Source organism: Nycticebus coucang, chromosome 10 (genome assembly GCF_027406575.1).
Source record: "Nycticebus coucang isolate mNycCou1 chromosome 10, mNycCou1.pri, whole genome shotgun sequence".
Lineage (NCBI taxonomy): Eukaryota > Metazoa > Chordata > Mammalia > Primates > Lorisidae > Nycticebus > Nycticebus coucang.
Window position 1 is genome coordinate 61322183 of NC_069789.1, and position 140186 is coordinate 61462368.

Sequence of the window (140186 nt, forward strand, 5' to 3'; positions counted from 1 at the left end):
AACAATTGCAATCAGTGTAAGCTGGCTTACTGTACCCTCAATGAATCCCCAACAATAAAAAAAAAAAGTAAAAAAAAAAAATAGTATATGAGAAAGATAAGTAAGTTATGAGCATTGAATCAACATGAACAAATATTAAGTTGTCTTTATTAAAATTGTCATTTAGCTGTAAATAAACTTTAGACCTCTAAGTCAAATATGAACAGACAGGGATCACAGGGAGATTACAGTCTGGATCCCAAATTTTTCCAAAAAAAAAAAAAAAAAGCACTACTAGAATATGATTTCAAGCACACTAGCACTGAGTGAGGGATTGAGAGGTATTACCTAAGAAATAAAAAGCCTATCCCCTGCCCTCTGGTTGCTTACAGTCTAGCTCAGTGGTTCTCAACCTGTGGGCTGTGACCCCTTTTTAACAATGAAAATACATTGCGGCATTAGGAAGGTTTTGAATGCACAACCTTGAAAGCCCACGTTGTAATCTGAAAATCTCGGGCAATCGGGATGGGCAGGAGCTGGAATCTAAAGGCAGCAGGATTTGGTGATGCAGAGCAGCACAGAGAAAGCTACAGAGTCAGCACAAGCTAAAGTGTGAAGTGAGGTCAGGAACAGGCAAAGAGTATCAGGAGGAGACTGACCTAGAGAGCTGAGGGTCTGTTTGGGAGAGATCTCCTAGAATCTTCTCTTGAAAGCAATTCAAGCCCTTTAAGGCTATTGAGAAAAGGGGGGAATTATGTGAATCTGTCTGGATGTCTCATACATACATTTGCTTTTGCCTCTGAGAACACATCCAAGTCTGCATGATGCACAGAATTACTGTTGACTCTTCTTGGTTTGCATTCATCAGAGAGGACAAAGCTAGCTGGGAGCAGACTCAGAACCTGCACAAAGGACAAAGGTGAAAGGGTACAGGAGACACTTGGAGGGCTCTGAATCTATCACTGATCACCCCCCATCAGGGAAAAAGCTGGCCCCTCTCTGTCACTTAGAGAGGCCTTAACCAGTGTTCACAGCCTCACACGGACTCTGCCAGGCTTTGTACATCCCAACAACACCTGAGTTTCCTGTCAAAGACACATTTCCTTCAATAAAGAGTTAGACTTGGTTGACTGGTGGTTGCTGCTGGGATTCCTACTGCTGATTCAATGGGCAGACTCTGAGCCCCTTTTAGATGGAAAGCCCTGGAAGGTGTCAGTGATGAGATTTAATTCCCACTCTCAAAGGAAGTGACATTAGACAGTTTAATAAGGTAGGCTGTGTAGGAGGTGTTTCTCATATTCTGTTAAACTCCTGTCAAGGGCGTTTTTACTGTCTCCACATATGGAAACCACAACATAAGATGGTCAGGCAACCATTAAAGTGTGAAAATAAGATTTTCAACCCAGATCTGCACTTCTTCAGCAGCCACACTGTCCCAGCCACCCAATGAAGTTGACAATCCTGTTTGAGGGTGGGAGTGACATAAAGAAACCCATAATACAGGCCTTTCCTAATTGATATTTTCACTTTCCTCTTCTTTAGAAACGTTCCCCCGGACTCCCTCTGCTGAGCTGGAGCACTCCTAACAGCAGCCGTCAGGGTGGGCGCTGGGGACAGCCCGGGAATTCCGAAGGCCGCCAGGAACAAGACTCAGTAGCTGCTCCCCACCCTCGGCATGGAGCCTGGGGGTTAGTGCCCGTGGGAGGTGCCTGTGCTGGGCTGCAGGACGAGGCAGGGTGCGCAGGTCTGCTGGCCTGCTCACGGGTGCGGAGCGCCCTCGGAGCTCCGCAGCGCCACGGGCTGGATTTGAGAAGGTACTCGTCAGGCCTCTGCGAGGGGCCGCACTTGTCCAGGGCGATGGTTCGCTTTAGAGAGTCCTTGGAAGCCACCCTAAAAGGAGAAAACAGGCCCTAGCAAGTCCTGGCCCTAGCAAGGCCCTGCTGGCGATGTGACTTGCCCCTGTAGTCAGGGACCTTGTAGACCCCAAGCAGGGGCGATTCGGTGAGGGTCACTCTGGGTCCAGCTCCACTGGGCGCCATGAACAATAACTTTTGCCGGACCCTGATGGAACGGAGGCCCATGGGGCCCCCCAGCTGTATGCAGCTGGCCGTCGCGCCCCCTCCCCGGCAGTCGCCCCTGCCCCCGACCAAGCCACTGGGCAACATGCCCTTCCTGCTGTACCCTGGCCACCCCGAGCTGCCCTACTACGACGCCTACGCGGGGGTGTTCCCCTACGTGCCCATTCCCGGGGCCTTCGGGGTCTACGACTACCCCTTTGAGCCCGCCTTTATCCAGAAGCGCAACGAGCGCGAGCGCCAGCGCGTCAAGTGCGTCAACGAGGGCTACGCGCGCCTCCGCGGCCACCTCCCCGGCGCCCTGGCGGAGAAGCGGCTCAGCAAGGTGGAGACGCTGCGCGCCGCCATCCGCTACATCAAGTACCTGCAGGAGCTGCTGAGCGCAGCCCCAGACGGGGCGCAGTCCCCCGCAGCCCGCGGCCTTCCCGGCGCCGGGCCCTTCCCCGCGCCTCCCGCCTCCCAATCGGACTGCCTGGGCCATAGCGACGGCAAGGCCCAGGCGCCGCTCTCCCTGGTGCCCGAGTCGTCCGAATCCTCCTGTTTCTCCTCGTCGCCTTTCTTTGAGTCGGAGGAATCCAGCCATTGATCGGGCCCGTGGCCGACCCCGGCTTGGGGACCCAGGAGTGGGACCGGGAGCAACGTGGGGCTTCTTGGTCACCCGCGGTCCGGCGCAGGCTCCTGACACTGGGAGGTCCGTGGCGTTCCAGCGTGTGTGACACCCTCCTTTCTCCTCCAGCTGGGGGCAGAGGTGCAGGGCCAGGCATACGAGGGGCACGATAGAGACCGGAGGGGGTCAGTGGGCACAGAGAGTGACAGGGCCCGGGACAGCTGTGGGTGCACGCTTCGCCCCCTCCAGGCTGCAGCGGGACAGCCCCAGACGCTCCCTTTCAGGTGGCTCTGCCCTCCCTCGAATTTTGGGGACAGTCTTGTCTCTGCTGGTCTCTCCCGGCTGTCCACGAGATGGCCTCAAGTACTAGCGACTTCTTTAGGAGCCCGCTCGCCCCTCGTGGGAGGAACTCAGAGGGAGGGATGGGAGGCCACCCTCCTACTTGGCGCTCAGCTGGGTGGAATGTCGGACGGCGAGAGGCGGCAAGTACTCCGGGCGGTGCTCCCTGGCTTCCTTGATGGAGGGCGATTGCCCTCTCCCGTGCCCCAGTGAGGCCTTCTTGTTTTTTCCCAGGTTGGGTAGGGACTGCGTTTTATTCCCCTCAGCTTGTAAGCCTGAGGTGTTGGGGGTGAGGGAGGGTTGGGGTACACTGGCACTGTGGTTGCACCAAATAAAAGCATTGTTGAGTTTTTTCATTTGTAGATCACTGTCCACCCTCGCCCACCCTGGTGCCCCTTTCTCATTCCCACTCCCAGCCCAGAGCACTTACAGCCGGGATATGAGGTGCTATGTCAGAGGTGTGCACAGTCAAGATTGCTCCCAGAGCCTTCCACCCTCATGGGGAGAGGGTTCCTGTTTCCTTGACAGTGGGTGGGTGAGGGTGGGAGGAATCCTGGCCTGATCCAGCAGGTGCTGAGATGGGTGGGGGTGCTGTGAAGCTGAGCTAGGCTGTGTGAGGAGGCCAGTTTGAAGTTCCCTATCACAGTAGGTTCCTAAACCCTACTGCCCTAAACTTGCAGCCTTCTATCCTGTCTCCGACTGTCCCAGCCCCACCCCACGCCTGTGTGTAAGTTTCTCCTCCCACCCACCCCCACCCCCCCTGAGGGGACAGATTGGGATGTCACTGGCTGGGGTGGATGGAATGACAGCTGCCTGGCCTTAGGAGCTTTGCTAGGCAGCAGGGAGCAGAGTGGAGGCTAATTTTACTCCCTGGAAGCAGTGAGAGTAATCATCCTGCCCCCATTCCCGCCCCTGCCCCTGTCTGGCTCAGCAGGGCAGCCTTAGCCCAACAAGCTCAGCCGGCCCAGTCCCCAAGGTGGGGGCACTGGGGACACAGGGAAGAGAGGACAGTGGGGTGGGGAGACAGAAGAAAGCCAGGGTGCCAGGGAAGGCATGGAGCCGTCTTCACCCCAGGACGAGGGCCTGAGGAAGAAACAGTCCAAGAAGTCGGTTCCCGAGATTCTGCCAAGGCCACTGCGGGCCTTGTTCTGCCTGACCCTGCAGAACCCCCTGAGGAAGGCCTGCATCAGCATCGTGGAATGGAAGTATCCTTCAGGGCCCTGGTCAGCGTGGGTCATGTTGGGGAGGGATGCAGGGGTGGTCAGTGCACACACTTTGAGGGCCAGGATGGGGGACTTGAAAATGGGGTGAACTACAGAGTGGCAGAGGAGTCTTTGGGATGGGGCCCTCAACTAAGGAGGAGGAGGAGGAAGAGAAGGAAGAGGAATTGGTGGGACTTCCTGGGGCCTAAGTGGACAACTGAAGTCTTGACCAACGACCAGAGATGCCCACTGATCATTTGTGGAAAGGCCTCGTGTCATGGGGACTGTTCCCGAGTGTGCCCGAATCCACACTATCATAGGTGTCACTTAGGTTTTTGAAGCAAAAATCTCATTTTGGAATAGGGTGGAATAAGAGGGAAAAAAAAAGAAGCAGTGGTGGCATCTTTGAGAAAACCCTCGCTTGCCTGGGGTTGAGGGTGACAGTAAAGGGAAAGTTTCCACAGGGGGTAAGTCTCAGAGGGGTACAGAGCTGGGGAGGAAAAGGCCAGAAGGAAGACCCTACCCCGAGTGGTCCCAGACACAGACTCACTTGCCCTGACTGTTTAGCTGAGACAGACCACCATGGGGACAGGGGGTTCCAATCCCTCAGTGTATTCGCATTAACTCTGGGAAGAAGACGGATGAAAATATCTTAGTTATTTGGGGAAGGGAGGAAGGAGCTACAGAGGGAGGGGAGGCCTATATCTAGAGTGTTCTGAGGGTGAGGGTCAGGAATATTTGAAATATTTCTGAAGAGTTCTAGAAGCCTGGGCTCCCACCACCTGTTGCCTGGAAGGACCAGAGAAACCTGGGGCCAAATGGAGATGATTTGGGGTCAGGGTCTGCGTGGCTCCCCACAGCTGCTCTTAATCAGGCCACGTCAAGCCCTCCTTGGCCGCTCCCTTTTTGCCTCTCTCTGTCAGATCAGATGTTACCCCTTGAGTTCTCCCCTCTTCCATCCTCTGTTTATCCAGACCTTCTCCTATTGTAGCCCTTGCCCCCACGACCATCCTCTCTTCTCAAATGCTAGAGGATGCTGGAAAGGGAATGGGATTTCTTTTTGAGACAGAGTCTCACTATGTCACCCTTGGTAGAGTGCCATGGCATCACAGCTTACAGCAACCTCAAACTCTTGGGCTTAAGTAATTCTCTTGCCTCAGCAAGTTCCAAGTAGCTGGGACTACAGGTGCCCCACTGCAAAGCCCAGCTATTTTTTTGTTACAGTTTTCATTGCTATCTAGCTGGCCCTGACTGGGTTTGAACCAGCCAGCTCTGGTGTATGTGGCCTGTGCCCTAACCACTGCGAGCTATGGGCACCACCTGGGAATGGGATTTTTCAATCAGGCCCATCTACATAGCCTGTCTGCCTGCATCACACACACACACACACACACACACACACACGCACACACACAGGCCTGTGCCCCTTTCCTGATTTGCTGAGCTCCTGCCACACTCACTTTGTGTTGGGTCAGCAAGTCAAGAAAGTCATGGGCTTGTGGCACTCTCTGGAAATGGTTGTGGAATGGTGGGTATGTCCGAGGAGGGGTGCTGGTGAGTGGCTCTGAGCAAGTGCACACCAGCGTGTGTGCATGGTTCTAAACAACCAGGCTTCACCTTTCTGTTGTCCTTCATTCCAGCCCTGCTCTGTGGGTACCTAGCCTTAACCTGTGTCAGCCTCCAGCCTCCCTGCCCATCTTTCTGGTGAGCCCCCAGGGCTTTTCCTGACTAGAATCTCAGGAAGTAGTGGCTATTTGAGAATGGGCAAAGGGTGTGGGCAGGCACTTAGAGGGGTGTCCAGACAACCTGGACCTTAGAGCTGAGAAGATCTGAGCCAGGTACTGGGCCTTTGCAGTCTCGAAGAGTCCTGGTTACCTGCTCTCGAGGAGAGGGAGCCAGATCTCCAGGTGAGACCTGGTCCTGTCTGTCCTCTGTGGGAGCATAGGGAACTAGCAGCATGGGCAGAGTGCCAGGAGCCTGCCTGTCAGCCTGGCATCAGAGTCCAGACTGACCCTCAGCACTTTCTTCCCCATAACCCTGCAAATCCCATGCCTCAGTCAAAGGCTCTCCTTAACCCTGACACCAGACCCTTCGAGACAATCATCTTGCTCACTATCTTTGCCAACTGTGTGGCCCTGGCCGTGTACCTGCCCATGCCTGAAGATGACAACAACTCTCTCAACATTGGCCTGGTAAGATGCTACAGACCCAGGCTAGGGGCAGGCCCTGCCTTCCAAGCACCTGCGCGGCTGGCTGAGTGGTACCACAGCCTTTCAGGGTAAACCCATATATTCCAGATTCTATAGCATTATCAGCCTGCACTGAGCAAGTGTTCGGTGTGTCCAGGCACTGTGCTAAACAGCTTATAAAGGTAAACTCATCTAATCCTCACAAGCCCACAAAGTAGTCCCACTTGACAGATGTGGAAATTGTAGCTTAGTAAGGTCAGCTGGCGAGCCACAGAGGTTGACTTCTAGTTCTCCTTCCCTGGATAACATCCAGAAGAAACTTGGGACCACTAGCTTGCCTTCATGGAAGAGTTTAATAGAGGACTCCGAAGACAGGAAATGTTTAGAGCTCTGTAACACCACTTTCTCCTCAGCTTCCGCTAATAACACATGCGTAGAACCATAAAACGTCTGAGGTGAAAGGGATTTTCAAAAATTGGCTCGTCCTAATTCATCCCCACCTCACTCTGTTTTACAGATGACAAAATTGGGACCTAGAGAGATTAAGGGACTGACTTATCCAATAGCTAATTAATAATAAAAATGGTTAACATTTATTAAGCACTTATTAAGTGCCAGGCTCTGTGCTAAATACTTTACATTTTTATGTTAGTCAACCCCCATAACTACCACTGTGGGGTAAGTAACATTAGACCCATTAAAAAGACAAGAAAACTGAGGCCCAGAGAGTTGAGGTACTTTGCTCAGAGTCACCCTACATCTAAGTCCTGTGGTGGGGCCTCCATCTTGATCTCTCTAACTTTAGAACCTGTTCTTATGTAGCCTGAGTTGCCAAGGTGGTGGTTGATAGTGCACAGATTTCTAGGGGAAGTCCTCTTAGAAATAATGGCCTCAGGCACTTATTGCCCAGGCTCCATAGATAGGAAAATGGATACATTAAATTCAACAGAACTTTTTTTGGCACTTAACTGCAGGGGTGGGAAGGGAGGAGGCCTTGCTGGCATCCAGGGACTGAAGGAGAGGTTATTTATCTCTGCATCCCCTTTATGCTGGTTTCCATGGGGATCTATCTTGAGTTGGTGAGCAGCTAGGATTCTAAATGTGTGCTTGCTATGAATGGAAAAAACTCTGAGCTCCCGAATGTGGAAGGAAAGTGAGATTGAATGGGGGTAGGACCAATGCAACCTTTGCTGACAGGGAAGGCATTTCATGGAGCCTGGGCCGCCTTTGGCTTGGTTCTCTCTGTCTGAATGTAGGGAGGGCTCTGGGTCCACCCTACCCTTCAGGATTTTATACTTGGGGGCCTTGATTCCATTTGTGTTCCTTATGAAGCTGACTACTTTTGCAAGAAACTCTGCCTTCCTTGGAGGATATTAGACTACATCTTAATTGTTACGTCATCTTCATCTTGAAAAAAATGGCTGCCCTAAATTTTTCCCATGATCCTGTGTGTTTTCCTTTAGTTTGTGAGCTGGAGTTGCAAAGCCTTGGGTTAAGTCGAGAGCTCACAGAAATAGGATTATGAGTTTCCTGAAAGAGGGAAACCTGAACAGAAACCTTTCCAAAGCAGCAAACGTCCCCTGGCATGTCAGAGCTTATGGAAAAGTGATGTTCAGTGAGGGACCCTGTATTGTGAAGCCCAGAAAGAGTAGGTGATACCTAAGGTCACCCAGCCATCATACTTCTATATGAGGCCTCCTCACTCACTCCTGTCAGTTATGTGCTTATCTCTACAAAACTCAGTGCAAGAGATCTTAAGTATTCATCTCTCTCCTACCCTAGTGGTTGTTTTGTAGATATCAGAGAAAAGGGTTGAGGACTTTTCAGTTTTCAAAAATAATCCAGTTTATTTTTTTTTATTGTTTAGGATTCATTGAGGGTACAAAGAATTAGGTTACACTGATTGCATTTGTTAGATAAAGTCCCTCTTATAATTGTGTCCCACCCCCAAAAGGTATGCCATACTCGTGAACTCCCATCCCTCTCCATCCTCCCCTCTCCCCGCTCCCTCATTCCCCTACCCCATTCTAATCTACAGTTTTTAAGAAGAGAGGTCTAAGGAGCAGTTCTGTATTTTTTTTTTTTTTTTTTTTTTTGAGACAGAGTCTTACTTTGCCACCCTGGGTAAATTGCGGTGACATCACAGCTCACAGCAACCTCAAACACTCAAGTGATTCTCTTGCCCCAACCTCCTAAGTAACTGGGACTATAGGTGCCCTCCACAACACCCAGCTATTTTTTGGTTGTAGTTATCAATTGTTGTTTGGTAGGCCTGGGCTGGGTTCGAACCCGCCAACTCCAGCTGGCACCCTAGCCGCTGAGCTACAGGTGCTGAACCACCAGTTCTGTATTTTTTTTTTTTTTTTGAAATTTTAAGGTCAGTTTATTAAGTTCAATGATGAAAGCTATCAGAAAATATTCTCCTGAAAATTATTTTTTCTTAGAAAAAAATGAAAGGAAAATCAAAACCCTCTGAGCATAGCCACAGATGCTGTGGCAGTCAAGCCTCTCTGCAGATGGGGACAGTCCATCTGTCAGTTGAGTCACTCCCTGGGTCAGCAGGATTGTAGTCTGCATCATCCTCATCATCCTCCAGCTCCAAGTCATCCATTTCCTGGAACAAGGACTCATCTACTTCCACATTGTTTCCAGCATCCTCCAAGAACTGGATATCAGATGTGTCAAGATTATGATCTGTTTCAAATAACTGTTTCCCACTTAATTTATTTTTTCCTGCTTGTTCTTCTTCTTTCATCCGTTTCTTTTTAATTGCCAAAAGTTCTGCATCAAACGTAGCCTTCCAATTTAAGAAATTCTCAATTGTAACAGGAGTGCCATGGAATAATTGCTTTTCAGCTTCTTCTGCTTCTTTTTCTTTCTGTTTCTTTTCTTCTTCTCTTCTAGTTTTTATCTGATCTACTATTTCATTTCATTTTTCTTGCACAACTGTCACTAGAGTAAAGATCATCACCATACCAAGATTTTCTTCAGCCTGTAATGCTAATAATTTTAAAGTGTTTGAGATATCATTATCGTCTAGATTTTCCTGGGAGAATATTTCACAAAGAGAAGCTTCAGCTGGGTATTTTTGTATGTAAACTTGAGGGTAGTCTGGACAGTTTCATCATTTTCTCCAGCCTCCGATGTCACAGTAATAGTGAAGCTGGGTGGATTTTCTGATAACACTTAGCAGGACCTTGTCAAGTGAAGCACTACTGAAGGAGACTGTGGTGTCAGGAGAGTCCATTTATATTTTGGAAGACTAGTTGTTAGGAGGATTGGATCAATGTGCAACCAAGCAAGTTAATGACACCTTCAAACCCCTCTTCACTCATCCCCTTAACATCCTCACAGCACAGATGTACTGCTGGTGAGAGAGAACATGAACAGGGCTGGAGCTATATTGGGGTAGCTGAGAGACATCCGCCTGTGAAGGAGTCGGGGTAGATAGACTCCAGAGCCTCCAGCTCATTGCGCTGCTCCTCGCCGTAATCTGTCATCGTGGCCCTTGCTGCTGCCCCTGGATTGCCCAGACACCCAAGCAGCGCGCAGCAGCCGAGACCACGGCCGTGCTGGGAGAGACCACCAGTCTCTTAAAGTCTGCATTAACTTTGTCATTCATTTAATAAATATTTAATACTTATCATATCCCTGGCACATAGTGGGGGCATAATTGTGAACCAAATAGATATAATTCCCATCTTCACAAACTTTAATTAATTAAACCAATTAAACAGTAATTATAATTCAACCAATTAAAATAGTTGAAGTGGGAAATGTGCAAGATCTGGGTACGTTATACTAGCACACTGGAAGAGAACCTAACCTAGACTTGGAGTCAGGGAGGCTTCCCCAGGATGGGGTGATTAACCTGAGACCTGAGGATGAGGACGGGGCCAGCTCATGGACGTGTGACCTGTGTAGTCCCACAGGCCAAAAGCACAGAAGGGCTCTATGTTTGGGGTTGGATGCTCTGTGGTTGTAGTATTGAAATTTTCATTGATTTTACCTTTGAATCTATATTTTATAAGTGAAGTCCCTTGAGACAATGGCTTGTGCACCAGGAGCTCAGAGACTTGACTCATAGGAGGTCCTGCCTCTGTCGTCTCCCTGCCTCAAAGGACAAGCTCTCAGCTTGATTCTTTGCCTCCTGATGCCCTGGGCCACCTGGCAGGGGCCTGGGGGAAAAAGTAGAGAAGGTTATAATTGAGTTCATGGGTCCTTCAGTGTCTCAGGAAACTGCATGGCTTCAGTTGTCCTTATCCTGGCTGATAGTACCACAGTCCACTCAGTGGGCGGCCCTACAAGGCTGAGCCTCAAGACCCACCCTGCAGGTCCTCAGAATCTCACAGGATGGAGGTCACAGTACCCCTAGGTGCAGCCTGCCCACTGTGGGTTAGGGTGGGCTCTGTGTGAAGGGGTCCTTGGCTCCACTTCTATACCTCTGCCCAGGCTACAGGGTGTTGGCTGTCCATGGTGAGGGTGGGGGAGTTGGCAGCAGGTGCCCAGGCTGGGTTGCACTTGGCCTGTACAGCTTCAGATAGGCAATGAAAACACTTCTTAGCAGGTTGAGAAAGAGACTGAAAGGGAAGGGCTTTGTATTTTGTACTTTGAGCAGTACTTATTTCCTACCTTTAGTACATGGGGTCCCACACTTTGATTTGCACTAGGCCTCCCAATAATGTAGCCAGCACTAGGCGCCCCCCCAATAATGTAGCCAGGGGATTGGGTGGAAAGAGAATGCTGTGAAGGGCCCAGCTGGGGGAGGGTTCTGGACAGGGGGAGCCAGGTGGGCAAAGGGCTAGAGGCAAAAGCTAGATCATGTGTGTGTCGGCGTGGGGGGGGTCGGGGGGGGTTAAGAAAACCTCTCAGCCACCCTTAGCATATGAGGATGAAGTGGGGTGGGGGGATGCAGGGAAAGGGTTATCCAGGTAGAAATGAGGGAGGCTGGGGCTGAGGCAGCAGCCACAGTGGCTGGAGGAGGTGGGCTGAGAGGGGTTTGAAAAACTGAATCAATGGTGACTGACCATGGGGGTGCAGGTGTAGGGGAGGGGACAACAAGGGATAGCATGGCATGACACAAGGTGTCAGAGGGCAAGTAAGTGGTGGTGTCACTTACCAAGACAGCAGCATGGGGGAGGAATGGGCAAGGTGGGGGAGGAGGAATCTGGTGTGTCTGACTTTAGATGTGTTGAGGTGCTGGTGACTGTGTCCACGGACCAGGTTGGCTGGTCTGAGCATTTTAGGATAGAGTTTTCCTTGCTTTGTTATGTGCCAGACTAGCACAGGTGCCCAGGGGCAGCTGGGGCAGGGTGGGGGGTGGGGAAGATCAGAGGGCAAGAGAGGATTCCTGCACTTGCCTCATGTGCAAGCAGAGTGTGTGTGTGTGTGTGTGGTGTTGACTTGTGGGAGGGGCCCTGACACCTGTCTGGTAGTGGGTTCCCCCAGGAGTGCCCCTGCAGGGCTCTCTCCTGCTCTCTTTGTCCTTCCTGCACATTCGCTGAGGATAATGGGCCAGGAGCCTGGGATTTCCTGGTTCTGGGGGTACCCTCTGACTCTGCCTGTTCTGTGTCAGTGGGGAAGTCTGGAGTCCTCCATGAACAGAAAAGGAAACTGAGGCCCAGAGAGGGCAGGAAGCTCCAGGAATATACAGTTGGTCAGAGGGTAGCAAGCAGAGGATCCAGGGTTGCTGACATCCTGGTCAACTAGGTAACATCCTGGTAGAGGGGAAAATTGGCTGTGAAATCAGCCAGACTGGGGAAGGCTTATGACATGGTAGCTACGAAAATGGGCTGGAGCTGGAATCCATGTTTTCTTGTCCAGGCCCATTCCTGTACTAGCTGTGTGATCTTGGACACAATTCACACATTTATAAAATGAGGCTAACATTTTATACTTGAGAGAAGAAATTGGATGAGTCCAGGCCATCTAAGTTGTAGCGCCTTATCTATCAACAGGAGGAACTTTAATTATGCAAGTCCCATAGTGCCTCACGGTGTCTCCCCAGCCACGACGCCCCTGGTCACAGACACCCCCAGATTGTTCTAGATCTTTCAGATTTGAAAAGTCCTCTTTGCCCCACCCACACCTGTGTTTGATTTCTCTTTAATCCTTCATCTTCTGTCCTTGAAACATCCACCTCATCTTAATGATTTTTCTGGTCACCCCACCCCATCCTCCAACAAATCGTCACCACCAATAACAGTGACAACTTCCAGTATCTGGTGAGTACTTGCTTTGTATCAAGGCACTGTCCCAATGCTTTCATGTATTGTCACATTGAATGCTCCCAAGGCAGGTGCTATTATTTTTCCCATTGTAAGGAGGAGGTAACCGCAGCCCAGAGAGGTTAAATCACTGCAGGGGCCCTATTGGATACCTGGGCAGGCCTGTACCCCTTATAAGACAGGGTCATCCTTTCAGCTTTGTCTAGGCTGAGGGGACCCCTGTGGAAAAGCAGCAACACTGGTCAGACTTACTAGTCATTGCCACATTATAGCATTTCATCCTCAAAGCACTTCTGTATCCAAGTATGATTTTCAAAAAGTGAAAAGGTAACTGAGTAAAGCATTGGAAGAACACATATCAAAGAATAATTTAACTCACGAGAGACCAAGCAGGAGGGTAAAACTGGGTTAAAGAGAATTAGAGGAACAGAAGTTATATGATGTTGGAGAATGATGGACTAGGACTACCAAGTCAGATACCAAGCAGGTTAACAGTCCTACAAGGCAATGAAACTATAACCACCAGGGTCATCCTTCTATCAGGTAGAAATCATTTGCATCTCTACAAGGCAGAGTAGAGTTAAACAAAGGTATATTCCCCTAGGTCAGTGGTTTTCATGGGAGTTTGGTCCCCCAGGGGACATTTGGCAATATCTGGAATTATGAAAAGGGAGGGTGGTGGAGATATGTGCTGCTAACATCCAGTGGGGGAGTGGGGGGGGAGAAATCCAGCCATACACAGGACAGCCCCCTCCCACCAACAAAGAAGTATCAGTAAAGCTGAGGTTGAGAAACCCTGATCTGGATAATTAAATAATCCTTGGCCAAGCCTGTTACAAAATACTCCAATGTGAAGGTACAAGGATATGGCGCCCTCCCTTTGCCATATTTCCAAGTTATGGGTGATTTTATGATTTTTCTAAAGTAGACATTGCCTGCTGCCCATGAAGGGCAGGGCAGGGCAGGAAAAGCTCAGCAGGATTGCTGCCCAAGCGGCCCCTCCTTGGCTCCAGAGTGGCCACCCACTCCACCAGGCCCCTGTTGCATTCCTGAGGTTCAGGTTGCCACAGAGTGTCCACCATAGGGCTGGAGCCTAAGCCTCTGGCAGCCAGAGCATTTGTCTTTTTATAGGGTCTGGAATGTGCCTGCCAACTCCTGTGGCCAGCAGCCCACTCCACCTTGCCATCTGGGGAGGCTGGGGCCTCAGAAGAACCTCAGCTCTAGTCTTGCCCTTCAGAGATCCAGGACCTGCGGAGCCCGGGGCACTTCAAGCTCAGGCCACAACACAGAGAACTGACAGTCCTCAACAGAGGTCTGTCAAAACGAAAAGAAAACCTGGATTGCAGTCTCAGCTGGGAGCCTGCAAGGACTCAGCTCCCCTGTCCAGGCCCTTAGCTTTCCCCCAATCCATGACTTTCCTTCACACTAAAGAAGGGGCCGTGGACACTGTAATAACTGAACATCAAAATCCTTAGAATAGTCCCTGGGCCCTTTGTCCAAGCTAAAGCAGAAACTCTTGCAGTCTTCCAGGGGAGTCTGGGAAAGCACAGGCTCTCAAGTCAAACCAACCTGCCTCCAGTTTAGACCTCAGCTGGCAGCTTCCTAAACCCTTGGAACCTGTTATCCCATCTGTGAACAAAGAACCACAATGCCTGCAGTTTAGGGCTTATTATATTGATGAATACAATGATCTTATACCTGACTTGCAACCTGAGAGTTGCCTAATAAATGTTCATTCCTCTTCTTCTCACCCACTCAGCAGTAACAGCCCAAAACCAAAGTCACACTGAGTCCCGGGGACAAGGACAGGCCTGGGACAGGTTGAGGGCAGGATCTGATGTCCCAAGCATGCCATTTTTCTCCCTCCCCTGTGTGGGATGATGGTTGAGACCACAAAGTCTGGATCAAACTATCTGGACACATACTACACACTATGGCTCTGCCACTTGGTAGCTGTGTGATTTGGAGAAATTACTCAACACCTCTGTGCTTCTGTTTCCTCATCTATACAATGGGGGTAAGGGTACATACCTTGTAGGGTTTCACTGAGGATTAAATATGTGTATGTGGCCAGAATAGGGCCTGGCACATCGGTGGGTGCTTGGCTACTCTTACCATCTCTACCTGAGATGCTGCTGGTCTCCCACTCTCTCCTTACCACCTTCCCCCAATCACACGGTCGCCTGCTGGGACTCTCAGCCCTGTCATCTCTGTATCTAGACGCCTGGCATGTCTGAGGGAGCCTGGTTCTCCCGTGAGGGAGAGGCCCTCGGGGAAAGGAAGAGGGGAATGCTGGCTCCACCAGGGAGAAAGGAAGGCAAGAGAGACCCACTCTGATCATGCCTATGTGGGTGAGGGCTCATCACGCTAAACATAGCCACTTCCCTCACTCCCCATCGGGTCATTTTCTAAACCTGGAGGCTGAAGCAGTTGTGGAAATGGCCAGGGCCTTGGATACCCCATGGATGGTGTGGCCATGGCAGGCAGCACGTCAGGTTGGCTTAGCAGAAACTCTGTGGACTCAGCTAGAGCAGGTGGGGGCCCTCATAGACTCGGCAGTGCACTGCCCCTCGGAGTCGCACTTCCCTGTGAAATAAGGAAACTAGCATGGCAGGACCGAACCTCTGCCCACGACTGAGGCGTGCAAGAAATGTCTGACTTTTCTCCTTCAAACCGTTATTTGGATTCCGAGCCCAGATCCCTGTGGGATGACGAGAATGCAACTGTAGTTATTCCTACAGTTAATAATTCGGTGCTTCCACTTGCCCTGGGGATGTGCCCAGGCCCTGGGTCTCAGGCACGTCTCAGGTGACAAGGGTCATAGGTCTTTTGCACCCTCATTAAGTAGGGATCCTCCATGAAGTTAGACCCTGATTTCCTGGGGGGTCCCAGCGCCTCCTCCCAGGTCCCACCTCCTCTTCAGGGCACTGTGAGCTCCACCCTTGAGACTGCCCAAACCTAGGGTGAATCTCAGGCCTTGGAAACCAAAACCCAAAGGCCCTTCCATGAACCTCACCTGAGGCAAGGAGGCCCTTTGCTTAAGGGAGCCCAAACTCAAAGGAATCCAGAAGGAAACAGTCATTAACATTGTAACAGTGTCTTCTGACAGTAGTGCTTATGCTGTCTGTCCAACTTGCTGGGAGAGCCCCACACAGAGTCCCTGCTTCATCTCAGCCTGAGCTCCCTACAGGCAAATCCACTCTGCCCCCTTAAATCACACCTGCCTTAAAGAGTTCCGATGACTCCCTGCACCACCGGGATTTGTGTCTGAGCAGGTCACCCTGCCTTGACACTAAGGGAGTAGATGCTGAGGCCCAGGGGTTGGGCAGCCATGAGGTGGCAGGGCCCCTTCCCGGGGAAACCTCCAGCAATAGCAACTCTGCCATCTCTGCTAGTCCCTCCCCAGACCAGGCTGGTAAGGCTCTTATGGTGGATCCCAGAGCCCTCCAAGGGGGACATAGGTGGCCAGGAGACTGGAGTCCTGTGACAGGGCCACAGTGCTTGAGGCAGGAATGCAGGGGAAGAAGGTGTGGAGGCAGCTGCCTCTGTGGGCCGAGACAGGGAGTCTGGTGCTGGGTAGGGCTCTTTGGAGGGGAGCCCAGCTGGCCCCCATCATCTTCCCTGAAAGCCCAATGCCTGCCAGTGTGGGAGGGGCAGTCAGGTCTGGCTGATCCTTGGAGATGAAGACTCAGCCTGAAAATAGAAGCAGCGGGAGGATGAGGGGATGTGCTGACCCAGCCCTGCATTTTTCACCCAAGACTTTGGGAGTGCCTGACTCCAGTGCCCCTGTGAGCAGGTACAGGGCCTGTGGGTGCAGATCACACACCAGACCCTCCTCCAGCCAGCCATGGCCCCACTTAAAGCTCTGTCTATGGAGGGATAAGCATTTCCTTGCAGGGGACACTTGGTAATAAAGGCCCTAATTGAGAGAGAGCCTTTATTAGGTCACAAATTCCGGCAGGCTCAGGGTCTTCCTCCAAGCCCAGGCAGTCAGGGAGTCAGGGGCCATCTCCCCTGCTCTAGCAGCAAGGCCTGAAGCCTGGTCTCTCTTCTTGGGAATGGAGATCCCAAGGCCACACTTACCTTGGAATGATGCAGGAGATCACAACTTTCTATTGTTCATTCACTCAATAAACATTTTCTGAGCACTTACAATGTGCCAGGCAGTATGATGCGCTCCAGAGCAGACCTCAGGTGATCTGTGGAGAAAGACCAATTTGTTGTTTTTAATTTCCATTCTTTCCTGGACTGACATGTGGTCCTGCTACATGGGACCATTTCACAACCGGTGCCTTGTGGGACTTGCCATGTGATTTTTAACAAACCCGGATTTGTCTACATCCACCCACGTACTTGGAAGTGGCTGCAAACTGCTATAAAATTTTCCAAATGCTTACTCGCTGCCTGTGCTTCCCTCGTCTCAGTGCTAACGCAGTAGGGGACCAGCTGCGCCTGGGGTGGTGGTGCCCTAGGACATGGATCCCTTCATTTGATTACCAGTGCTGATGTAGCAGGCACTGTTCTAGATGCAGGTGACATTGCAGTGAACAGAGCAAAGCCCCTGCTGTCCCAGACCTTATGTTCAGAGCAGGAGAGGCAGCTAAAATAAATAAATAGGTAAGTAAATAAATAGCACATCGAGTCTTGCCAACTGCCAAAGAGAAAAATAAAGCAGGGCAAGAAGATGGATAGTGGAGGAGGGGACAGGAAGGTCTCAGCAATAAGTGACGTTCAAGTTGGGATCCAAAAGAAAGAAGACAGTGAGTCATGTGGCAATCTAGGAAGAGTATTCCAGGCAAAGAGAGTGTCAGGGCAAAATCTCTGAGCCCAGAAAATTTCTGCTGGGCGTGGGGGAAACATATACCCCATGGGAAGGCCATCAGGACCACTAAGAGGGGTTTTAAGCCACAAAACCTCCCCTCACACACCACCAACAGTGACCTGAGAAGCCTTCTTTGGAGACTCACCCTGGTCCCCATCCCCAAAGGCTGTTATCAATGGGGAGTGTCACCTCTCTCTTATCCTTGGGGCAGAGAAACCATAAAGAATCCCCACCATCAGGGACACGTGTGAGACAGCAGGAGATAAGTGTAAGTGTCTACCACTGCCTGCCCCTGTGGCAGAGGCAGTGAAGAGCAGTTATAGAGGACTGTGGGGACACACAGGGCTGACTCTCCCTGTGGACAGGCTGGTCAGAGGATCTTAGGAGACAAGAGACCTGGTTGGGTGGTGGGCCTCACAACAATCAGGCAAAGGGGTCAGCAGGGAGCAGAGGCACAGACTGTAGGGCAGCTGGAGAGCTAGTGACCTGAAAATCATTCCACATGACTGACTGGTGGCATGGCCAGCCCACCAGGGGGAGGCCAGAGAAATCATCAAGGGGGGCCCCATCATAGAAGGCCTCATAGGCCATGAAAAGCATTTGGATTTTATCTGGGAGCAGTATGAAGCCATCACAGACTTGTGGGCAAGGAAGGGGACAGATCTGTATGGAAAAGAGCCTGGGGGAGGAGGCACAGATGGCAGTAGATCACTGCAGATCAAACAAGGGCAGAGACAGTGCCAAAGGACAGGAGGGGATGGATTCAGAGATGTTAGGGTGGAGAGGCCTGGACCTGAGCATGGCAGGACCCAGAAGAAGTCTGGAAAGACTCCCAGGGTTTCTGGTTTAAGCCACTGGCTAGGAAAGGGATAGGTGAGGAAGAGCAGATTCACTGGGAAGAGGAGTTCAGTTTCCCACTTGTTGAGTTTGAGGCAGGACAGAGCAAAGCTCTGGTGAGCTGTGAAAATGAATAGAACACAACAGAAACCAGCAGGACATGGTATGGGCAGGAAATAGACCTTCCCCAAGGCCCAGGTGTCTAATAAGAGTAGCTGTGATTTATCAAGCATTTGTTAAGTGTCAGGCAGTGGTAGACACTTACAAGGTGCCATTTAATCCTCAAGATGACTCTTCGGTGTAGTTATGGTTATCTCAGGGGTACAGATGAGAAAACTGAGATTTACAGAGGCTGAGAAACTTGCCCAAAGCTGTGCTGGCGAGAACCATTATGCTATACAGCTACAGCCCCCCACCTGGTGACGGCAGGCTCCTGAGGGGTGCTGAAGGAAATTGTGATGTTTTAGGGAAGATCGGTGTCTTTGATCTTGGAGAAAGTCCAGAGCTTAATAAATATCTGTGGCATGCCTACCCTTCATTCCTCTGTGAGGGACTGAGCTCAGGCTGGAGACTGATCTTGTGCGATGTGGCGCAAGAATGGGCGTATCCCTCTTCCACGTGCCCACCCAGGTTCTGTGACAGTGAGCTGTAATCCCAGGCAATGGGAGTGTGAAGGGGAGAGCAGTGCATTGGAAATGACTGGCTGTGGAACCTGAGTGAGCCCATGTGAGGCCCACAGCCCCTGACGAGTTCTCTGTGAGCCAGGCGGCCATTGGACAGGCAGTGGCAGGTGCAGACAGCTCTCCGGTGTACATGGCTGGCTGCCCGGCCTGTGAGCGCTTCATCTATTTTAGGTCCTGTTTTTCCTCCTCTCAACCCCATTTTTCCTGCCTGTCCCCTAGGGTTGCTGCAACCTTCAAATTTAAATGCTGACTTAATTTCCCCCTCTTCCCTATTCCTTTCCCTTAATGGTGTGTTTGACCATTGGTGACCAATGGTGTGCTTCCCAGGAAACCTGTTCTGCCCAGGAGGGGAGACCACCCACCCAACTGCCTGCACCCTACTTCCCTCAGCACTCCCTCTGCAGTTCCATTCATGGAACTGTGGGTTGACCCCCGATTCCCACCCAGTGCTAGGCACTGTCTCTATCACCAGGCCATTTAGCAGAATGACATGGCTTTGCTAAGATTTTAATCCTCATTTTACCATTTTCTGAAAGAAGGAGAATTCTTTGGGATTGCAAATTAATAGAAGGAATAAGGGATGAGATTAGGGAAAGCACGGCTAGCCCAAGTAGCCTCAGTTTTCTCCTCCAAGATGGAAAGGGAGATTATGCTTTCAGGAAAATTCTCTAAAGGAAAAGTTTGGAGATTTCTGGGCCCATGTTCATATTACTGAGCCATTTGGAAACTTCTTTCTTGCCTTCCATACCTACACACCTAGAAGTAAAAATATTTCATAAACTTTCTTTCAAATGGTTAACGTGGTGTCCAGTTCCATGCTGTAAATCCATAGTATGAGTTATTCCTTCTAATAACCTTCCTAACGCTGCCATGTATTTTCATTGTTAAAAAGGGGTCACGACCCATAGGTTGAGGATCACTGCTCCATAGGGTGCTTCTGGAGAAAGGCCCTGGTCCCAGGGAATGCTTTCAGGGGGTGGGTGTTAGTGACTAATGATGACTGGGGGCTGTATTGTGGGGCCACCTTGTTGTGTAACTCCAGGGGCCACCAGTCAAGATACACACACACACATAGACATGTGTGCGCGCACACACACATACACAAACCCCTCCTGGATTCATGTACTACTGGGTCAGCACCCCCAGGCAGCAGGCTGGGTCAGCACCCCTTTGAGAGACTGTACTTGTCTGGGAAGGTCCAGGGGTGCCAAAGCTCTTGGAAGCCACCAAGCCAGGGTTTGGATGGCTGCGAGGAGAGCAGTTTCAGCCTGGAAGGCTTTGGCAGTTAGAAATAGCTCTTGCCTGGGCCCAGAGGAGGAGGGAGGATGACAGGGCAAAGGATAGGGTAACCCAGAGGATCAGGCTCCAGGGAAGGGCTTGAAGGAGTCAGTAAGGCCTTCTACAGGGTGGGGCTGAGCTTCAAGCTCCCCCCAGTGTACCCACATTCACCCACCCTGCGTAGTAGCACTTGTCCCCTTCATGTGGCTGTCCACAGACCACTGATGGGGGGCAGGTGGTATGGGCAGAGGGCAGGGAGGGAGGGTTACAGAAAAATGAATTAAAAGGCAGGCCTGACCAGAAGGGAAGGCCCTGGAGCTCTGAGAAACCCGCCTCACCTCCTACCTGTCAGTCCCCTGGATGATGGGAGAAGAAAGATACCCAAACTGGAATAAATTAGGGGGCCTTCATTTTGAGGCTGCCCAGGATCATTAATTTATTATCCAATTCTAGGCCCTGGAAGTAGAATTGTAAAGAAAATGGATGAAAATCCCCACCCTTCCTAGAGTTTATATTCCAGTGGGGAAGATAATGAACAAGATAAGAATATACATATATATGTATATATATAGTGTATAATTTTTAAGCTAAGGATAAATGCTAATGAGACACAATTAAATGCTAGCAGAGGCTCAAATTGCACTTGGTGGCCAGGAGAGGTCTCAGGGGACTTTTCAGTAAAGACCCATAGAAAGTCAGAGAGCTGGCAATGTGGGGAAGGAGGCAGTGATGAAGTGTGGGTGGGGTGTTCCAAGCAGAGGGATCAGCAAATGCAAGTCAAATGTCCTGGGGCAGGCGTGTCTGAGGAATAGCAAGGAACCCAGTGTGGCCGGACGGAAGAGGGCAGGAATGGATGTGAGGGGTATTCAGAGAGTTCAGAGGAGAAATGTGATCATGTTTGCTCCCACAGGAGAAACTGGAATATTTCTTCCTCATCGTCTTCTCCATTGAAGCCGCCATGAAGATCATTGCCTACGGATTCTTATTCCACCAGGATGCCTACCTGCGCAGTGGCTGGAATGTGCTGGACTTCACCATTGTCTTCCTGGGGTGAGACCTGGGTGTGCTGGGATCAGAGGTCAGACCCTGTCTGAGGCCTCTATGCCCAGCCAGCACCCCTAGCACCCCAGAGGTGGGGTAGAACCCCAACACTGTGCCAACCTAGGCAAGAAGCAGCCTTCTCCAGGCTGAACCCCACAGGGGTGTGGTCAGTGTTGGTGGAGAGTGAAACATTGCCCCACTGCCAACGGGTCACAGACCCCTTCGCCAGACAGATGCTGTATCTTCCTTTATCCTCTTAACATTGATCAGAATTGGAAATGATGGGTGTGGTTGCCAGCAGGTTCTGGGTGTTCATAAGTTTTTCAACTTTTGTCATTTATTCATTTGTTCTGTGGACCTATATTGAGCACCTGCAATTTGGATTCACAAAAAATGGATATTTAGTAACCCGTGTCAGTTCGCCAGGGCTGCCATAACAACATTCCAGAGAGTGGAAGGCTTGAGCAATGGAAATTTATTTTCTCACAGTTCTGTAGGCTGAAAGTCCAAGGTCAAGGTATTGGCAGGCTTGGTTTCTCCGAAGGCCTCTCTCCTTGGTTTGCAGACAGCCACCTTCTCACTGTGTCCTCACACGGTCTTTCCCCTGTGCCTGTGTACCCCTGGCATCCTTCTATGTGTCCAAATTTCCTCTTCTTATAAGTACACCAGGCAAATTGGATTAGGGCCCCCACCAAAGAGCTCATTTTAACGTAATCACCTCTTTAAAGGCCTTATCTCCAAATCCAGTCACATTTTGTGATACTTCGGGGGTTAGGGCTTCAACACGTGAATTTTGAGAGGACATGGTTCAGCTCATACCATTATCTTTAGTAAGGATCACCTAATCATAATAGTAGAATTTATCAAGCACTTACTATGTGCTTTCATAGAACATCTCATTAACTTTCCCAACACTCCTCTTCTCCATTTTATGGATAAGGAAGCTAAGGAACAGAAAAGTCAAGCAACTTGCCCAGGGGCACACAGCTGGCTGAGGCAGTGCCGGGATTCAACCTGAGGCAGTTTTGGCTCTAAAGGCTGCCCTCTTAATCAGTATGCTGACCTTCAATTCAATAAGTATTGCACTATTTACAGGCTAACTATCCAGTGCTGCTTTAGCATAACAGGGAAAATAGAAGTCTGTGAATCGGCCTTTGTGCTTCATGAACTGCCCTGGTTGGAAGCCAAGACAAATGCACACAGAATAATAGAATGTCAAAAAGCAAGACTTCACCGCACATGGTTGTTTTATACAAAATGTGTCTCAGGGGTTCTGTTGTCAGAAGGATTTATAGCAAAAGGGATTTGAGGTGGACCCGAAAGGATAATGAAAGTTTGAGTAAATTGAGAGAGGAAGGAGAGGTGAGTAGGAAAGAAAATATAAGGGCAATCAGAACGTTCAGGCTGGGATAGTGGGCTGTAATTCCAGCACTTCGGGAGGTTGAGGCCAGAGGAGAACTTGAGGCCAACCTGGCCAATATAATGAGAACACCTCTCTTCAAAAAGAAAAAATTAGCCAGGTATGGTGGCACACACCTGTAGTCTTAGCTACCCCAAAAGCTGGGAGGCTGGTGGTGCCTGTGGCTCAAGGAGTAGGGCACCGGTCCCATATGCCGGAGGTGGCGGGTTCAAACCTAGCCCCGGCCAAAAAAAAAAAAAAAAGCTGGGAGGCTGAGAAAGGAGGATCCCTTTTGCCCAAGAATTTGAGGTTGCAGTGAATTATAATTGTGCTATTACACTCCAGCCTGGGCAACAGAGCAAGACCCTGTCTCTACCAAAAAAAGAAAAAGCACACATAAGGAAAATCCCAGAGGGAGAGCTTGCTCTGGAATTTCTCCCCCTATTGAGTGAGGGGTTGATAGGTAGCCTTCCGTCTACCAGGGACCATGTCTGTGGCAAACATCCTTCAACCCCCCTTCAGTGCCCATTACAATGGATCACAATACTCTTTTTACTGAGACTGAACTTGATCTCAAAGTCTCTTACATAAAATTCTCTGGACAGGCACTACCAAATTGTCAGAGTTAGCAGTTAGGGAACCATATTTGCCATCTCTCCCCTAGACCATTCCACAAAGTCCCCTGTGTCCAGATGGGGTCCCATGCCACTGGGACAGTGGCTTATCCAACTCCTGGGCCCCTTCTCTCCCTCTTCTGTGCACTAGGGTCTTCACCGTGATTCTGGAACAGGTCAATGTCATCCAAAGCAACACAGCCCCACTGAGCAGCAAAGGAGCTGGCTTGGACGTCAAGGCCCTGAGAGCCTTTCGAGTGCTCAGACCCCTGCGGCTGGTGTCTGGGGTTCCCAGTGCGTGGCCATGCCTCTGCAGACCCCTCTCTCACCCTGCTTCCTCGTCCCTGGATCTGGGTCCCCCTCCTATTTTGGCACTCCTGGGTTTCCCAGGGTTTATAGAGAGGGAGAGCCATGAGCCCAAGACGGGTGGTGACTCCTCTTTCCCCTCCCTGCCTGCTGGTGCAGGCCTGCAGGTGGTCCTCAACTCCATCTTCAAGGCTATGCTCCCCCTGTTCCACATCGCCCTGCTGGTCCTCTTTATGGTCATCATCTATGCCATCATCGGGCTGGAGCTCTTCAAGGGCAAGATGCACAAGACCTGCTACTTCATTGGCACAGGTGAGCTCCTGGGCGAGTGGGGAGGTGGGAGAGGCCGCAGGAAAACTCAGAAGGGGGCGCCGCCCCAGCCAGTGAAGGAACTCCAGGGCTTGGCCATTGCTTTGCCTACGTGTTGACCCTGGGAATGGGTTTCTCCTGGACAAGGGGAGTTGGAGGAAGGTCAGCTCTGCCAGAGTCAGTGAGCAAGGAAAGTGAGCAGGGGTCTGGGCCATGGCTTAGTCTGGAACACCCCCAACATCCCCACATATGATGTGGTATCTTCCCGGCTTTCTGGGCTGGGGGTGGACCCAGGCTTAGGATAAGCCTGACTTTTGTATTTGTACTCTCTCTTGCAGCCATAGCTTTAGCTTCAGTCTGAGCTGCCCCTCAGGGCAGGGCCCACAGAGAAGGCTCTGAATGGAACCTCAAAAAAACACCCAAGAGTCATTGTTCAGTTGCCAGAAATAATCTACATGGAGGCCCACATATATTTGGGCCAAACTTTGTAAACCAGCAGTTTTCAAACTTTTTGGCCTCAGGATCCCTTTTTACTCTTAACAAGTTATTGAGGCCCTAAAAGAGCTTTTGTTCATACGGTATACGTTTGATCTGCTGATGGTCATGGTATTAGAAATGAAAACGGAGTAAAATGTCATCCTATTAATTTATTAATTCATCAAGCAAACATTATGGCTTCGGGTGATGGTTAGGGTTAGATGACCCTGGGGATGTAGAGGGGACAGGCCTCTTACTTATATGTTTATGAAAATTAACTGTATTTTCCAAAACCAAAAATATTTAGTGAGAAGCAGAGTGGTGACACTGTTTTTGATTTTTTGCAAATCTCTTTAACGGCTGGCTTGATAACAGTCTGCTGGATTCTCACATCTACTTCTTTTTTATTTTATATTGTTTTTATTTTATTTTACTTTTCTTTAAGTTTTTTAAATCTGGTAACTGGAAGATGGATCTCACATCTACCTGAGTATGCAGTCTGTTGCAACATCACATATCATGTAACCTCTAGAAAATTCCACTCTATATTTGTTGAGAGAATGACAGACGAACGGGTAACTAACATCTTAGTATTATTAAGAAAATAGTTTTGAACAGGCGGATACCCTGACACTCGCTGCTCTATACACCCCTGCTTGCTGGGCCCAAGCATCACCTACACTGGGGTCCGCAGGAAACTGCGTGGGACCAGACAGAGGTGACCTGTATTAGACACGCTCTCTCTTGGCTACTCTAACCCACCAGCTTAATTCTCCTCAACCTGCAGTGTCTCAGGAGACTCTACCCATCTACTCAGGCCCACTGAGAATAAGAAGACAGTCAAGGCCACTCCCAAACCCAACCCACAAGACTAAACTCTGGTAAAGCTTTTAGTGGCCATGTTCCTGACCGCTCCCATTTCAGCCTTTCCCATTACCATACCAATCTACATCCTGTAGTAAGTATCGCCAGGACAGATAGGAGGGCACTTTCTATTACACCTTCAACCCAAAGTTGCGGGTCTCCCTGGTGTTCTCACAAGGTCTTGAATGCTGACCAGCAGCACTTAGAAGCTCTCTGAAATCAGGGCCCCTCAGGACCATCGTGTCCCCTCCCTTCCATCTCCGGGGCATTGAGCCCACGTGGTCAGTCTGGGTAAGGGAAGGCATTCCAGTTCTGATGAGCCAACCTAATCTCCAAACATGAAAGGAGACTGTAAATCTTCCTAAGATAAAAGGGATCCAGGATGGCATCAAAAGAGCAGGATTCAGAGACAAGAGAGCATCATCCAAGGGAATGAAGAATGTAGGCTCAGGCCCGGTGGAAACTTCCCCAGAGAGGAGACCCCGAGACCCTTGTCCCTTAGAACAAGTGTATGGTACAGCCTGGCCAAGTACCTTTGAAGCAGCTGGTTTGCCCCCAGACAGAGCCTAAAGCTCTGAACCCTGGCCCCAACCCTGCTCCAGCCAGGCAGCTGCCTCCTTATTTAAAGCACTGTGAGTGCAAATGACACTTGCATCACTCCTGTTTCACAGACTGCACTTCACAGAACGATTAATCCTAGAAGCAGGACCTCTACCCCCACATGAGGCCCTGGAGCCTCAGACACCCATTGCTGAAGCCTGGGCCCCAAGCGTTCCTCTTCATCTGTCACCATCTGCTCCATGTAGGGCAGGTTTTAGCATTTTCAGCAGTGTGTCTTTAGACCTATTGCTCGATTCTTTTAAATTGCTATGAAGCACCTTTCTCCTGTTATCGTCCTCCTCCTCCTGCTGTCTGAAGTTCACTCTGCCTTCTGCCTCTAGATATTGTGGCCACGGTGGAGAACGAGGAGCCATCCCCCTGCGCCAGGATGGGCTCGGGGCGCCGGTGCTCCATCAATGGCAGCGAGTGCCGGGGAGGCTGGCCGGGGCCCAACCATGGCATCACCCATTTCGACAACTTTGGCTTCTCCATGCTCACGGTGTACCAGTGCATCACCATGGAAGGATGGACTGATGTCCTTTACTGGGTGGGTCTGGGCAAGGGGTGTGGATAGGGAGGGCTTGTCATTTCACCTGGGGGTCAGTCACTGAGTCAAGTGGCTAAAGCTCCCTCTTGTTCCTCCCTGGGGAACCTCCTTATCCCCAGGGGTGTGTCCCAACCTCTTTCAAGGTACCCTCATGATAGAGTATGTTTGTGCAGGACACAAGAGGCAGGCGAAGAATAGAAACCCGAATCTCTATGACTTCTAGTCTCAATCCCTAAGCCTGGCTGTGAGTGATTCATTTCTGATGGGTCTACTCTAAGCCCTAGAATCTCAGACTCCTTGAAGAATGAAGGGACCTTTGAGTCTTTCCCTTTGTCACTCACTGTAAGATTGCTTTCCTTATCTATAAAATAATACCGTCTGCATCATAGAGCTAGTGGGAGGATTAACTGAATTACAACTGTGCCTGGCACATAGTCAATACCATATGAGAATATATTATTTATTTGGTGTTTTGAAGAACTGGGTTACATTTTTAGTTTATTTTCCAATGATGGAAGGCATTGCTTCCATGTTACAGATAAGCAAACTGAGGTTCCGAGAGATTAAGGGACTTGCTCATGGTTATGAGTTTAGCAAACAGCAGAGCCAAGAATGAAACTCTAATCCATCTGGCACCAACTCAGAAATCTTAATCACGATATGACACTGTCTGTGGAGGAAAAAATCGTAAAGCTGTCAAATGCTTTGCAAATATAAAGGATTAGTATAAATATTTCTTATAAGTGCGTGTTAGGGGAACAAATCATTAAAATGTCAAAGTGTGTTATTTCACCTCTGTTATAAGTCTACGAGGAGAGAGAGCATTTATCAGTATTGCTGTTAGATGGATGGGAATAGTGCTCAAACATGTCGGGTGACTTGTCCAGTGTCACAGAGGTTGTTCATTTCAAAACATCTTAGCTGCAAGCAACCAACTGGATGTGGAGTCCAAGAGAATATTGGGGAAGCTGCTGGGAGACACCCTTGGTTGGAGAGCAAAATGGGTCAGCTCTTGCCTGGGCTAGGTAGACAGTCAGCAAGGCCCTCCTTCAGAGGGTCAGTCCAGCCCAGCTCTTAGGTCATCAGGCTGGAGAAAAGAAAATCCCTCACTGGTCCCAAGTGGCTTCTCTCCATGTGCCCCGGGGTTAGGTAGAATCTGATGGGCAGACTCAGTAAAAGGGACCTGTGCTCTCAAGTCAGAGCACGAGCCTCACACCTCTGTCTGGACCAGGTCAACGACGCCATCGGGAACGAGTGGCCCTGGATCTATTTTGTCACCCTCATTCTGCTGGGATCCTTCTTCATCCTCAACCTGGTGTTGGGTGTCCTGAGTGGGTAAGAAAGTTCAAGGGCAGCTCGGAGGAGAGGGAGGAAGAGAAGAGGGGGAAAGGGAGGGGAAAGAAGAGGAGAAGGAAAAGAGGAGGGGAGAAGAAAGAGGGGCAGGGAAGAGAAGGAGGAAGGATGGAGCAAGGCAGGGGCTGTGGGTCGAGACCTTGGCTCATCCCTGGGTTCCCCTCAGCCCAGTGGGGACAAAGAGCACTTCTTCCCTAGTTAGCAAGGAAGAGACAGAAGAGGAGACAGGAGCCCTTTAATTATTCATTGTCCTTCCTTCCCCTGGAGACTTCCCCATACTCAGACACTCCTTCTGAGTGAAGCCCAGGGACTCCAGCCTCCTGCCCCTGGGTGTGCCAAGGGGACGCTCGGCAGAAAGAGGTGGCGCAGCGTTCTGGTCTAGCACAGAGGCTCAGAGCTAGACTGCCACGCTTAAATCCCTGCACTGCTACTTGGTGGCTGCGTGACCTTAACCTAACTACCTAACTTCTCCATGCCTCAGTCTCCACATTTGTCAACTCGAAATTTTTTCAGTACCTATTTCATAGTGTTGTCATGAGGCTTAAATGAGTCAATGCATAAAGTCATTAAAACAGAATCCAGCACATAGTAAGCAGTAAGAACTGATGGTCATTATTAAAGAGATTTGTTCCTCTAGGAGAGCTGTGCTGTGGTCCCTCCACCCACCCAGTCACAGTGGTGAAGCTGGGTCCACCCCAGAACCTTTCCTCCGTGCAGCCTGTAGACACAATTCAGAGGTCTGTGCATTTGGATAGGACAAACTTACCTTTATTTCTATTGCTTTATGTGAACTTTAATGTTTCCTTTAATATAAATGAACCTAGGCAATAAACCACAGTGGTATTAGCAGTGCCTATGACTTGTCCTGAGAGAAATCACACATCACATTACAGTTGTTGCAAATATTATTTACACTCACTACCATGTACTTTGAAATTATGATAGCTGTTAGATCTGCACCTAGATCTTGCTGATGAATGAGTTAATGAAAAAACACGTTTTACTCTGTAACAACTTTTTTGTTTGTATTTCAATAACTATATTTTAATACGCAGCCATGCACCACGTATTAGCCTTTCAGTCAATGGAAGGTCAGTCACTGACTCAAGTGGCTAAAGCTCCCACTAAAACAGTGGTCCCATAAGATTGTAATGGAGCTGAACAATCCCTGTCACCTAGGGATGATGCCTAGGTGCCTGCAATGTTCAGCACGGTAACATGCCGTACAGTTTGCAGCCTAGGAGTGATAGGCTAGAGCACAAAACCTAGGTGTGGAGTAGGCCATCCCATCTAGATCTGTGTAAGCACACTCAGTGATGTTTGCAGACAACTACAAAATCACCCAAGGATGCATTTGTGTCCCCCATCATTAAGAGACATATGGCTGAAATTGGTTCTTTTGTAATGCTGTGGGCTTTATTTTATGAATTTTACATTATCCTGAGGAGGAAGCCATAGTTTCACTGGACTATCAAAGGGCCCATGACGCAAAATGATTAAGAGCCCCTGCCTGGGCCCCACCCTGCCATGTAACACGACCTGTCCTGTGAGTCCACCCCTCCTAGCCTCTGGGCCTGCGGTTGTCCCTCCCTGACCCACAGAGGCCTCGCCTGGTGGTGGTGGCCAAGGGCTGCCCTCTGCTGGCCTGAAGATCCCTCACTGACTCTCCCGTCCTTTCCTTCCAGCACTGCCACTTGGGTTTTTAGGCCCAGGAGAATTTTTTCCAGGCCCTAGGTCTGTGTGAAAAACTGAATTTCTAGGGTAGCTTAAGGGGTCAAGGAAATGGCAAATTTGAGGATCTGTGACTGATTCAATTAGGTCAGAGGACTGTGACTACCTTGTCATTAACCCCTAATGGCCAAGGGTAACTCAAGACAAGGTAGGAGAAATGAGATGGATGAGAAGAAAGAAATGAGGAAGAGGGGCGAGAAGTGCTCTGAGGAGTCCCTGGAGGGAAGGATGGGTGACAGGGAGGGAGAGTGGCAGGGTACCTGGACCTCAGGTGACACCCAGGGCCAGAAGAAGTGGCTCAGGCAGCCCCAGAACAGGGCTATGTGTACTTAGGAAGCTCAATTTTCCCATTTGTTCTTTCCCTCCCCTCCCCATCTCCCCTGTCCTATTCCAGGGAATTCACCAAGGAGCGGGAGAAGGCCAAGTCCAGAGGAACCTTCCAAAAGCTCCGGGAGAAGCAGCAGCTGGAAGAGGATCTTCGGGGCTACATGAGCTGGATCACACAGGGCGAGGTCATGGACGTTGAGGACTTGAGAGAAGGTCTGGGCCTGAAGGCTGTGGCCAGCTTCTGCCATCCTCCTCAGCTCTGAGCTGTACCAGAGAGCACGACCTCATTTTACCCTCCAACAGACCTGGGAGGCTCCCTGTGGAGGGCTCACATTTGCCCCTAGAGTGTGAGGGCTTTGCCTAAAGCCTTATACCTCAAAATGGTAGGATCCGGGTGGCCCAGAGCTCCACCCAGAGCCCCGTGCTGCCCGCCCATACAGCCTCCCCTTAGCAGACGTGGGCTCTTTAGCTCTTGGAACTCCAGGTCTCAGGAAAGCTCACCCAGGGCCCATTGTTGTAGGAGTCGCTGGTCAATGGGCCTTTCTCGGGGTGCCCCAGCCCATGTGTGTCCAGCCCAGAGGCCCTGAAGCCTGGCTGATGATATCTTCCTATCCTAGGGAGACTGTTTTTGGATGAAGGTGGCTCTGACACGGAGAGCCTTTATGAAATTGCAGGCTTGAACAAGATCATCCAGTTCATGTGAGTATCTGCTCCTTACCCCAAAGTCCCCCCAGGCCCCATCTCCCTGGGACATGGAGTTAAAATCCAGTTACCTTCCCCTCAGTGGCTTTAGAGACACTTTCCTGATCCCCTAGAAAAGGAGCTTTTCTGCAAACAGGGCAAGCTCCTGCTCTGCAGGCATCAGCAGTGACCAGACCCTCAGGTGATCAGAGCGGGGCCCTAGCAGATGACCTATTTATATACCCTTGCCAGCCTCCTGCGGGGAGGGAGCACGTTTGCTGCTGCTCTCTGACCAGGGTGGAGCTGGGTGAGGTAGTTGATGTTGGACACCTCTGCCAGGGAAGAGGGAAAGCGAGCACGGCAAAGAGGCAGTGCAAACAGGGGAGCTCTACAGGAAGGAGGCGGCCCCCGGCCCAAGAGTCCAGCCACGAGGGGACACTCCAAGCTCTCTTGCCTGCCTTTGTCTTAGAGGAGGGTTTGTTTGCTTGATGGTTATTTCCTTTTACAAATCGTACATAATAATGATTTTGAAAAATTAAACAATAGAGAAATACATCAAAGAAAAGATGAATGTCCCCACTACCCTTCAAAGAGGTAACCATGGTAACAGACTGTATGCCTCCAAGGCCCTTTCTGTGCTTTCATCCCGCTTGAATTTATGCCAGGATTTTTTGGGGGTTTTTTGTTTTTTACATAACAGGGTTATTTATATTAACTACTGTCACTACAGAGACCAGGACAGTATCTAGCACATAGGAGGTGTTGCCAAATAATTGTTAAATAAATGAATAGAATATACTATGATCTCATGAATTATATTTTTTACTTAAAATTATCTATTGAGAATAATTTTTCCTCATCTCCTTTTGGTATATCTTTGAGTATTAAAGTATTCCACAGTAATGGATATATCATAATTATTTAATTTTTCTAGTTTTTGGCAATAAAACTAGAAACTAGTGTTTCAGGGAACAGTTGTACATAAATATGACCGTTTCCACTGGCAGAATTCTAGAAATGAAATTTCTGGGTCAAAGGCTACATGGAATTTGAACTTTGATAAGTGTGCCAAATCACTCTCCAAAAAGATTGTACTATCAAAGTGCCATTTCCGCACACCCTCCCCAGATAATATTAATTTGTTGAAGAATTTATAATGGGCAAAATGTGGCAAAATATCTCAGCACTGCTTTATTTAAAATTAAACTATAAGCCAGGCACAGTGGCTCACGCCTATAATCTTAGCACTCTGGGAGATTGAGGCATGTGATTGCTTAAGCTCAGGAGGTTGAGAACAGGCTGAGCAAGAGCTAAACCTGGTCTCTACTGAAAATAGAAATAACTAGCCAGGCAATGTGACAGGCATCTGTAGTCCCAGCGACTTGGGAGATTGAGGCAGGGGGATCACTTGAGCCCAGGAGATGAGGTTGCTGTGACCTAGGCTGGTGCCACTGCACTCTAGCCTGGGCAACAGAGTCAGACTCTGTCTCAAACAAAACAAAACAAAACAAATTTTAAAAAAAGAAAAGAAAAGAAAACGATGAAGAATTTGTGGCGTGAGGGGCAGGATTTTAATTAATCTGCCTGTACAGCTCATGTCCTTAGCTTCTCTCAGGGTCTGGAGGGGAGAAGGGGTGGTCTGACTAAGTATGGCTGGAGTTTGTCTGAAAGTAAGTCAGGTAGATGGGACATAGATGGTTGGGCGAGGTGGCTCATGCCTGCAATTCTAGCACTCTGGGAGGCTGAGGCAGGCAGATTGCTTGAGTTCAGGAGTTCGAAACCAGCCTGAGCAAGAGTGAGATTCCATTTCTACTAAAAACGAAAGAAAAGAAAAAAAACTGAGGCAAGAGGATCACTTAAGCCCAAGAGTTTGAGGTTGCTGTGAGCTATGACGCCATAACACTCTACTGAGGGTGAAAAAGTGAGACTCTGTCTAAAAAAAAAAAAAAGATGGGACATAGAGCAGAGCAGCGCTTTGCCACCATCCTCCTGTCTCCTCCCTCAGCCGGCACTGGCGGCAATGGAACCGTATCTTTCGCTGGAAGTGCCACGACATAGTGAAGTCCAAGGTCTTCTATTGGCTGGTGATCCTCATTGTCGCCCTCAACACCCTGTCTATCGCCTCGGAGCACCACAACCAGCCTCTCTGGCTGACCCATCTGCAAGGTGAGACAGAACAGAGTGAAACCATAAAGAGAGCGATGTGGTTTGGTGTCAAAACCAGCCAATGGCACCACGGGTTTTGTGGAAGAGGTCAATTAGCTATGGACATCATTTTCTAAAATTATCAACTATTGGTGCTGGGTCATGTGGTCTAATTCTCTCCTTTTACAGTGGGAAAATGGAGACCTCAGAAGGCAAGGTGACACACCCAACTTTCCTCCTTATGACATTGTTACTTACTGGGGGCAGTAATAGCAGCCCTTTGGGACAACCTCCAGCTGCTTGCCCAAGTCTCTGGGCAAATTACTCCAGTTTTAGATCACTAGAAATAAGATTGCCAGTAATTTAGCACTCTAAGTATGCAAGTTCAAATACTACTACAAACATGGCAGTCTTTCACCAAATATTTATTGAATGCATCCTATATGTAAGTCCTAGAAAAAGAACTCAGATTACAGAGAGCACTAATCCACTGCTCTTGACCAGAAGGAGCTAGAAAAAGACAGATATTAATAGATCATTTTAAGTCAAATCAAGGAGGGCAATGATATAAGATAGCAAAAGGAGGCTCACAGAGGAGGGATGTTGGAGGCTGCAGATCTTAAAGGATGAGTAAAAAAAACCCAGGCAGTCAAAGGGAGGAGCAGAGTCGAGAAGGAAGAGTATGCACAAAGATAAGATGTAAGACAGTATAGTGATTTCAGGGAGCCCTCAGAACTTTGCATGTGACTGTGAGAATGGCAAGAAACGTGTTGGCTCCTAGGAGGCCTTACATACCTTAGGGAAGTGTGGGGACGTCACACGTTAGGCAGTGGAAAGCCAATGAGGAGTTATAAACAGGAATACAACATGATCAGTCTTGAGTGTTGGACAGATCGGTCGTGGTGGAAGGTAAATCAAGGGCTTTTAGCAGATGTCGCGTTAGATGTTCCCCTGGGTACAGAGGTCTGGACTGTGAGAGGAGAGCAGGGTGAAAGAAAAGGAGGACCAATTCCAACCACACGGTGAACAGACTAAGTGCTTTCCCCACTACGAACACATTATAAGGCTGCATAAGGTAGAACAACAGAATTTCAGAAAGTAAGAAGGAAGTCTTTGGGTAGCAGATTCTAAATGATGCAAAGCCAGAGCAGTGAGCTAATGAGCTGACTTCCAGGGACGTTTTAGGCCTAGGTCTAAACCCTAGTGGGTGACAGCTGGGTTCTCAAGGTCATTGCAAGGCAGGAGACAGGACCCTGGGCCTGTATGAGGGAGGGAACTAGAACTGATAGACCTGCATAGAGCCAGGGTTCTGGAAATGCCACCACCATGGAAGGGAAGCAAAAATCTCACTGCCCATTAGGCCAGGGAAGGAACTTTGAAGTTTGTCTTTAATGGAAGCCCTGGGAGGAAAGGAAAATATCTCAAGTGAAAAATCAAAATCCAATCTGTGACCTATATAGGTATAGGATCCCACATACACCACCTCTCCTGGTACAAGTATCTTAAGCTAAGATAGTAACTTAAAAGTCTATTTGCAAACAAGTAAAATCCCTGGGGTGCCCAAATGCAAGCCACTCTTTAAGGCTACTTCTTAACCTAAGGCACATAGAATTCCTGTGAGGAAAAGTGTTTCCTCAAGATCAGCTCACAATAAAAAAATTAAAAAATTATAAACCAAATAAAGAACAGAGCCCAATGTACACAGCTATGATTTAATAAAAAAAAAAACAGAACAGAGCCACCCCAAGGAACAGCCATCAGGCACAACTAACAGAAGCCAACAACCGCATGAACCTGCGCTGATAGCACAGAACAAAAGAGACTGTTTTAAATGATGAGTAGCGGTAAAAGAAGGAAAATAAATAGATCGTCTTTTTCTTTGGGAAGAAGATAGGGGAAAAAGCTACAGATCAGATTAATTTATCTATTTGTTCATTCATTCATTAATTGCAACCAGTCTTCTTGGGAACCCCTTGAATATGCCAAACACTCCTGCCAATGCATTGTCAGTGACCAAAAGTGAAGCTATATGAATACTGGTCACCAAGAGAAGGGTTTGAGGTTCATGACCTATGAGATAAATGGATGGTAGTACCACTTACTGAGATGGGAAAGATGGCCAATGACAAGGTATTTTTGACAAGGGGGAGGATAGGCAGTATCCAACAACTTGGTCTTGGGCATGTTGAATTTGAGGAGCCTTTGAGGCCTCCCAATAGAGATGCCAAGGAAGAAGATGGAAAAATAGATCTGGAACTCAGCAGAAAGGTCCAAGTTGAAGATACGAATCTGGGAAGCTTTGGCAGAGATGGAAATGAAAGCTATAGTCTTAGATAACATTATCACTGGGGGTAGTGTATACTCAGGTGAATATCTCATGTCCAGCATTCAATGACTTGCTATTTTGTCCCACTGAACTAATGGCTAGAGTTGCCCCAAAAGCAGTGTCAGGAGAGTTCCCACAAGGGAGGGCCCCAAATTCCTTGGGACTTCCAAAGAAAGAAGCACTCAATGCCAGCGTGATCTGTTCAAAGCATTTATATTTTAGGGGAACTTACTTACAAAGTGCTGTAGCAATCCTTGCAGAGATCAGGGGAAGAAAAAGTGTATTCTACCTAGGTACGTCCACAGCAAGGGGTCAGGGAATGGGGTTTATGTGAGGTTTAAGGATCTTGGCCTAGGGCTGGGGCCAGTTTCTTTCAGGGTTTTGGGCAACACCCTAGATACCTGGGAATCTTCAACCCAGTTTGGGTTCAAGCCTACTGAGAAAACCTGCAGCTGGCCAGGTTACGTAGTGGTCAAGTTACTCTGTGATCTTTGGTCAAGACATAGAAAGAAAGCAAGGGGAAGTGGGAGACCCTACACTTGCTGATGTAAAGAATGCATCTTCAGGGAGGCATAGGAGGACCCAGAGAAGGAGAGGAAATCCAGAAGGATATGGTACCAGAGAAGCCAAGGGCAGAGAATGTTTGAAAAAGTAGGATGGCCAACAGTGCCCAGAATGGCTGAGAGGTCAGGAGAAGGGGGGCTAGAATGTCCACTGACTTTGGCAACATGGATTGATGCCCCTGGAGGGAGTCGTGTTGGTGGAGTAATAAGAGTGGATCCAGACAGGGACAGCTGAAGAGCACATAGGCACACAGGATGTGAAGAAGTGAAGAGAACAATACAGCCAACTCTCGGGAGTTTGTCATGACAAGGGAGAGAGAGCTAGGACAGAAGAGGAAGAAACGTGGGAGAGACTTGGGCTTTCCAAAACCGCAATGGAGTCCGGGTGTGGTGGTTCACACCTGTAACCCTAACCCTCTGGGAGGCTGATGCAGGAGGATTGCTTGAGCTCAGGAGTTCAAGACCCACCTAAGTAAGAACAAGACCCTGTCTCTACTAAAAATAGAAAAATTGTCTAGGTTTGGTGGTACACCTGTAGTCCTAGCCACTTGGGGGGCTGGGGCAGGAGACTGCTAGAACCCAGGGATTTCAGGATAATGCCACTGCACTCTACCCAGGGCCAGGGCAACAGAGTGAGAATATGTCCCCCCAAAAAGAAAAATAATGGTAGTGGGAGGGTCGCTCTGAAAGGATGAAGTTAAATAGTATAGGAAAGAAAAGGATCATTGAGAATGAGTTTCCTGAAATGGGGTAGGAGGTTACAGAGGGATATGTATATATTTTATGTAGATGTAGGGATCCCTCTCCACGAGGACAGAGGAGGTGCACAGTGATGAGAAGGTGGCAGGGCCTAATGGGGTTAAGCTGAATTAAAAGTAATAAAAGTTTCTTCCATTCACTATGGTGTGGTTTAGCTTGTTAGAAATTGGTGGACAGGCCAGGTGCGGTGGCTCATGCCTGTAACCTTAGCACTCTGGGAGGCCAAGGAGGGTGGATCGCTTGAGGTCAGGAGTTCAAGACCAACCTGAGTAAGAGCGAGAACCCATTTCTAAAAATAGCCAGGCATTGGGTGGGGCACCTGTAGTCCCAGCTACTTGGGAGGCTGAGGTAAGAGAATCACTTGAGCCCAAGAGTCTGAGGTTGCTGAGAACTATGAGGCCATAACTGTAACCGGGTGACAAAGTAAGACTTAGAAGAAGAAGAAGAAGAAGAGGAGGAGGAGGAGGAGGAGGAAGAAGAAATATCAGTGGACAAAATTCACCAGGTTTTACTGGAGTTTGAAGATAAAAAGTCATCCACAGTGCCTTGGACACATGGTGAGGGTGTCCTGGGCAGAGGTTTAGTGGGAGGCGGGGGAGGGGGGTGGCGCTGAGGCTCAGAGGCAGGAGAAGGGAAGAGACCAAGGCTGAAGCTGTGCCGCCCACCCTGCAGATATCGCCAACCGGGTGCTGCTGGCCCTCTTCACCATCGAGATGCTGATGAAGATGTATGGGTTCGGCCTGCGCCAATACTTCATGTCCCTCTTCAACCGCTTCGACTGCTTCGTGGTGTGCAGCGGCCTCCTGGAGATCCTGCTGGTGGAGTCGGGTGCCATGACACCCCTGGGCATCTCCGTGCTCCGCTGCATCCGCCTGCTGAGGATCTTCAAGATCACCAAGTGAGCAAGGCTGGGCTGGGACCCTGGGCCAAGCTGCCTGGTCTGGTCTGCACCCATCCCGTCTCCATCTCCCTGGCCTGGGGTCTGTGCAGGTCCCCTGCCCTGGACTTCCCTCCCTCCTTGAAACAACCTCTGTCTGCAGAAAAGGAATTACTTCCCCCTTTTGAACTCATTTCTCTGTTTTTTCTCTCACCATCATCTATGGCAGGGCAGGGGAGAGGGATCCATGGGAAAGAGAAAGGAAGAGAAAAGGGAAAACTGGGAGAGAGAAGGAGGGAAAGGAAGAGAGGCAGGGAAAGGGGTGGGCAATGAGAGAGGAAGAGGTGAGCAGGAAGAAGAAGGCTATCAGGTGGGGAGGGAAAGGGACGTATGTTTGCTGACTTGCAGGTATTTATTGTGTGCTAGCGCAAGCTGGGCACTGTGCCGAGCACAAGGCATGCAGGGGTGCCAGGGAGAGTGGGCCTTACTCTCACAGGGCTTTCCTCCTAGTGGTGGGACTAGACACTAAGCCGTAGTCCTGCATATGAGTGTGAAATGCTAAGTGCTCTGGAGAAGGGAGACAGTGGGCATGCATTGAATCCCAGGCCCTCAGCCCCGGGCTGCCCTCTCTCCCTCTGTGCCCCACCAGTCCTGAGCCTTCCCCAGAGCCCTCCACACCTCAGGAGCACAGGTGTGAGGGGTCCGGCTCCTCCCCACCTGGTGGTCTCTCTCCCTTCAGATACTGGACATCGCTGAGCAACCTGGTGGCCTCCCTGCTCAACTCTATCCGCTCCATCGCCTCCCTGCTGCTGCTGCTCTTCCTCTTCATCGTCATCTTTGCCCTCCTGGGCATGCAGCTTTTTGGGGGCAGGTATGATTTTGAAGACATGGAGGTGCAGCGCAGCAACTTCGACAACTTTCCCCAGGCCCTCATCAGCGTCTTCCAGGTAGTCTGCCTACACGTTCTGTTCTCTATGTGCTTGCCAATCCTGCTTCTCATTCTTCAAGATCAAGGTGGGCATCACCTCCTCCAGGAAGCCTTCTCTGATCTCCTGGTTGAGGTCAGCGTCCTTCTCCAGGCTTCCTATCACCTGTGCTTCTCTCCATTGTAATGCTCGCTGGTCTGCCTCATCCGCTGGATCTGTGCCCAGTTTGTCTGATTGGTCTTTGTCCCTGGTGTTTAGCAGAACGCTGGCCCACAGGAGGGTAACGGGTAACAAATGACTGGGTTTGGGGTGGCTGGGAGCTCGAGTATGCTTTACCTCCCATGTGCTGCTCACATCTCAGGACAGGGTCAAACAAGGGAAATCTTACCTCCCCAAGGCTGGGAAAGCCCCAAGAAGCCACCCAGGGGAGCTGTGACTTGGCAAGAGGCTTCGGAGTCACGGGCTTCCCAGAGGAGCCTTCTTAGTGCAGAGCATGGTAATGTTCCTCTCTGGGATAGCCAGTATCCCATGAGCGACACCACCCTGCTGTGCCAGTAGGAGGGGTAGTGTGTGGTCCTCAGGAGGCCCTGTGGCTTTACCCTTTTCTTCCATTCACCTTGCTGGCTGGTCAGGCATCTTGCCTTTCAAGGGACTTGACATTTCACACCCCTGCTAGAGGCCGGGATGACACAGCCCTGTGTGGGTGCAGTACAATTAAGCCCTGGGATTAGAAATGGAACAGGGGAGTGGTGAGCTCACAATCCAACTCATTGGCCCTGGGAACCGTTATAAACTTTTAGATCATTGGAAGAGAAGTGTTGAGGACATGAGGGTCACCTGTCCCATGGAATGAAGAGAGGGAAGGTCTGGGAGGACTGTAGAGCTGGAGGAGGCCTTTGGACATGTGGGCCCAACAGAAGACTCCTGTCTCCCTATGTCTCCATGCCCTCTCCTCCCTCTCCCCCTAGGTCCTGACAGGTGAAGACTGGACCTCTATGATGTACAACGGGATCATGGCATATGGAGGGCCGTCCTACCCTGGCATGCTTGTGTGTATTTACTTCATCATCCTTTTTGTCTGTGGCAACTGTATCCCCTGGGAGCAGAGTGCATAACAGTGCTAGGGAGGGGGTCAAAGGTGCCCACTTCCTAAGCAGTCTGGCCCTCTGGCTAGAGGGGAGCTCCCAGGCTCCTGGGGTCAGGGATAGGATATAACAAAGGCTGGCATAGCTATAAGATAATTCCTTCTCCCAATAAGGTTAGAGAACCACCAGGGTGGTTGGTTACAGGTAGGAGGATTACCATCCCATCAAGGTTGGTGAGCCTAGAGTAGGTTAGAAGAAAGAACAGGGCTTTACCAAGGCACAGTGAGATGGTGGGACAGCTTACTGAAAAGGTTCAGAGGCAGACCAAGAGAAACCAGGACCTTGTGGCCAGGGGTGGTCAGTCTGAGCATTAGGACCAAAAAGATTGAGACAGGATGGGCCAAGAGATGAGAGGGTCTGATGGGAGGGTTTGGTGGATAGGGCCAGAGAGATGCTATGCCTGAGTGATACTGGTGTGATATTATGGGTAGTGAGGAGGGAGGGCACCATTGTCCCTAGAGCTTATGGGTGGCTAGTGCCCTTCTCACTTTCTTTGCTTCTTTGCCCCCCCCCCATAAAGGAGCTGGGATCAGTTATGGGGAGGAAATGGATGGGATTCAAGGGCCACAGTGGATTCTGGCCCCATCACGGCTGCTCTCTGCAGCCAGGCTTCCCTGAGGACTTTCGTCTGTGTCCTAGGACCCACACCTTCCCGTGGGGTAGTTCTGGCAGGAGAGGCCCCAACTACCCCACCGAGGGAATGGGGTTAAGTCCTGCCCACATGCAGACAGCGAAGACCCTTGCCCCAGAGGCTTCCCTTCTACCCACAACCCAAGACTCCTTAGCTGACCCCCATCAGATATCCTTCTCAACGTCTTCCTGGCCATTGCTGTGGACAACCTGGCTGAGGCAGAGAGCCTAACTTCTGCCCAGAAGGCCAAGGCTGAGGAGAGAAAACGCAGAAAGATGTCCAAGTGCGTACTATTGTCATTAGAAGGGAGGGACCTGGAGTGTTTGGCTGACTGTGGCTGTGGTCTCCCACTTCTGCATGGGGGCCTCCCTGGGACCTAAGAGCAGAGGCTCCATTCCATGACACCTGCCCCAGTGGGCAGACGCTTGCAATCAGTATATGAGGACCGTTGACATCCTCTGAGGTGTTTCTGCGGGCAGGACGAGAGGCAGATTGGCCTTCTGGACAGACAGGTCTCAGGACGCATGCCTTTAGAGCCAGGCAGGTTGGGCCAGGCTTTCCTGGGGAGGAATACTGGAGCTTCTCCTCCCAACCCCGTCACTGAGTCACTGTGCTTCTGGAAGGGAGCCATTTCCCTTTGCTCAGTCATCCCCTCTTCTGTGAAGTGGGCATTGACTTCTCAGCTTTTTCCCAATCCTCCCTACCTGTGAGTTAGTCATCTTCGTAGCCTGGGAAGCAGACTTCTTGTCTCCTAGACAGTATTTCTCAAACTCTCACTGGAAATGGATCATCTGGAGTTCTAGTTAAAATGCACATTTTGTTTCAGTTGTTCTGAGGCAGGGTGTGGTTGAAGGTCAGGTCCAGCAGGCTCCCAAGTGGCCCCAAGGCTGCCAGTCAGAGGACAGTGCTTTGAATAACTACATTCTGGACAAAGGCCTGCCTTTTCCCACACCCTTGCCTGAAGGAATGGGAAGAGAAAGAGAAAAGAAGACTAGCAATGAACTCCAGACACTTCCAAATAACTGGAGCCACCTTGTGCAAACCATGCTTCCCCTCTGTGAAGGCTGTACAAACCAGGTGCAGGGCCACTTTCCACCCATTCACTATCAACAAACGTTACCTGTGGCTGACCAGTGAGCCACACTTAGCCACAGGCCCACTCTGTGCCCAGGCCCTCTTATCATAGAGAAAGTGCTTGCCTGGGCCTACTGACCTTCCTATTTTGTTGTGTCCAAGGCCACTCCTTCGCCTTCTTCCATAAGGGGAGCCCCTGGTGGGATCCTCCCGAGGGTGTTGCTACACTGCACAGATCCCCAAGAACTCTCTTGTTTGGCTTTCAGTTTGGGTTTCCTTGGTTTTCCAACTCAGGGGTCTCCCAGACAAATCAGAGGAGGAGAAGTCCGTGATGGCCAAGAAGCTGGAACAGAAACCCAAGGGGGAGGGCATCCCCACCACTGCCAAGGTGAGCACCTCATTGGGGGGTTTGCAGATATGATGGGGGGTACTCTTAAAGTCCTCACAGTTTCTTTGCCCAGTGCCTCAGGGTTCAAGTGGAGTAGGGTGGGGAGGAAGGAGAGTGGTCATCCGCCCAGCTGTCAGCCAGGGGAGGGCATCTCCCTCCATTCTGTTGGAGGGAGGTCAATGGGTACATCTCCTCCAAGGAATCTGGTATTGAGAGGCACAGACACCCCAGTCTGGAATTTCCTTAAAGTCCCAGCTTCCCACCCCAGAGCAATAAGGTGTTGTCTCCTCAGCTGACACCCACTATTTCATTGAGAGGCCCAAACTGGCTCCCGCCATTTTTAGCCCTGCTTGCTCCAGCTGGGCTCTGCTCAATATTCCTGAAGATGGGAAATGTAGTTCAAAGGGTCAGGGAACGGAGTCCCAGAGGGGCTGAGGATCCTGGCCTGGGGAGCTCAATTCTCTTTTGGAGAATCAAGCAGGGGTTACAGTGAAGACAGACTCAGATAGGCCGAGGTCTGGACTTAGGAAAGTTGTCTGACCTTGCTGGACCTGGGGATGATCATAATATTCCCTGTCCTCATGATGGAGGGGTGATTAAGTGAGCTGAAAACTGCCCTGATTTTCCAGTATGTGCTCAATAAATGGAAACCACAACTTTTAAAAAAATCATTATTTTTCTTATGTTGCTTCCTACAGCTGAAAATCGATGAGTTTGAATCTAATGTCAATGAGGTGAAGGATCCCTACCCCTCAGCTGATTTCCCAGGTGAGGATCCTTGAGGCTGGTCTGAGCAGGGTGCTAGGGAGGAGTATTGTGGTGCTAAATTCTCCCCATGGGCAGCCTTTTGTGTATTCCCTACCTGGACCCCTCCATGTGGGGATTAGGACACTGGAGACATACCTTCTGCATCTAGACTTGCAAATAAGCCATCTGTCAGCTTTCCTTTCCCTGCAATACACAAATGGAAAAATCCACACATTTTAATTTCATGTAATTCAACAAGTATTTATTGAGTGCCAGCTGTGCGCTTCAGTGCTGAGGACTCACAGATATACAAGTCTTTCCTGCCCATCACCCAGAATGGACCACAAATGAGGGTGTGCCCATCTGTGTGGCGATGGGGCAGAATGCTCACCATCCAGTGAGCAGGATCGGGGCTGGACTGATATAGGGAGGAATATAGCCATGACCGGCATTGTGGGAAAATCCAAACGAAGGAGATGAGGGTGGGATGGAAGGGAGCATGGGTAAGACACAGCCGTGGATGAACTATAAAAATCTTGTAAGTGCAAATAACCAGTGACTGCTGTAGAAATCCAATTCACATGGAGGAAGCAGAATCCGGTTGGAATAATCTGAAAAGGCCACCTGGAAGAGCCCTAAAGCCCAAGAGTTAGTTCTTAGCTCACTCATGGGTCCTATGGAGCACTGGGTCACTGGGGCAATTTTACCTCTATTTGTGGAATCGGCTAATTAGCATCTGTTTACCCCAGTGACTCTAAGCTTGAAGGGAACTTTTTGTGGTCTACATGGCACAGTATTTGGCACAGAGCAGGCACTCAATAAGTAAAATGAATGAATGTATGAAAAGATTTTGCAAAGTGTGGGGAGAATGGAGCTGGTATTAGTATAAACTAATATTCTCCAAACATCTACAAGGAGTGAATGTGTTTTCACGTTGAGCTGTTTCATCTAATAACGATCTTCCTTTAGATGGGAGTGGCTGATGCATGAGAGGTTGGTTCACATAGGAAATCCTAGGTCAGAGAAAGGGAAGAGGCTGGAAAGAAGAGAGGAGGGAGAGAGCAGAGGCCAGGGGGCCTGGGCCACTGGGAGAAGGGTCTTACCAAGGGGGCTAGCTGTGTTTATATCTTGCTTCTTTCTAAAGATAATTTGCAATGGCTTATAACACAAGATAAACACAGCAAATTTAACAAAATGGCCATAGACAAAGAAAACAAGAATTAAGGGGAAGAAAGGATGCAAATATGCTAATTCTAAGAAGTAACAGTCTGCAATTAAGCATGAAATGTGTCTCTGGGGTCTGTGGCAGCCTGGACAAGACAGGAAGTGTCAAGTTAGGACATAGGAAGAAGAAAGTGTTCTCACTTCTCAGGGGAACAGGAAAATTAGACTGTGATTTGGGTGGATTTGAGGACCCCTAGGTGATGGCTCATGATGAGTCCCATGATGGAATGAGTGAAATACATTTGCTTTTGGCTTCCTTGAGGCCCTCTGCCAGGGGACGACAAGGGCAGGGAAGAGACAAGTGTCAGGGGAGGGAACCAAGAGAAACCCCAACTTCAGACCATGCCCCAGTCTGATCACTGAATTCTCTCATCCTGGTACTCAGCCCCTTGAGAGGCCATGAGACCCAGTGAATATGCCTGGGATGTCTGTCTCCTCGTCCACCCCCACCCCTACATCTGCCACAGTCCTGGGGACTGGCTGAAGCTCAGAATATATCGATTGCTTTTTTTCCATGCTGGCAGTTTCTGTCTGCAATTATTATTTTCAGAATCCTAGCCCAGAAGAGGACCTCAGAGTCTATTTATTTCCACAACCCGCCCCCCCACCACCCCTGCCACATTAGTTTCGCAAATTGGGAAGCCAAAGCTTAGGAAGGGCACAGACCTGTCCAGCACTGCAGAGCAAGTTAGGGCAGAGCCAGGACTAGAAGCAAATCTCCTCATCTGAAACAGGTCGCCCACCCGCACCCTGGCCTATGAATAGTCGAGGCAGTGTGGATCCAGCCTTGACAGAGAAGATACAGCTGAAAGGCTCCTTTGACTTGCTCCTAGCCCTGCTTCCAGAAGATTCTGGGCCTGCCTCATCTACTCCTGATAGCTCAAACCCTCTTGCTTCAAAGAAAGGGAGACTCTGCCCTAGTGTCCCACTTTGGCCTGATTCCTCCTTTGCTAGCTGGCTGCTGCAGGGGTGCCCAGGAGGGCTCAGGGCACGGAAGACAGGGGCATAGCAAAGTACCGGAAGACAACTCTACACTTCTCCCCCTCCCTCCACAGGGGACGATGAGGAAGATGAGCCTGAGATCCCACTGAGCCCACGACCACGCCCCCTGGCAGAGCTACAACTGAAAGAGAAGGCAGTGCCCATTCCTGAAGCCAGCTCCTTCTTCATCTTCAGCCCCACCAATAAGTGGGTGGTCGCTTGGCTGCTGTGTGGGGTGATTGCGGAGGCTCCCAGAGAGATCTGCTTCCCTGCTCTCAAAAGACCTTCTGAATCTCCATGGCTGCGATTACTCCATGAGAAACTCTTTCTTTTAGCTTAAGATCTTGCGCCCTGTTTAAAATGCTGGTGTCTCTGGGAGAAGTAATGTTTAACCTTACTTACATCTAAGAGGGGCCGCATGTGTTGGTTCCTTCCTGAGAACAGTTTTAAAACAGGGCCAGGGGATGAGAGTGGTAAAGGCTTCATTTATCAGCGTCATCATTTTACACCTTTAAAATATACACAGACCTGTAGTCTTCATGGAGTTTCATCTGCCCACCTCACAGACAGAGAACAGCCTGTCTCATTATTTGGGTGGGAAGCCTCAGGGTAGTGGTACATTGGGGTACCAGGCAGGTGGGGGAGGGGCTTAGTTGGGGGTTGGGACTAAGGCGGCTGAATGAGGGGGATGAGGCCCCCTGCATGTCTAGCCAGAGGGCTCTACAAGTGCAAGGCTATGCTGCTCCACTGACCTGGGGGTAGGTAGGGGGTGGACCCAGCGTCCCTCTGCAGGAGGGTGGTGTGGCCTGAACACTCAGCTGCTCACACCTCTCCCACCCCCCACCCTGCCCCACCAGGATCCGCGTCCTGTGTCATCGCATTGTCAATGCCACCTGGTTCACCAACTTCATCCTGCTCTTCATCATGCTCAGCAGTGCTGCTCTGGCTGCCGAGGACCCCATCCGGGCGGATTCCATGAGGAATCAGGTGATGGCAACCATATCCTATGTGCCACTCAGCACTCCTGCCGCCCTCCAGTCTCAGCCACCTCCAAACCTCACTCTAGTGCTCAGAGTTCGGCTATAAGACCCTGTGGCTATAAGCTCCAGAGTTCCTTAGAGTTTAATTCCTTGGGGCCAGGACTGTCCTCTCCACTCCCTCTGAACAGTGCTGGCTCAGCCAGGGGGTAGACGGGTTCCCAATGCCTGCTGGTGATGCTGGTGATGAAGTCACGCTCGTGATGACAGTGATGTCGCTGCCCTCTCTCTCTTCCTCTCACCGTCTGCTCCCTGCCCTGCCCCATCCCTAGATCCTCAAGCATTTTGACATTGGGTTCACCTCGGTCTTCACTGTGGAGATTGTCCTCAAGGTGAGTGAAGGCTGTGGGACAGCTCTGGGCATGGGGCTTCCCTGCTGTGGCTCCAGCTTACACACAGAGCTCACTCAGGGGTGAGGCTGCAGTGGCAAGAGGAAGAAGCAGAAGAAGCAGGACAGACTCATAGGACCCAGAAGGCAGGACAGGGTTCCAGCTTATCAGTTTCGGTGAGCAGGACTGTGGGTGTCTGGGTGGCTCACTAGAGAGGTCATGGTGAACCTGTGGCCAGCCCCTCTCAGCAGGGTACAGCCCTTGTCTCTAAAGCCTTCAGCATTTTTCATAAACACAGAAAGCAGAGTTGACTTAAGAATAGACCTGGGGAACTGTACTTTGTTCCCAGCCTACTGTCACCAGTGACTAGAAAGGCTTTTCCCTCCAGGAGTTTCAGAGAAGTTCTCACTGCCCTAAGCTGGCCTCTGGCAGCTCTGCCCTATCAGGCCTATCTTACCTCACTCCTTGCCCATCTTGATGCAAGGGGGTGGTGGAATCCATCAAAGGGGGCAGTAGGCTTTGGAGACAGAGGGAGGACCCATCTGTGACTGAAACCCAATAGCCTCAGCCTGCAGATTCACAAACAAGGAGAGGAGAGGGTGACCGAGTCCAAAGAATAGGCCCAGAGAGGCTGCAGGATGAAACTGGGAGAGTCCCTTAGCTCAAGGCCTCAGCTGTTGAAGGAGCTGAGCAGGGGGAGACTGTGGTCTCCCCAAGATTCAGAAGGACTTTGTGGAGTTAGAGGCATTAGTTGAAGACCTTGAAGTTGGACAGGACCTCATCAGGGACAGGTAGCCAGAGCAGGCTAGGGGGACAGACAGTAGCAAATACAATGTAAGACAGAAGATGGCCCCTTTGGTCTGAGATAAATTACATATGTGGGGGAGCCTGTTTGCCGTGGCTGGGAAAGCAAATTGAGATAAAATCATTCAGGGCCCTGAATGCCAGAAAAGGCTTTAACTCTATCAAACTTTAAAGGCACAGTGTGTGCAAAGGGCTTAGCGGATCATCACAGAATACGTGTATCAAAGACTCTGAAGGCAGGCTACTGGAGACACAGAGAGAGGGTAGAGGAGCTGGAGCCTGGTGAATCCTGGAGCCTGGTGCGGGTGTTCAGCCTGACTCAGCAACCCCCAGGCAGAGGAGATTTCCAACAAGCTTTCTAGGGAGGAGGTCCCACAGGAAAGGGGAGCTCTGTGGCTTCATGGGTGAAGAGACCCAGAGCTCTGTATGGCATGTGAAGAAAGAGATCTACATTCTGAGAGTAGGTGGCCCAGCTGCCAGGGAGAAATCCCCACGCTTCAGTATCCTTGAACAGAGAAAGGAGAAATGCACTTAGGCCACAGCAAGGAGCTGTGATAGAGAAATCTTCAGGCAGGCAACACGCCTCAATAGGTGCTCTTCCTGAGCTGACCAGAATGAGAAGCCCTTGATGGACGGGGACAGGCCTGTTCCTTGAGCCCCTCCCTACCTGGGGTGCTGTCTCTCTCCCCAGATGACTACCTATGGAGCATTCCTGCACAAGGGCTCCTTCTGTCGCAACTACTTCAACATGCTGGACCTACTGGTGGTGGCCGTGTCCCTCATCTCCATGGGACTTGAGTGAGCAGTGCCAGGGCCTCAGAGTGGGCACCATGTCATGAGAGAAGGGTCTCTTGGGGCCGCTGATGAGGGTGGGGGAATCCTTGAGCTGTCACCTGTGGGAATAAAGTGACATGTGAAGTGGGCATGGCTTTATCCTGGAGACCAGCGGGTATGCAGAGAGGTGGGCGGGGTCCCCCACTTTGCCCTGTGAGCTACATATCCCCTGGATTTAGGTCAATGTCTGTTTGATGGGAGGGACAGGGTCTCAAGCCACCCACAGAAGCTCATTTTCTGCTACAGGAAGCATGAATGAGAGCAGTGGCCTGGTCTGAGGGATGGCTTTAGCCAGGGGTAAGCTGCACATGCACAGCTGGAGGAAAGGGACAAGAAGGCAAGGTGAAGAGCAGGTGGCAGGAGCCGGGTTCCACGGCAGACCTGTCTGGCTGGAGCAGGCCGCCCTCAGCCCCACACCTCTCCTCCCTCCCCCAGGTCCAGCGCCATCTCTGTGGTGAAGATTCTGAGGGTGCTGAGGGTGCTCCGACCCCTACGAGCCATCAACAGAGCCAAGGGGCTGAAGGTGAGAGGGAGTCTGGGAGGAGCCCAGGGAGAGAGAAGAGAGAGAATGCAGGGCGTGACTCCAGAAACATCAGCCCAGCCATTGCCGGGACACCTGTCTCATCTCCTTGGCTAAACAGGGAGTAGGCACAAGGCTGGGGGTGCAATGCTTCCTCACCAGCCTCTCTCTGCCTTTAACTCCCTGGGAGGCAGCAAGTCTTGCACTTTGGGGGTTCCCTAGGCTAGTGCACATCCAGCCCCCATCATCCCCTCTGTCCCCAGCACGTGGTGCAGTGCATGTTCGTGGCCATCAGCACTATCGGGAACATCGTGCTGGTCACCACCCTTCTGCAATTCATGTTTGCTTGCATCGGCGTCCAGCTCTTCAAGGTGAGGCCCTACCTGTGCAAACAGCTTCCCCTTACTTCCCCAGCCCTTGGGCCAGCTCTCAAGCCAAGGTGAAAGCCATCGATTTCCCCTTCTCTAAGCAAAAGGAGCCCCAAGTGATAAAAACAGCAGGTCCTTGAAAACAGAGGGTTTTGAGGCTAAGATACAGCTAATCTAGATCTGATTTCTTAGGTAATGTCATCCCTGGCCACTTTGGCTCTGCTGTCATCCCTCCCCTGATCACCTTGCCCAGTTCTTCCTGTCCCACCAGGCCTGTCTAAAACACACACCCAGCCCAGCCCTACCACCTCCACCCCTTCTGTGCAGCTGGGCTTCTGCAGCCCATGTTCCCAGCTGGTAACCTGACATCATCCACATCCACCAGGAGCTTCTAAGGGTGGGAGTCCATCATGTCACTTCTGGAGCCAACCTTATTGTGTTCCCGCTTTCCTGGGAGAACACAGCCATTCAATTTCCTCTCTGGGACTCAGCCCTATGAAGGTTCACCTCCCACAGAGCTCTGATTTCCAGATGCCTCTGGCTCTGAGATCATCTTCAGAAATTGATACCTGAATGTATCAGCAACGCCCTTGGTACATGCTTGCTCCTGCCATCAAATCATGGTCATTTAAAGTCATCATGATGTAACCTTAGTCTTAGACATGCAATGGCATCATCTTACAGTCATTCATTCATGCAACAAATACATATGGAACTTTTTCTGTATATATGGATCAGAGCCTCTGCTAGGGCTTAGGAAGTCACAGCCAACCCTCCCTTAATGGCTCGGTGCCAATGGCACAGTGGTTACGGCACCAGCCACGTACACCGAGGCTGGGGGATTCAAACCCAACCCGGGCCAGCTAAACAACAATGACAACTGCAGCAAAAAATAGCTGGACGTTGTGGCGGCCGCCTGCAGTCCCAGCTACTTAGGAGACCTAGGCAAGAGAATCGCTTAAGCTCAAGAGTTTGAGGTTGCGGTGAGCTGTGACGCCACGGCAGTCTACCGAGGGCAACATAATGAGACTCTGTCTCAAAAAACAAACAAACAAACAAAAACAAAAACAAAAAACCCTACCTTAAGGGACAGGTTTTGGGGAAAGCAGTCAAGGTGGGGTTCCCTGAGGACCTTTAGGAGGACAGATCCTTGAGGGGTAGTCCTTAGAGTAGTCCGGCCACTCTGCCAGCTGCCTATGACCTTCTCCACCTGGCCCAGTTAAGGGCTATACACACCCCATCACCCAGCCTCCTCCTCTACCAGGCTTGGGTTTCTGGAAACCCTATAAGGGTAGAGTCTGTGACTGCCTCATCCCTTAGCTTGGCACTTAGCCTGGGGCCTTGTACCCAGGAGGCCACCAGACACTCTTCCTGCAGGAATGAATGAGGAGCTGCCTTTCTTTCAGGTCCATGTCCCTTCCAGGCAAGAGCAGTTGCCTTTCAGCACCCTGATCCCCTCTCTCCTTTAGACTCGCATCAGAAGAGCCCCAGTTCCTGCCTCTGCTGGTCACAGGAACACATCGGTTACAACCGGCATTTAACATCACATTTTACCCTGTGCATACTTGTCACTTGCATTCCATGGTCTAGCAAAGAGTCTAGCTTTGCATTCCACATTAAATCGGTTGTTTGGTGTCAGGTGCCCACCCTGCCCTGTGGCAACTGTGTCCACTGCCTGCTTCTCCCTGGCATTGCCCACCCCCGCCTTCATCTGCTGCTTCAGCAGCCATAAAAAGGGGTTGTGGTAGGAACAACACAATCCTGTGTGGGGTAAACGGGGGAAAGGGATAGCTGTGCCTTCAGTTGGTCTTGTGTCATTGGTCTACGGCAGTTTCCCTCTCTGGGCCTGAAACAGGACCAAAATCTATGAATTTCACATCTATTTTAGCTACATTGAGACCTAGCAATCGACTCCTTTGTTCACACCCAGTCTTTTGCAGGTATCCAGTATGAGGCACAGATACAAAGAGCAAGAGCTCTGGCTGCACTCAGTACGGGGGGCACAGAGCCCGCCTGCTCAGGCCTGGGTGGGGGACGCTGGGACCCCTGCTCCATTCTGAGACAAGTTGGGTCGGCAGCACCTAGCTGGGCTCCACTTCTGCAGCTCCCATGCCCACTTCAGCCCCGAGGGCACAGGGCTGGCAAGAGGAGGAAGGTGGGAGGTGGGTAACCCTCTGATTTGTCACAGGGAGCCCCCAAGAAGGCCTTCTGCAGCAACAGGGGAGCTGGGGGTGCCAGAGGCATAGCTCCCCAAGGGAGGGGCAGGGCCCAGCTGTGTTCATACCTCCATCTCCTCTGCCCAGCCTGGGGTGCTCAGCAATTGCCCACTTAGGGCACTGTGTTCTCACACTTGGCAGCACCTAGGCCAGGGAGAAGCCCATGGGGAGCCATGTGAATGGATGTTGGTGAAGGACAGGGACTATTCAGGGCCCTGCCCTAAGGAGAAGGCCAGCTCTCTGACAGGAAAGGGTGGGCTCCATTTCTCTCGATGCCCCATTTTCTCTTCTTCTTCCACCATTCACTTCCATGGCCCAATTTTCTATCCTGTTTCCATGACAACACAACGCTCCCTCCTCCTGGCTGCAGGGGAAGTTCTACAGCTGCACTGACTTATCCAAGATGACAGAAGAGGAATGCAGGTGTGCCATGCTCTGCTGGCTGGGGGTGCACGGTGGGAGGGGCACCAGGCAGGGGCCCTTCAGGCTGGCAACTGGGAGCCCTGGGCCATTAGGTACAGGAGGGGTATTCACAGAAGCTTGGGCTTGCCCAGCAGGGTGCCATCTGGTCCCAGATCTGGACCTTCATTTCTCCTGCACACTCAGCACCCCAGGTCCAGAGGATGTGGTGGGGCGGAGGCAGCCCCATCACACCCTGTGCAGTGACTGGGCCTCCCTGCCTCAGGGGCTACTACTACGAGTACAAGGATGGGGACCCCACACAGATAGAGCTTCATCACCGCGAGTGGGTGCACAACGACTTCCACTTCGACAATGTGCTCTCAGCCATGATGTCTCTCTTCACCATCTCCACCTTTGAGGGATGGCCGCAGTGAGTGAGAGTGGGGCCTGGATCCCAGACGGCACGGTCAGGGTGGTGCCAGGGAGCCTGCTGGCCCTTCTGCAGGCCCAGAGCAGGAGCTTGGTACACTGCCCTGACTCTCTAGCGGCTTATAGGACTGGGGTGCCAACTGGTCAGTCCAAAGCAGTCCTGACGAGGGTGCTCTGACAGACATATCCAGTCTCCTCGTAGGCGCCTGCCGCTCTGCCTATAAGGGAGCTCTTCTGACTGATTCGGGTCAGAGGAGGCACTGTCTGTTCACTGTCCATGGAAAGGCAGAGCCATTCCACAATGGGGTCCCGCCTTCTCTGGCCTAGCCCTGACTTCACCTCCATCCCTTGACTGTTCAGAAAGCTCTCTGCCTCATGGCCCCAGTCCAAACCGTCCTCTCTTTTCTGCCCACCCTAAGGCTGCTGTACAAGGCCATAGACTCTAACAAGGAGGACGTGGGCCCTATCTACAACAACCGAGTGGAGATGGCCATTTTCTTCATCATCTACATCATCCTCATTGCCTTTTTCATGATGAATATCTTTGTGGGCTTCGTCATCGTCACCTTCCAGGAACAGGGGGAGACCGAGTATAAGAACTGTGAGCTGGACAAGAACCAGGTGCCGGGGCCACCTGCTGAAGAGGGAGGGAAGAGCCCCAGCGGCCTCCTGCTGGCCCCAGCCCCAGATCTAGTTCGCAAAGCGAGTCCTAGTGTGACCCCAGAACCTGTATCTGATGCCAAGCCTCATCCTGTATGCACCCCACCCCATCTCCAACCTGACACAATACAAGTTGGTAGAGTATGTGGGGGGGTCTTCTCATAGAACCCCAGTGATACCCAGAGAAAGGAATACCCTTCAAGCCCCTGGTCTAAAGCCATGGTTGGAATGGCCTATGATAACTCAAGGGGAACCCAAGGACTCACTGGTGTCGTTCCCTTAAATAGTACAGAGTCCCTCAGCCGTAGCTTCTGGCCACGGCTGCTCTCGACTTGCCCAGAATTCAGGGTCCCTCAAGCCCACAGAGGAGGCCATAGAGAAGGAAGGGAAAGAGCAGCCTCTTGGTGTTGACCTGTCCTGTTGTGTGTGTGACAGCGCCAATGTGTGCAGTATGCCCTGAAGGCCCGCCCATTGAGGTGCTACATCCCCCAAAACCCATACCAGTACAAGGTGTGGTACCTCGTCACTTCCTCTTACTTTGAATACCTGATGTTTGCCCTCATCATGCTCAACACCATCTGCCTGGGCATGCAGGTAAGGGACCCCAGAAGACTAGTGTCCAATCAGACTGGGCCTGGCACCTGGGTATGGCAGGGGAGTAGGAAGGTTCCCCAGTGCCCCTGTAGACATCTCCAGTGCACCGCATCAGTCAGGTGCTGCACAGGACACAGAAGAGAAGTCGACTTTGTCACCGTGGCAATTGTGGTTTATCCTGGAGGTAATTTAGCAGACAAATAGTGTGATAACTCTGCAAACAGATGGCTACCACTGAAGGAGAAGGGAGTGTAGGAAGTAGAAAGTGTTCTCTTTGTGCTTCTTCTAGTGCTACAAATCTGGATGGTTGAGTTGGCTGGAATCTTGGCTCTGGCCTCAAGAAAAATGGGTTAAGTATTCACAGGTGTCTCTCTTAGGAGTTGAGCGCCCTTTATAGATAATATCATAATCAGCAGCATCATTATCAAGCCTTAATTAAGCATCTGATTCCTTACGCCCTATATAAACAGAATTGCACAATTAGGCTCCCTGTCCTTAAGAGCCCAAGACACACCCAATGATAAGACCACACATTGCCAGGTCATGAGAATATGGAAAGAGAATCACCAGGCCAGTAGGCCCTGATTGCACAGAGGATTGTGAGCAATGGCTGTGCTTGGGGCCAAGTCAGGCAGCAGAATCAGACACTTCTGCCAAGATGTGTGGGGAAAGCCATAGGTCCTTCTGAACTACCTGGAAGGGTTTTATGAAAAGGTAGGATTTCATTAGCTTTCTAAACAAAGGCTAAGAGCTTCCAGGGAAACTTTACAAGGAAATAGGTTTAACAAGGGTCATAGTGGTGAGTCAAGGGGGCCAATATTACTTATTTTAACTGCCTCACCATCATTGGGGGTAGCAGGCAATATAGTAAGGTTGGTAAGCTCAATTTCCCCACCAGGAACCAGAGATAATAACAAGTATATAAAGACAGTCTTGTGCCCAGTTGACTAGGTGGAACCTGCCACAGAGCCCTGCCTAGATGACCTCCCATCTTGGTCATCCCAGAACAGACATGTAAATGAGCTCTGGACAGGACTTGTGATCAGAGGCTCATTCCCCTCCTCGTATTACCTCTTTTGTGGTGGTGGTGGTGGGGTTGTCCGTAATATTTGGTGGAATTCAAGGGACTACTAAAGCAAGCTCCTAGTTCTCTAGGCTAAAACAAAATGGGCAGGGGTTCAAAGAAGGGTTGAAAGCTTTCCAGGAAGAGTAGGGCTCTGGGAATGCAGTCTGCAGGATGGACAAGCCCACCTCTCCTATGTCCCCTCCACAGCACTACAACCAGTCCGAGGAAATGAACCACATCTCCGACATCCTCAATGTGGCCTTCACCATCATCTTCACCCTGGAGATGATTCTCAAGCTCATGGCCTTCAAGGCCAGGGTGAGTGCCGGGGCTACAGGCCCAGATAAGCAGCTGGTGCTTGGTGGATGAGCCTGCTCATGGAACACCTGCCCAGATTCCCTCATCTTACCACTTCTGCTCCCTGCCTGCTCACCACCTTCAAGTACAGGGCAGGCAGAATTTCCGGCAGCTGGAATTGACTGCTGATGGAAAGATGCCAGCACCTTTTCCCTGCCCCCTTGTTTGAGACTACCTTACATTCCTACCCTCCCTTACGCTTCTGAAGAATAGGCCCAGCACCAGGGGGAATATCTTGCTCAGTTTCTCTGCTTCCCAAGTCTGTGCCTAGGATTCCCAGCCCTGTCAGTTCTGCACTGTCGAGCCCCAGACAGGATGTTATGTGGGGTTCAGGGGATGAAAGAATCCTCCATCTCTCCCAGGACCCAAGTCCTGAGTTCCCAGCAAGTCTCCCCTTTCCCTCCTGCCACTTCATGCTGCTAAGGAAGGGAACTAAAGAGCTAAGGGAAGAGGAGAATGGGATGGGGCTGCTGCAGCACCTGCTAGAAGTGAGGCAGGGTGCCAGGAGTTGATCTCCCCCAGCCTCTCTGTGCCATCTCAGGTGAGACTGCTGCCCTCTGCTGGCCACCAGGGCACCTTCCTCTCAGAGCTCACCCCCTTGGTCTCTTTCCTTCCCAGGGCTATTTCGGAGACCCTTGGAATGTGTTCGACTTCCTGATTGTCATCGGCAGCATCATCGATGTTATCCTCAGTGAGATCGACGTGAGTATCAAGCAGGCAGAGCCATCACTGGGGTGGGACCAAGAGCTTGTTCAACATGCATGGGGTGCCCACTGCGTGTACATGTGGCACCTCAGGGGGTTACAAACATGGAAACGACAAATTGTGGCTTCTGCCCTCAAGGAGCTACAGTCCTGAAAAGCAGAGAAATAACTCAGACACCAGGTAGACATGATGAGTATGCCAGACTGCGGAAAGGAAGAGATATATCATGGAAAGGAGAGGGCATCTCTGGGTGGGATGGTCAGGGAAGGCTCCATGGAGGTGGTGCAACCTGCCTCAAGGAAAGGGAGGCGGTGACTGGAGCTATAAAGGAGAACAGATATGTGGGGCAGCGTACCATAGGAGGGGCACAGAGCAGGAAGTGCAAAACAGGCTCAGGGTGTGTTTAAACTTTATGGAGCAGGCAGTGAAAAGTCACTGAAAGTTTCTAAACAGAACAGTGGAAGGACTGAAGTCCTGCTTCTAAAAATGTTATCTGGAGAGGAGGGGCAGGAGGAGAAGAACTAAAAGTAGGGAATCAGTCATTCATTCATTCCTCAAATACTTGCTAAGTACCTCCCATGTTTCAGGTATGATTTTTATTGCTAGAGATACAGCAAGAAGAAAATTGTGGGGGAAACAGACAATAAGTAAATCTATAACATGACAGGTATGACAAATATGTACCATGAAGAAAAATAAAACATGTTAAGGCCCAAGAATGGAAGAGAATGAGAGGGTGGTGTCAAGATGCCATTGGAGCAGAGATTTGAGTACAGCAGGCTAGTGAGCCATGTAGGTGTTGGGGGCAGAGTGTTGTTAGGAGTAGGAAGTGCATGTGCAAAGGCCCTGTGGTGGGGCGGAGGGGTGTTGGATGTGTTTGAGAACTAAAAGGAGGCCCTTGGATCTGGAACAGAGAGTAGTAGAGATGAGATGAGAGACAAGGAATGGGGGTCAGATCATCTAGGAGCTTGAAGGACAGCTACAATCTTGGGTTTTATTCTGAGAGAGATAAGTACCCTTTTGTAGGTTTAAGTGTGGTCAGATTTTAGTTGTCAAAGAACCACTCTGGCTGCTGTGTTGAGAAGAAGCTGTAGGGGACATAAGGGCTGACCCGGGGGAGCAGTCAGGAGGTCACTGTAGTAATCTAAAGGGGAGGTGATAGGACTGAGGCTGGCTGTGGAGGCTGTGAGAGATGGTGGGAGGTAAATGGCCCAGGAGCTGGACTAAGATGCTCTGATGGAGGGGATGAGGCGCTGTTGGTGGAAAGACGAACGGCAGTAGGATCTGCATTATGTGGTGGGGGTGGAGGGCAGATAGAGGTTCCGGCCAGGGAGGTCCACCTTCAAGAGTTTAGAAGTCAGCACCTCCTGGAGGTGGCCATGCTGAGGATCTGCTACTCAGGGCACTGCAGAGTGAAGAGGGCAGCAGGTGACAGGGTGGAGGAGGTCCAAGAGCAGAGTTGATGCTGAAATCTTATGACAGTTTCCAAAACAGCACCCTGGGGCTGTGGAAAAAAGAGAGGAAGGAGAGGAAGAGAAAGGCATTCATCTTTCTGAGCCTGAGCCATCCTAACCATGGCCATGGTGGTATTCTACCCAACCAGTGGCAGACTTGGCCGTGGGGAGCCCAGTAGGGGACTAGCACCAAAGCTGGGGGGCTCTGCCATGTGTAGGGCTTCCTTCTGAACTCTCCGCTGCTCAGTGAAAAACCTTTTAGGCTGTATCAGCCCCCAGGGTGAACCTTATGATGAGTGGGTCGGAATGGGGAGGAGCAGCTCTGGAGATGCCTGAGAGGGGCAGGGTGAAGGGAGCAGCTGAGAAAAAATCTGGGCTCTGTAAGGAAGGAGCCCTTGGCTGAAGCGCCTGAAGGCTGAGCCCTGGCAGGGAGTGGCACCTTCTGGGGACTTGGGACTTGCCTCACCGGCTGTCTGGTGTGCTAGGGGAGGGCCCAGGGTGGGATCCCTGTTTGCTCCCCATGCACAGAACAGTGACAGACAGAGCTTCATCTGCTCATATCCCTGAGGAGGCGGGGTTGACGAGAGGCAGGGTGGGCACTGGGCAGAGCCCATGTGAGTGTGTGCGTGCATGAGTGTGTGTGTTGTGTATTTCCATCCACGCTCAGTTTTTGCAAAGGACCCTCGTTTGAGAGCAGCTTCTCACCACCGCAGTCAGAGGAGACTCTTAAACAGCCAAAATAAACAGCCCAAACTAAAAATAGTTACTTCTTAAAATTTGAGGTCTGTGCAGGAGAAGCTTGGACAAATCAAAACAGTTTCTTTGGTGGTGGAGGACAAGAGGGTGTCATCAGGCCTTATTTGATTTTTAGGCACAGCAGACGGTCCTTACCAGTAATGTTTGCTTGAAGTCATGTGATATCAGTTTATAGTGCTAACACACAAACGGGGAAAGATCTAGGGAAGCGTGTCAGTTGAACTTTCTGCAATGGTAGAAATGTCCTGCCCTGTCCATTACAGTAACCACAAGCCACACATGTCTATTGGTCATTTGAAATGTGGCTGGTGGAACTGAGAAACTGAATTTCTCATTTTATTTATTTCGGATTGTCATTCAAATAGCCACATGTGGCTAGTGGCTACCATCCTGGACGGCACAGGTCTAAAACACTGGTGGTCATCCTTGGTGGCATTTGAGAATCACCTCTGAGCCCAGCCCCAAGCCCTAGAAACTAATTTCATTGGTCTGGATGGGGACCCAGCGGAGATAAATATATATTGCCTAATTTCTTCCTGTGGTTGATAGCCCAGAGAAAAGCTGCCCAAGAGAGTGTTGCTTGACGGGGAAACCACTTGCTGGGATTGGTCTACCTGCAGATAACTGGAAGATAAAACAATGACTTCTTTTGACCCAGGGCTTTTTAAAAAGGGCTTCTCATATAATGTGGCCTAAAGGAGAAGCTTGAAGTAAACAGGGAAAATTTGCTCCCACACACCCAACGCCCACTCTTTAAGAGCCTTGGTCCCAGTTTTGATCCTGTGGCAGAGAAGCACCTACTGCAGGGATATCAGACTCCCCCAGAGGAGCTTTGCCCCTGAAGAGGGGGCTTCCATGAGGGTCCCACCCCAGCTTTGGAGTGACAGGGATGTGACCCCACTTATAATGATGAGCAGGTGTTTTTCAACACACCCTTTCAGGGATGTCCCCAGTGTCAAGTATCCCAGACACGCAGGAAGACCCTGAGCCCTTGTTACCTGCAGATGCCTGTGGGAGATGAGAAGGGACATGTCTGTGTCCGGTCTTCCCGCCCCGTCTTGCTCCCTTGCCCAGCCTCTTGCCTCACATCCCCACAGAGCTTCTCCCACCTGCCCCTGATTGACAGCCATGTGGGGTCCTCTTCCCCGCCTCTCTATCTTTTTCTCTCTTTAACCCTTCTGTGTGTCTGTCCTTTCTGACACATCTATCTCTTCACCTCCCTCCCTCGTGTCCCTCTTTCTCTCTCTCCTCTCCTTCCCCTCCCCTCGTCTCTTTTCTCCACAGACTTTCCTGGCCTCCAGCGGGGGACTGTATTGCCTGGGTGGAGGCTGCGGGAACGTTGTAATTCCAGGCTGCATGGGCCTGCCAGCACGCACGCCCGCCAGCTCCTGCCCTGCGCTCGCATGCCTAGGCCTGGCTGCGTGTATTGCATGGGGTGGATCAGCACTCAGGCCTCCTTCCCCAAAGCAGGCCCCACCAAGGGTCTGGGCTTAGGGTGGGGCAGGGGCTCGGTGGACGGACATGCATGGATATTGTGGCTTCCTCATAGCCCTGGGAAATGGAGTGAGGCTTCACTCCGGCACCCTCTCTGCAGATGGCATCAATCACAGTCCAAAGAGAACTGTGATTGCTGGCAAAGGACCTTAGTGATAGTTCGTCAGGCACAAGGCCTTTGGGGACTCAGGAAGCAGAGCAGGGAGGGCTCTCCCCTTCCAGAGTAATTCGTGTGTCTAAGGCTGGCACAGGGCAAAGGCTTGCCTGGCTTAGAACAGCCGTGTGCAGGGTGGGCGTGACGGGGAGCCGCCACATTGAATTTATGGCAATTGAGCAGCCAAGCTTCGGGGAACCTTTGCACTGGGAGGACACTAGGGGCGGGAGCCCAAGAAGGCCGCCAGGCTCCTCAGCTCGGTGGCAGCTTGAAGAGAAAATGAGATGAGTGGGAGGCCCCTGGGGGCAGGCAGTGGGCCTGGCTGCAGCCTCATCCCAGGCGCATCCCTGCTGCTGCCCCTAAGCATGGGCTCACCACACTGCTGGGTACCACATATCCTCCTGGCAGCCTCCCAGCTGACCAGCCCCAGAGAATGTCCCACGCTAGTGGACAGCAGGGGCCAGAGATGGGACTGGAACTCTTCCCCACTGCAAACATCACCCAAACACACACACACTGCACCTTGCACCCCGCCCTGCCCTCTGAGGAGCTGTCCCCAGACTGACCTCTGGGGCTGCCACCTCGCAGGACCCAGATGAGAGCGCCCGCATCTCCAGTGCCTTCTTCCGCCTGTTCCGAGTCATGAGGCTGATCAAGCTGCTGAGCCGGGCTGAGGGCGTGCGTACCCTGCTTTGGACGTTCATCAAGTCCTTCCAGGTGCCAATGCCCGGCCCCGCTGGCAGGGGCCCAGGAACGGGTGGGGTCCTGGGTGGGAAACTGCACTTATGTGGAGAGGCCACTAGAGACGCCCCCGTCAGCCTGGGGGAGGGGTGGCAGAGGTTGGGGTTGGGAGGCCAGAAGAGGCAGGGCCCTGGGAAGCTAACAGGCTGCAGGGCAGGTGGTGGTGCCCCGTGGCCTGACTCCCACCTGTCCCGTAGGCCCTGCCGTATGTGGCTCTGCTCATCGTCATGCTCTTCTTCATCTATGCTGTCATCGGCATGCAGGTGAGAGGCAGGCCAGCCCAGGTCGAAACTCAACACCGATCTTGGCCAAGTTAGAGGGGGTTGTTAGTGCACCCTGGGGAGCCTAATCAGCACTCAGGCTGGACCCTCCACACTCCCTGCTTTGTCCATCCTGGCAGCCCAGGGGCTCAGCCGCACAGCTGGGAAAGGAGGTCGTGCACCTCCCTTACCCGCTGGCGTCTGCAGGGCTAGAAGCTTAGAAGTGATCTATAAGGAACTTGGCATGCAGACGGACATCAGAGGCCAGATCATGTCTTTAAGGCCAGACCTGAAGCCCAGATGGTCTCAGTCCACACTCCCCTGTAGGCTTCCCTCAACCCCCAGATTGACTCCCAGGTCTGCTTGCTGCTGGGAAAACTGGTCCCCCCATCACCACCTGCTCTTCTTTGGTTTGGTGGGGCAAACTTCATCCAACTTAGAAAATAATCCAATTTATTTGGCTTCGGGTATAATGTGGCCTGAAGTGCAGGGGACTTGGGGGAGGCAGGGGTGAAAGTGGGGAGGAGGTTGGACAGGAGAAGGCAGTGACAGATGAGCTTAGGGGACACTTTTGTCTAGGTTCCAAAGTCAGAGCCCTTTGTTATTTGCAGATGTTTGGAAAGATCGCCATGGTGGATGGGACTCAAATAAACCGGAACAACAACTTCCAGACCTTCCCACAAGCTGTGTTACTGCTGTTCAGGCATGAGCCCCCCACCCCACCCCACTGCCAGCCCTGCTCCTGCCCTGCTCTAACGTGCACAGAGCCAGGGCTGGCTTCACAGTGTGTGACCTGTGCAGTGACGCAGGGCCCAGCATTCAGAGGGGTACCCTGCTTGGTTTAATGCTCTGTCACTGTCTTCAAGATTTTAACCATTTTTTAACAAGTAGCCCTGCACTTTCAGTTTCCATGGGGACCCTCCACTGAGCAGAGTGCTGCATATTCCTCTAATCTCATGCCACTGAAGCAGGAGACAGAGGTCAAAGATCCTTTCCTGGACATTGGGGTGGCTCCCGGAGTAGGGAGAGGCAGAGTGAAGAACTAGCCCCGGGGGAGAGAGTTGGGGAGCAGGAGCCTGGGAGGGGTGAGGAGGCCAGAGCTTGGATCACAGAGAATCCTGGGCTGCAGGCTTGCTGGCAGTGCAGGAGCTGGGTAGAGGAGGTGAACCGGCCAGCACTGGAATAGTCCTCCTCCAGACAAGGCCAGGAGACACATGTGCCCCAGGGTCCACCTCGGCACAGCCTATCAAGGACTCCATGAGGTCACAGCAACTGCAGCCCTGATGGCCCAGGAACAGAGATCACCACCTTGCCAGGCCCACCTCCCCACCACAGTCTACACCTCAGCTGCAAACCCGGGGCTGCCCTGGACTGCCTGCTCCAGCAGAGAAGGGAGCTCACTGAAATGAGATTTTACTACACACAAAGGGATGGGAAGCTGTGGAATCAGGCTGAGATGTAGCTAAGGGAGGCACCTTCCAGCTGGAGGTGGAGGGATATTATCTACAGAAGAGTGGGTAGCAGTTATTTGAAAAGCACCAGCTTGTGCATGTACAAGCCCTGTGAGCTTCCTCCCTGGATAGCCACACATGCACCAGGTGTGAAATCTGAGGGCTGCTTTTACAACTCACTTAGCTAGAGTGGGTGGTGGTGTCAGGAGAGCTGGGTTCAACTGTGGGATTTCCTTGGGTGACTCTGACTCTGAGGCTGAGATGACGTCTGACCCTGCCTTGCTTTGGTCAGCATAGCGCTCTGTCTTGCTTCTCCCCCTTCAGTGACATGAATCTATTTTGTCCCTCTATCTAAGAAAACATTTCTAAGTTTAGCTCCTGCTTGTAGCACACACAAGGGTAGAGCAGAAGGACTGCGGCACAGAGGGGAAACTGAGGCCCAGCGCACACTGAGCAACTCAGCGAACCCGGAAATCTGACCTCCCTACTTCTGGGGAGCAGCCTCATTCTGCTCATCACGCCACACCTTGCTCCCATCAGGCTGACAGCCTCCTGAGGGTCTGCACGAGAGCGAACAGGTAACAGGAGCCTCTCTCCTCCAGGTGTGCGACAGGTGAGGCGTGGCAGGAGATCCTGCTGGCCTGCAGCTATGGGAAGTTGTGTGACCCGGAGTCGGAGTATGCCCCAGGGGAGGAGTACACGTGCGGCACCAACTTCGCCTACTACTACTTCATCAGCTTCTACATGCTCTGTGCCTTCCTGGTGAGACCCGGCAGGGCCTGGGCTGGGGAGAGGCTTTGATGAACTGAGGCAGGAGGCGGCTGCCCTCTTCCTCCATCTCAGGGATGCAGGTAGCTCTAGTCGGATTGTTTCTTTTTCTTTTTGTTTTTTTGAGACAGAATCTCATTATGTTTTTTTGAGACAGAATCTCATTATGCCGTGGCATCACAACTCACAGCAACCTCAAACTCTTGGGATTAAGCGATTCTCTTGCCTCAGCCTCCCAAGTAGCTGGGACTACAGGAGCCTGCCACAACACCCTGCTATTTTTTTGTTGTAGTTGTCATTGTTGTTTTAGCAGGCCCAGGCCAGGTTTGAACCTGCCACCTTCTGTGCATGTCGCCAGCACCAAAACCACTGTGCTATGGGCACCGAGCCATCAGATTGTTTCTTATTCCGGTGATCTTGGATGTGGCTTTGTTCTGTGAGTGTTTCTTCATGCCCCAGAGGGGTTATCAAAAATTTTTACTGTTTTTTTTTTAATTTTTTTTCTGGTTAGAGATCATTAATCAAGAGGAATTTAATGAGGCTCTGCTCTAAGTAGATAGGGGCTTCCTATAAAGCCACGTACGCCATGCTTTGAAAGAGAAAGTTTTGCCCCATAATGAAGGAATGAGATTCTGGAAACAGAGTCTCATGGAAGATCCCTGCATGGGTTAGAAACAGAACACCAGACGATTTTGAGACTGCAGGGTTGCCATCTGTTTGAACGGGAAGCAAACAGCCAGCAGCATCCACTGGGCCCTTGTTCCTAAACCTTTTTCTTTCTTATAATCACTCAAAAGAGTTTTTTGAGCCTATGACATATTGCCAGATACTGGGCTTGGTGCAGGGGTTAGTAACATGACTAAGACACCATCCTGGCCCTGCAGAACCTCATAGGGTACAAGGGGAGTCGCGTGTAATAAAAACCTGCAATTCAAAGGGACACCCGATATATACATAAAAGGCAAGAGCAGTGACAGGGACCTGGTCCAGGTGAGCACAAAGGCAGGGAGAGCATCTCTCCAGGAGGAGGGCAGGAGGCTAAGGTTGGAGTAGCTTCCTAACAGGTTGCTTGAGCTGGGTTTTGAAGAATAAATACCAACACCTGCTTTCTCCCGCTCCCCACCCTGCCGGCAGAGGGCACTGTTTATGCAAGGGTGCAGCAATGGGACACAGTGTTTGGTGTGTGTGTGTTTATAGGTTGTTCAGAAGGGCTGGAACAGAGGGTACATGTAGGGAGAGTCTGTGGCACCCACACCCAGTGGCCACCTCCCAGTTTCCCCGTCCACCTCTATACCACCTGCCTTTCTGTGTTGGAAACCCTTGGTTCTCCTCTTGCAGATCATCAACCTCTTTGTGGCTGTCATCATGGATAACTTTGACTACCTCACTCGGGACTGGTCCATCCTGGGACCTCATCACCTGGATGAGTTCAAGGCCATCTGGGCAGAGTATGACCCTGAAGCAAAGTGAGTCCAGTCTTTAAGTTCTGTGCTGGTCCCTCTCTAAACTGTTCACCCCTCCATCCTAGACCTTTTCCTAGTGTCCCACAGTGAGTTACTCTCCAGGGTTAATGAGTGAGCTTCTCCTCCCCACGGCCTTTACCCAAAGTCCCAGATCAGAGAGTCGGAACCTTCAGGAATTCCACAGCCTCCCAGTGTGGAAACCCCTTTGACTTTACTGACAAATGACCACCCAGCTTCTGCTCTGACACTCCCAGGGGTGGGGAACTCAGTACCTCTTCGGGCGCTCTACATTCTGGCTACTCAAATGTGGTCCACTGACCAGCAGCATCTAAGCTTGATTAAAAAGCAAGTCCAAGCCCTGCCCAGACTGTATCAGAATCTGCATTGCTATTATCCTGATCCCAGGATATTCATATGTACATTAAACTTAGGAAGCACTGCTCTCTTGTATTCCTCCCCTCAAAATCACGAGCTCGTATTTCATGAATATTTCCCAGGCATCAGACACTGTACTAAACGCTGCAAGTATTATTTCATTTAGTCTTTCTTTACAATAACCCAGGGCACAGGTCTCCTGATCATCTCAGTCTCAGATGAGGAAACAAGCTCAGAGAGGTCAAGTAAGTTACCCTGGGTCATGCAGCTAGTGAGAGGTGGCACCAAGATTCAGTGCAGGTCTGTCTGGTGCCCTTAGTAGCTGTGCTTTGAAGTGCTTACATCAGACAGATCAAAACCTACCTACCTCTACCTGCCACCTACAGTCCTAACTCGGCCCTCCAGAGGGAGCAGGGAATGTTCAATCTCTTTCTCAGATCCAGCCCGTTTGGAACTCAATAGGACCCTCCAAAACTATTTTTTCTCACACAACACACATGTGCTCCTCTCGCCTTGTTCAACTCTTCATCTGATTGCCCTGGTTGCCCTGATTTAAGCTTATTCTGGGGGTCATGGTCCCAATGAAAATGTGATTTTCCGCTCTGGAGATGTTTTTGGAAAGGGGCTTCCACCTCCCTTGATCTATACCCTCTACTTCCGTTAATAGAGTCCAAGAGCATCCATTACCTTGACCAGAACCTAAGAAAGGTCTTGTGATGGGAAAAATGAGGTCCTGATTCCAGATGTGGAGATCCCATATCCAAGAGAGTGCCCTAGAAAAGATAGCTTATTTCTGGTAGTGGGTGATAATGAATCCAAACATTCCCTTCTCTTTTAAACAGGAGCTGGGTGGGCTCTGACTTCCTAAACACAGTTGTAAAATAAGGAAGTGTTCCCCTGTCATCTGGCTGTCTTCCCCTTTGTCCATTTTCTGAGCAGGGTGTTGGGGGGAGGCCAGGGTGGGGCTGCCCATTGAACAAGTCCATTGTCCTCTCACAGAGGGAGAATCAAACACCTGGATGTGGTGACTCTGCTGAGAAGGATCCAGCCCCCTCTGGGGTTTGGGAAGTTCTGCCCACACCGGGTAGCCTGTAAGGTAACCAGAGCTGCCAGGGAAGAGCAGCCCCTGGGAGAGGAAGAGGAACATGGGGTAGGGATTTCCTGGGTCCCAAAGTCCCTCCCAGAGGACTTAAAGTCTTAACTATGCCCCTCCTACTCATCATTCCATCCCCTCACAAAGGGCAGTCCTGGACAGCTGGCACTCCCAGCCCTCATGTCCCATCCCCTCCCGGCCCACAGACCGGGTGAGGATGACCTGCCAAGCTTGGCCTGCTCCCAGCTCAGAGCAAGCCACTGCCTCTCCCTGCACAGCGGCTGGTGGGCATGAACATGCCCCTGAACAGCGATGGCACGGTCACCTTCAATGCCACACTCTTTGCCCTGGTCCGCACGGCACTCAAGATCAAGACAGAAGGTGAGGGCCATCCATGTGCAGCCCTTCTTTCTCTCTGAGGGCGCTCCCGACACAGACTGTGCCAGGTCTTCAGAGCTCATGGTTGCACTGAAGGCCGTGGGGAGAGGCAGAGAGAGGACTCCAGACCACGGCCACAAACTCCTCTTGCCCCTCTGGCCTCAGAGGGAACCTAAAAGTTCTCTGCAGGGCAAAGTCACTGAGGGTCTGTTCCCACACTCTTCAGTTGTGTTGTGGGAGACACAGAGAGATGCCAGCACTAGGCAGAGGTGGGTGAGCAGGGACAGTGGAGTACGAGTCTGGGTCAGGGGTGGGTGAATAGGGGCAGGTGAGGGCCAGCACTAGGTCGGGGATGGGTGAACAGGGACAGGGGAGGGCATTGGTAGGTCCTGGGTGAGTGAGCAGGGACAAGGGAAGAGCAGTGCTAAGTCAGAGGTGGGTGAGCAGGAACAGAGGAGGGCCAGTGCTAGCTCAAGCATGGCTGAGCAGGGATGGGGGAGGGCCAGTGCTAGGTCATGGGTGGTGAGCAGGGACTGGGAAGGCCAGTGCTGGCACAGGATTCAGTTCTGGGCAGGAGCAGAGGACGCACTCAGGTAGGGAGCACTAGGCAGGCTGATAGGAGTCCTTACTGGACTCCACTAAACTTGGAAGTCCTCGAGAACCAGGGAGACAGGCATGGTGTGATTAGGAGAAGTCAGGGTAGGGTCTTGCTTTTCTCCCCAAGCCCTCAGTCAGGGCTCTACTACATCAGGGCCATCTCCAAATCAAGACCATTGCAGGAGTCTGAGACAGCCACAGAGCAGGCTTCCTTTCCCCTGCCTTTCCCTCGCCCTAGGTAACTTTGAGCAGGCCAATGAGGAGCTGAGGGCCATTATCAAGAAGATCTGGAAGAGAACCAGCATGAAGCTTCTGGACCAGGTCATTCCCCCAATAGGAGGTGGGTGCTGCTTTGGGAGACCAGAGTCCAGAGGCAGCTGAGAGAAGCAGGCAGGGGGTTTCTCCAGGTGGCCCCATGGGAACCTGAGGGTAGCCCAGCCCTTCTGTAGATACCTTAGGTAGACCCCATGGGCTGCCTCAGGGTGAAAAGTGCCCACTGTCCAAGTCAGTAGGATGAGGGATGGACTGGGTGCCCAGGCCTGGCTACCCCTGGACCCACTATGAATCCAGTGTTAGATCCCCACCAGGTTCAGGATCTCTCTTGTTGGTTCCCCTATAGATGATGAGGTGACAGTGGGGAAGTTCTATGCCACGTTCCTCATCCAGGAGCACTTCCGGAAGTTCATGAAGCGCCAGGAGGAATATTATGGGTATCGGCCCAAGAAGGACATTGTACAGATCCAGGTAAGGTCCAAGGGTTCCCCTGCTGAGCTGGAGTCTCTGGACTCCAGTTCCTGTTCCGGGTCCTCAAGGGCCAATGATGGTGACAGAGGAAAGACAGGAGCTCAAAAGAGTGAGGAAATGAGATGACAGTCCTGGGCAGTCCACAATGGAGGATATTTCAACCTCAAGAGAAGAACCAGGAGCTGTTCATCTCTGGATGATAGGACCAAAGAAAATAGGATTTGGTCACAGGAGAGATGAGTTAGTTATTAAGAGCAGTGGTCTCCAAAGAAAGCAGATTCCCCAGGGGGCACTTACAGTGCTCCACCGGGTATGAAAAGAAAACTTTAAAACTTTGTTTTATCTCATCTGGTTTTTTTTTTTGTTTGTTTTGTTTTTTTATTTTTTTTTTGGCCGGGGCTGGGTTTGAACCTGTCACCTCCGGCATATGGGACCGGCGCCCTACCCGCTGAGCCACAGGTGCCGCCCTATCTCATCTGGTTTTTATTTCTAGTGTTCACTATAATGCACAGAATTTATACATTCCAAAAGTACACATGAATTTGGGCTGTGTATTAAAAAAATTTGATTGAACTATCAATTTCTCATAACATTTAAAATTTTCAAGTATAGTAGAAAAACATTTTTTTGTTTTGAACTGGTGGAGAGTAACTCCAACGTGATGTTCCATCATCCAGAACACTCTAATTCCTCTTTCAAGGCATCATGTGTATTCAAGGCATAATGTGTATTACAAGATTGTTCTCTTACATAATTCTTCTACGTAACCACAGTGTAATCATCAAAATGAGGACATTAACATTGATATATTACCACATTCTTATCCATTTCAAGTTTCACCAATAGTCCCAATAAATGTCCTTTATAGCACAAGGATCCAATCCAAAATCACACTTTGTACTTAGTTTCCGTATCTCTTTAGTCTCCTCCATCTAGGACAGTTCTTTACTCTTTCCTTGAGAAAACATCAATGCTTTTGAAGATTACAGTTCGTCCCTCAGTTTGGGTTTGTCTGGTGTTTCCTCAAGCTAGAATCTAGATTTAAGATATGCACCTTGAATAGGAATGCTTCAGAAGGGATGCTATGTTCTCACTGCAAACTCTCAGGTGACACCAATATTGATTTGTCTCACTTCTGGTGATACGAGCTTTGTTCGGCTCAGAAATATATATTGATGGCATGTATAATCAAAAGAGATCACTTGTCTAGAAGGCTGTACTGAGTAAAAAAATTCTCAATCTGTAGCCTAAGATATCCCCACCCATGGCATCAAGAAAAGATGCCTTAGGAATAATTATCGTGTGAGCTATCCCAGAGGCCAGAGTAGGGCCTGGTGATCTCATAGGGCCCGGGACATTGAGTGAGCCAGAGTAAGAGTGGAGCCTGAGTTGGGGCTTCCAGAGAGCCCTGGATGCAAGGCTTTGAAATGGGTGGGACCGGAAGCAGCTCTGGGCTCCTCTCCAGGACTGAAGGGGTAACAGTGTCACTTTGCCATCCCCAGGCTGGACTACGGACCATTGAGGAGGAGGCAGCCCCTGAGATCCACCGTACCATCTCAGGAGACCTGATTGCTGAGGAGGAGCTGGAGAGAGCCATGGTGGAGGCTGCGATGGAGGAGGGAATATTCCGGGTGAGGGGGATGCCTAATAGTCTAGACACAGTGAGTGGTAGTGTCTCAGAGAGGAAACCAGGAGCCCAGCCACATAGAGGGGCACGTGGGGCTAGATGCCCCACTCCGCCTCTTCACCCACCTTTCTTGGAGCTCCTTGACCCAACTTCCTCAAGGTGTCAAATATAACAGATCCTTTCCCCTGTCCCTTGCCAAACCTCACCTCTTTCCTCCCTCCCACAAACCAAAGGCAGCATTCTATATCCGGATCAGATGTCCCACCAGACTTATTATGCCATTCCTCAACCTGGCAGGATGTTTCTAACATCACTGTAGAGCTGGAAGTTCTTTAATGACCACCTACCTACACCTTTCAGGTCATTTATCAGGAAATGGTGGCCCAAAGAGACAAACTTAGATGTCTAATATCGCTTAGTAAATTAGTTTCAGAACCCAGGTCTGCAGACCCCCCTCCAGGGCTCCACCTACTGCATACATGTCCTTATCTGTATGTCCATGTCTCCTGTATGGTTCCTTAGGCAAGTCCTATCAGCCCTGCCCCATCAAATTGAGAACTTCCTGAGGGTGGGGACTCTCTTCTTCTGGTCTCACTGTTCAGTCCTTTCTGCTCTAGCCCTAAAGGATGTGTCTCCTAATACCATCACTTGTTCACAACAACATTATCCTAGGTGGCAGCCCCCGGTACATGCCCTGCCCTCGTCTCTCAGTCATTGCTCTTCTCATTGCTCCTAGAGGACCGGAGGCCTGTTTGGTCAGGTGGACAACTTCCTCGAAAGGACCAACTCCCTGCCCCCTGTCATGGCCAACCAGAGACCACTCCAGTTTTCTGAGATAGAGTTGGAGGAGTTGGAGTCACCTGTCTTCTTGGAGGACTTCCCTCAAGATCCAAGGACTAACACTTTGGCTCGTGCCAATACCAACAATGCCAATGCCAATATTGCCTATGGCAACAGCAACCATAGCAATAGCCAGGTGTATTCCAGGTAGTGGTGGCAACCTTGGGTGTAGGGATACTGGAAGAAGACTGGGAGGACGATGTTAGCAGGTTCAAGGTTGCACTAGAAGGGGGTAGCCCGAAATTGCCGAGTGTCCTTTGTTTGCCTTTGTGCCCTTTGGGATCCATCCTGCACCTTAATGCGAGAGGCATTCCTGAACTGCAGAGACTACCATGGCCAGGAGGGGGCAGCCTCATGCCAGCATTGGCCCAGGGTTGAGAGGTTCTTTTACTACATCTACTGCTGGTCTAGGAACTGAGATGTACTGAACACATTATAGGTTAGAAGGACAGGGCCTTCAGCGACAGCACATACTACAAAAAACTGTGGACAATAAGGTTCAATCATTGGATTTGGGTTTCGAGGAGACCAACTGTGCTGGGTGGTTCCCATCTCATCAGCTTCAGACTGTAGACTAAATATAATCTGTGATTACATAAGTGTCATGAAAAACAGTAAGAGGAGGAGAGCTTCTTGAGAACCATAAACTAAGGGCTGGGCTCAAAGCAGAGTTTCTGTTCTAGACAGAAGGCCAGTTGAATGGAAGTGTCTTTGTCCTGATCCTCAGCCATGGGCAGGACAGGGCAGAGGTCAGGTGAGCAGCCAGCCCATGGCCAGGGCTGTCTGCACCCACTTCCAGTCAGAGAGATGCCTTGAATTCAGCCCACAAGCCTGAATGGCACATGTGCCTTTGGGTCACCACGGGGCAAGATGCCTTGGAAGTACGGAAGCATCAGGCGTGAGCCCTGCCCTGAATGGTGATATAGTCTTGTTGTGGGGACATACCATGTGATATGCTTGTGACCAAATAGTTGCAGAGGTTAGGTGCCCTGAGAGTGCAGAGGGGCTATGGATCATCATGGGCTAGAAAGGCCTAGAACTGTTCTCAGCCTCGGCTGTACATTAGAAACATATAGGGAGTTTTCAAAAATCCCAATTATGAGTTTCACTGTGGACTCTGGGGGTGGGACACAGCCACCACTAATCTTCAAAACTCCCCCAGGTGATCCTATGTGCAACCAAGACTGAGAATGAATGTCCTAAAGGCTGTAAGGCTGGAACTGGGCCTTGGAAGATGGACAGAATGTAGAAAGGGTGGAGCAAACCCCCAGAGTGGAGGCAGGAATGCACTTGGCTTATTCCCCCTAGAGAGTCAGGGCTGGCAGGGGCAAAGTGGTGGGAGTGTAGCCCTCAGCCCTGGAATCAAGGCCACTGGGAAAAAGGGTACAGAGGGGCATGGATGGCAAGAGGCCAGCATCCCACCCTGGTTCACCCATCCTTACTTCCATTTCAGCGTCCACTATGAAAGAGAGTTCCTGAGAGAGACAGAGACACCTGCCACCAGAGGAGGAGCCCTTGGTCAAAGCCATAGGGCCCTGGGTCAGTCCCTTCTGTGCAACCAAGAAACCAAGTGTTTTCCCAGAGGGGTGTGAGGAGTCTGTGTTTCCTTGCGGTCTGGGAATCTGTTAGGAGGGCTGGCTTGGGGGCCTATTGCAATGGGAATTGGCTAGGCCCAGGATTGGGAGAGCTGTCAGGGCCAGATTCTCATCCAGACAGAGGAAAAGGGTAATAGCTAAGCAGCTGAGAGAGGTGGGAGGAGAAAAGCTTCAAGGGGCTTCCATAGGCCTTCCAGGAACCTCATCCTGCACCCCATGCCACCCCAGTGTGGGGGTTCCTCCATGCCTGGGCAGTCCCTGGACACACTGACAACTTGGCTCTGGGGCCTTTCAGCAGATGACCTTGCACTCTCTCTGTAGGCCCTAATTAGTGTGGCAGTAAGAACCCCAAGGATGCTGGGGTCAGTAAAGCCTTCCTCCCCTACTTCCCAACACACATGCATGCATGCACATTTTCATATGCACACAGGATACTCTGAGGACCAGCTTGGTCAGAGCCCCTGGCCCAGATGCTCTCTCCCAAACCCACAAGATCAGAGACCAGGGCCAGCAGAGTTGGGGTAGTCCTAGCTGGCCTGGAGTTGGTTGGGACCCTCCAGTGTCTACCCTCTAAGACACCCTCTGCAGCCCTGAGTACCTAAAAGCCCTCAGAGTGCAGCTGGCCAGCCAGGAGGGGCTCTGTTGACACAGGGCTCCTGGTACTGTCAGCAGCCCCTTTATCCTCACCCCTTCCTGCCCACAGGACCCCATGGCAAGCCCTGTCTGGAAAAGCAGAGGGGACAGATGACCCAGAGGGTAATGCTCGGAGTCCAGGTGTCTCCTGCCTGCCACCAGGTATCAAAGGCAGAGGCCTGTGCTCAGAGTGGGGCCATGGAAGGGGAGGGGTTTGGTGGACATATGTTTATCACTACAGAAGGGCCTGGATTCCCTTTCTGTGGCTCTTGGTTGAGGCTCCCTGAGATGAACTGGGAATTTTTCTGGATCTGTGGCCTTCAGCATCCCCGTGGGGGTCTTTGCTTTTGTGCATTTGGAACAGCACCCCAGGGCAGACTTTCCCATGTCTGACGAGAGAAGGAGCTCCATAGCAAGTGAGGAGGCATATGAGCAAAGACCCCATGGCAGGGGCACCACGGAGGGGACTTCCAGATTCCTGACTCCAGCTACAGCCCAGCTGATCCAAGAGGTGAGCTGGGGGCTAGGACACAGCAGTGGGCTGCATTGAGGGGTGCAGCCCGTGATGGCCTGCCATCAACAAAGGGTAGGGTCAGCAAAGGCAGCTGCCCAGAAGACCCCACTCAGCTTCCTCTCCTCCCTACAGGCTCTGGTTCGAGGGGGCCTGAGTACCTTGGCAGATGATGCTGGCTTCATCATGGCGACAGGCCAGGCCCTGGCAGATGCCTGTCAGATGGAAGCAGAGGAAATGGAAATCGCAGCAGCAGAGCTATTGAAAGGACGAGAGTCCCAAGAGGGCATGGTCAATGCCCTGGGGTGCCTGAGCCATAGGTCCTCCCTGGACAGCATCAACCAGCATCAGGGATCCCGGGAGACCCTCATTGCTTCCAGGCTGTGAAGCCTACACAGCCTCAGCATGGGCTTAGAGCTAGCATGACCAACAGGGGTGGGGTGCTGGCATGGAGAAGGGCCACCCCAGCATGGCAGCCTCCTCCCCTCAGCAGCTAGATACCTAGGTCAGGGATTCCCTCAAAAAGCCAGCAAGAAGTAAATGAACAGCCCCTTCCCCTCACCAGCAAGAAGCATGATTGGACGAGCTGCTAATGTCATTCAAAAAGGCCTGGTTGGTACCAGTGTCTGTCTGGCCTAAGGCCACTCCCACCAGCAGGATATTAAAGCCTCCAGGCCTGTGGACACTGGCACCTGGGCTCTGCTGTCTCCTCTTTCGGACTCTTCTATGCTCAGTCTTTCCCTTCCCCCAACCCTTCCCCTGAGTCCTTGTCCGTGGGCTTGGGAGCCTGGGTCTAAGCGACCATAGGAGCTTTCTGGATTTTCATTATGCATGATGGAGGGAACCTTTTGTGGAGAGTATGGGTTCTCCTGCAAGTCCATGGCTAGGTCCACCGTCCAAGCAGCCCCGGGAAGGGTGGTGGTTTTAGAAGCAGTCCCATACCCTAGGTTACACCGTGGCCAAACTTCTCTGAAGCCATGACTATGTCTCATTGGCCCTTGGAGCCTGCAGTTGTGCTGTGCTTATGGCCTTGAGTATCACAGCTCCGCAATCTCCACGGCTCCTCCCATCCACACCAAGAAATAGCTGCTGACATACCTGATCTCCTGCCAGAGGTTGCTTTTAATGCTTCCTGTTTACAAAACACTTCCACATACCATATCCATTTTATTCTCACCACAACTTTGAAGGTAGCTTTGGATTCCATGTTAAATGCGGCAGGTGAAGTGACATGCCCATGGTGGGCAGCCAGGGAGAGGTGAGGTCAGGACTCCACACTGGGCCCTCAGGACCCTGCTATTCTCTTCCCACTTCACTGGACCCTTGCTCTGCTCACCACTCCCTCACTGAGGTAGTCTCTTGCCAATCCCCAGAGGGTTTTTTGGCTTCCTCTGCCTTCCCCAAGCTGCCCATCACACAGGACAGGGACACTGACACCCCGATTGCACTGTCCATCCACACCCCTAGCCTCAGTTCATCCTCAGAGCTTCCTGTCTTCCTCTGCCTTCCCCAAGCTGCCCATCACACAGGACAGGGACACTGACACCCCGATTGCACTGTCCATCCACACCCCTAGCCTCAGTTCATCCTCAGAGCTTCCTGTCCTCATCAGTACAGCTATTTCAACTCACCTCTCTCCTTGCACCTTAATACCAGGGGCTGACTTTGTCATCCACAAAGGACAGCCACCAAAAGGTCCCTCCTTCAGCTTCTGCCACCACACCGATGAGTCTACTTGCTTCTGCTCTCTCACGGAAAGTCAGGTCTCCTCTCTTGCCAACTCTTCAGATTCTGCCCCAGCTGTGATCTCCTCCCCCGCCTCTCTACTGGCCCCTCTATCTTCACAAAACACATCCCTGTGCCTCCCTCTAACACAACGCTGCAGCCATCCTGTCTCCACACACACACACACAACGGAGGACCAAACTTCTTACTAAATGGCTTACATGAGTGGTCCCCTTTGTCTACGTTCCTGTTTCTCCTTCCCATCCTCCACCCCATGCAGTCACCTTCTACCCACCTGTTCTCTGCAGCAACCACAGTAACCATATCACTAACAATCTGGTTGTTCATCCAGTGACCTTTTTAAATCCTTACCTTACTTGACTTCTAGGCAGCATTGGAGACAATTTAACCCCTCCCTCGGCCTGAATGCTCCCCAAGGTTCAAATCTCCTGAGTTTCTTCCAACCTCTCCCATGGTCCCACTTGAAGCTTCCTTGGAAATTCTCCCTTGGCCCACTGGCCTCTCAAGGAGGTTCTGGTCCCTTGACATTTACTTCTCACTTAGCCTGTTGTCATGTCTTAGTTGCATTTATGTACCAATAATTCCAAATCCGTATTTCTAGTCCAATTCTAAGTTCCAGATCTCTGCGTCCTACTCGTCCAAGACAACTGTATGTCTATGTCCCAGTGTGCCCTCATATCCTCTCCCCAAAGCCCACTACTCCTCTGGTGTTGCTGATCTCAGGGAAGCCACTCCTCATTCAACTCAGAAGTCTGGGTGCTGTTCTCAACTCCCACCACCCCCTAACTGTGCCAGTAAATTCACCCTCCTAAATGTGTCTCTCACCTGTTATGCTTCCCTTCATCCCCAGGGGCACTTTCCTGGTACGTTTGATCTTCTTTTCCTGCATCCCAGCCTCCTCTTTTCTCTTCTTCCCAGCATGTCTCTGATCTTTTTATTTTTTATTTTTTATTTTTTTTTCCACACAAAGTATAGGTCATTTATTTTCCTTCTAACCCTGGATTCAGTACATAGATGGCTTCTCTTCGCCCTTTGGATTGATAATTTTCTCCAGGTTGCTGATGATGATATGATAGAGCTCAGCATAGAAGGCCCTCAGGCCCAGCACCATGGCCCTAAGCTCCCCATACACTGCCTCATCTCGCTCGTGCACCAAGGCTCGGTAATCCATGACATGGGTCTCCTTGGAGGCCTTAGCCACAGCATCCCCACATTCTGAGAAGTACTTGGAAATGGTTGTCTGGAAGCCTTCCACTTTGGTCTTGACTGCATTCACCCTCTCCAGCACCTTCTCCTGGATTGCTACCCCAAAATCATTTCCATCCTCAATCTTAGGGATCAGGTACTGGATCCATGTGATCACCAAAATGCACTTCTCTTTTAGAGTCCAGACTTCTGGCTTAACCAGGGCAAGCAGGGATAAGACTTTCTCATTCCCAGGGAGAAATCCACATTTAGGGACTTCTTTCTTCTCCTGCTTATCTGTTTCCATCTCATCATCCTTGGGTGGGGAGTCTGGAATGGGGATATCCAGTGGGGCCCGGAGGAAGGTCAGGTCAGCCACATTGAGGGAGTCATCTTGCAAGAGCTGGTTCAGGTATATGATTTTCTGTGGCAAGAATCTGTAGAGAAACTCCTCAGCCTCCTGGAAAAGATTTTGCCTGAAGACATCCACCTGCTTGAGGGCCTCCCCGCTCGGGCGCACTCCACAAGACTTGGCCATGCTGCTCCAGTTGCTAGATCGGTCTCCGGCTGGGCCTCTCTGATCTTTTTAAAAGAAAGACCAAGGGGGTGGCGCCTGTGGCTCAAAGGGGTAGGGCGTTGGTCCCATATGCCAGAGGTGGTGGGTTCAAATCCAGCCCTGGCCAAAAACACACACACACACACACACACACACAAAGAAAGAAAGACCAATCATCTTACATCCTTGCTTAAAACCTGTGGTCAAGTCCCAGGGTGTGAACTGGTACTAGTCGGTGCCTGTTAGGAACTGGGCCACATGGCATCACCTTCTGAGCTGTGCCTCCTGTCCCACCCCCAACCCCATTCATGGAAAAATTGTCTTACATGAAACTAATCCTTGGTGCTAAAAAGGTTGAGGACTGCTGCTTAAAGCCCCTAGAGCACACCCCCAAAGCCTTCTGAATATTGAGCAAAACCCTTGCCTCAGCTCACAAGCCTGTCCCAGATCAGGTCCCACCCAAGTTTCCTGCTCACTCCAGCCAGGGGAGCTGCTCTCATCTCAGAGCTGTTCTCCCTGGAGGCTTCCTGATAGATCCCTATCATCTTTCAAACCTTACCTTTGCAAAGAGCTTTCCCTGAATGCCCCCAGACTCTCTGTAGTGCGGCCCAGGAATTTGGCACACCATCTTTGGCCCATCACAGCAGAGATCAAAACTGTGTTGTAACTGCTTGTTTTATTTTTACCCCTGCCAGACACCAAGCTCCATAAAAGCAGGGGCTGTGTCCAGCTTGATCATGCTCCATGACTGAGCTTTTTCAACACAGACTGGGGTTCAAAAACTGCTAACTAGACGTAGGAAGAGCTAAGAGGTATGGCCCCTGCCCTCTGAAGGCTCCCCACCCAGTGTCACCTGCTCAGCTCCGCAGCCTGAGCTGTCTGCCTGGCTGGCTGTTTGGCTGGCTGTCTAGGTCACAGGGAGGAAGGGAGGAAGAGCACTGCCTCAGAGGTGATAAACTGGACTCCACAGTACTGCTCCCAGATGTCCACCACTGTCTTACACTGTCCCCCACTCAAATGACTCCTGTCTAGGGAAGATAAGATAGTAAGAACATATATGTGTCCTATAAAATTCTATAAAAGGGGTATTTTTATTTGAGAGGAAGCTGAGCATCATATTAATAGTTACTACGTGTAGAACGCTAACAATATGCCAGGCCTTGTTTCCAGGGTTTTGCACATATTATCTTATTTAATCCTCTTAATTAAGAAAAGTATCATCATACTCACTTTGCAAAATGACTCAGAGAATAAGTAATTTGCCTAAGGCCACAAAGCTGGTAAGTGATCCAAGGTGGGAGTGAAACCTGGGCAGTTTAGCATTTCCATGTCTTTCACTGCTATTCTATTTGTCCCTCCCAGCCCGAGTTACTGACAGATATGTATGTACACATAGGCTCTGAAAAACCTTGCCATCTATTCAGTTTTCATCCTATGGAAAAGTTCAGGAAGTTTCCTTTGCAATATATAGAATGTTCTAATTTATCAGAGTGTGAAAAATCCTCCCTCTACTCCCGGTTTCACTTGCAATAAAGGGTGGGTTTCTCCTTACAGGACTGCTGGGCTACTCAAATAAAGCCTAAAAGGAACCCATTGTGGAAACAGGGTTGCAGTGGGAGTGAGTAGGAGTGGGCAGACTTCACATGAGACAGACATACCCTCGCCTCAGCAGGTCCCTCTGACAGACAGGGTGCCCCTAGGAGCAGGTACAGCCACCTTCTGTCACCAGAGGGCACTGGCGAGGGGCAATGTCTTCTGGACCCATATATGGGTTCCTGGCAGTTGCCTGCAGATTTAGGGCCCAGCTGCTGAGTGGGGAATCTGCCAGGAGGGGTGAGGGTGTGGCTGGCAGGAGAGGGGGCACAAAGCCACATGCTGTCGTGGAGGAGCCCTCCATCTGGAAGGTGCAGAGCTCAGATGGAGGGGCTCTGTGAAGGCTGGAGAGAGTGGACTCCTGTTCCGGTACACCCTGGATCTGGCCTGGTACATTTCCAGGCCCTGCTCTGGTTGGGGTTTAGTGGCTCCTGCCAACTTGCCTCTCCTAGACTCCTCTCTGCAAGGTGTTAGAGAGCAGAGCCTTGGGAGCCAGACTCTCCAGGACCTGAATTCCATCCCACCACCTCCGTGTTGTGTGATGGTCAGGCAGTTCACGTCACCCTTGTAAGTTTCTGCTTCTCCCTCTGTAAGGTGGAAGAATAATTCCTACTTTCTAAGGCTGTGGTAAGATATGAATATGACAAGGTAAGGACCTAGTACCTGGCAAGACACTGCTGTTTTGGTTCTGTGAGATGCTGGATAGTGAGAGGGCCAGATCTCTGAGACAGGAGGAAACCAACCTTGGAGGGTCCTGGGCACATTTGGAAAAGTGGGCAGCAGTGATGCTGAGCCCACACACCACAGCACTAGGCTTAGGCCTCATACAGGCCCTGCTAGCTCTCACTACCCATCCGTAAATGCAGCTGCCTCTGGCCTCAGTCCCCTTACAGAAGACACTGCCAAGGCAAAGCTGACCTTGACCCCCAACCTTTATTTCAAGGATCTTGTTCCCTTCTATGCATCTGATCTCAATGGCATGTCACTCCTGCCTGGGGGCTGCCAGCTCATAGTGCCAGGCAACTCTCCTAACCCACCAGCGGTCATTTTTCTGCCATTTTACTGACAAGGCAACTCAGTGGCAAGAGCCCCTGGCCAGTGAGTGGTGGAGCTAAGATGTGCCCCCAAGCTTTGTAATTCCATTGCTTCCTTCCATCACCCAGTGTGCCACTACACACAGCTTGATTGCAGGAGCGCTCAGAAACGAAACGTGCCTCTAGGCAACATGTGCACTAAACTTTGAACATCTCATTTAAACACCCATAAGCATTGTTCACAGTCAAAAGGTTAAAGTTCTGTTGAGGAAACCAAGGCAGGGTTGCATTTAAAAAAAGAAATTGGGGGCGGTGCCTGTGGCTCAGTCGGTAAGGCGCCGGCCCCATATACCGAGGGTGGCAGGTTCAAACCCGGCCCCGGCCAAACTGCAACAAAAAAATAGCCGGGCGTTGCGGCGGGCGCCTGTAGTCCCAGCTGCTTGGGAGGCTGAGGCAGGAGAATCGCTTAAGCCCAGGAGTTGGAGGTTGCTGTGAGCTGTGTGAGGCCACGGCACTCTACCGAGGGCCATAAAGTGAAACTCTGTCTCTACAAAAAAAAAAAAAAAAAAAAAAAAAGAAATTGGTCATAAATACAGGAGACAAATAATAATTCTGGTGCTGAATACTATTTAAACAACTAGTTATCAGTTGTACCTTAGTAGTAGGTCACAGGGATTTTGAGGTTCAAAGGAGGGGGACTTGATTCGTGTGGTTCAAAGTCAAATGAACAAAAAGATTTCATGATGGTAAGAAAGGAAACAAAGTTCAGAAAAGGAAAGAGCCATAAATAACCCCACATTACTGAGTCAGTGAGAGGAGGCAGGAAGAGACCCCTAGCTCCCCCATCCGAGCTTCAGAAAGGCTCCAGTGAAATACGCAGGGTGCAACATGGGGAAGCCCTGGACTTGGAGAAAGACCATTCTCATCTGTAGTTGTGTGTTCTTTTAAAAATGTCTCTGCCCTAATAGCCGGGCGTTGTGGCGGGCGCCTGTAGTCCCAGCTGCTCGGGAGGCTGAGGCAAGAGAATCGCGTAAACCCAAGAGTTAGAGGTTGCTGTGAGCCGTGTGATGCCACGGCACTCTACCGAGGGCGGTACAGTGAGACTCTGTCTCTACAAAAAAAAAAAAAAAAAACTTTAAAAAAAAAAATGTCTCTGCCCTTTGCTTTTCTCATTTGTAGAACAAGAATAGCTAACATTCATTGAGCCCAGCTCATTTAATTAGAATTAAAAATTAAAGTGCCTTGCTTTTCATGTCTCATTTAATCTTTGCAACACTGCCTGTAAAATAGGTACTACTGTTAAGTATGATGAGAAAACTGGGGTTCAGAAAATCTGAGTGAATTACTCAAAGTCACTTGGCCATGAAATGGTGGAGCCAGTTGTCTAACAGGAGCCCGAACACTATTCTTAAACTGCTTATTTCTTGTGTTACTGTGAGGATCACATGATAATCTTCCCCTACCCAACCCCCAACCCCCACTCCATCCTCTACTAATCTGGCTCAAGATCCTTTGCACATTCTGCCAAGCACCAGCCCAGCCACACTCAGCAAGTCCCTCTGTGCACAGGCCAAGTACTCTCAAGCTTTCGCCAACAGTGCCTGTCTGCACCCAGCAAACTCCTGCTTTTGTCTCAACCCGACAGCCTTCTCTGACGGCCAGAGTAAACTTAGTGGCTGCTTCCTTAGTGCTTTTACACATTCGATACTTTTATTCTGGCATTTATTACACTGCATCTCAATTAGGGGTTTGCAGTTTATTTTTTCCAAGTACACTGTGAGTTTCTCAAGGGCAGAGACTGAGTCTGACAACTTTGTATCCACAGCAAGGAAAAAAAGGAAGGAAATGAGAAAGGAAAGGAGGGAAGGAGAGATGGAGGGAGAGTGGGGAAAATGCAAAGGACTGCTAAACAATATGTATTAAGTTGAATCATTTGAAATTACTAAAATCTGATGCCTTTTGATCTACAAAATGGCAATTGCATAATGAGGGTGAGTTTCCTCACTATCCAGCCTCACCCAGGTACCACCACTGCCCCTCTGGTTGTCCCTGTTCCCAACCTTTTGTTTCCAGACAGTTTACACGTGTCCTGACCACACAGAATGGTTTGCACGGGGGCTCACCAAGGTGGGCAGCCTATGCAGGGTGGTTGCTGGGCGGCATGCAGACTGAAACTGATGGGGCTTTCTGCAACTGTCCTCATGGAGACAGGCTCTCATGCCCTCTGAGAGGGGAAGCAGAGGCTCACTCACCATCAGAGATTGATTGTCTCTCCCAGAAAATCTCCTCTTGCCACAGCACCCCAAGCCTGGTCCCCTTGGTCTGAGGCTTGCTTCCTTCAAGTCCTGGGCCCCATCTCTTCTTTGCCCTTTGCCAGCCCAAGGGACCCTTGTCAGTTGTGCGGAATGGGTGGCAGATGATGGGTCTCTTCCTCCGGGTATTTTCTCATTTGGGCTGTGACTTAAAGTCTTTGTGCCACCTAATCCTGGCCTTCTATTTGGATCCTTCAAGTTTGGAAGTTAAAGAGGAAGGAAAGTTATTTTCACACTTCTCTGCATCTTCACTAGATCGGCCCTAACTCTCAAGAGGAAGAATCTCCTCTGTCTACTGGTACAAATGTCGGGAAGTCTAGGGGTTGAGGGAAGGATACAGATTAACTCTTCAAGAGTTACATCACCTCAGGCCAATGTGGCTGTCTTAGTCGAAAAGCCCCTTGAAACGCTCCTAAAAAACCATCCCATGAGATTCGGAGCACGTACTGTCTGGGGTGCTGCTTTCATTTCTATCCCTTAAAACCCTCACTCTGATTGCATTTCTGGAAAGCTGGCACTTTTTTAACTCAATCATTTATTTAGAGGTGAGGTCTTGCTCTGTTGCCCAGGCTAGTGTTGTGACATGATCATAGCTCACTGCAGCCTCAAACTCCTGGGCTCAAGGGACCTTCCACTTTCAGCCTTCCATGTAGCTGGGACTACAGGCATGCACCACTACACCTAGCTAACCTTTTATTTTCTTTAGAGGTGGGGTCTCGCTATGTTTCCCAAGCTGGTCTCAAATTCCTGGGCTCCAGTAATATTCTTTGACCTTGGACTCCTGAAGCGTTGAGGTTACAAGCATGAGCCACTACGCCTGGCAAGAGCTGGCACTTTGGAAGTTAACCTTGTGTCACTCCCATTCACTGCCATGCTGTCTCCAATCCTTTTCCTATCCCTCTGGTTTTTAACGTGCTAAATGTGGGCAGCGCCTGTGGCTCAATGGAGTAGGGCATTGGCCCCATATGCCGAAGGTGGCAGGTTCAAACCCAGCCTCGGCCAAAAACTAAAAAAATAAAATAAAATAAAATAAAGTGCTAAATGCTCATTTGCTGCTCTGAAGGTTCTGGCCAAAGCAAATATCTAATAAAATCCAAGAAAATGATGCATCCTTGAAGATTGAAATTCAATACCTCCCAGGCCAGGGCAGGGTGGTGGTGGTGGTTACTTATTCAGCTAATAGGAGGAAAGGGACTTACAAGGATGGCGTCTGACAAAGGAGGGGGCTGGCTCTCCAGCTTGGACTGCTAGGAGGCTTCCTCCTCATCAGCAGGTCTAAGGAGGGCTCCCATCTCCCCTTCTTTCTCTTCCCTTGTCCCCAGCCTGGGGCTTCATCTCTTCTCTGGCTTTCCCAACCAGGCCTCCTGCTAGCTCCTCTCTAGTGATCCCCTCTCCTGTTTTATGCCACCTTTCCCTGTCTGTGCTTCTCTCCTTCCCTGCCACTGTCCCCCTTCGCCCACAGGCCACATTATGAGGGAGAGGAGCCTTTAGGTGGCCAGAACTCCAGTTAATTGCCGCTGTGATCCAGCCCAAGTCACCACTCTGTGTTTCCGTTTGGACAAAGATGTTACTTTTTGACAGCTTTATTGAGATATAATTAATGTACAATCAGCTGTGAGTATGCAAACTGGATAATTTGATTAGTTTTGACAAATGTACAAACCCATGGAACCATCACCATCATCAAGATAATAGATACATCCACCACCCTCAAAACCTTCCTTATGGGGCGGCGCCTGTGGCTCAGTGAGTAGGGCGCCAGCCCCATATGCCGAGGGTGGCGGGTTCAGACCCGGCCCCGGCCAAACTGCAACCAAAAAATAGCCGGGCGTTGTGGCGGGCGCCTGTAGTCCCAGCTACTCGGGAGGCTGAGGCAAGAGAATCGCGTAAGCCCAAGGGTTAAGAGGTTGCTGTGAGTCGTGTGATGCCACGGCACTCTACCCGAGGGCGGTACAGTGAGACTCTGTCTCTACAAAAAAAAAAAAAAGAAAAAAACCTTCCTTATGCCCCTTAGTAATTCCTCCTGCCCCTGCCTCCCTACCCCTGCCAGGCAACCACTGATCTGCTTTCTGACAATATGGTTTATATTTTCTAGAATCTTTACATCAGTGGAATTATGCAGCATGTGCTCTTATTGGTCTGGCTCCTTTCACTGACTCTCAATTAATTTCGAGAGTCATCCATACAGTATCATGTATCAATAGTTTATTCCTTTGTTATTTATTTATTTATTTATTTGTGGTTTTTGGCCAGGGCTGGGCTTGAACCCGCCACCTCTGGCATATGGATATATAAACCCCTTTGAGCCACAGGCGCTGCCCCCTTTGTTATTTATTTATTAATTTATTTATAGACAGAGTCTCACTCTGTGGCCCAGGGTAGGGTATAGTAGTGTCAGCCTAACTCACAGCAACCCCAGAGTCTTGGGTTCAAGTGATCCTCCTGCCTCAGCCTCCTGGATAGCTGGGACCACAGGTGCCCACCATGACCCCCAGCTAATTTTTCTGTTTTTAGTAGAAATAGGGCCTCCCTCTTGCTCAGGTTGGTCTTGAACTCCTGAGCTCCAGGGATCTTCCTGCCTCAGCCTCCCAGAGTGCTAGAATTACGGTGTAAGCCACCTTGCCCAGTGCTTATTCCTTTTTATTGCTGAATCATATTCCAATGTACGATATGCCATAGTTTCATTTTCTTTACCCCTTTCCCTGTTGACGGACATTTGTGTGGCTTCCAGTTTGGGCCTATGACAAAATGCTTTGATTGTTCATGTATAAGTCTTTTGTGGATACATGAAGCAGATGACTTCTTAGGGCACTCTGCTCACATTTTTGGCAGCTCAGCAGCTTCCAAGGCCAGATTTGTCCTTTTCCTTCACTGTAATTCAACACAGGATAAAATCAGCAGGCAGCTTGCTTGAGTTTGAACCCTGCCCTGCCACGTGCAGTGTGACCTTGTGCCACTCTTGGTGTCCTGGCTTGTTTTATGGGGATGCTAATCGTTTCTACTTCCTGGGGTTGTTGTCAGCATTACATTACAGGATGGATATGAGGCAGTTAGTGCAATGCCCAGCATGATGTTCAGAAATGGCAGCCGTGATTATTTTACTGGTACCACTGAGGCATCTATACAATTCAGAACAGGCTTCCTCTGCGATCTCTGAACACTTACTCTGACCCTTTCCAGTGGTTCCACTTCGTAGTGGAGGAAATGAGTCCTAAAGGAAAGTGACTTAAACAGTCAATCTTTGAGTTGGGAGTTAACAAAGATATGTCCTGATTTCTGGTCAGGTGATGGGCAGTGGCAGAAAGAGCTGGAATTTTCCAATCGCATCACAGCTGACCAGAAGACTCCACAGGGTTAAAACAAAACCACACTCATTTAGTTCCCAGGACTCAGAAAAATCTCTGTCAAATCATGACAGATAGGGAGAGGTGGTGGTAGAGAGGCTGCCCACCTCCTCCACATGCCCTGTAGTAGTCCAGGAGATCAGAACCCAGAAGAGGCTCCTGTGGGCCTTGGTAGGGCAGGTAGAGCTCTGAAAAGCTCTTTGGCCCTTTGGCATCTTTATAGACAAGGGTTCTGAATTCTGGCTCTGACCGTGTCGGAGTGGGGAACCTGCAGCCTCAAGGCCACACATGGCCCTCCAGCTCCTTAAGTGCAGCCCCATAACTGAGTAGAAACTCCACAGAACAAATCCCTCTATTAAAAGGATTTGCTTGTAAATTTTGGATCCAGTCAAAAGGCCACACTCAAGGATCCAGAAGGCCACATGTGGCCCCAAGGCTACACAACCCTGAAGTTCAGTGGCTTAACACAATAAAAGTTTCTCATTTACACTCTGTGAACAGTATAGGTGTGAGGGTGCCAGTGATTCTGAAAGCTTCCACCTAGAGGTGCCACTGTCCACCACATTTCATTGGTTTAAGTCGTGTGGCCACAGCTGCCATCAAAGAAGAATGAGGGTGTGCCGGCCTACCTTGTGCCAGGAGACAGAGAGCTGGGAAGATTTGGCAAATAGCACTAATGACTACTATTCTAGCCAAGTGAACTTTGAGCTCATTTCCTCCTCTGCAAAATGGGGATGACAACAGTATTTACCTCACTGATTGTCGTGAGGACTGAAACACCCTTGGCACAGTGAGGTACATGGGTAATAAAACTTAGATCCCCTTGCAAGCAGCCCCTGGCAAGGTTGAGACCGGGCTTTGTGTGTAATAAGTACCCAGCTGGCCAAGACTCTCTCTTCTGCAAACACTCACTCTGGATCCTGAGGCCCCACCACTGAGTGGGAAACAAGAAATATCATTTTCTGAAATCTGTCTTCTCCCAGCTTCTGGATCCAATACTGACTGCTTGGGCCAGGCAAATATCACTGCCATAACCTCCAATCCCCTCCAGCTTTGTTCATAATCATCTATAAGATCTCTCACTCTTCACGTGACTATTTAATGACAGACTTGTCCTCTGTCCAGTTAAGAGGATAGAAGCCTATTGAAGAAGGAATTAGAGAATCTCAGGGAAAAGTGAAGGAATTTAACATCTATCTTACGCTGAGCACTATGGTGAATGCATGGCCTGGGTTACCTCATTTCAACCTCATAATAGTCCTGTGATGAGGTGAGTGTGATTATCTCCATTCTGAGATGGGGAAGCTGATGTCTCATAGCAGCCGAGGATTACCTTGGATAGCTACTACCCTGTTTTCCCGAAAATAAGACAGTGTCTTATTTTAAGGTGTGCTCCCAAAGATGCACTAGGTCTTATTTTCAGGGGACGTCTTATCTTTCCTGTAAGTAGGTCTTATTTTCGGAGGATGTCTTATTTTCGAGGAAACGGTGAATAGCAGAGGTGGAATTTGAACTCAGTTCTTAGTGACTCAGAAGACCCCATTCTAGTTTTTGTGCTGTCCTTTGTTATTTCATTGAGACCTAACGTTCAGTGAGACCTGGAATATAAATTCACCAATGGTCCAATCTCAGATGTTTAGGTGTTGGGTTCTATTGTGCTATTATTGCCCCTGCTCGGGGAGTATAGGGACCATGTGATTGGTCACTGCTCTACCCCACTGTGCAACTTTGGACAAGTTACTTTACCTTCCTTGGCTTCAGGTTCTTTAGCTGAAAATAAAAGGATTGGGCTAGATGATGTTAGGGTCGTTCTAAGTCTAGGATTTGGTACACAGACGGTTACTCATGCTTGTTCCTGCCTTTGGCCCTGATGCTGTATTAGAATGCATTGCAAAGTGGGAAGGGTGATATAATAAAGATCCCATGTTTGAAGTTACAGAGTAATAACTAAATCATTATTATTTGACACTAAAAATTGTTTTTAAGATTGATGGGAGCAGTTCTTTCCCTTCTTTGCTATTTATAACAAACTCTGGTTTCCTCTGTGGCTAAGTCTGTCTCCTCCTGTAAAAGAGGAAGTCAGGCTAACCTGTGCCTGAGCTAAGACCTTCTGAGCCTGTACCCCTATAGATCCCTTCTGGGGTTCTGAGCTTCTGCTGATGGGCAGAGCTGGGGTCTGTCTCCAGATGGGAATTAGAGGGTGCAGCCTGAACCATCAGCCAGCAGGATGGGCTGTGTCTGTTCTCCCACAGAACTAAGCACAGATGCTAGGGTGGGGTTGGGGTTAGGACAGAGGTCCAGAACTCCGTATCTTCCACCCTCAGAACTTTAGATCAATGTTCAGATAGTTTTTGCAAATGTCAGTGCCCGGTGCTAACTCTGCAAAAGATAAAAGGGAACAGGGCTCAAATTCAAATCACCTTTGGAGACATTTCTGGGGCCTACAGCTATAGATATCTCTTAGGTGTTCTGATTTGTTGCTGTAGGGTGGCTTTTGAGAGCTGGGACGTGCCTGAGAGATCTGGGCCAGATGGCCCCAAGTTGCTACAGGAGTAATTTCAACTACAGTAGCATGGGAGCTTCCTGCATCGGAGAGGGCCCCCCACACCTCCCCCAGTTTCCCATCTGCCTAACACCCACAGCTTCTGTCAGGAGAAATGATGGCAGCCCCAAGATGCCCGAGGCAAGTGCCTCAGCTCAGGACAGGAGTGGGGGCCCAAGCTCCTGTCCAGTTAGGAGGCTCCATGTTAGCCCACGGTTTGTGTGTGCATGTGTTTGCTTCTCTCAGGCAGAGGAAAGAATTGGGGGTGGGGGAGATACGCATATAGGTAGCTGATCTTGAGAAACTTGAGGTTTGAGAAGGAGGAAAGAAAGAGCAGCTGGGAGGAGGTGAGAGAGAGGGGCACAGGAACAACCAGAGAGAAACAGCAGCAGCTGTGTTAAAGCTGGACAGAGACTACTGGAAAGGGTGCGGATTTTCCTAGACTCCCTCTGTCCATTTAACCTGATCTCCTCAAGGTGCAGTTTAAGCCTCTTTCCCACCTTGGATCCCACCCCCTATGCCCAGTTACCTCCTCACTCTGGGCAGCAGAGGAAGCCCAGAAGGGTGCTGCTGAGGTGGCTAGGGTAGCCTAAGTACTCAGGCCCTGACCTCTCTGAGGCCTGTGTTTCCGACCTATGGGCAGCCCAACTTCCCGTGGCTCAACACTCTGCGGCCTAGAGGGATGCAGAGGGGGTGGGTAGCAGCTCTGGAGGCATTTCCCAGCAGTAGAAGAGTGAGTCAGAAGGGTCACCTACAGTCAGAAGTCAGAGAGGACCTCCTGTAGACAGGAAACCAGAGCTGGGCCCCAGAGAAGCCCAGAGATGGGTGGGCGGGAAAGCAGCTTTGCAAAGCGAAGCATTATCATTCAGGAGTGCTAAACCTGGAGCCTGCTGTGCCTGGAGGAAAAGCCTGAGGCAGCTCAGTTTCCTTCCCTCTGCTTGGACTCATCTGGGAAGTCTGAAATCAGATGCCTGAGTTCAAATCCATGAAACTGCTTATATCTTGCATGAGATCTGCCAGATTGAAAAAGAATATTAAAGCTAGCTCACAAGATTATGGGGATAAAATGAGAAAGAATATGCACATAAAATATTTATTTGTAGAGGTGGTCCATACATGTTAAATCTCCACTTTTTATTTTGGTTGGAAGATGGGAAAGAATGTCCATGGTCTGACTCCTCTACTGGCCTCTCACTCTGGGAGGGGTGATCCACTGAGCTCAGGGAGAGCTTCTTCTAGGTTCAAATGCTAATAAAAGGTGAGGACCTCCTTTCTCCCACCCCCACCCTAGGGGCACTGCTGGTGGCACTCTTCCTGCCAGGAGGATGGAGAGGGTGTGTTGATTTGTCCTTGGAGTTACCTTTGTTTTTGGTTTGACCTTAATAGGTCAAGCCAAGTAGATCTGAGCTACTGGATGGAGCAGTAACTCCTGGGGGAGGGTGGGAGTGGGAAGGGGAGGAAGATGGCACCAGCAGATGCATTTTCAGACCCTAATCCACACCCTTGCCAAAATTTCTGATGTGGTTTCATCATCTGAGGGTGATGCAATTGGATTGGAGTCAGACACCCCTTCCTCCCCTCCCCCACAGATCTCCATCTACATCTGGAGCTGGAGCTGGGTCCTCCTCTTGGGCTCTTTCCAGGAGAGGGAGCTGGGTGAAGTAAGGGAGGGAGGGCAGCTGGTAAGGGGCCCTGTGAATGGCCCCAATGTTGGGGGGTGGGGGGTAGGGAGATGGAGGTCTGGGCTCAGAGTGGGGGAGGTGGACTGTGACTTTACAGCACTGGTCTCCTCTTCCCTCAGTGTCCCAAGATAGTTTCAGTAGCTCCTCTTTGCCCTTTCTATCCCCTCTAGCAGGAAGCTGCCCTCCTTCTTCCCTTCCCACTCACTTCAAGGCCCAACCTCTCTACCCAGGTGCCCGGAACTGGAACTGAGTGACCCCTTTGTTCCCTCTACTCTTTCAAGGCAGCTTGGACCTCCCACACTGACCCTCTGCCCCTACTGCCACAACAAGTAGAGTGTGGGCCAGGCCCAGTGTGGTCATCTATAGGTCATAAAGGTCAATGGGACCGTGGTCTAGCACGAGGGAGGGGCCGGTCTGGACTATAAGCCTGGCTAGGAATCAAACAAAAGATGAGCGCCTTAAAAATGCCACAGGGCAAAGGTGGGGGGAATTTTAGTTGGGCACTAGCAAGAACCCCCTTCAATAAAGGTTGGTGAATTTACTGGAATAAATGCAGAAGGGAAGCTTTCCTGGTTCTTTCAAACTATAAACCGCTAATCTCTGTGGGATGCTTTGAAGTGTAGCACTCTGCCTGGGAGACCCAGGTTCTTACCATGCTTAGCCACTAACTTGCTTTGTGACCTTGAGTAGTTCCCCTCTTTGCGTCTGAGTTTCCTCATTTATGAAATGAAGGTCCCATTCAGGATGAGGTTCTGCGATTCCAGCGGTGGAGGTTCCAGCGTGGTCTGTTTCTCAGTCCGCGTCCGACTCCAGTGTCTAGAGTTCCGACCCCATCCCCCAATCCCGCCTGCCCCGCCCCCCAGCAACCGGGTGGACACGGGCCAAGAGGTCCCTTTAAAGGCGCAATCCCGCCCCTGCTGCTCGTTCGGGCCTTTGATTGGTGGCTCCTGGACGGGGCGGGGCCCAGCGCGGGCTCCGCTGGGCTCGGGGGCGGGTCCTGTGCCGGCTCTGCCCCCGCCCCCTTTGTTCGCGCTCCGGCGGGAGGTGGCGGTCGGGGTGGGAGGTGTGTGCGCGAGTGTGCAGCGCGGTGGAGAGCTGCGGGTCGCGCCGCCGGCTGTCAGCTAGCTCCGCGCCGCCGCCCGATGGCGCGAGAAGGCGCGCGGGCCCAGTCCGCGGGGGCCGGCCGCGGGTGAGCCCCTCTGCCTGCCGCCCGCGAGCATGTCACCTCTAGCTGCCGCGGCAGCCTCCGCCTGCAGTGCCAGTGCCCCCGCCTCCCGCGGCCTCAGCCGCTGCCTCAGGCATTGGTCCCCGGACCCCCACCCCTGATACAAGACCAGACCCCTAGCGCCAGAGGACCATGGCTGGCCAGGGGGACTGCTGCGTCAAGGTGGCCGTCAGGTAGGGAACGGGGAAGGGGGACCCACGGAGGTGGCTCGGGCTTTGTCTCTCGTGGGCTCGGGGCCGGGGGCGCGGGCACCGCTTGAGCTGAAGCCCGCACTCCCGAAGGAGGGACCGGTGTGGGCCAAGCTGGAGGGCGCCACGCGCTGGCTGGGCTGTCTCAGGGGAGAGGCGACCCCGCGAAGGTGGCTTTGTTTGGGTGGTAATTTCGGGCTCCCCTTGGGAGCCCTTAATGATCAGAAAATCGAATAAACAAGGAAATCCGGTATTTCACACCCAGCCCTGGCCCAGGCCGGGGCGTCTGTATGTTTCCTCTCCGCCTCCCCACCAGGCTGCTGTCTTATGTGGGGATGTTGTAGGGAAGAAATTTTCCCCTCATTCACCCCTGTCAGCTAGTTTTGTGTTCTTGGTCCAGCTAGTGAAGGCAGCATACCCTCTCCAGGAGCTGGTTCTGCAGACAAAGATCTGGTGCGAGGACCAATGGAAGATCTGGGAGGGTGTGTTAGCCTTCTGTGGGGAGTCAATGGCTTTTGGAGAGAGTCCTGCTGGTCCCGTCCCAAGAAGAGATGGGGATAGGGAAGGGGGGAAGAAGTGTATTTAAGGTGCTACCCTCTCAAAGGGCAGGAGGGCATGATACTAATGCCCCATCCTTAGACACGGAGATAAAATGGAGGAGGGGAGGGCTGGTAGACTTATCTGAGGTTTCATTCTCAACAGCTCTGGGACTTGAAGTGATAGCTCCATAGAAATGAGGTAGGGAGAGGACATGGCGGTTAGGTTCTATTGGGAGGGGAACATACATAGAGGTGCGGGGGCAGGAAATGCTGTGAAGTTGAACCATCTGTGTTCTTTGTGCTGGGTGGAGATGCTTTGCACCACATCACCTCTGCCAGTTTTTGTTTAGGGTTTTTCTCTTTGAGAGGGGTGTATTGGTGGCAGAGTGCCAATGTGGGACTTTTCACCAAGGTAGGAATGTGGAAAGAACATCTATCTCTGCCCCAACCCTGTATGATGGATGGGAAGAGGGGTTCAGGTCTAGGATAGGTCTCTGAGACAGGTCTCTAGATCCCCTGAGTCACATGTGACCCAGATTACAAGGGTCCTGGGAGTTGCTTCTAGACAGGGTCAGAGATGGTGATGGAAAAGCTTCCCCCTGCCTGTTCCAGGGCAGATGCCCCTGCCACCTGGTCAGCCCTCTGCAGCCCAGAGTAGAGGACCTCGCCTCTGATCAGTGCTGGGATTGAGGGAGGAAGATTGAGGCACCTCTGCCCTTGTACCCCAAGCCACACTGGAGCATCACTTGAGCACAGCCTTCCTGGCCCTGAACAGCCAGGGAGACAAAGAGGAGCCCGGCAGGTGCCTGGTGGGCTGGCTGGGGCGGGGCCAGGCTGCTGCTGGGACTGACATTGCAGCAGGATCCAGTGTAGGTCGAAGGAGGGGGTGCATGGGTGAGGGGTGGGAGTGAGAAATGTAAATATGGCATCTGCAGCAGATTGGGAGAGTCCAAAAACACCATAAAAGGGAAATATGAAGCTCTGGCCCCTACCCATTGTGAACTAGGACTGGAAAGGAAGGTTAGGGTGCTCCTTCCACAGGGGGCTTTCCTTTAGACTCCATCTTGCAGAGCCAAACAAAGCCTGCCCCCCCCCCCCACCCAACACACACCTCTGTTCAGGGTCCCTGGACTGGAATGGGAGGCATGGTAAGGGGTGAGGCTTCCACCTGGGGAGCCTCATGGGATTGGCATCTTGCATAGAAGAGTGAGGAAAAGCTAGTGTTTCCTTCCCACTACTACCAGAAGGTTCCTGGAACCTTTTCCACAGAGAAAGGACTTTGCCTGCCCTCTGCACCGAATTTTTCAGGGTGCTGTGTGTCATCTTTCCTTCCTAGTCAGATTGCCCTAATGGTGTCAGGATGCCTCCATGCTTTGCCTTGCATCACTGATCTGGATGGAGGGATAGGGGGTTTGAGCATCAGAAGAGCCAGACTTTCAGGGGCTTTGGGAAGGTGAGGTCCCCACCCACTCCTCCACTCCACCCCAGCATAAGTGCCCAGCCCCAGCACACGCTAGACCTCAATGGGCAGCCAGCCGTGGAAGTCAGACAATGCCTGGACAGAACCCAGCTTCTAATCAGAGAGCTGAGGATAGGACTGGGCCAGGGCTGGGCTGGGCTGGGAGGGGGAGCAGATGGTGCTAGTGACAGGTTGTAAGATTGTAAGGGGAGAGTTCTTGTATCCCCCTCTCTCTACCCTCAGAAATTACTTATCCCATCTAAAAGACCGGGTGGTGATGTGCACTAGTGTAGAGCACTTATGGGAAAGACAAAGATTTGGGATTGCCTAGAGCCTAGCCCAGCTCCAGGGCTTACTACCTCCTGTCAGGTTTAGCTGTCTTTCTGACTTTCTGGAGGTCCTTTCTTATATCTGACTGAGTACTTTCTGAATTCCCAAGAGAATAACTTGCAGTAAGCCCTGGATCTAGCTCTTCAGACTGGGAGGCTAGGAGTGAGACAGATTTGGTCTGCCGTGTGTGTGTGTGTGTGTGTGTGTGTGTGTGTGTGTGTGTGTGTGTGTGTGTGTGTGCGCGCGCGCGTGTGTGTGTCTGTGTGTGTGTGTGTAGGGTGAGAGGCCCTGGAGCTGTTAGACTAGGTAAGAAGTACCAGGACGGGGGGGGGGGGTGGGTAGAGGGAGGGGAATCGGTGGGATCACACCTGTGGTGCATATTATAGGGGTATTTGCGAAACTTGGTAAATGTAGAATGTAAATGTTTTGGCACAGTAACTGAGATAACGCCGGAAAGGCTATGTTAACCACTGTGATAAAAATGTGTCAAATGGTTTATGAAGTGAGTGTATGATGCCCCATAATCATATCATTGTATACAGTTATGATTTAATAAAAAAATTAAAAAAAAAAAAAAAAGAAGTACCAGGCCCAGGGCTCTTGGCCCTAGAAGGTGTTTGGGATGAGGAGCAAAGCTATCTATCTGTGGAGGGCTGCTCTATGGGGAAGGCCTAGGTTCCGGAACAGACAAAGAAGGACACTTGTAGGACCTGAGCCTTCAGGATAAGGAGAGAAGGCCCAGGTGGGAGTACACACCCCCAAAGTCACACCTTATGGCCTCCCCAGCTAGGTGGAGTCTGGCCCTTCCGCCCCTGAACCCTTGCTAGGTGGCTTTGCACCAGGAGATTCTTAAGCTGGACTCTCCAGCCTGCCCTGTGATCCCTTTATCCATTAATCCCCTTGTACTATAAAGACTCTCAGCTTCCTGGGCTGGACTAGAACTGGCCTTTACCTGGGGGAGGAGGTGTGTGGAAGGGCCAGAGAGAGGTGAGGCTGAGCTGTGCCCCAGGCTGCAGAAATATAGGCCTGACAAATAGGAGGGGAGAAGGGGGTGTAGCTATTAAGAAATGCAAGTTGGCAAAGTTAAAATTGGGGAAGGAAGCCAAGTCACATGGTGAGTTTATTTAAGACCCTTTCAAGCCCCTAGCTCTTAGCTCCCTCTATAAGGGGAGCCCTCAATGTTGCTTAACCCTCTCCCCTTTATCTCTGCCTGGCTTCCCTAAGCTTCCTTCCTTTAGTCTGCTGGGGAGGGGGAGGTGCCTTGGCCAGTCCTACATCCATCCATTGAGACTATAGGCTTGAGCAAGAGGTGGGGAGGGGGTTGGGAGGGAACCCAAGGGATAGTATTAGAGTGCACCCCTGCCCTCTCCTATTTGGGTTCTCTTGCTGCAGTTATTTCTCTAGTTCTAGACTACTCTGAAATCTTGGTCAATCACTGAATTTTGAATCAAGAGCATCAGTGAATTGGGAGAGAGAAACTGAAAACAACAGAAGAAACTGGGTGGGGGTGAGAATGTGGGGTGCTGTCTGAGTCCCAAAGCAAGTTAGTGTCGATCAATGCCACCTGTGTCCCATGCTGTCCAGTTTATAGAGCTGGGAAACTGAGGCCTAAACTGGACATCATGTGGGCAGTGTGGAGACCTGAGAATCTTGGTAGTGGCCTCCTGCTGCAGAAATAGGGCTTATGTCATCACAAGGAAGTAGAGTGTAGTAACCACAGGCCCCGGAAACCTCCCCCTCCCTCACCCAACAGCCTGCCTGATTGGATCTCAGCTTTAGAAAGCCTCCCAGTGGAGGTGGGGTGGGGCTGGGGAAGTGGCAGACACCCTCACTCTGACAGCTCTGGGAGCAAAGGGCAGGGCCTGATCCAAGGCTCACTGGCTGTATGATGGGGTCCCTTCCCAGTTTGTCCTGCTGGGCCTCAGTTTTACCCACTGGAGAATGGGAACAGCTGGTCTGGTCTGTTCTGGCTTGTTCATCAGTGAAGTGGTTTGAATGAAGGAATTCCCTCCAACGAGGAGGAAACAAAATGTAGGGTAGACTCCTGAAGAGTTGAATGTAAATAAAATGTTTTTTTTTTTTATTGATATTTTCTCAGAGTTTAATGTCCATTCTTTATTTATTTATTTATTTTTTGTTTTTTGGCCAGGGCTGGGTTTGAACCCACCACCTCCGGCATATGGGACCAGCGCCCTACCCCTTGAGCCACAGGCGCCGCCCAAATAAAATGTTTTAAAAATAAGTCCTGGGCGGTGCCTGTGGCTCAGTGAGTAGGGTGGCGGTCCCATATACTGTGGGCGGTGGGTTCAAACCTGGCCCCGGCCAAACTGCAACAAAAAAATAGCTGGGTGTTGTGGCGGGCACCTGTAGTCCCAGCTACTTGGGAGGTGGAGGCAAGAGAATTGCCTAAGCCCAAGAGCTGGAGGTTGCTGTGAGCTGTGATGCTATGGCACTTTACCAAAGTGAGACTCTGTCTCTAAAATAATAATAACAATAATAATAATAATAATAATAAATTAAAAAATTAAAATAAGTCCTAACTTTAATAGACCCGAGAGGTGTCTCTCAAGTTAAAGCTATAATGAACTATGTGGTAAATTGAATCCACCTCCCACCTATTAAATAATTAATTTAGAACAGAAAGAACCTTGTGACAGAATGGAGTCTGAACAAAGAGGTGGGCTAAGCACTCTGATTTACTGAACACAGTGCGGGGCATTGTGCCTGCCTTATCCCATTAAAGCTGCCAGGTAACTACTGTTATTCCCATTGTATAGATGTGAAAACACAGGCAGGAAATGGAAGAATCTGGATTTGAACCCTGGGTGCTCTTACTTGTGAGCCCATGCACTTTGAACTACTCTAAGCTGCCTCCTAATTCACCTGCTAATTAGTTCTGTGCTTGAAGTCTCCATGCCTCAGTTTCTTCACATAATAGCTGTGAATGTTAATGTTAATGCGGGAAAGTGAAATGGCAAAGTGCCATGCAGATCCGAGGCTGTCTGGGTTTTCCCTGCAGTGGTTCTCAACCTTCCTAATGCGGCAATGTATTTTCTGCTGCAATGTATTTTCATTGTTAAAAAGGGGTCGTGACCCACAGGTTGAGAACCGCTGCTATGGGATTGCTTATCAGCATGGTCACCACCTTGGTCCTAAATCCGTGCTGTTCCCCTTTGTTTGGGGGGCACTTCTCCTTCCCCATTCTCCCTTTCTTAGATTCCTGCGTTCTTCCTTGGGATTTGTCTTCCTGCCTGAGTTCCATTTTGTCACCCTGTAGAGCTCTGGGGGCATCCAAGTCTCCTCTTGCCACCCTAGCCCTCACACCATTACAAGGGCAGAACCCCCAGTGTCCTAGTTCTCCTAGCCTCTCATTTTGTCCTCCTGACAGAAGCATATTGGGAACATTAAGGAGAAAAGCAATGTCTTCTGTGCCCTTCCCTCCTAGAACAGCTGGAAGGGTACTGAGAGGATGTTGGGCTGGGCGAGGAGAGGTTGCCTCTCTGCCAGGAGGGGAGCCTGGCTGGGACTGGTCTTCCTTGGCTCCAAGATCTACCTCTGCATCCCTAAGGAGGAGGGGCGGGGGTGGAGCTCAGTGGGAGGGGCTGTGACGCCACAGGTCAGGTATCAGTATTGTCCTGTTCCTTTGAGGATGCTCTCACTCCATCTGCTCTGGAATGTGGAAAGGAGGTCCTACCCAGATGTTGGAATTGATGACCTGCTTTCCATTGGGAAGCTTATCATCAGAACCCTGTCCTTTCTCTAGGCTGGGCTGGTTCTGCCCCAGGCCAGGTTAAGGTGCACAGAGAGCCAGCTTGCATGCAGACTGGGGAACAGGGCCAGTGTGGTAGGGAGAGGTTCTCTGCCCTCCACAGGCAGCCAGCTGCCTGTTGCTCTGCATTCCTCAGCAGGGGACTGTCCCCAGGGCCCAGTCCCCACTGAGCTGCCCCCAACCAGATGCCAGATGCCAGTGCTGTCACAGCTCTGGGCTCTGAGCTAAGCTTGGCTCTGCAGAGTCTCCTGTCTCCCGGGAGGTCATGGGAAACCCCTGCCAGATGCCCTGAGATGGAGCTGGGAGAGGGAGAGTGATGCTGGAGCACAGCTGAGCAGCACTTTCCTGGGCTGGGCTTTCCCCTCTTCCCAGGCCCCAGAGAAGGAGGAGTTAGACCCTCAGGAAGCTCCTGACTCCCTCTTATAGCCAGGCCTAGGGCAGGCTGGGGGTATGTCCAGATCAGGGAAGGGACTGGCCCCTGCTCTCAGCTCAACCTTTGCAAACTTTCTGACATCTCACCCCAATCTGCTTGCTTACCTGCTTCCTCCCCATGCCTGGTTTCAGCCTTTCTAGGGAGTGCCCTGCAGGGCCATGAAGAGCAAGACTCAGGGAGCCTCCCAGCAGGCCCTCCCTCCCCTCTTTGCCTAACCCTGAGCATCACTGAGAAGTGAGTGGCCATCACTGAGAAGAAGTGACTCTGTACAACTGGAATTTATCCATTCATTGTAAGATCAAGGACAATCCTAAAGGAGAGAGTAGGGTCAGAGTCCTGAACTCGAGGCATTCCAAGTTACTATCCCAAGGCCTCCTGTAGGTTTTCTCAGAGCGTCACACCCCCTTCCTTTGCTCTCAGGAACATGTTTGAGGGCAAAAGTCAGGCACAGAAGGTTGAGAGACTCCTTATTCCAGGCCTTCCAGGTCCTCCCAAACCCATACCCTTTGGCCTCACAGTACAAAGCCTTCTTGTTTGGGGGTTCAGAGCCAGCTCCAGCCTTTTTTCCCTGAGGGCAGCCTCAAGAAGGCTGGGCTTTGGGAATGTCTGAGGGGCCAGGAGAGGGTTCAGTGGGAGAGCAACAAGACCCTCTTGTTGTCCCCTGGATTCTGGTGGCTCTGTCCCCAGTAGTGTTAGGCTTTCCCTACACTTTACCCCTGCACCTGAAAGGGCCAACACCCCAGATTGGATCTTGTTACCCTGTCTGAGGGAAGACTGGCCTCTGTGGCAAGATGCCTTGTCTGGTCTAAGTCGCCTAAAGCCCCTGGGTATCTGGGAGCCAGACTCCCCTGAGAGCAGGGATTTGCATCCAGCAGCCCTTCCCAGAGCTGGCAGGCTGCCATGAGGAGGAGGAGAGGATGCTCATTAAAGTGGGGGTGTAAACGTCCTCTTTCTGCTGCAGAGGAGAGCCTCCTTCCTCAAGCAGGGAAGCAGCCTCTTGGGTTCCCAGCTCCACACTTCCACATATTCCAGGCTTTGGCTTTCTTAAACGCGAAAGGGAGAAAATGCTTTCCTAACAGACAGCTCGTGGCACTACTAGCAGCTGTTGGTAGGATCAGTCCAGGAGATTCTGTAAGGGGATTGTTTTTCTCCAGGCAGGATTGGCCACAGGAAGCTTTGTTTTGAATTTTATCTCTACCATTACAAATTGTGTGACTTTGGGCTTGTTAAATTTCACCTGCTGAGCCTCAGTTAAATGGGGCAGAGATCCCCAGTTTCACAGGGTTGTCATAATATGTGTGTTCATAGACATCAAAGAGCTTGGCACATAGGCCTTCAAAAGGTATGAGGTAGTGTCCTTATCAGATGAGGCCTGGGGGGTGGAGAATGCGCAGAATGAGGCAAGACTGATATCAATGAGTATCAGAGACCAGTGATTTCTGAGGAAGAAGATTCCACAAACTTCCAGGCTTCCCTTACCCAGGTTTAGCATAATTGCAGGCAGGAAGTTCTTTTTGCTGGCTTATCTTAAATCCCTCTTGCTATAGCTGAGTTCCCCTTTGATCTTGCCCCGTCACTGATGAGGAAGAGCTGGTGCCTTGCAGGTCACAGTATGGCTAAGCAACCCTGTGTCTAGTCCGGCAGACTAGACACATACGTTTACACACGTGCGTGTGCACGCAAACTCATTTCCACCTTGAAAGATATAACAGCTCAGCTCCTGCTCTGCCCTGCTGCCAGTAGTTGGAGCCATACATGCCTGTTTGGGGCTGAGACATTGCTTTTTCCCCTTAGGCTTGGCGGGCAGCACACCCAGGGAGAGGGTGGTGAGCTTCCTGACTTTGTGGTCCCTCCCTGGGCTGCCCACTGGCCTCTGGGGGCTGCTTTTCAGGATTCCAGGAAAGCAGAAGTCTTCTAGGAGAAAAGAGCAGATGTATTTTTAGCCCCCTGGGGCTTTTTCTGAAGAGACTAGTCGTGTTGGTTATTTTGGCCATTTGAGGGGTGTATCTAGTATAGATCTCTGGTTCTTTTCAAAGCCTTTGAGGCAGAGCTGTGAGAGAGGGTGTCTCCCAGCCTAGATATCCCTGAAGTGCAAATTACACACGAGAGGGCAGCCTCAGCTAGTTCTCCCCAGCTCTACTCTGGATTAAATCTTCAGTGCTGATGGCTAATAAAAGTGAAGACCTTGTTACATATTAGCCATGTGACCTTGAGCCAAGTTACTTATCTCTCTGATCCTTCATTTGTAAATTAGGGGCAAAAATACTCACCATAGAACTAAACAATGTAATGAAAATTACTTAACGTGCAAAGCATCCTAGATAGTGTCTAGCAAGAGGCAGTCTCTCTCCATAAGTGTGGCAGTTGTCATTAATTGAAGGAGTTCAGTAAGCCAAGGCATAATGGGGGTCCAGGAATCAGCAAAGAAAGGGCATCAGCCACCACAGATCATGCACCACAGCTCTAAGAATTTTCCTGGATTCTGGAACAGTTCTTAAGTTATTTTGATATCATGGCCCATCACTACCTATTCTATTATCAGCGGGAAGTAAAACCGTCCAAGTGGAAAGCCTGGGGCTGCACCCTAGAGGCCTAGAAGTAAAGATTTGGTGGAGGCAGGTCCGTTAGAAACTCTGGGAGGGGCTCCAGCCCTCTGATTGGGTGGGACTAATTTCACCTGGGGAGCTGGGACAACCTCTAGGAACCCAAGGTCACTGGGCTGAGCTCTTGGAGGGGTGATTGGCCCGCTTTGTGTGACGTCACTAAGGACAGGGCTCGAGGCCGCCGGGCCAGCGCCATCCTCCCCTCCTAAGTCGTGGGCAGGGTGCGGGGCTCCGGGCATGTGCCCGGTCGGTACCCTTCGCAGAGTTTTCTCTCCTTGGCAGTCTCTCAGCATCTCCTGGCCTGCCCTCACTCTGTCTCCTCTGTCCTCCCCTTCCGCCCTGCTCTCTTGGCTCCCCAAAGAGCCAAGGAACCGCTGAGCTCAGCTCTTTCCTCCGCAGCTCTAGGCTCCGACTTGCCGCCTTTGTCCCGCCGCCGCCACCGCGGGCACTAAGCGGGTGGCGGGCAGAGAGTGGGGATCGGCCGGGGAGGAGGGGCCTCGCCCAGCGTGAGCGTTTCTCTGGGGCAGGGGGACAGCTTCCCACATCACACCCCCTTCTGCTTAATAGTGAACAGAGGAAGCTCAGCAGCCTCGCTGCCAGTACCAGATCCTGCCTCTGAAAAGCTCTGGGCTCTTTCTCTTCGCTGTCCTTCCCCGCCGCTCAGTCTGTGAATTGCCAAGTGGCAAATAGGCTGGGCTCTGTTCTGGGAGATTCCGGGGGCCTTTCTGAGTGGGGCTGTCCGGCCAGCACTCCCCTCCCTGCAGAACCTTGAGAGAGAAGGATTTGGGGGGGCGGTTGGGGTGAGATGCCCCAGGTTAGATTTAGAATATCCCTGAGCAGAAATGACTCCAGATGTTTCATGATATAAACAGGCAGCTGGCCTGTGGGCCCTCCTCTGCCAAATAGATTTTTTTGAATATTGCATTAAGTTATCATTGATCTTGATTGCTGAGTTTTTTCTTGCCTCCTTAAATTTTGTACTTAAAACAGATGCCTCACTTGTCTGCCCCTAGTCCTGGCTCTGGTTCTCACCCACTAGGGCTCACCGTGTCTTTGGAAGACCCTAGAGACTGGCCTCTTGACTCCTCTCCCATGTCCCCAGGGAGGAAGCTGTGAGTGGTTCCTAGCCTTGCCGTTCTGCTATGAGGGGAAATTTTCTTCCTTCCCCTTATCTGGGACTAAGCCCACAGAAGTGACCTCTCTCCGTGGGGCCAGAAGAGGCTGCTGGAGGGGAGGGTGATGGAGTGCTTAGAAAGTTAGCACTGAGGAGAGATCATCTGGATAACCCAGGAGAAAGCAGAGGCTCAGATGTACAAGGACCCTGGTCTCCTGCCTACGGGGTATGAGTTTGAACTCTCCACCAGCCAGCGTGTGGTGAAGAATAAACCCCAGAAAGACTGAGATAGGGAGTCAGTCAGCCTGATGATGCATGCATGGGCAGACATGCAGGATTCCTTCCAGAGCGCCTCCCTGGCTCTGGTGGTGCTGAGGGGGATGAAGTTTATTTAGCAATTTTGGGGGTTGAGAGTTTTCCAACAGGAGGCAGCTGGAGAAATGGAAGGGCAGAGCTGGGATTGATGCCCAACTTCACTGTACTTACTGTGTGTATAACTTAACCTCTTGAAGCCTCACCTTTCCTTTCTGAAGGATAGGAATTGGAATCTGTAGCTCATAGCATCACTTAAATCAGGTAGTCCGTGGTGCCCCAGCATAGCACGTGGAGAGTGTCCGGGAAATCTTAGTTCTCTTTTGCCTCCATCTCCAGTTACTCATTCAGTCCCCACTCTCCCTCCCTAATTCTCTCCCTTTTCTAGGTCATTTGCCTTGGGAATTAGTGACACGTTCAAGGTTCACGTCCTCTGACTCTCAGCTGCTCTCTGTATCTCTGGGTGATACTGTTCACCCGCCTACACCCTGGCAAAGCGCTCCAGTGCTTAGAATGGGCAGCATGGGGCCAGATGTCTGTCTCTGACCACAGGGGACCCCACATCAGGATGTGCTGTCCCAGAGTAAATGACTAACAGTATAACTCTTGGACCCTAAAACCCCCCAGGTTCTCCTCCTCTGCATCTTTTTTCTCAGACTGCTCTTCCGGTCCTTCTCTTGTTCCTGGCAGATGGGCTCCCCGGGTGGGCTGGGGCCTAGCTGCTGAAGGAGAAGCTGCCCCTTTCTTGAAGGGCTTTGATAAGCCGAGCTGCTGCTCCCCCTCCCCTGCTCCCCCTGTCTCCAGGGATGCTGATTCGATTTTCCTCCAATCGCCAGTATTGCCATCTGCCTACAGTAATTAAATGGTATTTGAATTGAATCCAGAAATCCCACTGCAGGCAGCCACGTGGTAAGAGAGGGTGTCTTCGGGAGCTGTGCTAGCAACAGAGCTGGAGGGTTCTCAGAGATTGCCCAGGCCAGACATTCTGTTCACCTGGAAGCATCTGGAGGCCCTGGGGAAGAATTGTTTGGTCTTGGGTGCACAGGCCCAAGATTCCTGTCTGGTACCTGTGAGCAGTGTATCCCCCTTCCTCTGAGTTGCTGTTTGTTCTCCCTGCATATGCAGGGTGTTCTTTTCCCTGGGCACTCTGAGCCCTGGTTTAGAGACAGGCAGTATAGGACCATTGAAGAGGCTGTCTGTGACTCTGGCTGAACAACATCTCAGCTTCCTCATCTATAAACCAGGGTGGCGGTACTTACCTCATGGCACTGGCAGCTTAGATTCTGCCTGGCACATGGTGAGCACTCAGCATGTGTGGCTTCTAACCTTGGTGATAGAGGTGAGAGCCTTGCTGGCCTTGAGCTCTCACTGGGGGCTCCCTTGTCCTATAACTCTGGGCCTTGGGGCTTGGGGCAGCAGAGGACAGAGACACAGTGGCAAGTTGAAGGCTCTTTCAGGTCCACAAGGATGAGCAGGGATCAGCTGTTCCATTCTCAGCCAGAAGCCACTTTAGATGGGAGACTGAAAAGCTGGGCTCCCATTCCATCTGGGCCCAGAATAGCTGGATAAAGGTGGTAAGCTCCTTGAGTTTTCATTCCTTTTGAAATGCCACTGACCTATGAAGACCTGGTCATACCCCAGGGAAAACACTTCTGAAGAAAGCCCAGTCTCCCATCTATGGGTAGGAACTGGGCTGGCTTTAGCTTGCCTCAGCTCCTATCCCCAGGCATTCTCCCACTTCTCTGGTCCCATGTAACTCCCTCATGGCCAAGTGTAGGGAATAGGCTCAGGTGAGTATCTCCCTCACCTTGTAACTCTCAGTGGGCCTTGGGAGTTGGGGCAGCAAGAAACAGAGACAGGGTGGCAACTTGGAGGCTCTGGGCTCTGTAGCTAGGCGCCTCTGGGCCTTGGGTGGGTGCTGGTCTGGTCCTTGGCATTCTTTCTTCTCTTGGTGAATGTTGGCTTAGAGAGAGGGAGCCTGACAAGCAGCTTATTGTGAGTGCCCACTGACGGGCTGCCTTATGTGAGCCCATGGGTATGACAGCCTGACTCACCTCCCTTTTACTTTAGGGTATTGGGGGGTGCCTTCTGCCAATCCTAGTACACGCATGCTCACTGACTCATGCTTGATTACCATGGGGACCTCGTCATGGTGATGGCTGCTTGGAAGAAGGAGGAAGGGGTGGCTAGATGGAAACAGTTCTGTCCATGGCTGGCTCCTCATATAGTCCTGATGCCACATTGCCTCCTCTTTACAGGAGAATCCACCAGGGTCTGGCACACAGGCCCACTTGCTAGAGGCCCCTGTCCTTCACAGAGACTTTTGACCTGATCTGGTCTGCCAGGGTTAGACTTGGTCTGGCCCCTCACATCCTGGAAAGGAACCAGAGCTTGTGCCTGAGAATGTCCTCCAGGCTCTGGCATCTGGGAAGGGGCTCCTGGACTAGAGGACCCTTGCAGCCCCCACGGGTCTTGGCAGAGGCTCTGGTCCCATCTGGAACTCAGTCCTGGCTCTGGGGAATGTGGTCCAGAGCTCTAGGGAGCACCTGGGTCTGCCTCTCTCTTCCCCATCCTGACCCTGAGCTCTGTCTCCCTGGAAGTGGGTAGGCTATCTGCTCTCCTGGAGGAGAAGCCAGTCAGTGTCCAGGGCTCCCAGTCCAATTAGGAGTGTGTGCTTTTATGTCACACAGACCTGGATTTAGCTCTGTCACTCCCTATCATACAACTTTGGCAAGTCATTTTAACTCTCTCTGCTTCAGTTTTCTCATCTGTAAAATTAGGCAAATAATTATGGCACAGCCTTATAGTGACAAACATATGAATTAATTTATGTGAAATACTTTGAACACAGATCTCATATACACAAAGTGCTCAATAAATGTTAGCAACTGCTGTTTTGGTGATGTTGATATTGTTGTTGTTATTGTATGACAAAAGTTGCCCATGTCCTCTGGGAGGCTCCTAAGCTTCCTTCCCTACCTCCCCATGTCTATGGAGGAGGGGAAGCTTGGCAGGTGGTGCGAGGGTGGGTCCTTCAGAAGCCCCCTTCTACCTGGGCCTGACCCAGGGCTCTCCTCGACCTGGGCAGGATCCGGCCTCAGCTATCAAAGGAGAAGATTGAGGGCTGTCACATCTGCACCTCTGTTACCCCGGGAGAACCCCAGGTCCTGCTGGGGAAAGACAAGGCCTTCACCTATGACTTTGTCTTTGACCTGGACACCTGGCAAGAACAGATCTATTCAACCTGTGTGAACAAGCTCATCGAGGGCTGCTTTGAGGGCTACAATGCCACAGTGCTGGCCTATGGACAGGTAAGCCACCTGCACTGCACCAATGGTCACTCCAATCTTGGTCCCCCTCCTGATGGGGAGACAGTTCTATCTTCAGAGCATTTGAGACACAGCTGCACAGTTCTGTCTTTTTGAGGATGCTACCATGCCACTGGTTAGCAGAGGGTAGCCTCTAAGAGACTTCACTAGGGTGTGGCTTTGGGACCAGGAAAGGAACTGGGTAACACCCTCTTTTTATCTTTGCTGATGCAGACGGGGGCCGGGAAGACATACACTATGGGCACCGGCTTCGACATGGCGACGTCGGAGGAGGAGCAGGGCATCATCCCAAGGGCCATCGCACACCTCTTTGGGGGCATCGCTGAGCGCAAGCGTAGGGCACAGGAGCAGGGCGTGGCTGGGCCTGAGTTCAAAGTCAGCGCTCAGTTCCTGGAGGTACTGTGGTCTTGTAGGGTGGCAGGAGGGAGACTTGGTAGGCTACAAGCATGGGAGCTAGTTCCCCCTCCAGCACAATGGGATGAACCTAGGGAGCCGTGGGGACATGTCGAGGGGATGAGTTTCCTGCTGCCAGAAGTATCCAGGTGAGGGCTGGAGGAGTACTTGGTGGGATACTCTGAAGGGATTTCCTGCATCAGATGGAGGTTGAGTCAACCTCTAAGATCTCTTCAGACCCTGACTGATTCTAGCTTTCACACTTACTAGTCATGTCACCTACTCTGGGCCTCATCTGCAAAGTGGGGGCGATATCTGTTTCGCTGGGGGTTTTGTGAAGGTGACATGGAAATGTAGGCCTGGTGTGTTGTGAGAACTCTGGTTCTTTCCCTTCTGGGCTTCTCTGGGCCCCTTCTCAGCTCGCCCTGTCCCTCTCTAGCTGAGAAGCTCCTCTCAGGAGGCTGGCCCACAGTGGCATGCTTCTGCTCTGACCTCTGGGCAGAAGGGTCTTCTCAAATGGGCCTTTCTCTGGGAGAATGTTGGGTCTGGAACTGTGGTAGCCAGGAGCTTTTAGGGATGGTGAGGTCTCTGGACACTTGACCTTTGGGCCTGTGCTAAGCTCCAGCTAGGTAGGTCAGAAGTAGGAGCTCTTGCCTGTAAGGCGCCCTTTCAGAGAGGACTGGTTCTTTGAAGGCAGATGGACCTGGACGTTACTTATGAAAACCTGACTTGACCTGGCTTCTCCTCTAGGATACGTGGATGGGCAGCTCTGATTCTTGGCATCTAAAACCCCAACCCAAGAACCATAGCTCTGCAGCATTTGCTGGGTTTGCAGCCATCCTGGGTACTCACCCCATAAACTGATTGCACCCACATTGCCTCTTGAGGGAAGGATGAGGCCTCAGCCTCCTCTGGGCCTTTCATGCCTACCCTTGGCCCTTCTGGGCACACAGGGCAGCTGCCATTCCCTTAGGGTACACAGGGACCCCACATTTCAGACTTGGGAGTGTTTCTTTAACCTTCTGGACTTTTGCTTGTGAAAAACGGACTGCCTCTGTGTGTGTGTGTGTGCACATGCGTTGTGCTGCTTGTGTGTCTCCAAGATTTTCTCTTTTATCTGTTTTCTTTCCTTCTTCATCCTGTTGCCATGGAGATCCTCAAAGAGCAGGCTAGTTCTTAGAAAATCAACACCAAAGGGTGAACCAGAAGAGGTTAAATAATTCAGTGTGTCTGTCCCAACACAGAAAGATAGACACGCACTGTGGCCCCCCACCGGCACCATCCCTTCCGTTTCCTCTTCCCCTTCCTATGGGATATTTTAGTCCCTTTAAGGGCATCAAAGCCTCAGCTGTCCAAGGCTGCAGTCCCCCCTTTGCCCTACAGCATTTTCTTGGCTGCTGTGCCAGCTGCCCCATCTTCTCTCATGCCCCCCAACCCCAGTTCCCTGCTTGTTGAACATCCCAGACCTTCGGTGGGATGAAGCTTTCCCTGCCAGTGGTTCCAAATGCAGAAATCCCACAGCTGAGACTATCTGAAATAGGGTGACTGCTCCTGGCCGGGTCACCTCCAGCAAAAGAGTTACCAGGCTCTTTTCATAAGGCTGGGCCACCATGGCACACTCTCCCTGCCCACCTTCCCTCCCGAGCATAGGGCAAGGTACACAGATACAGGGAGCTTGTCACAGCTCCCAGGGACTGTCGGGATTAGGACAAGTATCCCCAGGTCTCCAGTGAGTTCTGTTTCTGCCCTTCCTCATCTGGAATCACCTTACCTATCCCTTGTCTCCTCCCAGTCCAGAAATGTAGTACTCTGCCCAGGTCATGGCTGTGTCTTCCTTATCTACATCTAGGACCCCTTAGGTCTGTAGCCCCCTGCAGGGACTGGGAGATGCTGGATGACGGTTCCTTAAGAAATGGAGGAGCAGTGTACAGCCTCAGGATAGTTCTGTCCAGGGCCCAGCTGCCCTCCCACCCCTATCCAGGAGAAAGACCATCTAATTTAGAACTCAGAAGGGGTCAGGGTTGGGCAAATTGACCTCCAGAGCCTCAGTTTCCATATCTGCAAAACAGAGATAGTTTATAAACACAAAACAACCCCCTGGGGCCCACACTATGTGCCATGTGAACTGAGCAGTTGCCTGTTCCTCACACAGCTCTATAATGAAGAGATCCTTGACCTGTTTGATTGCACCCGTGACCCTGACACCCGCCACCGCAGGTCCAACATCAAGATCCATGAGGATGCAAATGGTAGCATCTACACCACAGGTGTTACTTCTCGCCTCATTCACTCCCAGGAAGAGGTGAGTCCCCTGGAGGTCTGGGGCAGCCGCAGGGCATGCTGAAAGGGTAGGGGCTAGCAGCATGGCAAATCTCGAGTCCTCACTTCTGCCTCTGTCCACAGCTGATTCAGTGCCTGAAGCAGGGGGCCCTGTCACGCACCACAGCCAGCACCCAGATGAATGTGCAGAGCTCCCGCTCCCACGCCATCTTCACCATCCACCTGTGCCAGATGCGTGTGTGTGCCCAGCCAGACCTGGTGAGGAGCCCCTGGGGGTCCTAGGGGCCTCTCTGCCTCAGGATAACCCGGGGAGGGCACGAGGAGGAGCCACAGATCCAGACATAGCCAACCAGATTTGGGGCTCACCTCTGCCACCTGTTGAGTTTTATTTTTCTTGTTTGTTAAACCTCAGTTACCCCATCTATACAATGGACTAACGACGTTCCTATCATTGTGTTGTGAGGATTGAATGAGAGCCAGGCATGTCCAAATACTGCATACACTGCTGGATGCTCAGCGTGTGCTAAGGGCAGCCTGCCCTGGCTGTCCAGCATGGCAGAGGAGCAGCAAGGCGGGGGGTGAGGCGAGTGAGTCAGCTGTCAACTTCTACAGGTGAGCGAGGTGACCGGCCTTCCTGAGGGCACAGCTCCTGCGACAGAGTATGAGACACTCACTGCGAAGTTTCACTTTGTGGACCTGGCGGGTTCAGAGCGACTAAAGCGGACTGGGGCCACTGGCGAGCGGGCCAAGGAGGGCATCTCCATCAACTGCGGCCTGGTAGGCATCTGGTGGGCCATCAGCCAGCAGCTCGCATGGCTTAGTCTCAAACCCTGCCAAAGACCTACGACCCCACGGCCACCCGATCCTCTGCCCTCCTCTTGCCAGCTGGCCCTTCACCCACAGGCATTCCCCTGACCCCAGCTTCCTGATTTCCCCAGCTTATCACATATGCCTGTAAACCCACCTGGGGAGCCTGAGGGATGCAGGGGCCAGCGAGGTAGGTACCCAGAGCTTGGGGATTGTTTTGTCCCTGCCCTTCCCACCTTGGTGACTCTTGAGTGCCAGGGTCTATCTCCCACAGCTAGCCTTGGGCAATGTGATCAGCGCCTTGGGGGACCAGAGCAAGAAGGTGGTACACGTGCCCTACAGGGACTCCAAACTCACTCGGCTCCTCCAGGACTCGCTAGGGGGCAACAGGTATCTGACGACCAGCACCCAGTGATAGGGCAGGGGAGGCAGGGGGTTTCTGGAGAATTCCGATGCGTGGGTGTGGTGCATGATGGCCCATGGAGGAGAAAGCCTTCCCACTGCGGGCTGCAGGCTTAGGAGGTAGGAACCTTGAGGTGTAACTGGACAATTATAGTCAAACTCAGTTTCACTATTTGTACAACAGGGAGGGATATTCCTAAAGGTAGTTGTATGATAAATGGGACAATAGATGGGAAATGTCAGAAAACATAGGCTTATGTGGCTTATCCTCCTCACCAAGCAGAGGACCCTGTCAATGATACCTCACAACCTCCCCAATCTCGTGAGCTGCCTCCACTGTGGTTACCCACTCTCATAATGGAAACTTTTGGCCAGGTGCTCCAGACCCCTACACCCCAGCTTCTGCCCTCCTAAATGTCCAGGTCCTTTAGGCACGAAGGCAATAGGGGAACGAGGGGAGCAGTGCTCCTGGGGGCTGACTGTGTCCCTGGCCTCACTGTACTCCCAGCCAGACCATCATGATCGCCTGTGTGAGCCCTTCAGACCGAGACTTCATGGAGACCCTCAATACACTCAAATATGCCAACCGGGCCCGCAACATCAAGAACAAGGTGGTGGTGAACCAGGACAAGACCAGCCAGCAGATAAGCGCACTACGGGCAGAGATTGCTCGCCTACAGATGGAGCTGATGGAGTACAAGGCGGTAAGCATGCTCCTGGCTCTCCCCAGCACTCCTGCTGTACACCCTGTGCCCTGCGGTCTCATCGTGAGTTCCTCAGCATCCCTCCTTCCTCCCATCACCTACCCATCCGCACCTCATGTGCCTCCTGAACATCAACTGTGTGCCAGGCATAGTGCTGGCTGCTGGGGTTTACACAGGTGAGTCAAGCATGGTCTGAGCTCCCAAACCTTTATAATGCTAAGTCGAAGAAAGAAGAGCCCCTCAGCTTTTATTACATAAATCTTATGCATAGGGCAGATATTCTCTGGGGTTTTTTTGTGTCTACTGAATGTGCTGTATTGGAACAGATGAGACTACTAGACTGACACAGCACAGTTGATAATAGAGACCACAGGAATAGTTTGGTGTGCTGCAGAGGTACAGAAGGAAAAGTTGGCTCTACTCTCTTGAGTGGTCACAGAGGGCCTCGTGGAGGAGGGGGCTTTTTATTTGGATTTTGGAGAATGAATGAGGTATGATCAAAAGGAGGCGGGGCAGTCATTCTAGATAGGGAACAAGCCATACACAAAGGAACAGAAATGGGAAGAAGTGAAGACTTTAGGTGAAGTGTCTTAATTCCATGTGACTGGGGCAGAAGTCATCAACTGGTGGCTCAAGGTCTGAATCTGGTACAGAGATGGATTTTGATTTGGCTTGCACCTGTTTAGAAGAATGTAACTTACTTGTCAATCTTTCTGAAAGTCAGGGAGTTTCAGTGTTTCAGGAGAAATTTGAAGATCTAACATTTGGCATTAGGTTGGTTGGAGTAGCCTAGCAGCTGCCCCTTTAAAACCAAGTCTGGGATTCTGTTAGCTCTAGTCTCTACCACTCCCTGTTGTTTTATACCCAGACTGACTCATTTATGCCACTGCCTGGCCCAGAGATGGTTTTGAACCTTGAACTGGCATTTATGATGATATGAAAGTGAGCAGTGGAAAGGTAGGTTGAGTAACATCGTAGGAGGCCTTGAGTGGCTGGTTATAGGATTTGGAATTTTTGTTGTTATGGGGAGCTATGTATGGATTTTGAGCTCTGGGAAATAGGAACTGTGTTTTAGGAACCTGGTGCAGGAGACGCTGTCAGTGCTGCCATGTCCAGGGAAAGGCCAGGGCATTGGCAGGAGGAGGTACCTGACTGCACCTCATGCCCCACTCCCAGGGCAAGCGGGTTATTGGGGAGGACGGCTCTGAGGGCTACAGCGACCTGTTCCGGGAGAATGCCATGCTACAGAAGGAGAACAGCGCACTGCGGCTGCGGGTGAAGGCCATGCAAGAGGCCATCGATGCCATCAACAACCGCGTCACCCAGCTCATGAGCCAAGAGGCCAACCTGCTCCTGGCCAAGGCCGGTGAGTCAGGGTGCCAGGCCGGCTCGGACTACCACTGGGTTAGGACCCCTCTCCCCACACCCACCCCAGGATATCAGCTGGGCTAAGCCAGATGGTCAACAGATCAACTCTTACATGCATTTTTTTCCAATCAATTTTAAAACATTTTATATGCTACAAATAATACATGAACACATCCTTCTTGTTAAAGGTACAACCATCAGGATATAAAGTGAAAGGTCAAAAATTCTTTCTCCCTGAACTCCCCACCCAAGCCCTCTCTACTTCTCAGAAGGAACCTTCACAAGCAGCGTGGTGTATATTTTTTCACCCCTTTCTCAGCACGTTGTTTCAAGTATGAATATGTATTCATCAACATTCATACATATGTGTGAATAGGTCCTACTTTTTCTTAGATCACATATATTGCCCTGTGACTTCCCTTTTTCATTTACCTTTATTTTAGAAATCTTTCCATGTTAAAACTTAATTCTTTTAAACTGTTGCATGGTGTTCCATATGTGGTGATGAATAATTTATTATAACAGTCCTCTATTGATGGGCATTTTGGGTTGTTTTTAATTTCCCACTATTACTGACGGTGCTTGTGTATATCTGTGCACACGTACAAGTGTTTCTTTGGAATAGATTTCTTTTTGGAAGAGGCCAATATGAGCTACCCTGTGGGAGGCACAGATATGAGACCACCAGTCTCAGAGCTGAAGGTCCTTGCTGTTTTTACGTTCATGGCACCCCCTTCGACCTTCCACCCCTAGGTGATGGCAATGAGGCCATTGGTGCGCTAATCCAGAACTACATCCGAGAGATTGAAGAGCTTCGGTGAGTGAGCCTCCTACTGATGGACAGGCTGGGGGGCTCCGCTGGGCCAGTGAGGGCAATGGCAGCTCACTGGCCACACACTTGCCCCTCCCACACAGGACGAAGCTCCTGGAGAGTGAGGCTATGAACGAGTCGCTGCGCCGCAGCCTCTCGAGGGCCTCTGCTCGGAGTCCCTACTCCCTGGGTGCTGCTTCAGCTGCCCCGGCTTTGGGGGGCAGCCCGTCCAGCTCCATGGAAGATGCCTCCGAGGTGATCCGCAGGGCCAAGCAGGACCTGGAGCGGCTGAAGAAGAAGGAGGTCAGGCAGCGGAGGAAAAGGTGAGCAGAGTGCTGCCCCCTCCCCTCAGATGCCCACCACTGGGCCCCTCCCACCCTCCAGGAGGACTGCTGCCCACCTGTATCCCAGAGGCCCTCCCAGCCCTGGCAACCCAGCTCCAAGGGCTCCCCCAGTCCTGCTTGGGAATTCATGGAGACAATTCTTCAGCCTTTTGGGCAAGAGTCCCCATGGCCCCAGCCTTCTCCAGTGCTGGACTTTTCACCAGGATAGGGGCATGGCAATAACCCAGGCTATTTCTGGGTGGGGTGCCAGAGAAGAGCAGGAGGGTTCAGTGCTGCACACAGTGGGCACCACCCCTATTCTCCAGCCCTCTGAGTGAGAGCATTCCTCATCCACTCCTGTCACCCCTAACCTGGCCTCTCCTATACTCTACGAGCAGTCCAGAAAAGGAAGCCTTCAAAAAGAGGGCAAAACTCCAACAGGAAAACAGTGAGGAGACAGATGAGAATGAGGCAGAGGAGGTAAGGTCCTCCCGCCCTTCTCCCCACGGGGGCTGGGGGCCCGTTGGCATTCTTGTGCAGGGTGGGGAGGGCATTGGGTCTGCCTCCAGTTGATCCATGTGCTTCCCAGTATTTTTGACTGGTTGCCATGGTGCTCTCCCTCCCCCAGGCCCCACCTCATCCCAAAAGCATGATGTAGGGAGGGAGGCCCTCGCAGGAGACTGCCCAGTGTTAGGGAGTTGGTGCTCTTCTAGAAGTGAGGGTGGTGGCTCTGTGCCTGTGGCTCAAGCAGCTAAAGTGCCAGCCACATACACCAGAGCTGGCAGGTTCGAATCCAGCCCAGACTTGCCAAACAACAATGACAACTACAATAAAAAATAGCCGGACTTTGTGGCGGGCACCTGTAGTCCCAGCTTGGCTTAAGCCCAAGAGTTGGAGGTTGCTGTGAGCTGTGATGTCATAGCACTCTACACAGGGCAACGGCTTGAGGCTCTGTGTCAAAAAAAAAGAAAAAAAAAAATAGAAGTGAGGGTGGGTAGAAGGGGCCTGGATCATGGCCTGCCCCATCCCAGTCCCAGACCTCCTGACACACCTGAGGCATTGTGTCCCAGCGGGTCTCTGCTTCTGGGCTCCCCCTCCTGAGGCTGGGTCACCCCCGTGGTGTTTGGTGCTCAGGAGGAGGAAGAGCAAGACGAGAGTGGCTGTGAGGAGGAGGAAGGACGTGAAGATGAAGATGAGGACACAGCCAGTGAGGAGAGCCTGGTGGACTCAGACTCAGATCCCGAGGAGAAGGGTTTGTGGGCCTGGGCCAGGGGCTGGGGGGACATGAGACAGCTGGCAGCCAGTACCCAGGAGTGGGGTCAGGCCACGATCAGAGATAGTTGTTGTCCAGGGCCAGAGCTCCCAGACACGAAACCAACAGCAGCAGGGATGATAACGGCAGCAAAGACTTTCTGAACGCTCACTGCGTGCCAGGCACCTGCTTAGTTTGACGCTTTGTGCAGTCCTTGCTATAACCCTCTGTGCGGTGTTATAAGATTTCCCACAATGTTACCATTAAAGAACAAGCTCAGGAGGTTTACTGACCTTCCCCAGTTTGGTCCAGGCAGAGTGTAGGTCTGGCTGATGCAAAGCCCACTCCTCTAAACGGGGACACCGCCTGCTCCTTCAGCTCCACCTGCTGCTATCTGGCCCCACAACCCTGCAAGGTGCTCTCTGTTGTCTCACCCTTCACCCAAGCCAGGTCACATGTCATCAGCAGCAGGTAGATGACACACATCTCCTTCATAGCAGAGCCGGGAAGGACGTCTTGATCCCCCTTTTTAAGCTCCTAAGCCTAGCATTATATTTCTGGGCCACTCGTTAAAGGTGTTGTCCCCTCTGGCAGCACTCTATCTCTGGTCACTGAATGTTTGTGACTGACCAAAGGAAGGCCCCAAGCCCCCGCCTCCCAAGGACTGGCAAGTCTGCCCCCCACCTCGCCCTGGCACTGGGCTGGACTGAGCCTGGATTTGCCCCCACAGAGGTGAACTTCCAGGCGGACCTGGCAGACCTGACGTGCGAGATCGAGATCAAGCAGAAGCTGATCGACGAGCTGGAGAACAGCCAGCGGAGGCTGCAGACCCTCAAGCACCAGTATGAGGAGAAGCTGATTCTGCTGCAGAACAAGATCCGCGACACGCAGCTGGAACGTGACCGTGTGCTGCAGAACCTCAGTGAGGCCAGCGCCACCCCCACCCCACCCAGGCCCTTGCTTTCCCCTGAGCCCCCCCCTTGCCAAAAGTACCAGCAGCTGGCATCTTGGGGACTCACCTGGCCTTCTGGGCAAGGGTCTTCTGACCTTTGACTGTGGTCCTTTGACCCACAGTTAAAAGTTCTTATGTCTAACTGTAGTTCCTATGCAAGATTAATTCTAAATTAATCTTTTTTAAAACTTAGAATCTTTCGTATAACTAGGCACATGAATGTGACAGCCTGGCCTTTTCTCGGTTCTTTGGATATTTTGGATTTCCTTGAATATTGGACCTGTTTACAGACCTTGCTCTCACATTCTGTCTTCCATACACTGCTTTTCAGCCCATTCATTTCTTTTCTTTTTTTCTTGCTTTATTCATTCATCTGTTCATTCACTTATTCAGCAAATGTATGTTGAATGCATCTGATAGAACAGTGTTCTAGGGGCTAAAGATATAGGAGGAAGTGAAATCCCAGCTCCATGAAGTGAACCTTTTAGTGGGCAGAGACAGTCATAAAATAAACAGAATCTGTAGCATGTCAGATGGTGATAAATGTTATTTAAAATATATAGCATAGAAGATGGACAGGGAATGCTAAGGAGTGGGTTAGAGTTTTTAAAAGGATGACCATGGAAGACCTCGCTGAGAAGATAACATTTGAGCAAAGACTTGAAGGAGATGAGATAGTGTAAGAGAGGCAGGGAGAGCCTTCCAGGCAGAGGGAACAGAAGGTTCTGAGACCCGGCAGCAGGCGTGTGCCTGGCATGTTGGAATGTTGAGGGGCTGGAACAGTTGAGCACAGTGAAAGGGGACAGGCAGGGAAAAAAATGTGGGGCCAGGCCATGCCAGTGGGGAATATCACCTTATCCTCTGAGGGAGATGAGAAGGTATGGAGTTTTGAGAAAGCTCTGTGATGTAAAATTTAAAAGCATCTTTAAGTCTGCTGTGTAAGAGAATGAAGTGGAAGCTGGAGACCACTTAGGAAACTGTTAGGAAGATCCCAAAGGAGATGGCTTGGACAGAAAGTGGTGAGAAGTGGCTGGATTCTGGATGTGTTTTTGCAGGTTGAGCCAGAAGGCTTTGTTGATTGATGGGAGAAGGGTGTTGAGAAGAGGGGAGACACGGATATCTCAGAAGTGAGCTTCTGGAAGGATGGCGATGACAGTCACTGAGATAAGGAGAGGTGGAAAAGAAGAGTGTGGTTCTGTACCTGTTAAGGTTGTGATGTCTGTTGGTAGTTCAGGTAGGAGAGGTCTAGGGTGGAGAAGCAACTTCCTCCTTCTGCTCTAGCCCATATCACTCTGTCTTCTCTTACTACCTCTTACCCTTCCCACTGGCTCCCCAGCCTTGGATCATGGATCAGAACCACGCCAGCATGAGTGGGCTGCAGGACCCTTATGGGAAGCTGGGGACCAGGGACTCAGAGATCTCCAGATTAAACCCCCCCCCCCGTCACATTTCAGTAGAATCTCAGAGTGGGAAGGTGCCTGGGCATCTGCTTTCTAACCTCCTTGTTCTAATAAAGCAGTGGGCTGAGAGAGAGGTGTGACTTGCCCAAGGTCATGGAATGGGACTAGAACCCAGGATTCTTGCCTCCCCCTTTGATGAGCCCACACTTATTGGGAGCCCTTGAGGACCTGGCACCAACAGCTGCCTCTTGCCACACTTAGGCACCATGGAATGCTACACAGAGGAGAAGGCCAACAAGATCAAGGCAGACTATGAGAAGAGGTTGCGGGAGATGAATAGGGACCTGCAGAAGCTGCAGGCCGCACAGAAGGAGCACGCCCGGTTGCTTAAGAACCAGTCACGCTATGAGAGGGAGCTGAAGAAGTTGCAGGCTGAGGTGGCAGAGATGAAGAAGGCCAAGGTAGGTGCCAAGGATGTGAGGAGCAGGCCCTGGGGTGTCCACACGGCATCTTCTTAGAATCCACTTACCATTTTAAAAAGAATCACTCATGTCAAGAGTGGATTTTCTTGACACAACATTACTTAGTTCAACCCTGTCCTGGCCCTGGACACTGTCCCTGAGTGCATTATCCAGGTTGAAGCAACCTGCTCCCAGTGCAGGTGGTGGATTGTGTGGGGGCAGGTGAAAGGCAGGGGACGATCTCAGGAGACCCCACTCTGTGCTGCCCCTGTGGTCAGAGGCTGCACCATGGTAGCCTTCTGAATACACAAAGCTTATGTGAGGCCTCTCATTTGGTGCAACCTTTGCCTTAAGTAATAATAATTACCATCGTTTGAATGCTTGTCATTCAGTCCTTAGGAGAACCTCATCAAAGAAGTCCTGTTATCCCATTTTATACATGGGAAAGTGAGGCTCAGAGAAGTTAATTCTAGCTACCAAGAGGTAGCACTGGGGTTTGAACTCGGTTTTCTACCCCATAAGCCAGTGCGTGTTCTGAGTAGCACAATGTCTACCTTTTCTACCTTGCCACTCAGAGTGTTCTAGTCTTTGGGGTCCTGCCCTGAGGTCCTGGCTTTGGGGCTCAGGTCTTGTGCTTCCTGTGTCTGGTGTGTTCTGGTTCCTGCCTGGGGCTCAGCAGATCCACACTCTCTTTCTTTTTTTTTTGTGATTTTTTTTGGCCGGGGCTGGGTTTGAACCCGCCACCTCTGGCATATGGGACCGGCGCCGTACTCCTTGAGCCACAGGCACCGCCCGCACTGTCTTTCCATCCTCCCTTCCCAGTCCTGCTTCCTGCCTGCTGTGACCTCCAGCTGCTGCTGTACCCCAGCTCTCCATAGCCCTGCACTGGGCCCTGGAGCTAGCCCCCCTAACAAATCCTGGCACTGGTGGCAGCCCCAGCAGGCTGTGGAGGGCTGGCCTTGGACGGAGACACAGGAAAAGGAAGCTCCCCTGTGCTTGGGGCCAATGGAAGAGGGGTCTGCATTCGAGGAGCTATTAGTAACTATGTCCTCGCCACTCACTTGGCTGATGCTGACCAGCATGCAGAGGAAAGAGGCGATGGAGAAAGCTGACACAGGTTCCTAGAGGACGTGGACCTGTGGCTGTCACTGAGGCCCACCTGCCTCGCCTGGGCAGGCTCTGTGCCCAAGCCTGGTCCACAGGTCCAGGGTTTCCATTAGCCTGACCAGAGTGCAAAAGGTCTTGCCTTGCTGGGACCAGACAAGCTTGGCCTGAGCTGGCCCCAAATAGCCTAATTTTCACCTGCTACTTCAGAGTGTCCACCTTGTGGGGTGTTGAGATGGGGCTGTTAGGATGACACTGAAGGCACTTGGGGTACAAGTACCCACAGATCACACAAGGCTTCTGGCATCTGCTGGTGGTTTATAGGGAGGGCTGGTGGGTCTTCGTTACCCAAGGGTGGAGAGTACACCACGTGGGCCTGCACGTTCTGCAGCAGCTCCTAGGGCAGTTTTGGGGCACACTTCTCTGTGGCCCCACTCTCTGTCTTCCTTGGTCCCTAGCTTTGCACTGAACTGCCATGGGACCATGGCTGGGCTGCAGGAGGAGCAGGGTTAGGGAGGCAACATGACCTGGCTCCAAGTCTGGCCATCCAATACCAGTTTTATGACTTTAAGTCCTTTTGTCTCTCTGAGGTGCATTTCCTTGTTTATAAAACAGAATGATAATGCCTCTCTCCTCTGATTGTCAGGAGCGTGGTGCCTGGCATACAGCCGGTTATCAAAGAATGGTGGGTTTTATTGCTCACTGTAACCCTGGCCCCCGAATTCAGCCCTGAACTTCACCTCAGGCATGTGCATGGAACAGGTGGTCAGTGGAAGAGGATTGATTACCTGCCGGCAGCAAAACAGGCTGGTCTTAGAATGGCCAGACCCAGACCCAGTGGCCTTGGGTGAGGGTCACTAGGGGCCATGACATTCTGAGTGGTGGCAGCCAGGGTTGGGGACTGCAGAGTGGGCCGCACCTTTCTGCAGATTGCCCATGGAGGAGTGGGTGTTGGACCCCTTGCTCCAGCCTCCCAAGTCTTGAACCAGAGTTGCTTGGCTGCTGCTACCCCTGCTGGCTGTTCCCTGGAGGGTGTGGGCTACCTGCTGCCTGCTGCCCAGCCCTGCCTCACCCCTGCCCCCTCTGCCTGCCCCAGGTGGCCCTGATGAAGCAAATGCGTGAGGAGCAGCAGCGGCGGCGACTGGTGGAAACCAAGAGGAACCGGGAGATCGCTCAGCTCAAGAAGGAGCAGCGGCGACAGGAGGTGAGGGGCAGCTCTTGTGGCTCCTGGGAGCCTTCGGCCCTGGCACCCTGGCCTCCTGTTTACCTGGCTGTGCCTCCTGACCAAGTGGGTTCTGGTTCCTGTCCTAAGCAGTAACAGTTGTGCTTGGAGGAGCACACAGCCTGTCAGAAAAGGGCAGGCTCCTGTGGCTTCTGGCCCACCCCCCGACGTGTCCAGAGAAGGGACTGGAGTCCCCGAGAGGGCCAGAAACTTGCCCAAGGTCACCAGCAAGCCAGTAATGTGCAGCTCCAGGCCCTGCAGAAAAGCCCCAGGAGGGCTGAGCGTTGTAGTTCAGTACTCCTCACCCATGGTGGGGAGAAGAGGCCAAGTGAATTGCCCTCACCATGAAAGGGGACTCACGTGACTTCCCAGCTCAGTGCTGGGTCCCATTTTACCAGCAGTGTGGCTGCTTGAGAACCACCCTGAAACCCAAATTTTTGGCTACAGAGCTGGCCAGCATAAGCAGAAAGTGCTTTGTTTCCTGCGTGGGGACCCCAGACCCCCTCTCTCCCTGCAGTTTCAGATCCGAGCTCTGGAGTCCCAGAAGCGGCAGCAGGAAATGGTCCTGAGGAGGAAGACCCAGGAGGTGAGCTCACCCTTCTCCTTCCCAGCCTCCGACTTCCAGAGGTGGGATAAAGACAGCATTCCCCGATCCTGCCTGTGACCCTGGCTGCCATTTCTTCATTCAGCAAGAAGAGTCAGGGCCTGGAGGTCATGTCTGGCCTATGAGAGGGGCCTTGCTCAGCAAGAAATCCCAGGCTATAGGCTGCAGGCTCCAGGCTCCAGGCTCCCTTCCCAAATGCCTAAGCTATGCATTTAAGGGAAAAGAGGGTGAAAGTCACTTTTATGTTCATTTCACATTGAATAGCCCAGGCCAGCACAGAGCAACCTCTGTGATCCCCCTGTCCAACCTCTGGCCACTCTTGTATGCTTCCAGACCCTGCTCAGTGGCTTCCTCTTTTCTTGCCGCTCCCCACCACCAGGTTTCTGCTCTGAGGCGCTTGGCCAAGCCCATGTCTGAGCGGGTGGCGGGGCGTGTAGGAATGAAGCCTCCCATGCTGGACTCCGGGGCTGAGGTGTCAGCCAGCACCACCTCATCTGAGGCTGAATCTGGGGCCCGCTCCGTCTCCAGCATTGTCCGCCAGTGGAACCGCAAAATCAACCACTTTTTGGGCGACCACCCTGTACCCAGTGTTAATGGCACCCGCCCAGCCCGGTGAGGTGGCCTGGCGGTACTCTGGCCCATGTGGGTGGGGAGGTGGGAAAATGGGAGCAGGACTGGGATGATGGAGAGGGATGCTTTGGGGGTATTCTGGGTGCCATGGCTGCCAGCTCCCGGTGGGGGCTCAATGGAGCTGCAATGGTTAAAGGAAGTCCTACCCAATCCTCTTTGCCTCTGTCTCCCAGAAAGAAGTTCCAGAAGAAGGGGGCCAGCCAGAGCTTCAGTAAGGCTGCAAGGCTCAAGTGGCAGTCCCTGGAACGGCGGATCATCGACATTGTCATGCAGAGGATGACCATCGTCAACTTAGAGGCTGACATGGAGCGGCTCATCAAGGTGACCCCTTCTATGCCACTCTTGGCCCTGTCCTCTATCACCTCTGGCTTCTCTGGCTCTTCAGATTTCTCCCCAGTCCCCTCCCTCCTGCTCTGGAGCCCAGAGGTGCTGGGGGACCTTGCAGGCTGTCCTGGGGTGGTATCTGTGGGCAAGCAGGGCAGCACCTGAGGCCTCTCCTCCACCACAACCATTCCCCAGAAAAGGGAGGAGCTGTTCCTCCTCCAGGAGGCACTGCGGAGGAAGCGGGAGCGGCTGCAGGCTGAGAGTCCTGAGGAGGAGAAGGGGCTGCAGGAGCTGGCTGAGGAGATCGAGGTGCTGGCGGCCAACATCGACTACATCAACGACAGCATCACTGATTGCCAGGCCACCATTGTGCAGCTAGAGGAGACTAAGGTGCCTACAGAGCTGGGCCTGACAGGGCAGAGGTGGGAGAGATGGGTGGAAGAGGCAGCCCCAGTGATAGGGATCTCTGCCTCCTGGTCCTAGGAGGAGCTGGACTCAACAGATACATCGGTGGTCATCAGCTCCTGCTCCCTGGCGGAGGCCCGCCTCCTGCTAGACAATTTCCTCAAGGCATCCATTGACAAGGTAAGCTGCTGGCTCACCCCCGGGCAGGGGGTACCTTGGCATAGACGCATCTGTGATATAGCCTAATGGCAAAGCTCCGTAGGCCTGGCTCCCCCAAACCTGTGTCTCGTAGACTAGGGCAAGCTGCCTAACCTCCAAGCCTTAATTCTGCAGCTGTGAAGCTGGCACATAGCAGGGCCAGGAAGTTGACCCTGTGTGCCTGGCCTAGTCCTGTTTACAGTGGCACTGGGCTTGAGCCTTTTGGAGGCGGAGGGAGAAGTGTGTGTATGTTGAAGGTGGGGGAATTGGAGACGGACAGAGATTCTCCTCATTCCTCCCAATCACCCATTATCCCTGCTCTTTGGGAGGGTTTACACCAGGACATCAGGTGTCCCTTGGTGTTTCTTGGGCTCTTCTCTCTCTCTGATGGAGGGCTGGCCAAAGGATATGCTTCCTTCCCTCCTGGGGCCTGTGGTTCAGGAGACAGACTCCACGTAATGGGCCTGGGTTTAATGCGGGAAGGAGGGAGGACACTCTACCCTCCTGACTCCTCCCTGTCCCAGTGGGCTCCTTTCAGCTCTGCTTTGTGTCTAGGGACTATGTTAGTTTGCTGGGCTGCCATAACAAGGTACCACAGCCTGGGAGGCTTGAACAATAGAGATTTATTTTCTCACAGTTCTGAAAACTGGGAGGTCCAAGATCAAGGTGTTAGTAGGGATAACACCTGAGGTCTCTCTCTTTGGCTATAGATGGCCACCTTCTTACCTGTGTCTTCACGGGGTCTTCCCTCCATGCCTGTCTGTGTCCTAATCTCTCCTTTTTATAAGGACACCAGCCATATTGTGTTAGGGCCCACCCATATGACATTTACCTCTTTAAAGGCACTATCTGCAAATATAGTCATATTCTGAGGTATTAGGGGTTAGAGTTTCAACATATGAGCTTTGAGGGGGGCACACTTCAGCCCATAACAGGGTGTGTCCCAAGATGACTTCTACTAACATGTGCATATGGGAACTAAGGGGGCTGGGGGTAATACCCAGGAGGTGGAAGGGAGCCCTTCCAGGAGTCTGATGGGAGCCAGTTGTGGGACCCACAGCCCAGGAACGGTAACTGCAGGCCTTGCTCCCTTTCTTCAGGGGCTGCAGGTGGCACAGAAGGAGGCCCAGATCCGGCTGCTGGAGGGCCGGCTGAGGCAGACAGACATGGCCAGCTCCTCCCAGAACCATCTGCTTCTGGATGCCCTGCGTGAGAAGGCTGAGGCGCACCCTGAGCTACAGGCCCTCATTTACAACGTGCAGCAGGGTATGGGAAGGCGTGGGCAGATGCCCCGTTGTGCCCAAAGACTCCTAGGGCTCCCCAGGTCTGACCCTGGGAAGCTCTTGCTTCCCCAGAGCTACTCAGATGGCTTGGAGGGAGCTCAGTAAATGAGCTGCAGGAGGGAGGGGTCGCTCCACCCTCTCCCCACACTCCCATAGGCCTCTCATTTTCTCTCCTCGTCCTCTCCTCCCCAGAGAATGGATATGCCAGCACTGACGAGGAGATCTCAGAGTTCTCTGAGGGAAGGTGAGTTTCCAAGCTGGGAGTCAGAGATAGGCTCAGCTGGCAAGGAGGCATTGCCATAGGGTGCCAAGGGCTGAACCTAGATTTGGGGGCTCTTTGGGACCTCCAAGTCTTTAAGTCCCAGAGAGCCAGCACCTAGGATATGGGGATCCTAAGTTCTCTTTGCTTCTTTCTACTTCCAGCTTCTCCCAGTCGTTCACTATGAAGGGTTCCACCAGCCACGATGATTTCAAGTTCAAGGTGAGTCCCACTGGAAGTCAGATGAAGGAGATGAACTCATATATGAGTTCAAGCTGGGATGGAATTGCCAAGATCTAGCCTGGAATTAGGGTGTGTCCAGATATGCCACCTATTGCAGCCTATTCCTTTTGAGATAGCTGGAAGGTCAGAGAAGTGGCCAGAGCCACTGCGGCGTCTATTTCCACTCTGCCTGGCTGCATAACCATAACCAGGGGCCCACTTTCAAAAATCTCCCCTGCCTCATATTTTGCCTAGTTGTCTTGAATGCAGATAGTTGACTCAGTAGTATGGGATTCAACAATAAAGGAGTTTACTTAACAGCAAATGTCAGTTATTAGACTAAACCAAGATGTGAGATTTATAGGAAGAATAGGAAAAAAAACAAACTACAGACTGGGAATAGTAAATTATGCATAGTTTTAGAATATGCTAATTTGCTGGTGACCAGCAAACAAACCAGTCTGGGTATTCTGGGTTCGCATAGCCCAACTAAGGACAGTAAACCAATTTCAGCTGCCCTGAGTTCTCTGGGAGACTTGAAAGGTTAGCTGTGGTGCACAGAAGTCTCTGGGAGATGCCTGCCTAGGTCCTTCCATCAAGCGCCTCCACCTTATGCTGAAACAGCCCATTTCCCTTGTTGGACTTTTCATTGGTTCTCCTTTTATGTGCCATCCTGTTTGAGTCATTGGTCTACCCCATCCTTCCTTTCCTAGGGTGAGCCTAAGCTATCTGCCCAAATGAAAGCTGTGTCGGCAGAGTGCCTGGGTCCCCCGCTGGACGTCTCCACCAAGAACATCACCAAGTCCCTGGCCTCCCTCGTTGAGATCAAGGAGGATGGAGTGGGTTTCTCTGTCCGAGACCCCTACTACCGGGATAAGGTCTCACGCACCATCAGCCTGCCCACCCGGGGCAGCACTTTGTAAGGACGGGAGTCAGGAACGTAAATCAGGGTGGGCCCAGAGTTGGGCCTGGGCCTCACTGGACCCTCTGTTGCAGCCCCCGACAGTCTCGAGGCACAGAGACGTCCCCTCTGACAAGAAGGAAGTCATATGACCGAGGGCAACCCATCATTAGGTGAGAGCATGTTCTAGAAGCTTCTCTAGAGTCACTGCTGGTCTAGTCCTGGGGTGCACAAATGGCTGTGATGTTCCACTCTGTAGATCATCTTGAATACTTTTTAATCTGGGCCAGTTTGGCCAAGCCATTCAGCTTCATCCTCTGGTTTCTTCCCCATTGGGTCAGGTGTGGACTCAAGAAATATAATTTCCATAAGGTATTTTAAACTGGGTGGTTGAGCCAGATGAGCTAAAATCTGCTTGTTTGCATTCAATGTAGATGCTTTTAGTGGCTTAGTCATTGCATCAATGTACTTTAGCCCTTTTTCATGACCATATGTCCTTGGGAGCTTTAGCTCTTTTTAAGGCCTTTTCATGTGAGGGGAGTATAGAAATTCAAGGAAAAACCAGCAAGATGAGTGAAGAATGGCAGGGAAGTTCCAGCTGGTCAGCTATATCTGGGGCTCCTCAGAGCTTCTGTACATCGTGGGATGACTCTTAGGGTCTCCTGGGGCATGCTTTTAATTTCCAGAGGTTTGGGCTTGGTGCCCATGTAGCACAGTGGTTATAGCCAGTCATATACACTAAGGATAGCAGGTTCAAACCCGGCCTGGGCCAGCTAAACAACAATGACAACTGCAAAAAAAAATATAGCCAGGCATTGTGGTGGGCACCTGTAGTCCCAGCTATGTGGGAGGCTAAGGCAAGAGAATCGCTTAAGCCCAAGAGTTTGAGGTTGCTGTGAGCTGTGATGCCATGACACTCTACCGAGGGTAACATAGTGAGACTGTCTCAAACATCATAATAATAATAATAATTTTTAAAGGTTCGGTGTCCTTCCCCAGTGCACATGGCTGAGTGGTGGGAAAGCAGGGGCTCAAGATGACCTCTTGTTATCTGCCTTGTTGGGGAGCAGGAACAGGACTTGCTCAAGCTCTCAGCCTTCCCTCCTCCCCAAAGCCAGGGAAGATGCCCTGGTCAGGTAGTTTGTGGAGTGGCATTGGTAGGGAGGAGTTGCCAGAACATCCGTGCACTTGGAGCCTCACGGACTGTCCCTTCGTCTGTGGCCTGAGAGAACATACATAAGTTGCTGTCTGAGGGATTGATTAAGGCAAAACTCAAGATGATTCTCCACAGCGAGGGAGGACTTAGGCTGAGCCTAATGACATCTTTCCAAAGATAGAGAGCTTGGAGTATTGGAACGAGTGGCACCTCATTCCTTCCCCGAAGTCGATTATTATTATTTGCAGTAGTTATATTCTCCAAAGTTGACACAAATACTACATTATTGAATACTGAACCCTTGCTCCTAGGAAAAATATAGGATTCAGTCCTTTAAGAACTCTGGTCATGACATTTTTATCAACTCATCAATGTATAACCTCATATTATGAGTTTCTGTTTAAAGACACCTTATTGAGGCTCGGTGCTGGTGGCTCAAGCGGCTAAGGTGCCAGTCACATACTCCTGAGCTGGCGGGTTCAAATCCAGCCCAGGCCTGCCAAACAACAATGACGGCTGCAACCAAAAAATAGCCGGGCATTGTGGTGGGCACCTGTAAACCCAGCTACTTGGGAGGCAGAGGCAGGAGAATCGCTTGAGCCCAGGAGTTGGAGGATGCTGTGAGCTGTGATGCCACAGCACTCTACCCAGGGTGACAGCTTGAGGCTCTGTCTCAAAAAAAAAAAAAAAAGACACCTTATGGAAGATAGACTGTTAATGCATTGAACTCGTGGTCCACAGCACTGTCATTCTTGCATGGATGAAGTTTCTCATTCATGTTCTCTGCATCACAGGCTTCTTGCACTGAGGAGCACCAGTCAGCACTTCAGCACTGTGCTGGGTGGCCATTTTAAACAGTGAAATCATCAACAGAAGGCACAAAAATGCAAACTAACGACACCAAATAGCCCACCCTTGTTCACAGTGCGAGAGCCCAAACAAGAAGGCAGGCACCTCCTTGTTCAACCTCAGTTGGGGACATGCATGCTGAGTGACTCAAAGTTTTTCACTGCTCTGCGCATGTCCAAAAATGACCGCAAAAGCACAAGTATTGGTCTGGGGATTACAAATGCGTTTTAACAAGTAGGTGAATTCCCAAATATAAAATCCGTGAGTAATGAGGACTGAACTGGCAGTGGAGCACCAAGATGGCTGTAGCTGACCCCGCCCTGCAGGCCTTACTCCCGAGACAGGAGGTGGAAGCCCAGTGCCAGGTGTGGGCCTCTGGGCAGGGGTGTGCTCACTAACATGCTGCTCTCCGTCCCGACTCAGCAGGTCCACAGATGTGGGATTCACACCCCCTTCGTCCCCTCCCACTCGGCCCCGCAATGATCGCAACGTCTTCTCTCGTCTCACCAGTAATCAGAGTCAGGGGTCAGCGCTGGACAAGTAAGCAGGGCTGGGGGGTGAGCAGGGCAGCCCGTGAGTGGTCCTTGCTGGAGGAGGGCTGGGGCAGCAGCAAACCCAGCCCTGCTATTCCAGCCCCTGAGAACTGAGGCTCTGAACTCCTCTCCTGACATTTCTGTTTCGTGCTGACTATGGGCCCTCCCCTTCCCATGAGCATGCTGGGCCCTCAGGAGAGGGCAAGAAGGAAGCCCTGGGGTTGGGGCTGGGATAGTCGGGGAGGATAGAAGTGGCCTACTGGGACAGACAGGCAGAGGGCTCTCCAGAACTGTCCCTTTAGTCTGCCTCTGCTGACTGATTCTTCTCTGAAGCCCCTTCCTTCAGCTTTAGCCACTCTGATGTCTGACCACAGTGCTTCAAACAAGGTCTCAGCAGTCCTTGTGAACTGTCCCAGTAGAAAGAGACCTCAGTTTACCTTCTGGCAGACCCAGATCAACCTGTACTCACAGCTCCTATTGCGATGCTTTCATTAGTGATGGCGAGATTTATGTTAACAGCAAATCCCTGCATTCAGCAGGTGCTCTTGCCTTGCTTTACAACCCACTTTGGTATACGTGACTCCACTTGACCTGAGAATCAGCCATGATAAGCATTGCCTTCCCTATTTTACATAAGAGGAAATGAAGCGCAATGCAGGCTCAAGGGCGTGTACCTGGAAAGCAGCAGAGCTGGGCCCAGAGCCTGAGGCTTCAGACTCCTGCGCGCGCTGCCTTGGGAAAGGGGGAGGACCCCGCCTTCTGTGTGTTCTTCTGTGCTGGCCCACACTGGCCCTCACTAGCTCTCTGCAACCTCCAGATGGCTTCTCTCTTGGCTCCCTAAAAGCTTCCATAAGCCAAGGGGCAGTGCCCCCAGAGAGCCACAAGTTAGAAAGTGCTCATCCTGTGTCTGGTGCCTGATAGATGCCCTTCCCACCTCCCCACAGAAATGCTCCTTTCTGCATCAAAATACTGGTCCATGGATGCTGAGCCCAGGGCTCAGAGCCTAGTGGACCTAGCACCCCAGCCCCTCCTTTCTCAAACCTACTCAGCTCAGGCTGACACTGGGGCAACTGTGGACCAAGGCTGTCCTGTCCCAAGCTGTTCCAATCAACAGCATGTTCCTTCCTTTCTGGAAGGACTGAGGGGGGACTCTGCCCAACCTAGCCTGGTGGTCCCCTAGAGGTCCACGTCTATGCAGGATATAGAGCCGGCTCTAGGCACCGTCCTAGTGACCCCTGAGGACTTGCTGGCAGGAGCTAGCTCCCAGGGAGGGGTAGGAGCAGGCATGGCTTCCTTCAGCCTCAGAAAGGTATGAGGCTTGCTTGGGTGGGGCAGACGCCCCCAGCCTGTGCAGTGGGGGGACCAGAGAGCTTAGAACCAACGTACAGCCCTGGAACTGTCTCCTGAGTGTGGGGCAGGTGCTCTCATGCCTCCCCGTGACCCTCTCCACTCCTACCCTGCCAGCTGAGGGACCCTGGTGACTTGCTCCTGGGGTGTCTCCCAGCTCCCAGGCCAGCCTGCCCCAGCCCTTCCCTGCTGTCCCTTGAAGGCCCTCATTCCTCTGCCTCTCCACTCCCCTGAAGAGAATAACCTGCCCTCTGACCCACCTGTGCTGCTGCTGCCACCTCTGCTGTCCCTTTGTGTGTGTCCTCCTCTCGCCCCCTAATCCAGCTAATTTTCTGCCCTCCCCAGGTCTGATGACAGCGACTCCTCTTTGTCGGAGGTCCTGAGGTACACACAGAATGTCTCTTGTGTTTGGTCCCCAGCTCTCACTCTCTGTACTCTCTCTTTGCTGCCTCTCACTGCACCGGCCCCTCCCACCTGCACACTCCTGTCCTCGCATGCAGCCCCTTGCTCCCCTCCTTCCCTCCTTCCAACCGGTTCCTGCTCCCAGGTTCCTCCCTCTCAGAGCCTTCTGACTGCGCCATGCCCACTGGAGCTGGCACTCGGGGAGCACGTGCAGTTGCTTGTTGCAAGCCCTGTCCTCATCACCTGGGCAAGGCGGGGGTGCAGCATGGACACCTGAGAGGGGCTGGGGCTGAGCTCTGTGACTGGAGGCCTGGAGGTCACAGGCGTTTGTTAGGCTACTGCTGTGAGGAGTGCCAGTGGCCGGGCTCAGGGCTCTTGTGACTCACTCCTCAGCTGTTGCCAGAAGCTAAGCTCTTCAGACCTTGGCTCTAAGGGAGGGGCACAGAGGGGACAGTGCCCCTGGTTCACATCTATTGTGCGGGTACCTCCCTGTCTCCCAGCTGTGGAATGGCTGGAGGCTGAGTCCCCCCAGCTGCCCAGCACAGCACCCCACAACCAGGGGCAAGTCTCAAGACCTGGTGGGCCTGAGCCTACAGGCAGAGGGTCTACATGGGCTGAGAGTTTCCTCCCACTCTCCCGGCATGCTCTCTGCTCCCTGCAACTCTGGCCCTGTGTGTTGAGGTTCTGATTTACTCTCCTGTGGGCCTTGAGGCTTTGCCACCATGAGGGGTGCTAGCCACTTGCCTCACTGAAGGGAGGGTTATCTCTTTGGCATAGTTCATGGCAGTCTTGGGCTTCTTCCCAAGCCACAGCCACAGTTAGGCCAAGCTGGTGTTAGAAGTGGGGCGCTGGGGCAGCTGGGGGAGCTATTTGTGTGGGGGAGGGGGGAGAGAGAGAGAGAGACCTGCTAGTGTGTCTGACCGCTGTCCTTGGAGATGGGCATGCAGAGTTTGTGGAGGGACTGTGGGTGGGACCTTGGTCATTTCAGTGTACTCTTGCTGTCAGGAGCAGCATTCTCTTTGAAAAAGAAAACTAGGATATTTTTTCAGATACAACTCAGCCCTGGGATCATCCCAAAACACCCTCACTGAGAGAAAAAGTCTTTATCCCCAGAACTTCCAGGTGGCTGGTATAGCAAAATCTTCACACCCATTCAGATCCACCTCATTTCCTTCCTCAGAGTGTCATGGGAAGGGAAAGTTGCTAACTCCAGGTCCATATAGCCTGTCCATATTCCAGAGAGGTTCCCAACTTCCTAACCCAAAGCTAACCCTGGATCCTTTGGCCTTTTGTAAATGACAGACAGTGTTGGTCTGTGGGCAGGATTGTGTGCATGCACATGCAAGTCCCTCTTGGCAGATGGATATTCTGGGATCAGGGTGCTTAGAGGGTGACAGCCTGAGCATCCTCCCCCTCTGCATCCTCCCTCACATTCGGGTAACTGAAGCAGCAGCAGTTACTGATGGGGGCTGCAGGGGCCAGTTCCAGCACTTGGGCCTCTGCCCTGCCTAGCAGGGGCCAGGGGCATTTACGTCTCAGGATTGGGGCCAAGCAGTGTCAGACGAACTCTCCCTCGGTCGGGCCCATGTCTCCTGTTCCTTCCAAGATGGCAACTGACAGATCGCTATATAAGACAAGCCCTCCCTGCTTTGTACAGCCCATTTCCAGTTCGGACCTAGGCGGCACACTGTGGCTGGAGTCTGTGTCACTGGGCTTTTATCCCATCTCTGCACTATCCCCTTTTGCCCCTATACCTCGATGAGCCCAGCCACAATCTCCCTGGCTGATGGGCACACTCTCTCTCCCTCTCTCCTGGGAAGGGGCATCATCTCCCCAGTCGGAGGAGCCAAAGGTGCACGGACGGCCCCACTGCAGTGCGTCTCCATGGCTGAGGGCCACACCAAGCCTATCCTCTGCCTGGATGCCACGGATGAGTTGCTTTTCACGGGGTCCAAAGGTGTGTGGAACTCCGAATGGCCAAGCTGAGTTAAGGTCTCCCACCCACCCCGACTTCGTTTGTCAGGGTAGTCTGCAGGAATAAAACACAGGGCCCCAGGAGGTGAGGAGGGCGGGTCAGCTTGCTCACTGCCCTTGTCTCTTGCCTTGGCTCAAGACTCCCATCTTGTGCACACACATCCCCCGCCCCCCCCGCCCCACCCCCTCATCTCATGCACCAAGCCTTCCCTCCTTCCTGGCCCTGGTACCATCCAACTCTGCCTTCCAGACCTTTCTGAGAATGTCAGAAGGTGCCCCTGTGCTCACTCCGTCACCTCCTCCACTGCTCTCCAGGCAACGTCCAGCATCCGTATCTTGGTACTTCCCGTGATCTGGGCTGAGGACTCCACAAAGTCACCCTCACTCAATCACAACAGCAGAGTCAAACATTTTCCCAGCAGAAAGAACATATCCAAGTAGACACACATACTGGAAACAGGAGAACTATCCCCTGCATGTAGGTGGATAGTGTCAACTAGATGAGATTGACTGAGTCCAACCTTTCTCAGGGGATTTGCTTGCTGCTAGTTCACTTACTTTGTCAGCTGTTAGTATAGTAGGAGCAGGCACTGCCAAAGGCTTAATAATTTTAGTTTAGCCCAAGACACCTTGGCAATGCTCACAGAACTCTAGTGTTTATAAGGAAGTTTGCTTAAGAAACTCTGACCTAAAGTTTCTCCAATCAACTTTTCTCTCCCCTGAGTTCTATGAGCACAGGCACTGGGAGCGCACGTGTGTGTGTGTTTCTGTCCCTCAGGCTTGTAGCCCCTTCCTTGAGAGCGGTGCTTTTCAACCTTTTTTATCTCATAGCACACCAGTTGAAAATCCACCAGCTACATACACCGAGGCTGGCGGGTTCCAACCCAGCCGGGGCCAACTGCAACAAAAAAATAGCCGGGCATTGTGGTGATTGCCTATAGTCCCAGCTACTGGGAGGCTGAGGCAAGAGAATCACTGAAGCCCAGGAGTTTGAGGTTGCTGTGAGTTATGATGCCAGGGCATTCTACCAAGGGCGACCTAATGAGACTATCTCAAAAGAAAATCACTCCTCTAGATCTTTCTCCATCACTTCCCCCTAACCAAGCTGGATGGCCCATGTTAGGGGAGCTGTCTGCCCCCCAATCCCCGACTGATACCACTCTTCCCTGCGGCTCTCACCTGTCTCTCACAGACCGCAGCTGCAAGATGTGGAACTTGGTAACAGGGCAGGAGATCGCAGCTCTGAAGGGCCACCCCAACAACGTGGTCTCCATCAAGTACTGCAGCCACTCTGGGCTTGTGTTCTCCGTGTCCACATCCTACATCAAAGTGTGGGACATCCGCGACTCAGCCAAGTGCATTCGGACCCTCACGTAAGTCTGCCCTTCTCCCAGCCTGCCTCACAGGGGCGGGCTGCAGCGGGCTGGGCTGGGCACAAGTGCTTCCCAGCTCAGGTGGTCCCCTAAGCACAGCACAGCCAGGCTATGTGGCCACAAAGGCCATTACCAGCACATAATCTTGGTTTGACTCTGGGGCACAATGTGAGATTCCTTGGGATGGGCGACAGTACCTATGGCAGCAGCTTAAGGGAGCCTTAGTCTGCCTGGCTCACACCTACATCCCAGCCCCAAGCCCTGCCCCTTGAGGTGTGCTGGATATCACTCCACGAGTCCAAAAGAGGAAACAGGATGAGCCAGCAGGCAGCAGCAACTCCCAAAGCCCTGCTGGCTGCTGCCTGTGTAGGTGACCACCCAGACATGCCCTCAAGCTTGGACCCTGACCCAGTCTCAGGCAGGCAGGCACAGAGAGACAGAACCAAGGCCAGGACCCCTGTAAAACAAAATGATATTTTTAGCAAAAGTCCTGCTTTAGCCTTACCTTGACATTGTAGGCTGCAGTCTGTTATTTAATTTGATCCTTAAGTAGTAAACACAGAAGATTTTTAGGGCAGCAAAGTTATCCTATATGATGCCATAAAGGTGGATAAATGTCATATATTTGTCCAAACCCATAGAATGTACAACACTAGGAACGAACCCTGACATAAGCTATGGACTTGGACAATAATGATGTGACAAATGTACCACTCTGGTGAGGGGTATTTATAGCGGGGGGTAAGCTATGCCTGTGTCGGGAGTACATATGAGAAATCTCTATATCTTATGCTGAATTTTGCTGTGAGCCTAAAACTGCTCTTTAAAAAAGTCTTTGAAAAGTAAGCAGAAGGGGTGTTGTCACCTCTTTTTACAAATGAAGAAACTGGAATCAGAGAGGTTAAGCGATTTCCACCAGATTAGGTGCAGCCCCCCATCCCTGTCTCATGACTGAGTCTGATAGCCTTTCCCAGCCAGTGCCCAGGCACACCACAGGCCACGTGAGACTTGTCCTTTCCAAGTCCCACTTCAAAGATAAGCTGCTGCTCTTTTGTCAGTCAGGGAAGACTTCCTGGAAGAAGTGGGTTATTGAGGGTTCTCTGAGTAAAGTTTTATTGGGTTTCCGGCCCATGTGAATGGACTGTTTTGACCTCTGGCCTTGCCTCTCCTTCTCATGGCAGGTCCTCAGGCCAGGTGATCTCAGGTGATGCCTGCACCGCCACATCTACCCGTGCCATCACCAGTGCTCAGGGGGAGCATCAGATCAACCAGATTGCCCTCAGCCCCTCCGGCACCATGCTGTATGCTGCCTCCGGCAATGCAGTTCGCATCTGGGAGCTGAGCCGGTCAGTGAGATGGCTGGGGACGGGAGGAAGGCTTGGTGTCCTCAGCCGCAGTTTTCAGGTCTCAGTATGAGGTGGGCACGATCATAGCTGCTCCTCATTCCCTCATGCTGTGTCCATTCCTCTAAGGACCCCGGAACATGGGGATGCTATATCCAGGTTTTTGATCTCACTTTGAGATGGATAGTACCTTGGCCAGGCCACTTTGTTTCAGGGCAGACTCCCCACCCCAGCCCGGGGTCTCCTCTAATCTGCCCCCTCCCTCTGATTGGGCCACTCCACACCGCAGGTTCCAGCCCATCGCCAAGCTGACTGGCCACATTGGCCCTGTGATGTGCCTGACAGTTACCCAAACTGCCAGCCGGCATGACCTCGTGGTGACTGGCTCCAAGGACCACTATGTCAAGGTACCTGAGGCTGCCTCAGCTCTGAGGCCAGGGACGGGGGGCATTCCTAGTGTTTCTTCCGCTCTCCCCCATCTTTGGCCTCTGTTACCTTGAGAAGGCTTATAAAAACTAAATGAGACTTCTGAGGAGCTGTGCTAGAGAAATCACCCCAATAATAGCAAGAAAGTATGTGCAGAAAGTTGTAGATTTGCAGTGTTACTTTGTAAATAGTGAAAAATTAGGAATAGCCTGAATGTTTAAGGATAGAATAGCAGTCAAGTAAAGTATGAAAAATCCACTAAACAGGATGCATTGCAACTATTAATAAAATGATAAATTGGAAAACAAAACAGAAAGTATGCAAACAGCACTAATTTGTTTGTTCCCTGATAATGCCATTGACAACTGTGGGTTTTTGGTCAGAAACTGGAAGGAAGAAGGAAAGTTGGGGTGGTGGGATTATGGTGGATATTTTTATTAAAAGTACAAGTAACATTATAGTTAATATATTAAAAAACAAAAGGATCGTAATCCCTAGCAGCTGCCTGTTTAGCTGTGTCTCAAGTGATCAGCCAGTTCACGCTCTGCATGAGCTAAGTCAGGCTCCAGCCCCAGCCTTGGTCCCCATGGGAGGGGTGAAGACCTGCCCAAGAGGTCTTCAGGTCGCTGGGGACAGCAGCACTGCAGGCCCTGGCCTTCCCTCTTCCTTGTTCTGAGCTCTCCCTAATGGCACCTCCCCCTGCAGATGTTCAAGCTGGGTGACTATGTGACAGGCACCATTGGGCCCACTCACAACTTTGAGCCACCGCATTACGATGGCATTGAGTGTCTCTCCATCCAAGGAGACATCCTGTTCAGTGGCTCCCGAGACAATGGCATCAAAAAGTGGGACCTGGACCAGCAGGAGCTCATCCAGGTGCAAATGAGAGGAAGGGGAGAGGGTAGGGTAGGGCTGGGTGGCTCCCGAGCCCAGCAAGTCCTTGGGGCCCTCTGGCTTGGGATTGCTGGCCTTAGTGGGGATGGTTTCAGAGCTCCCTAAACTTGCCTGGTCTCCAGCCTCTGGCCCCTCTGTCTGCATCCTCCTCCCTCCCTACAGCCTCTCCTCTTCTACCATCTCCCTGTTATGTAACCTGCTGTGAGCAATGGCTTTGTTCTCAGCTCCTGGGTTTGAATGTGAAGCTCAGTCTCCAAATTCCCTCTCCCAGAATATTTACATTTTAGCCTGATGCATTTGAGTGCTAAAGTATTCTCCACCAGTGCAGGATCTTAGGTCTGAACCTCATGGTGGAACAGAAAGACCCATCTCTAGTCCTCTGAAACCCCTTGCACCCCGGCCCAGAGAGCTTGTTCTGCCCGCCTTCCCACTCTCCCCTCTCCCCTCAGCGTGAGCAGTGGGATAGCCCCTGGACAGGGTGCCAGGGAGCAAAAAGCAGAGGGGGGTACCTTCAGCCTGGCAGCCACCCCAGCCTGGCTCTGGCTCCTGGGACTAGCTATGCCTGCCTGTGTGATAGCAGCCCTGATTAGCAAGAGGGTCCCCAGGGCAGGTCCTCTCCCTCCTCAGTACCTCCCCTGGTCCTCACCAGCCCTGATCTTCCTGCAGCAAATTCCCAATGCACACAAGGACTGGGTGTGCGCCCTGGCCTTTGTCCCAGGCCGCCCCATGCTGCTGAGTGCCTGCCGTGCGGGTGTCATCAAGGTCTGGAATGTGGACAACTTTACACCCATCGGTGAGATCAAGGGCCACGACAGCCCCATCAATGCCATCTGCACCAATGCCAAGCACATCTTCACAGCCTCCAGGTGGGTGCTGAACAGACAGCTGCCTGTGCTCCCCACCCCTCTCCAGACATGGACAGGGGGTGCTGGGAGGCTTCGAGCCCTTGGTTCACAGAGCAGACCATATGGTGACCTCCTTCCCATACCCAGCTCGTGCCAGCCTTCCCTGAGTGCCTACTGTGTGCCGGGCACTGTGCTTTGCAAATGAGCAGGAAAGCGCTGGCCTTGGGCTAGGGCTTGCCCACTTGTCTCCAGGCCTCTCCTGCCCCTCCCACTTTAGCTCCATCCGACTGTCTTTCCTGCCCAGGGACCTTTCAGACCACAGGGCAGCCCTGACACCTACAGACCGCACCTCCCTCCCTCCTGCCCCCAGCTCTGGCCCCCCAGGCAGGGAGCTCCCAGGCCCTCCACCCCACGGGGTGCTACTCAGACGGCTTTCTTCTTTTCTCTTCTTGTTCCAACCTTGTCCTCTATTCCATCCCCTTCCCGTCTCTGCCTGCCTCTCCTCTCTCTCTGCCCCTCACTCTCTCCCCCCACAGTGACTGCCGGGTAAAGTTGTGGAATTACGTCCCTGGACTCACCCCCTGCCTTCCTCGCCGAGTCCTGGCCATAAAGGGCCGCGCCACCACCATGCCCTGATGCCCGCTCCTCTCCCGTCTCCTCTCTCATTCTTCCCTCTTTCCTTTCCCCTCTCTCTCCTCACTTCGATCTGAGCTGCTTCTTGACGGTATGAGATTATTTTACTCCTTCTCCCTACTGTCCCTTCACACCCCCTGGCCCAAAGAGCTTGTTCTGCCCGCCTTCCCACTCCAGCTTCTCCCCTCAGCGTGAGCAGTGGGACGGCCCCTGGACAGGGTGCCAGGGAGCAGACAGCAGAGGGGGATACCGTCAGGCCTGGGCAAAACAGCACAACACAAGGACATTCCCCAGGATAAAGATCCTGCTGGGACCTTGGAGTCTGCAGCCCCCTAACCTGCAGCCCACTTGCCCCTAAGTGATGCTTGCCTCTCACCCCCAACCCCATTTGGGGACAAATGTGGATATCCTTCGCTTCTGGGGGCAGCCAACTGGGCGGCACACTTCAAAAGCTGACCAACCCCCTCTTTGTCCTCCACCCCAGTGACCTGACGGTGAAGTTCTGGAGTGTACGGCGGTTACCCCACAGTGGCCCACCCTAGGAGTGAGGGCGGAGGCATGCCCTCCGGACCCTCGACCCCGGCAGCTGGACAGCACAGAAGGGAAGCTATGGCCTGGCCTGATGGGGCACTGCCCTGGGGACAGGTGTGGGTTTGGCCCCTTCTCCTGTTCTCCCTGCCTTCCCCGGGATGCTGTTTCCTCTGTCCCTCCCCTGACTCTTGGAGCTTCTTGGGAGAGCAAGGGTGGGGAGGAAATTAAGCTGTGAAGCCAAAGGGCATTATCCCCTCTGTTCCTCTCTCCCTCACCCACCACTGGTCATGTGTTCTCCTGCTGAGCTGGCCCTGCCCCTCCTCCTGGCCTTTGGCCCAGCAGTGGGGCTCTGTGGGGTAGGTGAGGCAGCTAGCCAGCCCCATCATGGTCATGCTCCCGTCATGCCCCTCAAACCCTGCCACATGCCCCCAGGAGCTGGCCTCCCCCCACATTCCCAGCCAGCATCTGGAGCCAGTGCACCTGCCTCTGAGCCCAAAAAGCTAGTCCTCAGGTAACCATGGAAACCAGGTGTAGACAGCTGGGCCTAGCAGCTGAGCCCTAACCCACCCTATGGCCACAACTAGTGCCACTTGGCCCCAGCAATTGCCTAGGGTTCCTTTCTGATGGGGCCAAGGGGCAGCTGCTAGAAAGATTCCTTTGGGGAGATGGTCAGAAATACTTCGGTTATTTATTGGTTTTTTTATTTTTATTTTTTGCTGTTGCCTCCTGGAAACTGACTTGAAGTTTCTTCCCACATGTTTTTTCCCTCTGCTCTTGGGGACCCTGGATTCCAAAGGGAGTCCACTGCCCCGGCCTCAGGGCCACCTCCTCCGTTTGCTTTGCAGAGGAGGGACATGCCCCTTTGACTCCTTGCAGCTTGGGCCTGTCCTGACATTACCCGCAGGGACCTTCTAGCGCACCCCTGGCCTTTAGGCCTCCTGATGCTTCAGTGCCTTCCTCTACCCTGAGGCCTGGCACCGCGCTGGGCAGCCTCACACCAGCCATGCCCATGACACCACATGTGTCTTCTCACTCGTGGGGTCCCGTGCCCAACGACCCCGGAAGGCGGGGGAGCTCACCCCCCCCCCCCCACAGCCCAGGGCCAGGGAGCCTGCTCCTCAGATTCCTACGTGGGTCACGTAGGAAGCAGCTTGGTGGACTGTCCACTAGGATATGGCTTGGATGGGGAGGACAGCCCAGCACCCTTACCCCTCACAGTCCACCCATATTTTTATCCTAACTAGGACAGGGAGTCTCTCCACCATCTTTTTCTCTGGTTTATTCAGGAGATACATTTTCAGCCTTAAAACTGGCATGGGGCACTGGCGCTCCCTTTTAGGAGGTTATCACTGCAGAGGGAGTTCTCTGAGTTTCTCTTTTCCCTGGGGCTGTGAACCACAGCTCTGGGCAGGGTATGTTAAGTCAGTGTTCGGGTGCCCCCTGTTGGGGAAACTCTGAATTTGCAGGAATGGGTCTTGGGTGGGGCCGGGCTCCACCCCCTGTCCCTCAGCCCCCTGTAAGCCTGTCCACATGGTTTTCCATTGGGAAGCAGGAACCCCAGCTCTGTTCAAAGGACACAGTGACTTTTGGACTTTCTGGAGGTGGCTCTGTTACTACCCTCGGCGTCTCTCCTTTGTCCAGGGCAGCCAGAGCCTGCTCTTAGGGGCCCCTAGTGTGCCCAGAGCCTGCTCTTAGGGGCCCCTAGTGTGGGAGGGGGTCAGGCCCCGGTAGAGGCCGAGTGGGGCCTGTCCCCTGCCCTTGTGCCCTCTTCAGAGCCACCTCAGAAGCTAAGAAGCCTGTCTTGCTTGTGTGTGGCCCTGCTGGACTTGAGATTAGGCTGGGGAGCTAGTGTGCAGGAAGGACACACACTCTCAGTGACTCATCTCCTGGAACCTGACAGTCTGTCTGCGATGCCTGGAAATCCTCCTCCCCTGGCCATCTCAGGGGTGCTGGGCAACTCCCTTAGCACTCAGAAGCAGCCACAAGTCTCTTCCTACTCCTCATCCATCGCTCCCTACCCGAACAGAAAGTTTTGACCTTGCAACCTATAAGAAAGACTCTGTCCGCATGACTGTTTACAAGCTATAGAAACATGTAATACTGTGCCCTGCTCCCCCAGGGCCGGCCGTGCCCCAGCTTGGGGTGACTATGCTGTAGCTGCAAGCCCTGTTCTTGCACAGGTGTGTGCTCACGGCCTGCGAGAGGTGCTCATCGTTGTTGCCCATTTTCTGTTGTTTCTAATGGGTCGGCTACCTCATGGTGGGGCCAGCTCTGCTGTCCTGGTGAGTGTCATTGACTCTAAACTTGAAGTCTTTTGGGAGCCCTGAGCCCGTCACCTTGAGCCACCCCAATTTGTATTCCATGAACATTGAAGTCTCTGCCTACTCTTTCAGGGATGTCCAAGGTACATTATATAGGGGGCAGGCCCCCAGCTCCTCTCATTGCACAAGCATCCTAAGTGTTGGAAGCACAAAATGGTTGTGATTTGAGCACAATGGCAGGGCTCTTGTAGGTAGTCTTAGAAGACCTGGGCCCAGGACGATCCTCCCAAGAGGCTCTGTCCAAAGTTAGATTGGGATTGCGCATCCTAAGACTTGAGGCTGAGCCCTCGCAGGCAGAACCACATCTGTTTGCTGTGGGCTCAGGAGTAGACCCCTCTCTAGACCTCACACCCCAAATCTTTAAATGCCTGAGTACAGGCTGGGTCCAGCCCTGCTGAGCCCGAAGAGCTTAGACTCGGATTCCCTGTCTCCTGGGTGGAGTGCCCGTCAATTCTTTTGAAGCTGACTGGCAAGTTGCCTAGATGGAAGATGTCTTTCATCCTCACCATGCTCGGGCCTTCCCAGCACAGTCCTGAGCCAGGACTCCATTCTCAGTATTAACCAGTTCCGTGTTAGCTTTTATTTGTGTGACTGACTCCTCCAAGGCAACCAGAATTCCTGAAGGCAGCAACTGGAGTTGCCTTAGGGGTTGTCAAGGCAGAGGCTGGCACACCCAAGCCTTTGAGGTGGTCAGGGTGCCACCCTCAGTCCCTTGGGAAGGGATAGCTATGGATCTGAGAAGCGACCCCACCCCGTATTCAGCTTAGGAACCTCTCCACCCTCAGCCGTGCAGGCCTGCTGCCTGCCTGGCTCTGTGGCTTGGGCAGAGGGAAGTTTAAAGCACAAAACCACGATGGGGAAGACAATGGGTCTCTGGGTCTTGTGCCACTTGATGTGGAGATACAGGCAGGTGGCAGCTGTGAAGTCAGGGAACATAATGCTTCTTTGCTGTTTCCCAGCTCTTGGGGGGCATCTGGGTGTAGTCTGGGCCAGAAGCAGGCACACCCTACTGCTTGTTCAGACCCTGCCTGTGCCTGGGTATTCACCGTTGTGTCTGTGTGGGCACAGTCTGCCCTGCAGGAGCACCGAGTTCCATCTCCCCATGTGGCCCAGACCTATGGTGTCTGTCTCTGCCATCCCCAACAGGAAACTGCTTGCTGCTGTGCTTGCCCAGCAGGGCCTCCTGGGCAATGCCACTGCCTTCCTCTCCTGGCTCCCAGATCCTTCCCTGCCCTCTCATGTGCAAGGACAGAACCCAAAGGGAAAGTTCTGTTTCTTCTTTGGCATCTTTGTTCTGTCCCCTACCCCCTGCCCATCCCCAATACTCACATTGACCCACAGCCTCCACCACACCCTAGTTCAGTGTTTTGGATTTGTGTCCTGAGGGCCTTCTAGGGAAGTAGGAAGCAGAAACTGCTCCAGGAGCAGTGGAGGGTCAGGGAGCACCCCTGAAGCGAATCAGGGCCCAGCCCTGCTCTTTTCTAGCACTCCCTGCTCAGGCCTCGGGATTTTCATTCTGCTCACGCTCCCCTCCTCGACGTGGCTAGCACAGGTGTATATGTTTTGTACCTCTGCCGATAACTGTACATAGTGTATGAAAGTTATTTAAGCTCATTCTGTACATTTCTGTTCCTAGATTGAATGTGTGTGCTCTAAGAAGTTGTCATAAATAAAACCCGAATGACCATTGCCTGTGGAGGGGTCGTTCCTGGGGGGCTGATGACCTGTGGCTGGTGGCCCTTCTTTGGGGGGAGTTTGGTGATGGTGGGTTTGTGGGCCAGGCCTGGGGGGCTGGGCCCAGCCTGGCAAGAACTCCATGGGCTGAGAGTCTGGGGCTTACCCGATTAGGAAGCATGATGCATTCTCCTCCAGATTCCGTACATGGCCTGGGGCGGATGCAGTTGTTGAGGTGTGGGCACTAGAATTTTTTGAGCACCTACTATATTCCAGGCACTGTTCAGGGCATTTTTCATTGGATTTTCACTATCCTATGTGACAGGTGATAGTTTCATTTTATGAAATGAGAAAAGTCTCCGGAAGTGACTCATCCAGATCACAGCTAGTAAGGATAGAGCCAGGATTTAAACCCAGACCTGCCCAACCGCAGCACTGGCTGCCTTTCACTAACTTTAGGTGCCTCTCTAGGACCTGGAACACACTGCCCAGGGTATCCGCCAGACACTTCTTGTTGCCTTGCCACTTATGGAGAGAAGACATAGGGAGTTCACTTAAGAAAACAGCTCTACAATGGTTGTGACTTTTCTCTAGATCCATGCTTTTCAGGCTTTAAAAGCTGAGATTCCCTTTTCATAACCATAAATCACTCTATCAGCTCCCGGAAATCCTGGCTCAGGCCAGGGTAGAGAGGCCCCTGGGGGAGAGTGTGCGTCTTTATCACCAGCCAAGATCCTTTTGGAAGTTTACTTTCTGATTTTTGCATCAGGAAGGCAATAGGGTCTCTCTTTGCTTTGTTTCCCAAACTAAGTTGTTCCCTTAGCCCGCCCAGGTGCTGCTGCCCATCCAGGCCTATGCCTGAGGCAGATCCTCAGCCAGGGAGTCCTGGAGTCAGTGGGAGGAGAAAGACTTCTGGTTCTCAGTTGGAAGGGCCTTGGCGAGTGAGAGTGGGACCCTAAGCCATAGAGGGAGATGGTGGGGAGAGCTGCCCTGCCTACCAGCACCTCTGGTGGGCACAGAGCCTCCTGCCTTGGGTAGTAGAGTGGCTTCCTGAGGATGGTAGTTTTGGGCTGGCTGACCAAGCCCCAGCCCCAGCCCATGCCACTCTCCCCACTTACCCTCACTTTCCACAAGCCCATATTGTACTTAGGATCCAGCTCTATGGTGGGACAGAGCCTGTGGTGAACTGCAGGAAGTGACAGTTGAGCGTGCCAGCTGCAGTACAGGTGCTGGGGACCTTGTCAGGGGCTAGCCCTGGAAGGTACTTTAAAAGCCTGCTGGCTCTTCCTTGTGAAGAAGAGGGTGTGCAGCAAAGACAGGTTTTTCCAAAGACTGGTCACCTGTACCTTGAGAATGCATGACTCTTGGGAGACAAGGGGCAGGAATGCTGAGTTAAGAGACTGTTTTTCACTCTCTTACTGTGGGGTATTACTTTTTTCCAGATTATAATCATAATAGCTGCTTACTTTAGGAAATTTAGAAAACAAGAGTGTCAAGAATAATCCCATTTAGGATATAAGCTTTGGAGCAGCTTTCTGTGATACTGGGAAACTGCTCAGAACTTGATAAGAGCTGGTCATTGTCAAAACCAAGTGGCCTCGTAAAAGATCATTTTCCCCAACCCTATCAATTTACAAATGAAAGGAATTGAGGCCCGTAGAGGACAACAGAGTTAACTAAGATCATACTAGGACAAAGATGGGCCCTGGGATCCATTACTCCTCGTGTGCTTGTCACCTTGACTTGACCAAAGTAAGGGTGATTTTAAGGGGTGTCAGAATAGTCTTTGAAGTACCAATGTATGTGACCTGTTAATAGGTTTTAAACACAATCTACCTTTTATCATTGCTTGTAGCAAAGCTAGATTGCCCTTTGGTGTGCTAGGAAAGAGAATAAGTCTCGTGATATTTCCCATGCACCTCTATCTATAAAAGGTTCTGCTGATAAGGCCCCTAGTGACAGCTGGTGCAGCTGATGTGGGAGCCAACAAACAGGTCGAGGGGAGTGGGTGAGAAGAGCCTTCTGGCCAACACAGAGATTAGTGCAGCCTTTAATGCCACTTTTGAAGTTGTTTGCAAGCATGACCAAGGGACTCTAGCTGCCAGACCCAGGCGGAGATACCCTGGTAATCAGTGCAGCCACCAATGAGTAGGAGGCACATTGAGGTGGGGAAGGCAAGGAAGGAGCTTCTCCTGAGGGTTTGGGTGCAGGTGGCAGAGGCCAGCTCTGTAGGGCAAGAGCCAGTGTGAGACAATGATCTGCCTTGCTGCTAAGCTCCATCCAAGTCATGGCATGTTAGTCCCAGGGGAGCCCACTTTTTAGGATGATGGGTCCTTGTTCAATAGACTTTGCCTAGTGCCTCGTTGATGGAAGGTCGGGCTAAATGGTGATACCCTGGCTTGGATGTTAGGGAGCTGGTGGTTGTGGGAGCAGCAAATGACCCTGTAGAGACCCTGAGAGTGACTCCAGGAGCTCTCTGTCAGATAGGCCTGCGTAAGACTGATTCCAATGGGAGCAGCTGGAAGCAGTAGGTGCTGACTCAGCTGTCCTCTCAGCATTGGGGAGGAAACTTCAGAGGAACAGTGGCCAATCTCTAGCTCTTCAGAAAAACAGTGGCCAATCTCTGGCTCTTCAGAAAAACAGTGGCCAAACTTCTGGTATTCAAGCCTGAGTAATTGTCATTTGGGTTTGGCCTACACCAAGGGGTGTTTCTATAGAGCAGCCTGTTCCTGGCTTTGTGGGACCCAAACTCTCTGA

The 140186-nt window shown here is 51.6% G+C and overlaps 4 protein-coding genes across 11 annotated transcripts; 3 read left to right on the forward strand and 1 right to left on the reverse strand.

The window, feature by feature from the left end:
• Window positions 1-1139: 1139 nt before the first annotated feature.
• Window positions 1140-3238, forward strand: ASCL5 (achaete-scute family bHLH transcription factor 5). Its single transcript, XM_053607395.1, has one exon. The coding sequence runs from the start codon at window positions 2017-2019 to the stop codon at window positions 2638-2640; it is 624 nt and encodes a 207-aa protein (XP_053463370.1). The 5' UTR covers window positions 1140-2016; the 3' UTR covers window positions 2641-3238.
• A 626-nt stretch (window positions 3239-3864) lies between these two features.
• Window positions 3865-72217, forward strand: CACNA1S (calcium voltage-gated channel subunit alpha1 S). The gene is made up of 44 exons (XM_053606750.1): window positions 3865-4205; window positions 6289-6394; window positions 21149-21288; window positions 23444-23586; window positions 23758-23910; window positions 26190-26395; window positions 27627-27730; window positions 29874-30019; window positions 30424-30505; window positions 32493-32653; window positions 36953-37178; window positions 37897-38104; window positions 39052-39172; window positions 40028-40142; window positions 41228-41321; window positions 42020-42089; window positions 44348-44480; window positions 45131-45260; window positions 45583-45642; window positions 47135-47241; window positions 47713-47800; window positions 48061-48168; window positions 50752-50804; window positions 51067-51213; window positions 51632-51833; window positions 52308-52466; window positions 53740-53850; window positions 54508-54591; window positions 58089-58145; window positions 59041-59169; window positions 59391-59456; window positions 60065-60156; window positions 61507-61666; window positions 63011-63138; window positions 64510-64606; window positions 64882-64984; window positions 65817-65918; window positions 66198-66322; window positions 67825-67953; window positions 68686-68936; window positions 70243-70328; window positions 71088-71179; window positions 71382-71528; window positions 71664-72217. The coding sequence occupies exons 1-44, from the start codon at window positions 4054-4056 to the stop codon at window positions 71913-71915; spliced, it is 5625 nt and encodes a 1874-aa protein (XP_053462725.1). The 5' UTR covers window positions 3865-4053; the 3' UTR covers window positions 71916-72217.
• Window positions 72218-74234: 2017 nt separating this feature from the next.
• Window positions 74235-75026, reverse strand: LOC128597408 (proteasome activator complex subunit 2-like). The gene has a single exon (XM_053607773.1). It carries the CDS (start codon window positions 74995-74997, stop codon window positions 74278-74280), a length of 720 nt encoding a protein of 239 aa, XP_053463748.1. The 5' UTR covers window positions 74998-75026; the 3' UTR covers window positions 74235-74277.
• Window positions 75027-88580: 13554 nt separating this feature from the next.
• On the forward strand, window positions 88581-135110 carry KIF21B (kinesin family member 21B). Of its 8 annotated transcripts, none has more exons than XR_008383184.1 (36): window positions 88581-88920; window positions 102583-102805; window positions 103037-103219; window positions 105369-105518; window positions 105620-105754; window positions 106109-106273; window positions 106578-106693; window positions 107214-107409; window positions 108586-108775; window positions 109531-109594; window positions 109693-109911; window positions 110310-110391; window positions 111046-111163; window positions 111894-112085; window positions 113777-113976; window positions 116177-116284; window positions 116820-116888; window positions 117286-117518; window positions 117710-117857; window positions 118056-118250; window positions 118344-118445; window positions 119564-119729; window positions 119939-119990; window positions 120170-120227; window positions 120941-121146; window positions 121224-121301; window positions 123557-123673; window positions 125359-125397; window positions 127236-127372; window positions 128582-128762; window positions 129944-130108; window positions 130395-130512; window positions 131237-131407; window positions 132092-132291; window positions 132807-132994; window positions 133388-135110. XR_008383184.1 is itself a non-coding variant. In XM_053606964.1 (35 exons), exons 1-35 carry the CDS (start codon window positions 88880-88882, stop codon window positions 133443-133445), a joined length of 4875 nt encoding a protein of 1624 aa, XP_053462939.1. In that variant the 5' UTR covers window positions 88581-88879; the 3' UTR covers window positions 133446-135110. The 8 variants fall into 8 exon arrangements, 4 of the variants coding, with proteins under 4 accessions (XP_053462939.1, XP_053462940.1, XP_053462941.1 ...); XR_008383185.1 differs by having other exon boundaries at window positions 123560-123673; XR_008383186.1 differs by lacking the exon at window positions 125359-125397.
• Window positions 135111-140186: the final 5076 nt, after the last annotated feature.

Coding starts and splice junctions, on each gene's coding strand:
- ASCL5 (XM_053607395.1), top strand. CDS start 2,017: ATGAACAATAACTTTTGCCGGACCCTGATGGAACGGAGGCCCATGGGG.
- CACNA1S (XM_053606750.1), top strand. CDS start 4,054: ATGGAGCCGTCTTCACCCCAGGACGAGGGCCTGAGGAAGAAACAGTCC. Junction 30,506..32,492: donor AACAAGATCATCCAGTTCAT/GTGAGTATCTGC, acceptor CTCCTCCCTCAG/CCGGCACTGGCGGCAATGGA. Junction 61,667..63,010: donor ACATGCTCTGTGCCTTCCTG/GTGAGACCCGGC, acceptor CTCCTCTTGCAG/ATCATCAACCTCTTTGTGGC.
- LOC128597408 (XM_053607773.1), bottom strand. CDS start 74,997: ATGGCCAAGTCTTGTGGAGTGCGCCCGAGCGGGGAGGCCCTCAAGCAG.
- KIF21B (XM_053606964.1), top strand. CDS start 88,880: ATGGCTGGCCAGGGGGACTGCTGCGTCAAGGTGGCCGTCAG. Junction 105,755..106,108: donor TGTGTGCCCAGCCAGACCTG/GTGAGGAGCCCC, acceptor CAACTTCTACAG/GTGAGCGAGGTGACCGGCCT. Junction 111,164..111,893: donor CTCAGATCCCGAGGAGAAGG/GTTTGTGGGCCT, acceptor TTGCCCCCACAG/AGGTGAACTTCCAGGCGGAC.